At 40.0% G+C, this 121,896-nt stretch overlaps 4 protein-coding genes across 28 annotated transcripts in view; all 4 read right to left on the bottom strand.

The window, feature by feature from the left end:
* Positions 1 to 8,802: 8,802 nt before the first annotated feature.
* Positions 8,803 to 14,520, bottom strand: LOC147180604 (zinc finger and BTB domain-containing protein 14-like). The gene is made up of 2 exons (XM_086096255.1): positions 14,403 to 14,520; positions 8,803 to 13,301 (listed from the first exon to the last, which is right to left on the bottom strand). The coding sequence occupies exon 2, from the start codon at positions 13,280 to 13,282 to the stop codon at positions 12,104 to 12,106; it is 1,179 nt and encodes a 392-aa protein (XP_085952381.1). The 5' UTR covers positions 13,283 to 13,301; positions 14,403 to 14,520; the 3' UTR covers positions 8,803 to 12,103.
* Positions 14,521 to 16,147: 1,627 nt separating this feature from the next.
* LOC147180603 (band 4.1-like protein 3) lies at positions 16,148 to 68,382 on the bottom strand. 18 transcript variants are annotated; one of them, XM_086073056.1, is made up of 26 exons: positions 68,257 to 68,382; positions 50,231 to 50,385; positions 47,800 to 47,943; positions 44,113 to 44,217; positions 43,966 to 44,008; positions 43,763 to 43,838; positions 43,422 to 43,640; positions 41,897 to 41,984; positions 40,777 to 40,821; positions 40,304 to 40,456; positions 40,142 to 40,239; positions 39,511 to 39,686; positions 37,360 to 37,544; positions 36,468 to 37,055; positions 34,840 to 34,893; positions 33,007 to 33,072; positions 30,954 to 31,139; positions 30,525 to 30,581; positions 28,833 to 29,333; positions 27,150 to 27,191; positions 25,943 to 26,011; positions 25,691 to 25,777; positions 25,487 to 25,585; positions 23,908 to 23,988; positions 22,408 to 22,523; positions 16,148 to 16,891 (listed from the first exon to the last, which is right to left on the bottom strand). In XM_086073056.1, exons 3-25 carry the CDS (start codon positions 47,851 to 47,853, stop codon positions 22,413 to 22,415), a joined length of 3,183 nt encoding a protein of 1,060 aa, XP_085929182.1. In that variant the 5' UTR covers positions 47,854 to 47,943; positions 50,231 to 50,385; positions 68,257 to 68,382; the 3' UTR covers positions 16,148 to 16,891; positions 22,408 to 22,412. The 18 variants fall into 18 exon arrangements, with proteins under 18 accessions (XP_085929182.1, XP_085929125.1, XP_085929133.1 ...); XM_086072999.1 differs by lacking the exons at positions 33,007 to 33,072; positions 68,257 to 68,382 and adding exons at positions 33,314 to 33,349; positions 57,167 to 57,387 and having other exon boundaries at positions 50,231 to 50,412; XM_086073007.1 differs by lacking the exons at positions 33,007 to 33,072; positions 68,257 to 68,382 and adding exons at positions 33,314 to 33,349; positions 57,167 to 57,387 and having other exon boundaries at positions 25,691 to 25,774; positions 50,231 to 50,412.
* Positions 68,383 to 69,174: 792 nt separating this feature from the next.
* Positions 69,175 to 79,028, bottom strand: LOC147180602 (transmembrane protein 200C-like). 2 transcript variants are annotated; one of them, XM_086095271.1, is made up of 2 exons: positions 78,862 to 79,028; positions 69,175 to 72,507 (listed from the first exon to the last, which is right to left on the bottom strand). In XM_086095271.1, the coding sequence occupies exon 2, from the start codon at positions 72,472 to 72,474 to the stop codon at positions 71,116 to 71,118; it is 1,359 nt and encodes a 452-aa protein (XP_085951397.1). In that variant the 5' UTR covers positions 72,475 to 72,507; positions 78,862 to 79,028; the 3' UTR covers positions 69,175 to 71,115. The 2 variants fall into 2 exon arrangements, with proteins under 2 accessions (XP_085951397.1, XP_085951403.1); XM_086095277.1 differs by lacking the exon at positions 78,862 to 79,028 and adding an exon at positions 75,837 to 75,986.
* Positions 79,029 to 99,345: 20,317 nt separating this feature from the next.
* The window catches only part of LOC147180601 (receptor-type tyrosine-protein phosphatase mu), a 212,088-nt gene continuing 189,537 nt past the window's right edge, over positions 99,346 to 121,896 (bottom strand). For 5 of the 7 annotated variants that reach the window (XM_086072893.1, XM_086072921.1, XM_086072929.1 and 2 more), the window contains 11 exons: positions 119,295 to 119,392; positions 116,901 to 117,017; positions 114,958 to 115,112; positions 114,179 to 114,314; positions 109,590 to 109,739; positions 108,694 to 108,867; positions 108,038 to 108,169; positions 105,555 to 105,680; positions 102,315 to 102,478; positions 101,747 to 101,882; positions 99,346 to 99,956 (listed from right to left, as the gene is read on the bottom strand). In XM_086072893.1, coding sequence (XP_085929019.1) covers positions 99,903 to 99,956; positions 101,747 to 101,882; positions 102,315 to 102,478; positions 105,555 to 105,680; positions 108,038 to 108,169; positions 108,694 to 108,867; positions 109,590 to 109,739; positions 114,179 to 114,314; positions 114,958 to 115,112; positions 116,901 to 117,017; positions 119,295 to 119,392 — 1,442 coding nt within the window. In that variant the 3' untranslated portion in view covers positions 99,346 to 99,902. The remainder of the gene's footprint in view (positions 99,957 to 101,746; positions 101,883 to 102,314; positions 102,479 to 105,554; positions 105,681 to 108,037; positions 108,170 to 108,693; positions 108,868 to 109,589; positions 109,740 to 114,178; positions 114,315 to 114,957; positions 115,113 to 116,900; positions 117,018 to 119,294; positions 119,393 to 121,896) is intronic. The other 2 variants (XM_086072904.1, XM_086072911.1) reach the window with 2 other exon arrangements.

The following is a 121,896-nucleotide window of genomic DNA, read 5'->3' as shown; positions in this document are numbered from 1 at the left end:
AACATGATTTCAGGACGAAGTTGTGTTGTTGACGTAAAAAATAGTGACCACAAGCCCCCCACCCCGCCTGCCTACGATCTGTATATGTCTCATCTGTACCTACTCCTATAGTTTATACAGTAGTCTGCTCGCGAGGTGGGAGGAGCAAGATGGCCGCCCGGTGACTTCAACGTCTTGCTATCGGCTATCCAGTCATATATTCACATCAGTGGTGATGCCAATACGAACGGTCGAAACAAGATGAGTCAAGCCAGCCGTTACGCCACGACACGTTGCCGGGAACAACGGCAAAATAAAAGCCTTCCAAGGCATTGATCTCCACATATTATTTGGTAAGGTAAGTTTTATTTTTAAGTTCTCACTGCGTTGGCGGCGTGTTGCCAGATACTGTGTCAAATATCCCCCCACAATGTTTTCTTATTGTAAAATCTGGAGATTAGCCGGAGAAATGAGTGATCGGGACCACATGGGAGAGAGGGGAGAAATCTGGTTCACGTTAAAAAAAAAAAAAAAGATAGAATATTAATTGCCAATGAATAGCATAGCCTAGTGATTGTGCTATAAACAAGTATGACTTCCTGCTTTTAGTCTCTTTGTTGTCTTCATATATCCTTCAGTTGCACATGTAAGAATGCGAATGATCTCTGCAGCAAATCCGCCTCTGGAAGCGATTCAAACAAGATGGCCACCACAAAAAGGAGAAAAGCATTAGTCGCAAGCTCATCGGATTGGTGGACGTTCACGTGTTAATGAGCTGCAGCCTTCGCTTGTGATGGGAGTGAGAAAAGATGTGCGACACACATGCCGGCAAAATGTGTGTGCTTGACAGGAAATGAAAAATGAAAGATGGAAAAACGGAGAAAAAAACAAACCTTTTCAGACTTTCCTCAAATAGATTCCCTCAAATGGACGCCATGACCCGTTTGCGGTTTCGTTCCAATATATCGATTACTCAATTGGCGTGATTCGTGTGGGAAATTAACGAAAAATAAGTTGCTACGGACGAGGCACGGGCGCCGTAAAGTCGAAACAATGTCGGTCGCATAAAATTAAGATGATAGTTCTGGATCGACGTTTTCGTCTAGCAATATCGATTACTGCTGTATCATGATACCGTTGCTATCAGAGTAAAAATGTCATGATATAATTGAATTTACGCTTGTCCTCCAATGTCTCAATCATTGCATTATCATGATACTATTATATCATTTGCTACATAGGTTGTCACTGTATCGTGATATTTTTGATATCATTGGAGAACATCGGGATAATATTACAGTATAGAAGCATTTTCTTCCAATATGTCAATAATTGTATCATGATACCAATATTAACAATATAATATTCAATCACGGCTTTCTTCCAATTAAAAATGTTTGCTGTATCACGATACTATTGATCTCATTGGGAACAATATTGTGACATCGCATCATGATTTGCTGACAATATATGGATTATAACTGTATCGCATCTAATAAGACTGTATCATTTTGTTCTTCTTTTTTTTTCTTTTTTTTTCATTTTGTTCTTCTAATACATAATCTCTCATTTTTTTTCAAGTATATCGATTATGACTGTATTGATAAATCTTTGGTATAATGATATGAAATAATGCTATTTTTCCAATTTCTGTATATTGCTACCGTTGATATATTTAAAAAATTATCACACTAATCTTGTAATAAGTGTTCCAATATATCAAATGTGATACAATGGTTGTATCGGGATACTATTGGTTGTTGGAAAATATTGCAATAATATTGGATCATCGTTTTCTTCAAATATATTATTACTATATTATTATTATGTCAGTGAGAAAATATAGATACTAATAAATATCAGTTGTTGCACAATCACTGTAGCGTGATACTGTTGATACCGTTGGAGAATTATCTTGCTAATATGTGGGAAGTGATACTATTGGTATCTTGAGTTGGAAAGGATTTCACTAATATCGTATTGTACCAATTTTCTCCCAATATAGGGATCAATGGGCAATGATTGTATCGAGATACTATCGATATCATTGGAAAAAAATTGAAAATTGAAAGTCTGGCAACTGAACTGGCCAAAATTGTCTACTTGGGTGCAAATATTACATAGCGATATTTCAATTTGTCATCAGAAGAGTCAGTGAGGGGTCAAACGTGACTCGCGTCGCCGACACTTCATCAGCTTTCCGAACATGTCGGCGATGGCCGAAGCAACGCGGCCAAGTCGTCGTCAGACACTTGCCTCATCCTCTCACGAGCTCATTCGGAAAGACGCTAATGAAACTCCTGACCTCGCCCCTCATCTCTTTAATGTCGCTTAAAGTCACACACGCAAATGCGCACACACGCGCACACACACGCACGCACACGCACGTTGTGGTCTTTTAGTCATTTGTCTTCCTTTGTTTACTCGTGCGGCCGCCTTTCAACTCTCCGAGATGGGATTCGATGAGACACATGCAGAAAAGGTTTCAACCCTCCCTGGGTGTGCGTGTGTGTAATTTCTAAGCTCTAATCGGAGCGGCAAACACACACATATGAAGCACATTAATTTGTGGCCAGGAATGACGACAAGATACGAAACTTTCCCATAGGAAAAAAAAAAGAAGCAAAAGCAATTCATCTGTTCCACAGGCAAGCACTTTCTAAATCTCGTTTACAAGTGTAAAAAATAAGTTAATCATCGTGTAGGCAATCAGGTGTGTACTCACCCGTAAGGAAATTGGAAGGACTACTGGGCAGCGTGGTGCGGGAGTGGTTAGGGTGTCTGCCTCATAGTTTTGATGTTCCGGGTTTGAATCTGATTATGCTTTTCTGCAAAAAATAAAATAAAAAATACACAATTAGATACAATTAAAAAATACAAACTATTAGACAAAAATATTACAAAAGACATTTGGAAATACAATGTTGTTATATGAAAAATACACAAACAAAAGATTTTCAAAAATAGAAGAATATTGGTTAAAAAAATAGGAAGAAATACAAACTTGATATACTGTTGCAAAACCTTAGGAAAAAATGTAAATTATAATACAAAAATATTTTTGAAAAAATATATACAGTCTTACTTCAAAGAAATACAACCATATTAAGGAATTAAAAAATTATATATTATAAATATATATTATTATATATTATGTATTCTTATATTTTTGGTTTTAATTTTCCTATTTTATTTATTTTTCTTCTATATTTTTGTAGCTTATTCCTATTTATTAGATTTTTTCTAATATATATATATTTTTTTCTAATATATATATATATATATATATATATATATATAATCAAATAAATAGGAACAAACTACAAAAATATAGGGGGAAAATAAATAAAATAGGAAAATTAAAACCAAAAATATAAGAAAAACACCAACACAAACGAATGAAAAATTATACAAATATAATAAAAAACACTATATAAACAAAAACAGGACAAAAATATCACAAACTACATTCTTTTTACACTTGCGTGTATGTGTGCATGTTCATCGGAGGACTTTTTAAAAACGGTACCCTCTCCTGGTTCATGTTGGTAAAAAGATGTTGAAGTCAGGTTGTTCGTCTCTGTCGTGACTTTATTATTATTTTTCTTACTCTAACCTCCACCCGACTGAAAAAAGATGTGGAGAAGATGTGGCCGCGTTCCCTTCTCATGACTCGCATGACGGATGGCCAACGCTTAAACGTGTTTGCGTTCAAGCGTCGTGCAACACCTACACACATGTTTAACTAACGTGTGTGCGGAAGGCGGCCAGGGGTCAGGGGTCAGGGACTTGGCCACTTTTCTTTGACGTGTGTTACAAAGTTTTCAACTGGTCGATTATTGGCCAAGTCTTTGTTGTTTACTCATCAGCATGCCTGTGAGACAAGAATCAGGGCATCAGGGCATCAGGGCATCAGGGCCAGATTGTTTACACAAGACCATGACAAATCATTTCCAGGACTTTCCCACACTCAAAAACTCAATCCATACTGCTTCTATTCTGTGGGGTACACCCTGGACTGGTCGCCAGCCAATTGCAGGGCACGTATGGCCATTGTCGGACAGAAACCCTGAATGTCCAAATATGGGCAATTCCTATTTCCCCCCGAATTTATGCTATTGGTCTGTCTTCAACCTCACGACATTTGTTATTTTTACGCATTATTAACCAATTTCAAATGCTGACAATAGCTTGAGGACAAATCTATCACTACTGTAGACCTTTCTTATTATTATTATAAATTAATATAAAAATATTTATGATAAGAGTTAAAACTTTATTCTTAAACATTACTGTTCAAATTGCGCTTCTAATAAAGTATTGGCAAAACCATTTGTCATTTTTTTTGTTAAACGGAGTCATTGAATTTACTGAATTTAACTAATAAAGTAACATGCAATAATCACGTAATTAGTAAAGAAACTAAATTACTTTTAAAATCCAGTAGTCATTAAAGTAACTGTTACTTTTAAAATTAAGTAATCGGTAAAGTATCTAAATTACTTTTAAAATCTAGTAATCAGTAAAGTAACTGAGTTACTTTTAAAATCCAGTAGTCAGTTAAGTAACTAAATTACTTTTAAAATCCAGTAATCAAAAGTAACTTTTACTTTTATAATCAAACAATCAGTAAATAAGTTACTTTTAAAATAAAGTAATCAGTAAAGTAAGTCAGTTAATTTTTAAATCAAGTAATCAGTAAGGTAACCAGGTTACTTTTAAAATCAAGTAATCAGTAAAGTAACTAAGTTACTTTTTAAATCAAGTAATCAGTAAAGTAACTGAGTTACTTTTAATATCAATTAATCATGAAAGTGACTAAGTTACTTTTCAAGGTAACCGTGGCAACACTGGAAGGAAAGGAAAACCGAACAGAGAGTTGGGCTTTATTGGCCTCCGAACAGGTTGATGCATATTCAAGTAAAAAATTATTTGGTGTACCTTTGAGTAAAATCTTGGCCATAGAATTGACACATTCCTTTATGAACAAATGCTCATTCACGTTGCACCAAAATCCAACTCTAGCAACAAAAAAACAAAAAAAAAGCTCTGCTGTACTGTGCTTTCAGTTCGGTTATAATCAAGTCACGATCTCGCAATTTATGAGACCGAATTGTTTTGTCTCTAATGCTGCAAAATCACTTCTACTAAACAAACAAATTGATTGGCTCATTTGGTCACATGATTGAAACAAGCGCTACTGCAATACTGAATGTATACAATATAGATATGTGAACTATTTATAAAAAAAAGAAAAAAGATCGGCCTGGGATTGACGTCGGGAGTTGTCGTTCTGTCCCGAATTCCCCAATTCCAAATCCGGCCCGGGAATGTTGAAAGTGTAAAAGTGGAAGCAGGTGAGGCCATTCAACTCGCATTTGAAGTGCGGCACAAAAAACACTCAACACTTTTCAATTTGTGTTGATCCTCTCTGTGATGGCGCGTTTTCTCCTTTGGAAAAAGGAACGTGAGGTCACGGCGGCATCGGCCTGGGGAATTTCATTTCATGAAACCTCCCTCGTGGCTGAGAGTGATAACAGCCGCGAGGGAGGACAACGCCGTGCACTGTCCGTAACCTCCCTGAAACTGATCTCGACCCTCGAATGTGAGTGCAAGCAAAGGGACATTCCATGCCTATACAAATACTTGACTTTACATTTGTTACAATGTTTTGGGGAATATTGTTGCCCTCGCGTTTGGCTGCAAAAAAATTCCATTGGATTTTCGTTTTCTGGGGAGTATTTTGCAATATTTGTACATGTTATTGTTTGTATAATTGTTTGTCTTATTTCTTTTTTTTTAGTTTGACATTCTGATATTGTATTACTAATGTAACATATGCGTAGTCTATGCTTTGTTAAATATTTTGTATAATGTTTTTTTCTAAAATGTTCGAATGTTCTAAGATTTTTTAAATATGTGTGCCCTTTATCTGTGTCTGGATTTAGATATATTTGTGTATTTTACCAAATATTTGTGATAATACAAATATTTTGTATTGCAGTATTGTCTAATATTTATTTTGACTACTTTTGTACACATACATTTTTATTTTGTAATTATTTAGTAAAATTTTTCTAATTGTATTCTTAATTCAACATCTATCAATAGTATTTTTTGTTATTAAATATTTTGTATAATTTTTTATTTGGGTCTTGTATTTTGATGTATTATCTAATCATATTACTTTATGTGTTTGTTTTTGGGTATTTTTTATCTAATATCTGTGGATTTTCCCCAAATATCCAAATCCAATGTAATTAAAAAAATATTTTGTATTGCATAATTTTCTAATATTTTACAATATTTTCTTTATTATTTTCTTTTTTTTCTGTAATACTGTACATTATATTTTCTTGTCTTTTAAAAAATATTTATTTTTGTTTAAATATTTATAATGTGCATTTTTTTATATTTTCCCTCTAAGTATCCCCCCCCTAATATTTGTGCATTTTGATTCATTTTCTTGTCTAATAAGTTTTTTTGTCTAATATTCATCTATGATTGACTTTTTGTCGTCATATTTTTAAACATAATAATTCCCCCCAGGTAGCAGACGCTTTTAACACAGGGATCCCACAAAATTGGCACACTCGAGTCGAAAGGAAAATTTCCAGACCACCAAAATTGAAGTAATCTGCAATTTTTTTCCCTCTGCTGTTGGAATCTGTTGTCTACTACAATAAAGCTTCAAATGCACCTTATGCTCCTCGATCTGTACTACTTTTCCATCTTTGCTGCCTTCCCTTTAGCCACAATTCAATTAAGCAGGCCGACAGTGATCACATAGATGCGCACACACGCTCATGTTTGCTTCTTTGCGCCATTTTGAGCATGCTGCCTTTGTGAATCGCGAATATTTGAAAGGAGGCGGTGGATGATCACAGGAGACGACACTCCACTCAGCGGGGTGAAAAGTGCGGAATTGTTTGTATACACTTGTTTATATATATTTAGATGTACATGTATACATGTGTGTGTGTGTGTGTGTGTGTGGTAGAGGGATGAATGCAATTAAAGTTGTGTGCGTGTTTTTTTTTTTTTTTTTTTTAATTAGACGCTGCTTTTCTGGGAAGTCTGTGGCGGAGCTGGGTGGAGCCTCAGTGGAGACAGGAGGCTTGCGGTCGGGCCGAGGGAACCACGCCGGCCCCTGTAATGGAAACCGTGTGCGTGCGCATGCCTGACACGCACACACGCACGCACACACACACACACACACACACACACACACACACACACACACACACACACACACACACACACACACACACACACACACACACACACACACACAGGTATAATGTCTGAATGCCACACTAAGATACAAAGACAAGAACACAAACTCAGATCCACAGAAGCTAATGTAGAAAAGAATGTGTGTGCGCCAACCCCCAAAATGGCGCACTAAGGTAGAAAGATGAGCTCATGAGAATACTAAGGCTAAAGGCCTACAAGTTTAGTATACAAGAACGAGTGTGTACCAACCCACACAATGCATTTATATCATTTCATGGTCATGCATTGTCACATCACATAAAAAATATATAAAAACAAAACCCAAGACACACACTCAGAGAGCCACATAAAACGGTGTGTGTACCAATCACTGATCTGTATATATTACTGGATAGCCGATAGGCCAAAACTTTTGAAGTCGCGAGGCCGCCATATTACTCCTCCAAAGAAACGTTTCTTGGCATACGAACCTTTACATTTACAGTATCAAAATTGGAGAACATTTGAGATAGTACTTAGTAGAAACAGCATGATTTATGATGTTTTCAATTTGTTAAACATAAACAAGAGGACTTCAGACATTTTAGAATACCCCCCCCCCCCATACGAAGAGCCTACGAGCTGTATATATGTCTAATCTGTACGTATACAGTAGTTATGATTGCGAGATGAGAGGGGTAAGATGGCCGCCCTGTGGCTTCAACGGAATGCACAGGCGTGTATGGGCTAATGGCTATCCAGTAATATATTCAGATCAGTGGTACCCAATCCAATGGGAATTTGCAGTAGCTAGATGTTGTGAAGCGTGCTGCCGCCATCTAGCGGTGGGGGTCTGAAGTGTACTACATTTTGACAGCTTGTACCTCGTCGCACCTCCTTATCGACAAAACTGGTGGAACGATGCACGCGTGCATTTTGTCGTGAACTATTGTGCCACACACACTAAAACAGAAAGCCAAACGTGTGTACAGCCAACTGTATGCCGACCCCCACCACCACACACATTGTCAATTCACATGCGCGTCCACACGCGGTGCCTGTCACTCTCACCGCACGTCTCATTAAAGCATGCGCACGCACCAAAGCGTGCTCGTAAAAAGGTACGCAAGCACGCACGCACGCCAGCTCGCTCTCATAATGCATGCCTGCGCACGTACACAAGCATGCGCGCGCATATATCCAGGCACTCGGCTCACGCGATGGTAAGCACTCGCTGGTCAAATCTCCGTTCAAGTCATCTTTGGGAGCATGCACCCGTTCGTTAGGCCACTTCCGCACACAAACTGACAGAGATGGATTTAGTAGGAAAGGTTAGCGTTGTTTAGCTCAAAACAAAGCCGGAAGTTTCCACCGTGTCGTCCTTCCCATGCCTCCCGTGAATCAAAATGGAAGAAGTGCTCCACCTAGCGTCGCCGCCAGGAACCGACGCTTCCGTGTTTCACTCCCCAAGTGCGTGACCACCGGTTCCCACGCCACGGAGCACGAGCTCGTCCTCGTGATACGTCATGCTGCTTCCACGAAACGGCAGGCGGGCGGAAGTGCGAACAAAATAAAAGTCGTCATTCTGGGAAAAAGAAAAAAAAGAAAAACAAGCTATAGCTTTTATTTTTAAATGACAAATATTTCATATTCAGGAGACAGTGACAGTTGATCTTTTGTGTTTTACTTCCAAATAAAAACATGACAAGTAATATTTAGATGAGTGTCGCAGTATGTCATTAAATATACAAAAATATACTTGCATCCTGTGGGTTGAGTTTCACCTGTCGGTAATAAAACATCATATTAGACTATAGTAAAAGCTTTGGTGAAGTGTGATTTTTTTTCACTCCCTGATTTTTTTTTTGTTTTACAGGAAAAAATTAACCAAATAAAAAGAGTATGAGCGCACTATTAAATGTGAAGGCGTCTAAGGGCCACACTGAAAATGGCAAAAAAGTCCAAATAAAACAAGAATAAAATGTTAAATGATAAGAATTGGTGTTTTGAAAAACAGTCACAATAAAGAGTGTAGGCATAACTCAGAAGTTTTTTTTCTCAAAGAAAAAAGTCATGAGAATAAATGCGTTTTACTTGTAAACTTATAAAAATAAAGTCGCATTTTTTAAAGAAAAAAAAAGTTTTACGAGAATAAAGTCATATTGCAATTTTTTGTATTTCTGAAAATTTATATACAATAGAAGAATAAAGTTTGTTTGTTTTTTCAACAAAATGTTCCAAATTACAAGAGTACCGGTAAATATTATTGGATGGAAAAAATTACATTACCATTACGACTTTATTCTCGTAGAAGCACAACTTGAGTCTCATTACTTTTATTTTAATTTCGTGTGGCCTTCAACACTCCTCCACGATTAAAAGCTGCGCTCTGAACAACAAAAACAAACAAGTTAAAACATAAAAAAACGGTGTTTTTATTGTCAAAGCGTCTGAGTGGGACAACGTTATTTATATTTTTTATATACGTATGTGCATCATTCCTCGTTGTGAACTCTAAATTGTGCCACAGGCTAATTATGGTAAGTAAGCTACAGTATATACAAACGTCCATCACTGACCGTTGACGTGTGTGTGTTACTGTATGACAGTAAATTCGTCAACGGCGACCCGACGCTTTGGTATTGTCGCCGAGTGACAAACGCAGGAAAACGGTCGCCTCGCTTTATTGTACAGTGCGACCAATCAGTACTAACTAAACACATCATCCACATGAATATATGCAACTAAAGTTAAAGGGGACATATTATGAAAAATATTTAACTTTTCAAACAAAAATGTTAAAGCGACAATCACCAAAGACAACATGAGCAGCCCACGGGTCTTAAAATAGCTCACCAATGATGGGACACTGTGACTTACTAAGTAAAACAGAAGAATGTTAACATTGATTTTGTGAAACTTAACATGGTACACGTCTCTTCGTGTACCAAATATTCTATATTTTGTCCAAAAATAAAATTGTGCTCAATGGGAAATAAATGCTGCTTTATTCACTTATTTAAAAAGCTGTCATTTTAATACAGCAAGATTTTTGTTCACGGTCATCACAACCACGATGCATGTCAGAATTTTTGTTTGTCTTGCCGCAAAGTGTGGCATGTCCTACGTCGGCCGACGATGACCTGTGCCGTCGGACCGTGATCTCGGCGGCATGATTCCGGTAAAGTGACATGGCGACCGCCGTGACCCACAAAAAAGTCATGTAGTTGAGTTTGGCATGAGAGAATATGGAGGAAAAAAATCAAATAAAAAATAAGGAATAAAATGTATTTTCCTGGCCTTCTTCTAACTTATTTACATTTGTGTTATTATATTATCTGATAATTAAGCATATAAATCTACATTTGGTTTGGAATGACAAATCAGCTTCTTTTTTTTAAATTTGCATCGTGTTGTTTTTTAGACTCGTTTGACAATCTAGAAAAAAAAAGGTTCATTCTGCTGGTCTTATATTTTTCTTTTGATTTTTAAGAAAGCAAAAAAAAAACATCATATTAATTCCTTTCTTTTGTTTCTTTACAAAAAAACATCGAGCTACTACGGTATGAGAACTAAACAGAGAGTAGATTGCATTGCCCCTGTTGGAAATCTAAAAAAACAAAACAAAAGAACAGTGGATTTATTCCGATTTTTCCTTTTCTTTTGAATTCATCCATCCATTTCCTTAACCGCTTATTCCTCGCAAGGGTGCTGGAGCCTATCCCAGCTGTCTTTATGGAGTAGGCGGGGTATACACCCTGAACTGGTTGCCAGCCAATCCAGGGCTTCTTTTGAATTGTTATTATACATATATTTTTGATAATTCAAAATGTAGATTTTTTTCCAAATAAGGATTAAAACTTAATTTACTGTACACATATTACCAGTATAAAAAGTCTAAACACCCTTGTTCAAATGCCTTTTTTTTATATAAAAAAAAGCATTTCAAAACTTTCCACCATTAACGTGACATGTACAACTCGGTTACAAAAAAAAATAAAAAATGTGGTTGCATACACCGTCTTGAGAATTAACCAGTCACATCCACACACTTATGTTAAAGGATCTTAGTGCAGTTTGTCACTTTTTTACTCGCGACTGCCACCTCTGGCCCAAAGCGTAACCGCAGCATCTGTGTCAGGCTCGTTGATGGTGCGCGTGCGAGTACGTGCACAATCTTAAAGTGACAGCCACAGTTGACAAACGAAGACACGAGGTAAGAAAACCTCCGCCCTCCCCTCCCCAAAGAAACTGTGGAGTGTGAGGGTCCGCGCACTCTACTATAAAGTGAAGATAAAAGCTGATAGGTGCAGTCAGAGGAAACCAGTCAGGGCTCTTCATACTCATCTGGGCATTGGCGGCGCATGCGTGATGTAGAAAAAGCTTTAACGTGACCTCTTTAAACGGCACAATGCACCTTTAAGGTATAGAACATAATTTGTTCAATGAAGTTGCACAAATTCAAGATGATGCAAAAGTTTTGAAAAGATTTTCCTTGCTCTCATTTTTTTATATATATATATATATCATGAAAGCCTGGCAATTGAACAGTGCTGTACAATTTATTATGATCCTTTTTTCACCCTTTTAAATCATAACAAGAAAAGAAAAAAAGAAATTTGCATGGTATTATACGTTTTGATTGTTAAACTAACAGCGGGTCTGAGTTGTGAGGGGGGGGGGGCATAATATGTCTCCTTTAAGCTCCTCTTGGTCATCGTTCGGGACCATAAAAACAAACGAAAGTAAGAATGAGACCATCATTCTAATGAAGCTTTGTGACAAAAACTAAACATTGATTTTACATGTAGAAACGGAAAAACATTGTTGAAGAAGAAGAAATATAGAAGTAGTCTTTTGCGAATGCCAGTCGTGGGGCTTTTTTTTTTTTTTTGGGTGCGCCTCCGTCTCAGCAGTCCGAGTTGTGCGAGTGCGCGGCGGCGGCGGCCGCCGCCTCCAGCTTCCAGTCCCGCTGGTCGTCGGCGGTGTGCTGCGAGGCGGCGGGCGACAGCGACATCTGGCGGCGCGGGTTGCCGCTGTGCATGGTGTTCCAGTGGCGCTTGAGGTCCGACGCCTTGATGAAGGCCTTGTCGCACGAGCCGCAGTTGAACGGCCGCTCGCCGCGGTGCTGCCGCTCGTGGTCCTTCAGGTGCGACTTGTGCTTGAAGGCCTTCTCGCACAGTTGGCAGGCGAAGGGCCGCTCGTTGCTGTGCACGCGCTCGTGTCGCTTCAAATCGGGCCCGCGGATGAAGGCCTTGCCGCACACCAAGCAGCGGTGCGGCTTGAAACCCGAGTGGATCTTGAGGTGCTCCTTGAGGTGCGCCGCCGTGGTGAAGGCCTTGGGGCAGTGCTCGCAGCCATACGGCCGGTTGGCGGTGAGCAGCCGCTCCTTCTTGGCGCTGTGCTCCAGCGGCTTGGGCCCGGCGCCGGGCAGCGAGCCGTGGTCGCGGTGGCCGTACAGGAGGTACTCCAGCTTCATGTCGCCGGACGACGACGAGCCCCAGCCGTGCGCGTGCGGGTCCTTGGCCAAGCCCGTGTTGTAGCCGTGCGGCTGGGCCACATGCGAGCCCCCCGCCCCGCCCATGCCGTCCATGGCGGTGTCGTAGAAGCTGTTCTTGCGCACCTCCTCCATGGCCAGTTCCTTGAGGATGGCGTCCTGCGCGCGCAGGCCGTGGTCGCCGGGCGGCGCCTGGTTCTCGCGCGTCTTCATATTTGTCAGCTCGCGCTTCTGCGAGCACAGGTTGTCCAGGAAGTTGATGCCCAGGATCTGGCCCGACGACATCATCATGTTGATATCCTTCTTGCGCACGGCCAGCCGCGCCGTGTACATGTAGTTGAGCACCTCCTCGAAGATGTCCGAGCGGATGAAGTCCAGCTCTACGATGGAGTTGTCCTCGTCTGTCTGCTTCTTGAACAGCTTCTTGAAGTAGTTGCTGCAGGCCGCCAAGACGCAGCGGTGAGCCCGGAACTCGATATTCTCCACCACCACCACCACGTCGCAGTGCTCACCTTCCATGCGCTGCTGGTTGAGCATCTTCAGGAAGGTCGCCTTGTGGTCGTAGTCGATGTAGCGCAACAATTCAGACATGGTGTCGAATGGGAGCAACCTGGAAAGGAGGAAGCGAGTGAACTCAAAAATCTCTTCCCACACTGCCACTAAATGATTATATTTATTTTTGTACAGTATTGTTTACATACTTACAATGCACTTTTGTGCCATATATTGAACAGCAGGAGAACAGTAAAATATACACACTCACAAATAAGCTGCTACCAAGCACAACACTCACCAAGACACCCACACAGGCCCCGCCCCTTACAGGTACATACACAGGATCTACTACACGTACAGTTTATTCAGTTTATTTAATCCAACGTAAAAAAAAGCAGCATACCTTTAACTTAATATGAGCAACTCAGATTAGTTGGGCCTCCAAATACGTTTTCAAGTGTGTTTAAAGTGTTTTAATAACCACTTGTCACATCCACAAATCTTTTCATTTCACTGTTCCTCTTCTGCGCGTCCAAACAATCTCAATAAATGTCTTCAGAGTTTTTATTTAGGCAACTTCCAAATTTGTCTCCGGGACCATCTCCAAACCATACTACCGTCTTATGAGACATTTTATTTCACTTTACATGGAGCTTTTCTATCACTTGCTCACCCCTGACACTTTTCCACACCGCACCCGGACTCTCTTTTTCGCCTTCCGTCCACCCTCTCGCATTTCTCCGAACAGTTGAACCCAACTACTTTAAAACTCCCGCATCTACTTCACCTGTACTCCTGATAATAAAAAAAAAAGAGAAGGTAAACTCCTTACATTCACGCGCAAACAAAAACAAACTAGCTAAATATCCCCAGCAGGGAAACGAAAAGCAAGATAAATTCAACAACGACAAGCGCGAGACGCGAACAAAACGCACTTGAATTGAAATGCGGTGGTGCGTTCATGGCTTCGACGGTGCGTTCAAGGCTCGCGTGACAAGCCTGAAGAGAGAGGGAATATTTCACATTTCACTGCGCCCAGCCATTTTGACCAAGCAAGCACAAGCTCCGCTGGCATGTTGTTCACAGAGGAAGGAGGGGGTGGGGGTGGTGGGGGGAGCGCGAAACGAGCGCGGAAACACGGTGGAGGTCGTACTCGACACACAAATAAGCTTTCTGTTCCAAAAGCACTCGAGGGAGAAACGAAAAAGGTTCCTACCCGTAGTCCGAATGCGATTGCCCGTGTTGTCACGCAAGGCGAGTCGACGACGAATCCACACTAGCTGCTGCTGTCGTTTTTCCTCTTCCTCCTCTTTCTTGTTGTGACTGCCGCGCCGCGCAGGAAAGACTGCGTTGCTCCACCGCCACCCAGCGCATCGGAGACGTTACAGCAGCTGGAGAGCATCACGTGTGCGAGGGGCTGGATGGTTGGTTGGATCGATGGACGAGCGAGAGCAAGACAGACGAGAGAGAGTGATAGATACAAACCCAATTCAAATGAAGTAGGGACATTGTGTTAAACATGAATACAAATATTTGCAAATCATGTTTAACCTATATTTAATTAAATACACTACAAAGACAATATATTTTTTCAAACTGATCATTTTTATTGTTTTTAGCAAATAATCATTACCTTAGAATTTTATGGCTGTAAAACGTTCAAATTAAGCTGGGACAGGGTCACCTTTACCACTGTGTTACATCACCTTTTCTTTTAACAACATTCAATAAACATTTGGGAACTGATGACAATAATTGTTGAAGCTTTGTAGGCGGAATTCTTTCCCATTCTTGCTTGTACAGCTTCGGCTGTTCAACAGTCCGGCGTCTTCGTTGTCGTATTTTACGCTTCACAAAGTTAGGTCTGGACTGCTTTGGGGGATCATGCTTAATACCATAAAATACATTTGTCTTTCCCAGGATACAGATGCTTGCAAAAGTTGCCAAAACATATGGCATGTTGAAGACTCCAAAAGTTAATTTGTTGGACAGTAACCATTTCAATTACTGTCCTCCCCCCTGAAAACAAAACAGGAAAAAAAAAACACCTCTTGAAATGTTAGGTGTCAAAGTACTGGTAGTTTTTTGGTATCAAATAGTTCAATTTAATAATTCGCAATGAAATTGTTAGTTACTGATTTAAAAAGATAAACAATGTTTACTGGATTTTTTCCTCTTAAGGTTGGATGCAAATTGGCCGAAGAACATCGCTGCTGTTCTAGAGATAAACAGTAACAATGGGATTGCAAATAATTGGCAAATATGATACATTTGGAGTTAATCATGCAATATAATATAAAAAATGTTCATTGGAGTTTTTATCTAAACGAAGACTAACAAAATGGTCATCAACAATACAAAGTTAAGTTTGAAGAAAATGTTAATAGGGGGGTTGGAAACAATGTAAATGGATTTAATTGACACCAATAATGAGAAATAATTGGCATATTTGGGGATTTGTTAACGTTTCTGACACTTTCGGATCATTGAACCGGCTCTGGGTCAAACCAAATGCTGTTCCTGAGTAACGAACCTTAACAGGAAGGTCGTGTAAACAAAGCAAAAAAGTTAGTGATGATGAGATATAAACTGTGTTTACTTACACCTTCTCCCATTTGTGATTCTTTTAAATCATTGAACTAGTCCCAGGTAAAATTTGATTGCTAATCTTGAAGGAATGGGGGGTGGGGGGTGACAAACAATCAGGAAGGTCATCGACAATGCAACTTGATTTAAATCATAAAAATTCACTGAAGTGTTAGCATCTTGTGAATTGGAAAAAAAAACAGTTCTAGATTTTCCAAATAGGTCAATTGACCCGTAATATAAGAGTAGAGTTAAATAACAGATCACTTTGAAGTTTGACATTTTTGAAAAATAAGTGGACCAAATGAAAAACTCTTACATACCACAGCCCACATGCCATAGTTTGCCCACCCCAAGAAATAATCCATAACAGTCTTTTGTTGTGATGTATCAACGTTTTATTAACCGGAGAAGGAAACTGCAATTCAAAACAGACACACATCGGCCACTTTTCCCACCCATTGGGAATAAAATGTACTTGGCTATGGAGACGGGTGGCGCTACGAGGGGCTGCCGTACAGCGGACACATTCAAAGCCTGCACAGGCACATTCAAATGATTTCCGATGAAAAGCCTCGTCATAGCTTCGATGCTAACACACAGAAAAACAACAACACTGATATGATTGTTAAAAAAAAATGCAGTTCAAGTAAAAATGACAAACAAAAAAAATCAACGAAGAGAAATCAAAGAACATGGCCTGGTGTTTATATTTAGTGGCATACCTGACGGGAAATCCATCTACAGGAAGGTTAAATACGCTTAACGTATATGCAGCCTCTTTCTGGAGTGATGGCTTTTAATTCATAAATAAAAAAGCTGGCTACAACAATTAATCTCATAAAAACGCTTTAAATTCATAAGGCAGTGAAAGCAACTTGCTTTAATTATTATTACTTCTTTTAAATCGTACAGCTTTTTCCGGCTTAATCTCGCATGGGTGTGTGTGATGGTAATAATAATAATAATGCCGTATGGCGTCTTTCGCCGCATGCGTTCCTGTTTTTTTTCACTTCTGCAGGTTGGATGGTTGCGACTCGCGGGCAAGCTGGAGGAAGGGAGGGGAAGAGTTTCAGGTCCCGCCGTCAAATGTGGAATTCGGAGAGGTCGCGGTTACTCCTGGAAGAGCGCAAGAAACCAGAGGTCAGTGCATGAAAGGTAGCGCACCCCCACTGAGGCCCCCATTTGGTTCCCAGGTGGGGCAAATACTGGTGAAAATATGCCCCTTTTACACAAGGTGTGCGTAAAATGGCCGCATCAGGGGCGAAGGTGACATGACATTGGGCAACAAGATCGGGAGATGACGCCAGAGGCACCATCTGTTGTGACGTGTAAATGTTGCTTTCAACACAACCAGGTGGGAGAAGTCACGTAGATGTGAGAGGTGTTATACCTCACACCCTCGTCCCGGCTTTTCCTAACAAACAGATGCCGTCCCACTTTCTACCCGCCGTTGATACTACCTCCACCTCAATAATGCAATACTTGTTGGTATTTCTCATACTGTACAGTGATATGGGAAAAATACAGCGTGAAAGTTTACATACCCTTGTGGTAAACTTATAAGCATACTGTATGGTGAGAAAAAAACCCGTAATGCTCATAAAATCCAAAATACTGTGGCATTTGTTGGATATTTTCAGAGGTTGAAGTTGACGAGATGTTCATGTGAATTTTCATGACAATCCATAGCATTTTGTGTCATTTTTCACTGAAGCAATTCCCTTCGCTCTTGGCTGTTTTAGTGGATTTTGACAGATTTTGCAAGGCCCACAGAATATTGTGTTCTATTGCTATAAAAACACAGAACCTAGCAAAATAAATATTAGAGTCTCTTCTTTCATCAGGAAAAAAAGTACATTTCTATTAGTTTCCGTTTTGCAGCAATTAACATTAGAATATAGCTTAAATTTAATCATTATTCACAAACCTGTTGAAAACACTGGGGAAAAGAGTGTTTCAACATGGCCCTGGTTGATCTTATACTCTGCTGCCACCTGCTGGTCGTTTTTTGTAATAACTACCATTGCTTTAAGCAATCTCTTCAGGTTAGAGGCTGCATCAAAGCTTTCTGTATGCTCTAGCATAAAAAAAACAACTATAAATATGTTTTGGGGCCCATGGCAAAATTTAAAATGGACGTTTTTATACGTTTTGGGCGCAAATGAGTTAAGCGTCGCTTAGCTTTTGTACATTTACAGTTGTGCTCATATTTCAAGCACAACTTTAACGGAATGTGTGGTATTCCACAGGGTTCAATTCTGGGGCCTCTGCTCTTTATCATTGTATCTGCTCACACTTGAGTTCTAATTTAAGAATAAATCTCTGGAGTTAAGTCGAACCAGCAAATTGTCACCTTCTGAGATAGTATCAGAGAGGATATGTGTAAGGGTATTCAACAATGCCGGGACAGCGGGGTGAAAGTCTAATGTGGTTTCACTTCTCCACCTGTGATGCGTTGAAAGCAAAGTCTCGTCACACCAAGGACCAAAATTTCCCTACAGCTCTTGATGCGGAAATTTTGCGCGTAAGTGGCTACTGAGATACCGTTGAACAAAAACGCCACATTGTCAAATTAGTATTCGAGATGCAGTTTGGCAGTTAAACTCACACCAGTTTGGAACACAAAATGGACAAAACACAGCGGAACCTCCAAGATCAAACGCCACTAAAGTCGTACCGTTTGAAACTTGATATTTTACAGTAGAATGTGTTGTTTAGTTTTGACAGTTTAACTTGTTTATATATTTGTGCAAGACGTGTTACGAAGTTAAAAAATGAGATACATAAGGCACATTTAAATTTTTGTTCCCGTGTTGGTATGATCAACACTGAACAACCATTCCAATATTCCCCACCAGTGAATTTGCTTCAGTGCCCTTGATCGACCTTAAGAGGTTCCACTGTATGAGGTTATAGCAGAGTTAGCGTCACAGGTCTTTGAAGTATGGAATAAAAAAAACAACAACAGATCTATTCAGCATAGATAGCACAGGTGTCTGGGGCGCTGCCGGCAATAGTGGCATCAAACCAATTTGGCATTTAAGCCAGTGCAAGTCAAGACAAGTTAGCTCGCATTTGTTCAAAACTAGATGAGAAAATCCCTCAACGCGAGGACTGAATTTCAAGCAGACAACCCCCACGCCACTGGGTGTGCATCTATGCTCTGCAAAGGAAACATTCATGATCAGGTTAGTAGCTCTACAAACAAGTAAATATACACTAATGCATCAAGCGTAAGGCACATGAGACCAAAGGCAAACATTCCCATGTGTTGAGTCACACAAGCACACACACACACACACGCTGGCGCATCTCAAACCAGCAACACATTGTTGCTGGAATCGCGGCGGGGGAAAAGTTGCACTCCAAAACAGGTGGGACAAAATTGGGTCAAATAAGGACTGACCCAACTTTGTGTTATTGAACCCCAAAAAGTTGGGTCAGTTTATGCAGACAGATGAGACATTCAATAAAACACGATGAGACTGATTAGTGTCATCTCGGGGAGAAACTCTGAAGCTTATGGAAGGTAAAGTATCACTTATTTACTCATTTCCACCTGCAGTAGTCACCTAATCAGATCCAAAAGGTTCCTGAACCATTTGAAGCGGGATCTGACCTTAAGTCAAGTGGCTATACACCCATCGGGGCTTAATTCTACCATTTTCTTCCTTTCTGATTTACAGCAAAGGTTTGATTATCAGGTATCTGAAGATTTTCCTAACCGATTAACCTGTTGTGTGGTGTATGTTATGGAGATAGGAAAGGAAAAAGTTGACTTGTCCAAATGCACATAGTGGACAGGAAGTTATTGAGCTATTTGTTAATGTCAAAATATTAGGGTATTTTTTCCCCCGTTTTAAATTATGCAAGTAATTAACTGATTAGAAAAAGAGGAGCGTGTGCAGTGGATCAATTTTTTTTGAAAACGCCCTCATAACATTAAATGTCACATAACAGGTGCTCTTCAAATTTGGCAGGCAAAAAATGTTGATAACATTTTTTTAATTACGCGATTAATCGTGATGAATCTAAATTCTAAGATGTGATAAATCGGATTAAAAAATTTAATCGTTTGACAGCTTTAATACATTGTGTGACTAATGGGAGGTGAAGTACACTGTGTAACTGCGACTGGTACCACAATTTCAAGGCCCGGGGGGGGGGGTTTGTGTCCTCTTTTTTTTGGAAATGATATTATGGTCACCCTATAAATAGTAATTGCTAGCACGCTAATGCTAATCACGATTGCAAACCATTTAGCATTGGCAAATTTTGTTGGTGCTTAATAATGTTCTTGCACAAATGATAATAAGTAATAATTAGTGGTTATATCTAATCAATTAAACTCATGTAGATATGATGGTAATCGCTAGCGCGCTAATGGTAATCGCGATTGCTAACATTTAGCATAGGCTAATTTTATTGATGTTTAATAATCCATATGTACAGAATATAATGAGTAGTTATATCCACTCAATTAAATTTATGTATATATAATAATGACGTATGTATGAACTCATGGTGGTTAGAGTTTGTTTACCTTAAACAGTAATCGCTAGCACGCTAATGCTAATCTTTTAGCATAGGCTAATTTTGTTGATGTTTAATAATGCATATGTACAGAATATAATGAGTAGTTATATGCACTCAGTTGAACTCGTGTTCTATTCCATTTTCAAGAAATTATGACATTTATAGCAGGCTTTCCCAATCCTGGTCCTCGAGGGCCGGAGTCTTGCAGGTTTTTTGATGTTTTTGTTCTCAAGATCGTTATCAGGTGATGAACATATTATATGAATCAGGTGTGTTGGAGGACAAAAACATCTATAAAAATGCAGGACTCTGGCCCTCAAGGAGCAGAATTGGGGAAGCCTGCATTATAGGGTGCTACATGGCTTTATGCAAGCAGTTTGTGTGTCTGCTCTGCGGCCATAGTGCTCTGTAGCGGGCAGCGCCTTAGTCCCTAAAGAACGTGTTTTAAAGGGAGAGAAAAAAAAAGGCCACATCCGCAGAGGCGCATAGTGTTTGTTGTCAAAATGTTTTCCAAAATGTGGAAACATTTTGCTTATATAAAGGGGTCAGCAACCTTTACTGTCAAAAAAGCCATTTTAGGCCAATTAAATACCAAAAAATCTGTCTGGAACATTGTGATGAATGAAATTGTGTGTTAGTGTTAGTTTAATGTACCCAAAAGCGAATTAGAGCTGAACTATAACAGAAAAATATGCAACATCCAATACTTTAAGATTCATTTTCTACCTTTTATCACCCCCCAATAATTTGTTTTGTTTTTTTCAAATCTTTTTAATTTTAATTTTATTTTTTTGGGACTTTTCTGCCTTTTTGTCAAATTTCTGATATTTTTTGGCAGTTTTATGGATATATGGTAGTTCTCTGCCTCTCCCTTTTTTTGGACATTTTTATGGCTATTTTTAAAATGCCTTTAAAAAAAACCAACAATAATTTTCTGACTTTTTTAAGTTTTAAACGTTTTAATTATTTTTTCGTCTCTTTCTGCCAAGTTAAAATTTTGGACTGACATTTTTGGGATAGTTATTCACTTTTTAAAATCTAAATTATTAATTAATTTCAAGAATAGTTTATCTAAAAATAAATATGTAAAAAAACAACACATTCATTTCTACTCTTTTAAAAACATTTTTTTTTTTTTTTTTTTTAGAGATCTACAAGGAGCCACAGAAGAGGTACTAAAGAGCCACATGTGGCTCCAGAGCCACAGGTTGCAGACACCTGGTTTATATTGTTTAACAATCAGGGCAGGCCAAAATATACTACATATTAGGTCGGCACAACAACACAGGTAGGAACAGAATGGCCAAACATTTTGCTGAGCAGCATTGTCAAAGTCAAAAGAGCGACTAAATATCTACCTTTAAATAGTAGTGTAACGACTGAGAATATTTTGTGCACAACAAACTTGTGCCGAACTGGTTGGATTTAATATGGCAAATAATCAATAGTGTTTATAGATGAGGAAAGTGGGAATCTGATTTCCATAAAAGCAAAACTTAAATGAGACACCATTTTGGCTATACCGTCTTTAACGTTGGACTCAGTTTTGTTGCACACGAGTCTCTGAGGCAGCTTTCTGCCAACTGAGGCACGCCCTTGTACGCGTCAGATCAGATTCCGCTGGATGTCGGCATGTTTGCAGGAGCCGGTCGAGCAGGTATTTTATCTCTCCGGGACTGCTGGTGGCTCTTTGGCGAGGCCAAACAATCTATGTAACTAAATCAGTGTTGAGTGAACGTCGAACATGTTTTTATGCACAAAAAAAGTCATTTGGACCCATTGCCTAAATTGTTACTAAGTGGTCCACGGGCTGCGGCGTTTTATTCATGTCCAGCAGGGGGAGTGTTTCCACCACATGAGATTGCATGAGAATGACAGAAGCATTAGCGGAAAGAGATTGTAGGGCTTGTCGTTACAAGTTGAGACCATAATATCCCTTGTGTGCGTGCGGCCCGGCTGACCCTTTCCTACCCCAGCACAACAACAAAATGCATTCGCATAGAAGCACTACAAAAAAAGAAGAGGGCGACTGTTGGATGATGGGAAAAAAGCGGGCATGCCAGAAGCGGGGAGCAGGACTGGACTGGCTGACTTACCTGGGTCAGTCCTCCCCCTCCTCTGGCGTGATCTCTGTCTCTTTATGTACCACTACTTTGGTCACTGACATGTCAGGATGCTGCTCTTTAGCCTCCTTTATGGCCTGAGCCAAAGCCTACATATGCACAGGCGCAGTGCCAGAAGGGGCGCACCAGGAGTGGGACAGAGAAAGGGGGGGAGAACGGCAGGGATAGGAAGTCACCGTTATTAAGATATAAAAATCAAAAGTTAACAATTTCATTAGTGTTGAAAGAAGAGTCTGGTTGCAGCCCCTCTTCTCCCCATCAGAGGAGACCTCAATTCTCCACCACCATCAGCCTGGAAATGTCATTTATTGCACACTTGGACTTCAAAATAAATAAGAGACACTCATTTAAACACATGCAAGAAAACGCTAAGTGACTAGTCACGACTCTTGTACTATTTTAAAATGTTAATATACTTACACGTCAGCCTTTATTGAACAAGCTGAATGTGATTTAATTTTGTGCAAGATAGTTTTGTACGTGTCTTAAAGATCAGACTTGCGTCACTTGGCAGCCGCGAAAGCTAACTTGAAGCTGATGAAGCTATTTTTACGCATCTATGTTTTATCATTATATACTTTATATACTTAACAGAACAGAACAGAACCGTTTGACTGGGAAGTGGGGCTTTTTTTGTACTGAATTCATTGGTAGTAAAATGCTCTCTAATAAGAGCTGTTTGCTTCTGTAGTAAATCAGCTAAGAGATACGTGGTGAAGTTGTCTGAACATTGTCATAACTTTTAAAATTATTTTTTCACCATGGGAGAAGACACTGCTGGAAGCAGAAATTTGTATGAGGACATCTGGGAGCGCTTTTTCAGACATGTTAAACTTTTATAAAAATAAAAAAAATACTATATTAAAATGTAAACTGGCACATGCATCTATTTTCCAATTGTGTGTTATTAATATTTTTTAAGGAAAAAAAAAAGTCCCCTAATTCATAATTTTAGGTTGCAAAACGTCAGAAATTATCAAGAAAATAATGTCTGTATACTGTTCAATGATGCGCCAGAGAGAAGACATTTTTTGGCGCATATTTTTAAACTATATCTGATTTCCAAAATGCTAAATAACTTGAATGGAAAAGAGAGAAATAAATATTTACTTTATAGTATTTAAAAACAACAACTATATTTATATTTTTATTAATTAAGATTATATTTGTGATGTGTTTTTTTTTTTTTTTATCTCCGGAAAGCAATTTTATATTTTGAAACCCAAAATGGAAAGCAAGTGTTTGATGTATTCCCGTCCTGATGGTGGTGGTGAATTGAGATCTGCAGGCACGTGAGGAGGAGGGGCCTGAGAATGGGGAGCTGCAGCCAGACTCTCTTACATTTTGAGGCTGCATGCTTTGCCCCTGTGATTGCAAGTGACTCAGTTGGGCTCCTGAGAAGGATTGAAGATGTTTTAATTTGGAAAATTGTTGCTTAAATCCAACAAAAGCGAGCGTTTTAAATGAAAATACCTCATCGTGGTCGATCTCGGAGTCTCCCGTGATGACAATTCTTTTCTCGATTCTTGTCTCTGAAATGCCTCCTTTCACAGTCTGACAGATTAAAAAAAAAAAAAAAAAAAAACAATCAGAAAAAAAGATTCATATAGAATAGTGGTTCTCAACCGCGGTCCTCGAGTAGCTCTATCTAGCCTGTTTTCCATGGCCGTTTCTTAATATAAAAAAGACAGAACGTTCTTGTGACGCAACGAGTCGGGTCTTGTTAAGAACGTACTTCCCAAGCACCCATATATCGCTGGCGTATTTACGTAATTCATCGCAGTTTTATCATGTGACTAGCTTTCAACTATTTCAAAATGTTTTTACAACATACATGGGTTTAAAAACCTTACTTACGTCCCTTGTGATTTTGTGAAACATCATCAATAGCGGCTCAAGTACTGTTCCAATCAGAAGTATGCATAAGCCAAGACCACACGGAATTCCCGGATGTCCTCCTTCTTTGCTAGTTTAAACCAAGGATGCATCGGTTGTTGCTTGCTTGAGAAAATATCCCAAGATGCATTTCGTACTTCAAGGTATGAATGGCAGCGGAGGAGCATCACATTTGTTCTTCTTCTTTCATTTCATTTCATGTGCATTGCTGTCCCCCACCAGCATCACGTTTGGAAGTATTGTATTCCTCCCCTTTTATGAGCGTAAGAAATATTTAACGTTTACTTTACAACTTTATTAAAGCTAGTCTGTTTTTACACAACGCAATTTACAATATTATATAAATATATGAATATATATTAAAGATGATATACTATATATTCAAAGATAATTTTTATAGATGTATGCACCACAATTTCAGGAGAATCTGAATCAAAACCTGCAACTCACATCGGTGTCTTTCCAGAACCCCCCCCCCCCCAATATAACCCTAAATTAGCTAAATCCCAGGTATAATTTCAAATAAATCATACTTCTTCAATGTATTACTCATAATTATATAACATCTAGTCACGTGGTACACAGTTACGGCAATGCAATTGGAACAGTACTTGGGCCGCGACTAATGACGTTCAAAAGGACGTAAGTACGTACAAGAATGCAGATTGAGAAACGGCCCATGTCTCCCACAAGCAACACAGGTGTTTCAAACAATCAGCTAATCAGCAAGGTCTGCATGAAGCCTGATTACGATCCTCAGCTGTGATGGCTGGGTAGACATGGAAAATAGGCTGGATAGGGGGACTCGACGACCGGGGCTGAGAAACAGTTATATAGAGCACCAATCACAGAATAATTTAAAGTCAGCATAAAAACTGTTTAAAAAAACAAAAACGCTTAATACTGTCCAAAATATTGTATAATTCGTACTGTATAAAAATAAGCACCAAGCAGTAACAGGCCAAAAACACCCCCCCCCCCCAAAAAAACAAACAAACCCAGGTAATTTAGCGTGAAAGGGGCCTTATGTAATGTCATGACAAAAAAAACAAAAAAAAAAAAAAAAAAAAAAAACTTGTACAAGTAAACTTGCACTGGTAAAGCAAATCTTGGAGGAGAGTTTGCTCAATGTCGAGAGTTAACGATGAACTCTGACCTTTGTGATGTGTGTAGTGGTGGTGGTGCTGTTGGTTTCCGAGGTGATGGTCTGGGCGCTCAGCAACACGCCGGGGTCTGCGTCGCCGTTCATATCGCTCTGTTGACAAAGTTTTAGACAAATTTACGGCTAAGTTTGAAGGCTAAACAGCTGAAACTATGAGCCAGGAGCATTTGATCATAGAAGATAGCTATTCGCACGTACCACTGCAGACTCATATGTGATGGTCTTGGTCTCTGTATGAACCACAGGCGTCTCTTTGGTGCAGACCACTTCCCCTTCTGTATGCTGCTGGACAATAAAAAAAACACATTACCGCTATAAGAGCTTGGTGGCGATGCAGCAGCAGCAGATTATTATTATTGCATATTAGTCTGGATTTACACTGCAAGTCATCTATTCAGATTTAGCTACATTGCTAATTCATGTCTTGCTGTCTTTGGTGTGGATACTCACTGGACAGGCTTCCGGCGCTGCGTTTATCTCCATGGCAACAAACTTTTTCTGTTCCAGGTCAGCTGATGCCTGCGAATGAAAATGATGATTGCATGATTGGAATGTTTGCATTGCAAAAGTAATTGGTATAATGCATCAGGAGCACACTGAAAAATATTACTCCAATATGTTAAAAATGTTTTATTTCAATCTAAAGGAAAGTTGTATTTTATGGGAAAACTTTTTTTTATGCGAAAAAAAAGTATCATGAGTAAAAGTAGTACTTGCACGAGAATAGAATAAGGATAAAGCTGCATATTTTTATAAAGGAAAAGTAACAATTTAAAAAGAAAAAAACTATTATTATCCGTTAACCTTTATGAGAATAAATCTTACAAAAAAGTAGTAATTTTATCAGAAAAATAAGAAATTTTACTGACCAGTTACAAGTACAATTTTCACGACTAGTCATTTACAACAAAATTGAAAATTGTTTACAATGAAGTCTTATTTTTTGTAATTACTATATCTTACTTTCACAAGTTTGCAGTTTTCAAGTTAGCATATTAGAGTCAAATATAATTTGCAAAAAAAATAATAAAATGGATTGGTTAATAATTTAACCATTTAATAATTTTACCAAATAATGTTACACTCTAAAAACATCAATCTAAGTTTTGTGCAAAACAGCTAAATCTTTTGGGGTTGTTTTGTACAAAATTACCCCGAAAGTTGGGTCAAATTGACCCAAGTCGTGGATCAGTCTCTTCAAAAAAATTTTTTTTTTTACCCTAACTGTTTTTAGAGCGTACAAGAAAAAAAATCCACAACAAAAGTAAACAATTATAATAATAATTTAACACAAAAACAAATACAAAAGGACAAAGTTCTAATTTTATAAGTAAAAATAAGTTCTTTAGTTTTTTGTTTTACAAGAAAAAAAGTCGTAATTGATAGAGAATAGATTCATACTATTTTGGTTGTACAGGCTCTTTTACTGGGCTCTTTACCTCGATAAAAAGATAACAACTTCCTTCTCATGATGATAATTTTCTTCTTCAGTGTGCCCTAATATGCTTTCATAGAAAACAAACACAATAACCAACATAGCCCTGCTCATTTCCACGCATCACCTGTGAGGGAGACGAGTTGCATTTTGACTACAACATCTTGGGCAAATCAAACATCAACAAAGTCAGCTTGTGAGCGACCAGCAAAGTGTGGTCACCTTTTCGGAAGTCACAGAAGAAGAAACCCATCCGAGAGTCGACTGGCAAGGACAAGACGAAGGATACAAAGAAAGAAGGACGAGACAGACAGGACAGTGAGACGGGATATCAGAGTACCGGTAATAGGAGAGAAAGAGAGAGAAATAAAGGTGGGGAAATTTCTGATGGATTGTATGGAATACCGGAACTAAACTGGTTGCTTTGTGTCTCTTTGCAGGTAGAGCCATACAATGTTTTCAGGGAGAGAAGAGCGGGGGAGTGGGATGATGTGGGAGAAAAGCCGCAGCGGTGGCGGCGGGCCAGGTGGCGCCATTGAGTAATTCAGAGTGCTGTTTAAGAAAAAAAAAAATGTTGCAGCACAGCAAATGCGTCTCCCACCCGACTGCCCACCCGTTTGTTTCCTTATCAGCTGTGGGAGCAGCTGCTAAGTAATGCAAATCCAAGCGTGTTCAGCAGACAAATTAAAACAAAAGTGATCATAATATGGCGGATTATGGACAGGATGAAAGAAAAAAAAACAGGACTAAAATCCTGATTTACGTGGAAAAAGTTGTAATCATATTAAAGCTACAATTTTATGACTATAAAAGATTAATTTTCAAGAAGAAAAATAGTACTAAGTTATGAGTAGTCATAATTGTATAATATATATATTATTTTAATTTAACCACCTGGTTACATAAATATAGAGGTGAAAAAGTCTTTATGAGACTTAAGTTGTAATTTTCCAGAAAAGAGCTAGAATATTACGATAAACTTAGTTCATTTTACATTTTCAATATACTGTAATTTGATGTATTTATACTTCTTAAAAGAGCAACTGATTCTTTTTTTTTTTAATAATACAAAAGTAACAATTTGGAGAGAAAGTTGCAATTTTATGACTGTAGCGTTCCAATTAATAAATTTATTTTTACAATGAAAATACTTAACTATTGTAACAACCAAAGTTGTATTTAACGATTAAAAATGGTGCAGCAGCGAAAAAAAGTATACATTTTATGAGAATAAAGTAAGACATTTTAAGTTAATTTCATTTAAGATAATAAAGCTATACTGTAATTCTTATGAGGGAAAAGTAGCAAATTTACAAGAAATTTTCATTTTTTAAGAAGAAAACTTGTAAAATAAATAACAAAAAAGTCACATAAATTTGCAATTTTATGTGAACAAGATTGTAATTTTACAATAATAAATATTACAATTGTAAAGTTACTATTTTACAAGAAAAAGGCTGTAGCTTAACAAGCAAAATAAAAAACAAAATAGTTTACAAAAATGAAGACATATTTTATACACTAAAAATATTTCAGTAAGAAATTTTATGAATATTTTTCTTTCAAATAATATTATGATGCAATAAAGTTGTACTTTTAATTAAATAAAGAAATGCAGCATGGCAGCATTGTTTTCCTTATCAGCGTTGTCAACATCTGCTAAGTAAGGCACTTTTTCTTTTTTTTTCTTTTTTAGCCATTAGGCCAAAACAAACACGGGCTGCCTAAAAAGAAGCAAAAGAAAGTGGCGGCGTGAAGGTAAATAGTGGCTGTTAAGGGACGAGATAGCGAGTTAGCCATGCACAGCACTATATGAAACTCTTATTATTGTTATTATTAGAAGGCTGCCTTGGCTGCTGCCAGGGGCGGGGGAGGTAATGAGGGGAATGCTTTTCATACAGTTACCAATGCTAAGGGCGCGGTCTCCGAGAGCGTAATCTGAGCCACGTCGGGCTTTGACTGCTCAAAGGTCTTCGTCATCTCCTCCGGCAGCACTCTGCAGGCCTCGGATTCCTCCGCCCTCGCCACCTCCGAAACCCACGAGGCCATGGCCTTCTTGGGCGAACCTTTGACCTGAGTGGCGTCCTCCAGTAGCGCCTCCATCTTGGTCATGAGAAGCTTTTCCACCTCTTCCTTCCCTTCCGTTTCCACCTCGGCCTCCTTCAAGATGATGAGCGTGCCTCGTTTGTCGGTGATAGCCTGGGACACTTCCTCCCGGACTGAACCCGGGCTCAGCTTAGCCACGGACTTCTCAGACAAATCGTCCTGGGACTCGGGGGTTTTCTCCTCCGCTGCGAAAACGTCGTCGTCCATTGTGGCCGACGGGCTAATCCCCTGCGGCCCTGTTGGGGGCACTCCATCCGCTAGGGTACTATCTGCAGCGCAATTCAGCAGATATTCCGCCGCCTGGGGAGACACTTGCCTTATTGGAAATGGTATTCTTAAGGAAAACAGGGCATCTCTGCATCTTAAACGAAAGTCAAACTGAAGACTTTTAAAGACCTCCCTTGGACCAAATTGAAAATGGGCTTTTTTTCCTACAATTTAAATGTGTCTATCATTATGCTTGCGTCACGGATCAAGAATCACAGTACAAATACAGTGTCAATGCATGGAGTATATTTTCACTCACAGAGGCAGCACTTCAACGAGTCGCCAAATTATTACACTTAATTTTGCGGGTCCGTGTATGTGGCCCGTCTAACAGGTGCATCGCCAAACACAAATAATTCTCCCCTCCCACGCCGACAAACACAATAGCGAATGCTCATCTATGTATCCAAGAAAACCTAACGCAGCTTCTGCTTAGTTTTTAGTGATGTTTATTTGATAGAGAAATAGTCCAGCCGTCATTTGTAAATGGCGGCTCATTGCCCTGAAACGATGGGTTTAAGGATTTATGTACAACTTATTCTGAGGATTAAGGATGCTATTTGGGAATGTTCGTATTTTTGATTTAGAAACGACGTTTTAGGATTTAAGAGTCATGATTAAAGCCTTCAAAACATCCTTTTAAAGAGCGGATTGATAGATTTTCATGTCATTTTTAAGAACAACAAAAGCCTTCATATTGGAAGCATTTTTGAATGAAGTGATGTGAAGTTGTAAAGTTAAGAATTATGGCATCCTTTTTAAAGAAAACCAAGGCTTTATTTTGGAAGAACTGCATTTTGTTAATTCATTTAGCATGATTAAGGCATTTGTTTTGTAAAAAATTGCATTTAAAACAACCTTTTTTTTGAAAGCATAATTAATAAAAAAAATTTGAAAGCATAATTAAGGCCGGGTTAGGGTTAGACAGACAGACATTTTTAATTTCTTCTACATGTCACGATTAACAGGTAGATTTTCAACAAAATCTCTGCCTTTTTAAAGATCGCTGGACAGCCATTCCATGACATAACTGTGAAGCGGTCCAGGTCCTTTTGCCCCCAAACTACATACCGGATTAATAATGTCAAAATACACAATGAAGAGTAGGAAAGAGACATTTAGAGCCAAAGAGAAGAAGACAGTGCCAGCTTTGCAGAAACACAAAGCAAAAAGACACACTCATGCAAACAAAGCCATGAAGAAAAAAAATGGGGAAAATGTCACCTCAGTGGCTTTAAGTTCCGCCTTTGTCTCATCTCCGGCAGGTTCCTCCTCTTCTTCCTGCAGAAAAAAGAAGAAGAAAAAAGGGTAAGATGCAAATAAACACTAATAGAGCCGGGAAACTCAAAGTGTCATTTTTGGACCGTCGAGTCGGGTGTCAGTGTTCAGGAAGTAGTCCAGAAATAGTGTCGCAGTGACCACAAGAAGAAATCAATGAAAAAGTTGACAACCATGGAGAAATAATGTGGTCAAGCTGCTAGTGGCAAAAACCCGTTGGATTTAATGTGCAGTACACTCTAACGCTTTTCCATCATCCAAGTGCCTCAGTATTTTTCTTTTAATGTGCACAGACATAAAATATATTGCTCCAGACATATTGATACACACTCCTCGCTTTAAACACACACATGTAATTATTCAACCCGTGCTTACATCCTGGAGGTCCAGAGGTTCTATCATGGGCGGCTCGTCCGTTCGGGGCGAGCGCGCCGGGGACGAGGAGAGCCTGCGCTCCCACTCGGTGAGGCCTGGGACGCCGGCATCCGTCTCCAGGAAGGAGCGCTTCAGCTCGCTGATGTTGGTCTGGTGCTTGACCATCTCGGTAGGGGGCTCGGTGTCCTATATTGTGGGGCCAGGTGACCATGATAAGAGGGGTGTGGGCCAGGAAGCATTTTCATGCTTCCAAGTATGTAAAGTCATCTTGCAAATATAAAAAAAATGGTAAAAATAGGGATGGAAAAAAACAAAAATAAATAAAAAGGGAGTGAGTCAAAAAGTAAAATGGATAGATGCTTTGTGAGCTACTCATGATATACAGTGAAACCTCAAAGGATAAGCACAATCAGCAAATGTCATGCAAGTTAAGTCAACCAACTAAATGTTTAACTCATTAAACGTCAAAAAAACACTTCAAAAGTCCATCAGCATCAAAACATTTAGTGCCAAAGTTGCGTTTGTTTTTGCATTGGGAGGGGTTGATATGGGTCTGATGCGCTTCCCCTTTAAATTGCAAGCGATTGAGAAGTGGTAATGAGGTAAACCACCAGCAGAGGGTAGCAGTGCACCATTTTAGATCAAAAAGCCCCTCTGTTTGCCAACTGTTTTTTTACAGTGGGGGGGTATTTGGGGGTATGGTCGGCCATCTTACGACAGTTGCTCTGGTTCCGTGGTTCGTAGTCGGTTGTACTTTGGATGATTTACTCAAATACTCCTAACTTGCTGAATTCTGACGGATTTGAAAACGGATTGGTTTATTACAAGCTTTATTAACGAGGCTAATTGGTTGAGAATTTTTGAGGGATAAGCAATCTACAGTTATTTTAAAGTCTGTGCTCTGTTATGAGTGATCGAGCAGCCCTGTCCCAAGATGGCCGTCCTGTGCTCACATTTCTTCCCATTGGCTTACAGCACAGAAAATACATCTAGTGTTTATATCTATATTGGCAGCCATGGAGACAGTCAACGCAACATACTTTTAGTTGGACTATCTGAAGAGTACATTTTAATGGGGAACAAATCTATATATGTATATGTGTTACGATAGCAAAAGAATGATTGTGTTTTAAGTGAAAAACATCGATCCTTTAAAATTTGACAAGCTCGTTACGTGAACATCCACTCACGACTGACGGACCAGACGCCCTGCTAAGCTGGCGTCACTCCAGTGCTTGTATTTCACAAAATAGACTATTATTTTGCAATCAAAAGCCATTTCCAACTGCTTTGTAGAAACAAACCACTGTTTAGATGTTAAAGAAAAAAATATGAGCACAAAGTCAGTTTTGTTGATATCTTACGTTTACACAAAAAGCTATTTTCTCTGGCTTTTGGGCAAAGCGCCCGAATTTCTTAAAACATACCAATCTTCTACTGCTGATTACTAGAGCATGGAAATATATATAATTTGACTCAAACTTTTCTCTGGTGAAAGAAGAGAGCGTTTTATAGTTTAGTTAAATTTTAAGGAAACTAAATTAAATTTTACAAGGCCTAAGTCATAATTCTATGTGAGAAATGTTCGTAAACTTTAAGGCAGAAACCTTGTGAAATTACGAGAATAATTGTATATATTACGAGTAACTGAAATCTGATCTTTTGTTCGGTTTTCTCCACGATCAACTGAATTTCAGGCATTTATACCTCAGAACTTTTCTGCATCTTCAAATGTATTTTCCCCAAAACATCAAATTTCTGAATTGTACGACTTCAGCATAGAAGAGTAGAAGTTCAACGAAAAGCAGCCTTAACCATAATGCATTCAAACTAGGACCCAATGCTAATAAAACACATGCAGTGAGTCACAAAGCAAAGGCACAACACTCCCAAATCCTGTTAGCATTATAAAGACAGATTAAGTTGCTGTAGTTTCATCTCTGAATGCTCCACAGGAGCAACTCGAGATGCTCGTATCCACACAGGAAACCCGAGCCACTGCACATGACAATGCTAAATCAGTAGTTAGAATTACTTTGATTGTTTTACCAACCTCCAGCATTAGATTACTGTGCTTGACAAAAACGTTTTCCCCTTTTGCCCGTCTTATGACACTACACTGCAGGGGAGAAACAAACAGGAGTGGTTTCAGACTCTGAAAGCTTCTGCATGGCTACAAATCAAACATGGATGAGAAAACCTGCAATCAGGAAGCCTGGCTTCCATTTACCAAACAAGACAAGTCAACTGGGCTATGGAAGAAGCCTAAGTAGAGGAAAAAATGAATTCAGGCAGTGAGGTGTGTGGCGAATTGGCAGCAGGCAGCGAAACGAGCGATGGCGTGACACGGCGCGGCGTACCTGAGTGGGCATCTCAGAGTCGTCATCCGCATCAGACTGACAGCGAGTGAAGAAATAGTGACACGGACAAAAGGGAGGTGAAGTGGTGGTGGTAAATGTGGTGACAAGAAGGGATAAATGAAGGCCAAAATTGGTAAGTGGAAATATGTGGCAAAAAGGGTAGTAGATAAGAGAAAAGTCAGTGTCTGTGACGCTTTAGGTAGGAACAGTGTAAAGATGCCTTGCGTAGTGGAGAAGCAATTGGGCCACACTGAAGAAAAAGTTCAAAGACAGTAATGACATTTAAGTCAAAAATGTTATGAGAATTAATTGTATTTTACCCAAGAAAAAATAATTACACTTAAAAGAGCGCGAGTTACCGAGTCTGGCGGAGGTATATGTGCATAATTGTAATATTAAAAATCATAGTAACAAAATTCTTGGAATATTCTTTTTAATTGTATTTCTTTTTACAATTTTTTTTTATTTACAATATATTGCATGTGCTCCAATTAATTTTAACACAGCATTCCGATTAATATTGCATTTGGGGAATATAAATTAAGCAGCAAAATCCACCCGTTTTTATCCATCTCGAGGGACGGCCATTTTGCCACTTGCTGTTGATTGAAACAGCAACAGATCAGGACAGTGCCTCAGGAAACAACCAACCACGGCTCAGCTTCAGAAAACTGGTGAGTCGTGATTGGTCGTTACTGAACCAAATTGCAAAATGGCTGCCCCCGCAGACTGATAAATACAGGTGGATTTGGCTGCTTTAATTTCCACATACTAAAATATTAATTAGAATATCGTGTTTAGACTAATGGGGCTGCATTGAACATCATTGTAAAAAATTTTTTGGGGTTGACTTCCCTTTTATAAGATCACTTTATTCTTGTAACATGACAAATGTTTTCTGATATTATGATGGCTGTTTCCTCAAGTAAGACGGCCATAATGATATTTTTCTTTAAAAAAAAAAATCTGACTCACTAATTATGTCCTTATTCCCCTAACAAGATTTTTTGTAACATCATGAAGGATCCTCTAAAAATGACAACATAATGATTTTTTTCCCACGTACTATCACAACTTTTCTGACAATTTTATTACCAAGTGTTCTTGTAACAATTCGTCACAATTATCTAACTCCATGCTAATAACATAATGTGTTTTCTCGCAATATTACACGCATTTGAGCGAAACCCAAAAATGGTTACTTTACTTAAAGTAATAAATTTTTTCTTGCAAATTTCTAACTTCATCATCATAAGACTAGCACTTTTTTTGTGTAATGCACTTTTCTTTTCTCTCATTAAATTAGGCATAAGATGTATTTCTTTTTATCATTTAAAGCTTTCTTTTTCTTTTCAGTGTGGCCGTTTCCACTTATTGTGTGTGTTGACTCATACTCAGTATAACAAATGTCTCACATGCACAAAATTCCATAATTGTAAAGTAAAATGCGACATTGCACCAACAACTCAGTACATGACTTGTTCATGCTTTAAAAGTGTGCAGTGTCCCCTCCTCGACATACAAACCTCCGTGGCAGTTATATCTCCGTCGAAGGCAAAGTCAGTTTGTTCACTGTCAGTCTGCTTTGTCAAAGCCACAGAAAGCGTTCCGAGCGGCAAGAAGAAGGAATACAAACAGAACACCCCAACATTGTAAAAGGCTTTGAAACAATACACGACTTCAGCCTTTATAACGACAGATGGAAACAAAATGGAAATGCACAGGTTGTTTTTTTCGAGTCAGACGAACGCTCCAGACAAGGTTGGCAAAACAACAGGAATAAAATGAAAAGAACAGCAAATCAAAACAAAACAGAAGCAAGCATAACACTGTGAGGAAGATGAAACCTTCAATCAGTCAATGTTTGTGGCTGCATTTATAAGATGACTTCCAAGGCTCTCCCCCTCCATGCACATTTGACACATCTCTGCATTACATCACGCAGATCATGTGAGATCCAAGAGCTTGCTCATGTCTTGGCACTGCTTACAGTCGAAGGGATTATCGTTTCAAAGCGGAGCAATGCAGAGAGTCAAGAATAATGAAAGCGTTTTCATGCGGTCTGTACTAGAAGGAGTCTTGGATAAGAACAATGACAGAGACGGGTTAGGCACAAAGCTGTGTGTTTAAATGGGCTTTAGCCAGGGATTAGTAACTAAACATAGGATACTCAAAGGGGACATATTATGGAAAAGTTACTTTTTATTTGTATACAAATAATTGGGACTCTGGAGTGCCTGCCCATCCATCAAGTATGAAATTACACAACCAAGTAATCTTTTTACGCTGCCTTGCTCCAAAAGCATAACTGAATGAATAACCCAATTGAATTGTGTCAAAAACGATTTGAACCAACGTTTGAGCTACTTAACCCAAATGGTTGGGTCAAATTAAATTAACAACCCAAAAGGCAACCCATTTTGGGGGGTTGTTAATTATTTAGTTGACCCAACTTTTTGGATTGATTGAATAACCCCAAAAAGTTGGATCGGACCCAATTGTTTTTAGAGTGATGCAACATTTTCAAGCAGAAAATCTGAAGTCTGAAACACTAGGTCAAAGACAAAAAGCAAGCAGATTGAAGTTTTGGCATGATTAGCATGTTAGCATATTATAACTGGCACAAACTCCGTCGTAAATGGAGGAGTCACATTTGCTTGCTATTTTTCTTCACATTTTCAACTTCCAGTTATTTCCCAAATAGTGGCTGTTTGCCTGGTGGCAATGCTTTAGTGTCACACTAGTTGTCATGGTAACAAATGTCATACTCTGCTTTAGCAAGCAAGACTCGTTTCATCAATACTAATTTTTTTAAATTGTGTAAGATAAGTCTTAGGTATTTTGACAAAAGCATTCCGTAGGCATTAATTATACACAAAAAAACCTAAAATGTTTTAAACGTGAAAAAGCATAATATGTCTCCTTCAAAGTAAAAAAAAAAAAGAGAGAAAAAAGTGAGTGTCTAACCCTCTCATCAAGCCAGTCAAACATGAAATGATGACTTCTCTGGATGATGATGATGATGATGAGAGACGAAGAGTGTGAGGTTCTGAAAGTAGGACAGACACTGGGACAACACAAGTCTCCAGGTCGGCTCTGGACTGACGAAACAGCAGAGCGCCAAGCGGGACAGGCGTTAAAAGCTCTTACACACCTCCTCTTCCTCTGAACTGTCATAGTCATGGTAGCCCTGGGCTACGCAGGCGGTCAGCGAGGCTGCCTTGGGCTCCAGGTAGCACAGGCACAATGCCAGGGGGAAGGAGAGGGTGAGGGCGTAGGGCACGGAGAAGGAGGTGGAGAGCAGAAAGAAGAAAATGAAGAGGAAGCAGGGGATGAGCGACGGCGACTTGATGGGCACAAAGTTCTGAGCGCACTCGGGCAGGAAGCGCATCTCTGACAGGTCGGGGAAGCTGAGGTAGCCATCCTCGTCCAGGAAGGCCGACAGGTCGGGCAGATGCAGGGAGAAGGAGAAGAGCGTGCCGCCACGCGCCCTGCCGCTCTGCTCCAGCCGCTGCTTGCGGGCCGACAGCAGCAGCGCCCGCTCCGCCAGCAGGGCCGCTTGGCGCTCTGAGCGGGCCTGCTGGCGGCGGCGGCCGGCGCTGTCCTTGGCCGGGCTCACAGAGGAGGCCCGTTTGCGCGTGTTTTCCCTGCGCCGCCGCCGCACTTTTGTCGATGACACGGGGGATGAGGGGAGTGAGAGCTCAGAGCCGAGGGGGGTGGTGGTGAAGTCGCGGGGGGAGCGCTGATGGCGGGATAGGATGCATGCATGTGTGTGTGTATGAGTGGCGATGGGGAAAGGAGGCCAATATGCATGAGCACACATGAGTCAAAGTGTGGGGTTAAAAGGAAGAACAGGAGGAAAAAGCAAATTAGTAAAGCACACAGAAGATGAAAAGCAAAGTCTAAAATAGAAGCAAGTGGGATATATCATCAGCCGTGAGGAAATTTGAAAGCTAAAACGGGTTTTAAAGAATATAAATTCTAAAAGCTAATTGAAAGCTTCTTTTGTCTCATGGCACCGAGCCTGCTACAAGGCGGCGCTTTACCTTTGCTTCTTGTCTGAGCGGTGTCGTGGTGCCGGCGGCGGCTTCCGTCGTCGCCGCACGGGCGTCCTCCCGCTCTGCCTTCTCTTCCTCCGCCTTTTTCTCGGTGGTCACCGTGGTGATGATGTCACCCCTGGCGGCACTGTCGCTGTCTTTCATCAGAGTCTCGTGGTTCTCTGTGATGGGCGCTGGAACACGCGAGGACAAAGACGGATGAGATCTGGATGGGAGCCGGCGTCCATTTGTGGTGATTTTATTATCCGTACGGAAACAGTAATGTGGTGAAATGGCCGAGAGCTCAGCAGCTCACATGATACCAGTTCCCCTTGGCAAATTACAATTTTGTAGCCAGGCCTGTTGAGTAGATGCATAAAAAAAAGAAAAGGAAAAAAACAAAGGGTGAAAAAACAAGCCATTTTAGCGGGATTCTGGCCATTTCCAGGGGTCCGTTAAAGTCAAACCAAAAACATTTTCTTGACAATATTTTCTATGCAGCCCCACTAGTCTAAATACAGTATTCTGGTTTAATACAGGGAGTCATCAAGTTACAGCGGAGTTCCGTTCCTACGCTGGCGATAAAACCCAAATTTCAACTTAAGTCAGATTTAACCGTTAAGTTCGATATTTACATCAAAATCCACACGGACATTCATTGCTGACAGACAGCAGAGCGGAGCTAATTCAATCTTAAGCACCAAAATGTGACGCGCCTGATGGTGAGCCGACCTGCTGATGGACGTCCGTTGCTGGAGGTAACAACACAATTTTAAATAACTTTAAAATGCCGTGATTACTGTGGGATATTAATGAAAAAGAAGGTAATACGGACGAGGCACGGGCACCGTGAAGTCGAGACGACGTAGGTTGCGTACGACTCCCTGTATTGCATTATGGAATATGAGTTTAGCAGTAAATCCAGCCGTTTTTATCAAAATCAGAAGACGGCCATTTTGCCACTTGCTGTCAAGTAAAAATGTCATCACAGCAGCTCAGGTCTCAGTTAAAAAACAATCACAACTCAGCTTCAGAAAAAAAAGGTGAGCTGTGATTGGTTACTACCTGAGCCCTGAGCAACTATGGTGTCATCTTCAGTCGACAGCAAGTGGCAAAATGGACGCCCCTGAGATAGATAAATACAAATAGATTTTGCTGCATAACTTATATTCTACAAATGTAATATTAACCAGAATGTCATGTTACTAGTGAGGTCACATATAACATATTATTGTCAAGAAATGTTTAAGGTTGACTTCCACTTTAAAAGCAAAGGAGAGACTTTGTTTCTTCATTATTAAGTGAATGGCAGCAAAGTTTGATGACCAACAGAATCTGCCATGTTGGTTGGAAGCGGACATTTTAGGGTCATTTCTGCCATTTCAGGGGTCCTTCACAGATTATGTTGTCTGACAGCTATTGTCTGATAATGACGACATTTTAACCAAATGAATTAGGTACATGGGTGATGTAAAACAGCTTTTTGTTTTCAGCTTTGCAAGTTGGCAGTTAAGTTCAAAGATAAGCTCAAAAACTCACCAAATACGAAGCTAATTTTAGATCAGGGTATGTAAAAGGTCTGTTTTTACTTGCCGCAAAGAAATTTTGAACATGTTCGACGACAAGAAAAAATGTGAGAAGTAAAATAGTCAGGGAACATTTTTGCAACCTTTTTACGAACCCTGACAAAAAAAAAAAATCCTACCTTCGCAAACATTCCCTGCTCAGTGAGATACCCGAGATAACAACAGGAAATTTTGTAAGCATGTCTAACATGAGTAGACCCGCCAAAAAAAAAGGCTTAAAAAGAGAGAGTGAGTTAGACATTGTCAAGTTTTAAAGTTAATTTCCAGGCATCCTTAAAGAACAACTTTGCCCAGAGATTTTGTCCGATTAGGACCAAGTTTGAACCAGGCATACGAGATGGATGACGCTTAAATTTGGAGTTCTTGTCATTACCTGTGGGTGAGGTGTGATAACTTGCCATAAAGCACAAATTTACTTGGCAACATGAAATTTGGTAGGCATGTTTATCATTGCTGATTTGAAGCAGCCATTTTAGTGTAATTTTGGCTATTTCCAGCCATCCTTGGGTGGGGATAAAGCAAGGTGACAAAATTGGATGACTCGCCACAGGTCTCACGTGGTGGCTGACCTTACCTCCATCCAAGCTGCGTGACATGTTGTAACGTTTGCTGGCAGAGCGCTCGAAGAAGGGGGCAGGTCGGATGATCTGCGAGCTGGCCCTGCGAGTCTGAGCCTGCGTTCTGCCGCTATAGCGGAACTTGGAGCCGAGGGTGAGGAACTTCTTTGGGGGCACCTCGGGGGACACGAGCCTGTCAAAAGTTACACATGCACATGTAATCAAAGCAGGTGTAGCGTTGAAAGTATTTGTTAGGCAACACATTGACTGGAATCACTTTTGTTACGAATTGTTCGTATATGGTTAATTATTATTGGACAAAATCACTTGACAACCAAAAATGGATAGAAATCAACATATTTTTCCCTTAAAATACATTTTCTCAGTTTAAACTTTTGAACTGTCATCTATGTTCTATTCTGAACAAAATATTTAAATTTGGCACTTCCACATAATTGCATTCAGTTTTTATTCACAATTTGTATCTGGTGTTTTTTGGAATTGGGTTTGTAAATCTGATGAATTATTATTATTATTATTGTCAAAAATATTTTTTGGGGGGTTGACTTCCCCTTTAAAGATTGTCTTAGAGTGTATCTGATAGCAAAGAACCAAACAAGGGCTTGCCTCATTGCTTGCAAGTCTTACCTGAAGAAGGTGTGGTGCTCAACGCAGACCTTCCACAGCCGTTTGGCAGCACGGTGGTTGGGAAGCTTGAAGCCGATGGTGCTTTCAAACTGCTCAAACTTGAGAAACAAAACTATGATCAAACCAGATAAAACAAGCGCAAAGCTTAGAAAAGTCATTTACCTCGCCGGGTCGGATTTTGATGTAAAAGTTGGTCCTCTTGTAGGAGATCTTGAGGATTTTGGGCCAGGCGAACCGGTTGATACGCAACCTGTCCCTGTAGATGAGAAGCCCGCTGGCACACACTCCTAACATGATCTCCACACCCTCCGAGTCCTGAGAACAAACACACCGGAGGATGATAAACTGCACACAGTACCACCTTATGTATAGGACAGCACTGACTGTTATCAGGAGGATGCAGGCAGGTGGCGAGTAGCATCAAGCAATTGGTTCTGCTACCTCAAATTAGGACTGGAGGGGTGCGCCTAAGCAAGAATGGCGGATTGCATTACGCTCTCAGGTTGAAGCCATTTGATAAGGGGTGAGCCGATCCAAAGCGGGAAGTTTTACAGGGATGTTGAAAAGTGTGTTCAACCACATGCACATGTGGAAAGTGCACACACGTACGGTACGCACAATAAGCAGCCGCTTACCTCTCCCTCGGCACGAGCCAAGCCTTGGTAGAGATGCCCTATCAACTTTGCATTCAGTGAGAGAGCAGACAAAAGAGGGAGGCCGGTCTGATATACTGTATAACGTCTTATCATTTATCAAGGATATAGTTGTACTGGACATTGAGCATCGATGCTCATTCTGACTCGTCAAGGCTACTTTATCTACTACCATCTGATATAAGTCCGTGAATGCAATAATCTCTTGCTCGTTTGTCCTTGACTAGAGATAACATATTCATGTACGATTAACGCCGTTATCTCAAAGATGCCAACGCGGCCCCTCGCAAGCCAGAGGAGAAGTGGTGAAATGATGAGTCAGCAGTGCAGCATCGGTGGTGGTGGTGGTGGTGGTGGTGGTGGTGGTGCAAGTGAGGCATCGCAGTGGCAGCCATGACTACTCAGAGCGAGCTTTTAATTAATCATCCATTTAAGAGAGATACACCTCTCTCACATCAACAATTCCATTTTACCCCCATCAGAAAAAAACAGGAACAAACGCATGTAATTACAGTAAGTGTGGGACTAAGCCTTGTCATTAGTGAAAATCCACAATTTATTCCCCCCAAACAAAGGTTTATAATTGCCTATAGATTAGAGACTGATACATCTTTTTTCAGGGCTGATACCAATACAGATTATTAGTAGTCAAGGAAGCCGACAACCAAAATCCCAACAAAAAATTTCTGTTTAAACGTTAATGCGTCACTTAGCTTTGTGTCGAAAAGAAAACACGTAGGGAGTTTCTTGGCTCAGCATCTCTTAAGACGGTTAACCGAAAATAAAAAAAATATAAAAATGAATTCCCTGAGCCTTACCCAAGTTCAAGATGATCTTTAATAGGCCGGCAGATTTTTCCAAAAAAGTGATGTGTCAAATGTCAATTATCACGCAGATCACCATACCAGCCGAAAACCGGTCTAGCCCTGCTATAAATGCCACAAAATGGAATCAAAGCACCACTTTTATTACACAGGGCTTGTCTAATAGAAGCTCCTCTGCTCACTTCAACATAGTTCCTTGGCACCAAGTGTAGCCCCCTCCAGTTGTGCACAGTGACAAAGCAAGCAGAAGAATATGATAATTGAAGTGTTGTGGCTACCTTGGCGTGGTGGAGATCCACACCGTACATGGACAGTTTCTTTGCATTTTCCAGGAAATGCATTTCGGCTTCAGCCGGCGTCATCCCCCTGATTGAATGACAACACCACACAAGGAACATTGAAGAAAGGACTGTGAAAAGCAGATAACACTAGAGAATTGAATCAATTTCAACAGGAAGCAGATCTAATTCAGTTGCATTGCATTAAAATCCAAAGTGAATCAATTTCCTTTTGTGTTCATAGATGTTTTCAGCTGAATCTCCCCCAAGCAGCTGCGAGTGCATCCATTTTTAGCAACGACGGCCTTTAGTGAGAGCCTCACACAGATGCTACTGTGCTGCGTTGCTGCGCCCTGGACGGCATCAAATTACTCACAAATCGTTGCGATGCAGAGAGAATATGATGCTCAGAAGCACAACAGATGGCTTTTTTTTCCCCATTTATGAAAAGACACAAATCCAATTTTCGGGAAGATGTGTTGCCTTCCAGAGCAGTATCACAGAAGATGCTAACAAAAACAACAACATAACTTAAAATGTTCCCGTTCCTATGAAATTGCATTGCACTCTTTTATTAATTCCAGTATTTCCTCATACAGTGACGGGAGCTGTTTATTTACTCAACTAAGTGCCAGTATTTCGTGGAGGTTAGCCGTATATCTGAGGGAGGCTTTATTAATACAAATGCAACCTAATATTACATATATTTCTCCCTGACTAAAGGAGGTATGCACTTCAGGTGCTGCATTTATCTATTCATTTTAAGAGGAACTATGATATTTACAGACCTTCTCTACTAGTCTAAGTACAGAGAAATGCAGATAATATTACGAGAGTAGTTGTATCATTCAGAGAGGGGGAAAAAAGTCATTGTTAAGTAGGGCTGCTCGATTATGAAGAAAATATTAATCATGATTATTTTGGTAATAATTGAAATCACGATTAGGACGATCATTTATTTTTTTGAACAAAACAACAAAATGTTTAAACGTAAAAAATATTAAGACAAATAAAATTCTTTGAAACACTATCACTATGCAAGTTCCTTTTGGATGAAACACAATTTACTAAATTAGTTATTTAAAAGTTTAAAAAAAGGTGCAGATGTATAAATTTAAACAACTCAAACAACTCAAAAATTAGTATTAATAATCTTTTTTTACGATTATGCTGAATTTGTAATTGTGGAGTGTACTAATTGAAATTGAAAATTTAATTTCGAATAATTGCACAGCCCTATTGTTGAGGTTACAAAATGTCAGCAAATAAAAACAAGAGTCACTACAAGCTTTCTGTCCAACTTCAACTTTGCCTTCTTATCAGTGGACCTCAGATTGTTATGGTCAGTGAAATGTTTTTCTACTGTAATGTAAACATCAGGTTTGCAGATGTCACCTCTGCTATGAAGGCAGGGTGAGATGAGCTAATGACATCTATTTGAAGAGCGGTGATTATTCATTTAAGTGGGCACTATTTGAGGAAATACTTGCTGACTGCCTCCTGTCCCTTAGCTCAAAACACTTACTTGTAGGTCTTGTGAAGCTCCATGACTTTCTCCTCCAGCTCTTTGGTCTGGTTGGGTGCGAAACGTAGCTCGCTGATGTAGTCGCTGCCCAGCTCCTCTGGATCATAGTCGCCCAGCTCTGACTGCACAGTGTACGAGCCCAGAACAGTGTGGGTGGCAAAAGAACAAGGGAGGCGGCCCGAAACTACGTCGTTTCGGAGTTGCAGGCACAGGTCGTACCTACGAGGGTGGGGGAGAAAGGGGTTAGAATGGCTTGGGCTGTCAAAACAGAAGTGGGATTTTTATCATGCTGTGCCAGTGATGATCAAAGAAAACGCCAAGAAATAAACAAGCCGACGCACCTTGTGATATCCTCAGTCAGCTGGGAAGGGTCCGGAGGGTAAAACTTGACGTTAAAAGCAAAGTTCCAGGGGCCAGCTGAGAAGCACAAGAAAGTAAGGGTAGATTTTAGCAACTAGCATTTACTGTTTGTGGAATAAAGTCATTAATAAAAAGCATTGTATGTTAGAAAAACATTAAGACATGTTTATTAAAAGCCACATACTTCTGATTTGCTTTTTCAGGTCCTTGTTAGGATCCAGCCAATTCTGCCAAAAAAACAAAAATACAAAAACGGACAACATCAAGTCATCTTTTTTTAATTGAACCAATACACGGTCTTGAAATTAATTGGGATTTGCGGTCACAATACCTTCTGTTTCTCCACGTCTCTGTATGTAATGCCAAAGTAGTCCTTCTCCAACAGATTGAGGTGATCGCAGACTTTGTCGAAGAGAACATGGCCTTTGACCCGCTTCTGTGAGGGGACAACAAAAAGTCTGCTGAGTATACTTACATTTTCCAACACTGTCACCCAGGACCTTCGGTGCGAGTTAAGCAGGGTCCTATATACCGACAATATGGCCTAATTTGAGGATTTTCCCCCTCTTTGTGATCGAAGGCTACGTTCACACTGCAAGTCTTAATGCTCAATTATGATTTTTTGGATGAAATCTGATTTTTTGGAGTAAGCGTTCACAAGACATTACCTATTAATCACAACCTCAGTCTGGTCTGCTGTGTGGACATAATGTATCCCCAAAATGACCCACATGCGCAGAAGAAGATACAACATCACTCCTAACACTGTGTTTGCGGAAGTAAATGCGATGGTCCAGCGTGTCAGGGCCACGGACTTTTAAAAGTCCGTTGTCCGGGCTCATATTTTTACCATCTCATAACTACAGTGGAGTGATGCGGGAGGAGGTAGAAATAATATTTTGTGAAAATTAAGCGAGCCTGTTCGATCGCCTCATTTCACGGAGAACTCTCCTTTTTTCCCCTCCCCTAAAGATGACGTCACGTCATTGCCGCGCGCAATAAATGAGCCGTCTGCGTGGCTAAATGACTAATATCACCACCACAAATGTCATCTTTATACTTCATGTTTCAAGTGGGATTAAAATAAAGTCAAATATAAAGTCACAACTGTTACTCGAAACAACTTTGCCGATTCACGTACGTCGCGGATGCGTCAAGCATAAATCAAGTTTAAAGGATAACTCAACAGGAAGTCAGACTCTTGCTCCACCCCTCACTAAGATTTGAAATTGGCGCTCAAAGGGGGTGTTGCCTGGAGGACCATTGAGTTGCGAATGGGGAGAGTGTTGGCCGTGGTCTGGCTGTGATTGACAACAGCAACTCGCTAAAAAGCCGTTTAAGGAAGCGTGTACGAGAATGAGCCAGTGGGTGGCGGGGGCGACTACGTCATGCGGAACAAGTGACGTAATATGTATTGTCTCGTGTAATGAGAGGACACACAGCCAAATTGAGTTTATCCCAGTTCGTTACCTGAAGATGGTGCCAAACACACGGTTTTTGCCCCAAATTCAAGCTTTCAACAAACATGCACTAAAATGTCAACGTAATGACCAGGACATATAGACAGCATTTGTAGATACTAGTTTATACAGTTTATCACCCAAAAAAGTTGATTTAGTGTAGAGTTATCCTTTAATGCCCCTGCCCGCGCGAAGCGCATATTGGACTTTTGATGACGTCGAGGTCGGATATGTGCGACCTGGCCGTTCAGACTGCGGTCGCATTGCAAAAATTCCGATACATATCCGATCTAGGACCACGTATGAAAGTGACCCAAGTCGGATATGAAAAAAAAATCGGAATTGAGCCATTCAGACTGAAAGTCAGATGCTGGTCGCATTTGGGCAAAAAAATCTGATCTGGGTCGCATTTTGTTCACACTGCAGTGTCAGTGAAGGCCGAGTGATGTGTTATGAGGGATTTGTAATTTTTTACGCCGATCTGCTGGGTCAGGACTGAATTGTAAAAGTTAAGCCAGTTGAAAGTTCCAATATTTACAATGGTAAATCCCTGCAAACTGAATTTGTCTTAGCCAGCAATCGCCAAGTGTGACATCAAGTCCGCCACATAGTATGCTATATACTATACGATAAGATTCCTTGTCACGTATTGGGTCTCCCCCATTTTGGTATGTATGTGCACCGACTCATGCTCATTGCCATATTTTAGTGCGTAGCTGTCCTGAGAACTGTGCAGCGTTCCTATGCGATTGTGTAAGAGCCACGAGGACAATTGGCAAGAGAATTAATCCTGCCAGGATGTCTCTGAGGATATTAGCAGAAGTCTTGTCAGGCTAATGCTGTTCGCTGCTGTGACAGCGCTGCTCAACACTTTTAACCCAGACTGCACTGGCATGGCCTACACACCCACACAAGGAACTTTTTCAAGCACTACCTTTTGTTGAATATTTTCCTCACACAGTGGCAAAGTTTTGCATAATTCTGGAATAATCTCATCGCAATGTTAAAGAGGTCACATTAGGGAAAATTGACTTACATACAAACATTTGGGCGCCTGGCGTATTTGCTCATCCAAATGTGAAATTAAACAAGCAAGTTTCTTTTTATTAAAATGCATCCATGAGCATGCCCTCACTTCAACCCGCTGTTACACAACGGTGAGGGAGAGTGGGGTAATTTTACTTTATAATCATCCAACACCGAATTTCTCTGCCCATGATACAGTCATAGGCTGGGCAAAGATCCACAGCCACATTCAAACGATGGCTATAGTCCAGCATAGCATAGCATACGGATGCCACTGACACACTATTATGCAGAAACACAACACCTCTTTAGATTGTCAAATTGCTTGACATTTGTACATTTCTTAGCAAAAAGTCATCAGGTCAAGAAAAGATGAGAATGTGCTTCCCTTTTAAACAAAAGGGGGGGAACGTAAAATGAATTTGACTCAATTTTCCTAACCAGTCATAAAAGCTTATGGGTACAACAGTTGATCAGGACTCAGGAGTAACCATAGCTAAAGTTGCCTCAAGGCACCTTCCTGAGCATTTTTAGAATTTAAACAGTGAACACTCTTTCTTCTAATATCCACACATATCCACCGCGGTTGTAAAGGCCCCTGCTACTAGGTCAAAGCCAAATTAAGCAGCGCTGTACTATGTTTTGTTGAACGCATGAATAAGCATTAATGAACAGCATTAGATCCTGTTAATTGTTGTCTGCAACGAGGACGTAGGGGGTGCATACACACAAAATATTGTATGGCGTGTTGCCTCCATGAGTAAAATGCTTTTATTAGGTTTATAAGCATTCGCTCCCCCAGTAGGCTACAGTGCAGTGGTGGGCAAACTCGGTCCTCGAGGCCCGGAGTCCTGCAGGTTTTGGATGTTTCCCTGCTCCAACGGAGCTGATTCCAATCAACAGGATCGTTATCAGGCTTATGCAGAGCTTGCTGATGAGCTGATCATATATCAGCTGTGTTGGAGAAGGGAAACATCCAAACCCTGCAGGACCACAGCCCTCGTCGAGGATCGAGCTTGCCCACCCCCGCTGTCGTCCAATGCTCAAGTGTTGCCGTCATGGTCTCAAAAGATAGACTCGGCAATAGTGTGTAAAGTGGCCTATAATGCTTGATCTTTAAGGGGTTTGACGAAATTACCGTATGTCACAAACATAAAAAATTGTGATAAAGCACATTATGCCCCCTTTATGAGAATAAAGTAATAACAATGACACAAGATGACAACGAATTGCCATGAATATGTCGTAATAACGGTAAGCATGTTTGACCAGCATTTTAATTAACGCATTTACGGTCCACATCTGCTCGTCCTGGTACAGGAAGATGAGTACCGGTAATGTAATTATTAAGGTCACAAGATGGCACCAAATGACACAGAATGTGACCTAATGATGGTAAACAAGTTTGGAGAGCATTTACATAAGTTCAAAGAAGGGAAATGCTTCTTCAGAACACTCGCATTCATTTTATATTGCTAGCAAACAGTATTTATTTGTGCCCCTATACTCCAACCACAGGGTCTCACTCTCACCTCCACATTCAGGGTGTAGTCAGAGCCGTCCAGTAGCGTCACCTTGCACTGCATGATCTTCACGCTCTTCACTCCTTTTAAAGGAGACCTAGACAGACGACTGCTGGATGACTGGCGAGACTCTTGGTCCTCTTCTTGCGTCTCCTGATGGGTGAAGATCATACAAACTGGAATTTCTTAAAATCAACAAATCTTTGGGAAATAAACGAAACACCCAAACCAAGGGTGGGTATTATAAATAGTTTTAAGGGAAAAAAACGAAAATCTGCCGCATTGTGTAGGCCAGAGGTCTCCAAAGTGCTGCCCACGGACACCAGGTAGCCCCAAAGGACCACATGACCGCATACACATAAACAAAACACACACAAATAAACACAGAAATAAATAATAGAAATAGAAATTGCATGTTGATATTTACCGTGTCTATCTTATTGTGAGAAATCATTTACATCAGGTGTCTCACATCAAGTTTGTTATTTCAAAAGTATGTATCAATAGCTCTCAGAAAGGTTGTTGACCTCTGGTTAGGAAAAAAAAGTGTATTTTTACTCCAGTATGTTTAATGTTTCTAACAAATTACTATGTGGATAATACGTACATTTTTGAACGTGCATACCAGCAAATCAGGGGGCCGTAAAATACACGAGTGCAGAGGAAAAAAACTTTATTTGAAGCGCGATTATGGGGCTGTATAATATTTTATGGCGTGTTATCTCGAGAAATTACGGTATAGGTTTTTCTGGATGAATGCTTTTTCACTGCGAATAATAATATTTAGAGACTAGAAAGATCAGACATCACATCCAACTTCCACTTCCCTAACGCTTCATGTAGACATCTTAAACAAAACCACCAGTTCTGTCACATGTCTGCTAGCTAAAAATAGAGCCTGCTTCTCCAAATGAGTTCCTGTCTCTTCTTGATAATCAAACACTATTCACAGACAGTTTCGATTACAGGTCCAGGTCAAAATGTCTGGATCTATTGCAGAAAAACAAAAGCCCAGTCAGTAATAATAACAAATAATAAAAAAGTTTGTGTCAAACTTGGAGAACTTTAAGTGTTATGAGCCTGTGATGAGTCATATTCAAGCCATGAAAACAACCCTTCCGTAAGTCTGTCTTGACAATAAAAAAACGCAAAGTTTGGGTCAGTGGGTTTGAACGCTCCAACACATGGTGGTTGCACTTTTTCTGCATCCAGCACTTAAAATTGGGAGACTGACCAAAAGAAGTCATGCTGTCATCATTCTTGCATTTCTGCTCGATCGTCAGCCAAAAAATATGACATAAAAAAAGGACAGCTGCATCCTCATACCAAAGGCTGTTACCAGGAGTTTGCATTTCATTTTGGCAGCAGAATTGCTTTGGTATGGATGATAACATAAAAAGCTTTAAATCAGCTGCAATGGGTGAACAAAAAGGCACAAATATATTCACACATTTGCAGCTAGCCTTACATTAGCTATCGGCGGAACAAATATAGTCAGATGATATTCTGTTGGAAGAAAGCATGCAAAAAAAAGGTGGACATTTTTTCCATAGGGAGTTAAATTTGGGTAAATATTAAGTGGGACACTTTCCTTGGAAATTACCAGTAATGATTATTAACAAAATTAAAAATAATAATAATTAATCTAAATATAATCCAAAATGTGAGCCAACAAATGTTTTTTTTTTTAATTCATCCTATAATAAAAAATATATAGATTTTAGATAGATAGATAGTTTATTTATGTATTTTGAACTTTTGCTATTTACAATATCAGCATGCCCATATTAGGATTAAACATTTGACTTTCCTTTGTAGAAAAACATGAACATTTGGTAATTAAACTGCTTTTTTTCCTTTCACATTTTTAGTTTACAACAATGATCATTTTGTTGTCCAACGCCAAGCTCGGTGGAACCGAATAAAAAATTGTATACTTCCTACTATATTTGTTGAAAAAAATGTTTAAATAAAAATTATAATGCTATGACATTTTTGTTCCCTTTATATTATTCTCGTTATTTTATTGAAAGTGAAAACAATCACCCTGCATTTGTCTTGAGAGCGGTTTAAAAAAAATATATATATATTTGCTCTCAATTCTAACAGTGTTGCTAGGTAGAATTGACATATTGGTGTGGTGGGTGGGGGTGGGTGGGTTTGTTGGGAATCCTAACAACCATAGTATGCACTCAGGTGATTTCACGATTGTTCTTTTGCAGGCGCCATCAGAGAATTAAAAACTCTGTTAATAAGTGAATGTTAATAGTAAAGTGTGCAAGCCATCATTAACCAGTGAAAAGTGAACAACAACACTTTGTCATGTGTTCCTCTACATCTGCTGCAGGCGCAGAATGACCACTTTTCCACACAAAGGCACAATTGACTCAGGCTGAGCTGCGTTTTATGGACTAGTTATGATATAAGTGTATGATCTGACCTGTTCTTTCCTGGCCGGCGTGCTGTGTCCCACGGCGGCGGGAAGCTGCTCGACTTGGCTCTGAGACGAGGCGGGTTCAGCGGCTTTCGGGTTCTCCTTGGGAGCCTCTGTGCTCTCCTCTTGCTGCTGCTGCTGCTTGGCCTCAGAGTCTGAGCCTGATTCGGTTGTCATGGTAAATTACGCTGGAGCGGAAGAAGACGAGGATGAGTCAGCTGACCACTTACAGAGTAGGGCACACATTTCAGTTTCAGCTCTGTTAATCTAACAGACACAGGCAGAGATTTCAAAATAAGGCTAAGGAATGAACATACTACAGTTGATATGTATTACTTGATTTAGATGTTTAGTACTAATATATATTTTTTATGTTTCTACTTCCTTTATTTGTATTGCCTAACAGTTTGTAAACAAAATAACTTCAATTAGGATATTATGACTGGTGTCCAACATTTGAGTCCATCTGTGGTTTTATTTTGGTAGGTTTTTTATTTTGATTCCATTATTGTTGGCTTGATAACATACTCAGAGCTGGTACTGACCAACTTTTTGTCAAAAATAGGACTTTGATTTGGATATTCTGTCATTAGTGTCGTCTCTGAGACAATGGTTTTATTTTGGCAGGTTTTTACTTCCTATTTTGGTTTCCTTTACCGTTGACTTGATATGACACTCAGAGCCGGTAATGACTAACTTTTTGTTAGTTTGATTTTGGCATTTCTGATCAGTAAATGTAGTAGTAGTAGGCCTATTCATGTTAAAAATGAGATATGTGAAGATGAGAACATTTTGTTGGATGCCACAAAGCTTTCTCGGGATCGAAGCGCAGCACAGTAAAAGAAAACAAAGGACACGCCATGTCCCACAGGTCCTAATCTGGGCTAAAAGGATACATACGACTGCATGTTTTGCCAAACAACGATGACAGATAATATTTGGTGCTCTGGGGCCCCACTGGTCTTAACTACCCGCAGGCTGTGCTTGAGAGATCAGAGGGCATGAGTGCAGAATTTGTGGGTGTCTGGTGCTGCGGGGTTGCTAGTGGTGGACGTTTACTATTCTGCAGTCGCCCATCTCCTCCTCCCTTCGGCTCTATTTATAGGGCTCTGTTTATTTCGTGGTAGAGAGGATGTCGGTCGGGGACACCGGATCAACAAAGGCAGCACTGTGGTCTGAGGTGTTCCCCCGAAAAATGTTTTGCGCCAAAGATAAAACTCAAAGGATAATGATACTACTACAAAGCATAGCCTTCAAAGAAGCAGAACTAAAATTGGCCCCCAATGCTGCTTTTTACACTAACGGCACTACCATATGTTTTAATGTCTTGGGACTTTTCGCGTTTCAGGCTTCCTGCACAGGTCCAGGGGTCTTATAGAATCTGTACCAAAGTGCAAGGGGCATGGCTGCATGTATAGACAACAAGATTACAATAACACTGTGATACAGCAATAATCATGGACGATACATGTTGATATCTGCATACAAAAAGATCTTTGTTCAAAACTGAAACAATTTAACAACCCCAAATGCTACTGCTATTGAGTAATGCACATGGGCTGGTACTGAATGGGTTGTTTACTCAAGTTTCTATTCCTGGACTTTTATTATTATTTATTGCAAATGTATGTAAATTACTTAAAATGTGAAACCAAAATATAGTTGTGCTTGAAAGTTTTTGTAAACTTATGAGCACAATCTAAAGGTGAGAAAAAGGCTTTAATGCATAATTGTTTTGATATTTTCAGGTGCATGTGAATCTTGGCGACAATTCGTAGCATTTTTGTGTCATTAAGCGATGTTTAGCTTTTGTACATTTAAGGTTGTGCTCACAAGTTTACATACCCCAAGGGTATGTAATCTTTCAAGCATAACTGTAAATATACAGAATGTATTTAGTGTAAGAAGAAGAATGAAAAAATACCTTAGATTATGAGAATAATTATGATAGTCACACACATTGAGAGTGTGCAATAAATGCTGGCAGACTGCATAGTTAATATAGTACTTTATATTGATAGTGATATTAATCGCGCTGGTATCAATCAGTATTTCGGTTTTACGTCTAATCTACAACTGAAATCAACAAAATCACTTGTCATACAATAATAAAGAGATCAAACAGATGCCAACATGAGCAGCCTAACACTTTAGCGACACTGGCCAGACAGACTCTTGAAATTCCAAAATGTAAACTTACAGTATTTTACACGTGTATATCAATGTCAACACAAGCAAAGCAAATGAACTTGCAGTGCTGAAATGAATGACTGCTGCTTTAAAAGTGGCTCTAAATCCCGCCTCGGCAACAAAACAAACCACTTAAGAGTCTCAGACATTGATAGCAATTCTGAAATTACTTTCCCTGAGTGGAGCTAACTTTGGTCGCTGCAAACATGCTGATTGGGTTACTTTAAAATACCCAGACTATGTAACTTGGCAAGGCTGCAAAAAGTTGATGACCAAATATAATTTACAAGCTTTAGCAGCAGAAAGTGATCAAGTCACATGCTCCAAATGGCAGTGCAGCTAACCTTTGCCTTCCAGGAACTGTGAGGATCGGGATCTCAGCACAATATAAAATGGGAGGAAGAATACGTTCAGTCACTGGAGACAGTCTCTACTTACTGGGGCAACACAACAAAGCACACAAGTCGTCTTGTGCATGGACCACTACAGGCATTATGCGTAAAAGAAAGATGCATTCAGCACCCATTTTATGATGGTATAAAGAGGAAGGCGATCCAATTCACTAACACCAAAAGTCAGCCGAGTCAAAGCTTTGACAAGGCACTTTTAGAAATTGCTTGATTCAACAGCCAGAATTGTGTGGAAATCAGGGCTCAGCCTTTATTGCAGTTACAATTTCAGCATGTCCAGATAATCATAAATGTTATCTACAAATTTTTTGCTGTTATTTTGTGCTGCTGTATTCAATTAAATTCTTGTGACCAAGGATGTCAATATCATATGGCTTGTACGTATCTTTTTTAACACTAGATGATTAATTTTCTTTGACTGCCCTCCCCAATCAAAAACTATTATATTGAGGCCAGTTAGGTACGCAAAATCAAAGCACAAAGCACTCGCGTGTCTCCCCTACAAAAACAAAGCATCATTGGGGAACCACTACGGTAGCCAAAATAATCCCAGAGATGGTTATCAAAGGCATGAAGAAGATATTCATGCATGTTTATGTAGTGTATGACTACATCACACCAGTGTCACCGAGCGCCTCAGTGCTGGCGGATGGATCGCACTCTCATTTTGAAAGGTCCATTTGAGATCATCGCACATATATGCAGGGGATGCGGGGTGGCCATCTGCGCCGCGCGCCATTAGCCGGAGTACAACACAGCTGGGCCACCGCACCCCCCACTCTCACGAGCACCCCGGAGGCGCGCTGAAGTTACATCGCCGGCGTTTTTCTGACACGTCACTCCGGCCGTATGCTAAGCCGGCCCCTCCCGACATGGGCCGCCGGGGGCTGACAGCTGCTGTGCACAATCCCAGTCACTGTAACAGGAAACCATGTTGCTGGGTCTGGACGTTCGGATTAAGCGCTTCCAGATCCTTAAAGTGCTTTTAAGTGGCCTGAATTGCAAACAGAAGGAGGGCTGCGCGATTGATTTGTTTGGCCCTAAACAACCTGAGATTATCACACAATCTTTTGAGGCGTTTTGATATTCTTGATCTTGAATTGTGACGCTGGTTTACCTCAGATTATTTTGTTAGGGTGTTATGATCAGGGTTTTATGCTGCCGATTCTAATAACAATCATCCATGAGTGAGATCGGCTGATACCGTTGCCCATACAGATCACATGGATTTCGCTACACATTTTTCAGCTCGCCTTGCCTACATCATGTGACCAAACCCAGAACACAGGTAAACAGTCACGTTCGCAAGATGAGCTTGCGCTCGTGGGAACTGTGACGTCAATTTCAGTGGACAACGGGTGGCAATACAGCAGGAAATGGTGCGACTTGCGCTTCAAGCAAACACAAAAAGTGTGAAATGCACCCAACTAAATCTTTTGACTATCAACAGTACACTTCTGCTCGGTACAGCATGGCCTCAGATACACAACCGTACCAACTAGGATTAAAAAGTGGGGATGGTTGAAAAAACAAAACAAAACACTGCCTCAATTTTGATAATCAGTGACAAATTAAATAATCTCAACTCACTTCCCCATTAGAATAAGCATTGCAAAAAAGCCTAAATAAAAGCAAGTTGGCGGTTAATGTTTGCACAAATGAGGTCTCTCGAGGTACACTAATGTCTTGTGCATGCATATTGGCAGTCAAATTCAAAAGTTGGGTCGACTTTGGATGCTTTTTTAAATGTTTTATTGTACAAACTTGAGCGTTCAACTGATTGCGCTTCTACTTCTTTTCCAAGCGGACATGTGGAAAACATTCCTGGGCTACGCTTTTACATCCCGCTGCTTAGCGCGGTGTGTTGTACCGGCCTTAATAATTCCAGATATCCAAACAAGCCGAGATCTGTTTTCATCTTCAGCGTGTTCTGCCAGGACACTCAGTCTGCTCTCAATCCAAGCAAGACCTGCAGTTCACCAACGGAAAGTACAAGGTCATCCAACAGGCTGTAAACCGCCCCTACCTTTTTGCATGCGCACTAAGCGACAAAATGCCATAAAAATATCAGCAAGTCAGCAAAAGGGCTCTCGCGGCTGCCTCCTAACCTTCCGGTGGTCTTATCTTTGTGACACGCCAACTATAAAATGGAAACTGCAAGGTGACACGCTTTGAATATACACACAATGCTAGCTTGCTGCAGTCACAGCATCACACCACGTCGCCACCTGCTGATCTGGATTGTGTTTCCACTGTGGCGGGTTCGATAGGTCAGCTCTGTGACATTACTACCATTCCATGCTTACAATTCCATCGTAACACAGCAGTGGCAATTCCTTTTAATCAGTCCACAGTAGATATACCATTAACAAACTCACCACAACATTTTAATGAAAGAGTATTGAAAAAGTTTACCCAGCTATTTGATGAGCCTTCACAGTGCTGACCTCAACTGCTTGGTGGAAATTGGAAAAGCAGTTTCCTATACCCACAATGAAGCAGTTTCTTAAAAATGAAACAACAAGTGTTTCTTGGGGGGTGGAGACGAATGAATGCTAATGAACCATTCCATCCATTCAATGCCGATTATCCGAGGTTGGGTTACGGAAGCAGCAGCTTCAGCAAGGAAGCCCAGATTTCCGTCCCGACATTCACATCATTCAGCTCTCCCGAAGGGATCCCAAGGCACTCCCAGGCCAGCCGAGAGACATAGTTTCGCCAGCGTGTCCTGGGTCGTTCATGAGGCGTCCTCCCGTTGGGACATGCCTGGAACACCTCACCAGGGAGACATCCAGGAAACATCCTAACCAGATGCCCGAGCAAATTCATTTCAATGTGGAAAATTTAGTTGCGTGAGAGTAAATCGACCTACGAGCTTGGTCACAGAAACAATTAAACTCGTAAGTCAAGGAACCAATTAAACTTGCAAGTCAAGGTACCACTTGGTTTCCAGGCCAGCTAAGAAGGCCTTGCTAGCCAATCACTGGTAAGACGGTGCCTTGACTTACAAGTTGGGGTTTTTTCTGTGACCATGCTCATAACTCAAACACTCCTATTTCAAAAGACCTTTCCCCACTGGATGGAAATTCCATGAATGCATCAAGTCCCACACACAAAAATGTTTTTTTTTTATGTAAGACAAATAGACTTAGACGTCTATAGTGTTTTGCATTGTGACGTTAGCGTTAAGCTATCTGACTTTTGCAACTTGAGTAATCCTCATTGTTTTGTTTAAACTTTGCAATCTTTGCAATAAACAGCTTGTAGCAATGCATCGGGCCTCTTTTTTGAAGAACTGACACTATTTAGTAAAAAAAAAAAAAAAAAAAACTACTTAAAACTCGAAAATAGGCATGTGTCAGGGTTTTATACTGCCAATTCCAATTCAATCATCCAAGAGTGAGCTCGGCCAACACCGATTCCGATCACATGGATTAGCCGCACTCTCTCAAATGACATAAAAGCTCCACACGGTAGCATGTTTGTTTGGATTGCTGCAGCGTTCGGGAAAGGGTAGAGGACACACTACAAAGCATAACAGGCTGGTCACTAGTTGGTTGCAGGCTGCAGATGATCATTTTTTTGTGATCCACATACACGGATCCATGGAAAATTGGCTGATCACTCGGAGCACCACTGTGCATAGAGTAAATCAGATGAGACTTGACCAGCAATAACTGAGCACATCATTGCTATTGGCTGAAAGTGCCCACAACATGAGAACAGCAAGTCTGCTACACAAACATACACTCATCAAGCAAATGAATGGACAACAAGGCCCGCAATGTTGAACAACAACAACAGGCCAGTGTGCGTCTCAATAGGCAGTCGTCCAATGACTCGAGATCAGCTAGTGGAGGGATGCGAGGATGCTAAAGCGGCCACGCCGAGTGAGTGTCACCCTGACCACGCCTACCCGCACTGCAGATCAAAAACAGCCCCAATGTGTGCCGTCTTGGCTGCCGATAACCTGACAAATTCCATCCCCCCTCGCTACTCAGCCACAACCGGAGGCGTCATTTTGTGTCAAAGTTTCGCTCCAGAGTTGTTTTCCTTTCACTTTTTTTCTTTCGCCTCAAGACTGATACATCAAACAAGCTAGCTTACCTTTTAAAGTCTCCTTGTAGCTTTAGCCACACGTCAACTTTAGCCTCTTATGCTAACATTTCGGTAGCACAACACGGAAAAAATGATTTAATTGAACGCAGCTATCTCGATATAAACATCACTGAGTCACCGACGTGCGTTCACGACCCCTGAAAGCGGCGTCTCTGACGTGACGACGAGCGTCCCCCTATTTACCGTGACGAGACATGAAAGAGGACAGAACTGTTTTGATTACCAGAACGAAAGACGTTCCTCGCTGGGCTGCTTACGCGGGTTGCATGCGCCGTGCTGGGGCTCCTGTTCCCTGACAGCGCCGCCACTCTACCGTGGTTCCTTCTCTCTCCGCTCTCCGCCCTCCGCTCAGTTCGTGCCGCCAAGCAGAGAATTGTGGGAAATCAAGGTGCGCGTACGCACACACTGGCCTTGCGTGCGCGCACTCGCACACTCGCTCTTCCGTTAGCGCGCGCACTCGCAATTAATGGTATAGTTCAGAAGGAGACACGTGACGTAAACATGTCGCCTTTTAAACGGTGCGTTGAGTGGGTGGCACCATAACAGAAATATGCAGTATTGATGCTGTCGTTTTAATACTTTATTTTTTTCCCCCAAAGGTTGAATATGTATCATGTAAATTACTTAATTAAAATGTATGTATTCGTTTTAACATATGTTTTCTTCATTTATTTAATTAAATAATTGGTCAAAGTAAAATAGATCTAATTTTAGTAAATAATTGGCGAATTAATGATAAACAAATTCATTGTAAATACAATTTGCACTGGTATAATATGGGCTGCTCACTTCTTGTGTAGATTTTTCATGTACTCCCAGTGCTTGCGTGGGTTTACTCCAGGTACTACACTCATATTCACACCTGTGGAAAAGATTTAGTGCCTTAAATGAGTAAAGCAGGCATGTTATTGAAATGTGGGAAGAAGCAAGACTACCTGGAAAAAAAACACGCAAGCGCAAGAATAACATGTAAACGCTATCAAGGAAGGCCGGCAGAGATCCAAACCTCAGAACTGTGAGGTCAGCATGCTAACCGCAGTTCAGCGTGCCGGTGCCAACCACATAAGATCCAGTACAATGAGACAAATTACGCAAAATTTTGACTGACGTCCAGATACCACATCTCACAAACTGCTTCACGTTCCTCCATTACATGCGTCAGGTGTTTTCAAATGGTAAGTATATTTTTATTTTATTTTTTATTCCATTTTATGATAGTGTTTGAATTATTTGTTAATTGTCTTTACAATTGACAAATGTTTATGTACCATACACATGCCATATGTTATATAGTATTATAAAGCCTTTGGATTTCCGGTACCAAAATAACAACCGCTATATACAAACTAAAGTAATTTGCAGATCATTCAATGTGGATTAAAAGATACAAATCACATTCTGGAGCTGTTGAGTCAACACTGGCAAATGTAAACCGCAGGCACACAGCTCTTCCAAACTAAAAGCAGCCATCAATCACTGCTGCGTCCCTGGAGGTGTCAAGCAGTGAGGTTTACCACCGCACAGTTCTTGACTTGAGTGCCTCCATTACGCCCACGCATTTTGCCTTTGCCATTCAGCATGAATTTAGACTGGGTGATAAGAGTAAGCAGTGATCAGTGTTATTACCAAAATAAATATAGATCAGGGGTTTGCGAGGAGGTCACTGATGGCGTGGTGGTACGTTCGCCCGACTTTATGTGCATGCAGCGCTTGTTCAGTTCCAATTCAGTCACGACATGAATGAGTGAGTAGTTGTCTGTCTCTATATGTGCTCTGTGACTGACTGGGGACCGCTCCATCGTGATTGCCAAACTCAGCTGCGATAAGCTCCAGTTCCCTGCTACGCTGAAAAAGATCCGCGCTGAAGACAAAGGTAGGAGGGACGAGTGACATAAGTTGAACGCTTAAGTGTAGTTGCTCATTCAAACAAAAGCTTAAGCAATAATGCTCAAATATGAGAAAAAATACTATTGGGGAAATAAAAGAAAAATATAAAGAAAAAATACAAAGTGAGGAAACTATAAAAGGTATTAGAAATGGTAAATGGGCTTCACTTGTTTAGGCTCTCTTCTACTTTTTCGGCACTCAAACACTGTTGCCTCATTTTACCTACTGATGATGCAGCATCAGGAGCAATTGCAGGTTCAGTATCTTGCTCAAGGACACTTTGACATGGTCACAATGGCCGGGGATCGAACCCACAACTGCTGGGAGATGACTACTCGACCACTGAGCCATGCCGCCCCACCACAAAAGACAAAAAATAAAGTAAACAAATAAATAAATACAAATTTAGACAAAATACTACAAACATGTTAGCCAAAATACTATACATAAAATAAAAAATATATATTAAAAAAAAACATTAGGTGATAAATACCAAAATATAAGAAAAATACAAAATATTTACAGTTACATGAGTAATACAAAAACATTAGATGAGGGTACTAATTGCTTGAGAAAAATATTATTTGAAAACTTCCCAAATTTAAGAAAAAATAATAAGTTGAAAAATATCATGGCACATTTTTTTATGCATGTATGCATGTAAGTGAAGTGATTTTTTTTTATGTATGCATGTATGTATGTGACAATATTAAATAAAACAAACAAAAGTATTAAATGAAAAGCAAATTTCAAAAAATATAAGCATCTTGGAATTATTATTTTTTGTATTCACTTGTAGGTCGAACAATAATTGCACATTGTTCCTTTCTCATTACAGCCTTGCATATACTATAAATAATTGATTAATCAATGTTTAATCAGTAACAGATTGTGTGAAACTGTTGAAGCAAAATTGGCTGCACCCAGCAGAAGTCTTGTAGTTTGCTTCCTAAATGTCAACGGGTTCTTAATTCTTATGAAGAACACGTGTAAGCTAAACAACATTGCACAACGCTTATCTAAATACTTTACATAAATATTGCAAAGCACTCAGTGTTTCTGATGAGCTTCAAAGACACGCTCGTCAAGGACACACCCACTCAGGAAATCAAAGCAGTGTGACAGTTTACCAATGCAGAGTACACAAACGCACCGCCATCATTGTGCTGGTCGTCACACAAGTACACAAAGCAAGTTTTTTTTCCCCCTGGATGTTTTTGTGCCTTTTTGCCTTCTGCCTCCCAGAGGGAACCTGACCTAACTAGGTCAAACTTTGACTTTTATTTCATTTAATTGCCGACTTGCTGCGTGCCAGCACATACTCATGTCGGGCACATTAGTGCTCCAGTTTAGCGCGCAAATTCCGTGAACAGCGACAAAGTTGTGGCCCGGCGTGCTCTAAATAGGTGATTCTTAAGTAGCCGGCAAGCTAATTGTAGCACGCATCATAAAGCAAGAGCGTTAAAATCCGGAGGGAGTGAGGTCTGGCCCGCCTGCAGCCTGACAATAGAGGTAACAAAATATTCCTTTACTCCCACTAAGCAACAACTAAGTGTCATTTTTCTCGCTGACATTGTGCACAAGTACTTCAATGTCACTATGTCATCACTATGACGCAATGCCTCCATTTAACCATAAACAACTCTTAACTGGCTTTGGCTGGCAGCATCATGCGTTGGCTGACTGGCTCAAGGAAGAACGGGCTGTACACGAATCGTGGTGACTCGAACGGAGTAGCGAATTGGCTGTTAAAAATGAAAAAAAAAAAAATCCAGATTTGACTCGCATTGTCTGCGTTTGTTGATGGCCGTGCACACACATCCCATGTCTAGAGTAGCGCCTGCGTCGTGTGGAAACCACGCTACATTCGAGCACAACACAGAAGCGTTCACGTGTATATGGAGTATTTAGCCAGCCATCGAGCATTAAACTGTTGAGCAGTCAATGAAGACCAACTAGACAGTTTATCAACGCTTTTGTCTTCGTTACAGCGGCATATGAGCAGAGTTTTACCGCTTCATTCACCACAACCTGCCTGAACGTATCACACTTGGAGAGTTCAAGGCTATTGTAAAGCAACGTGAAACAAATGCTATTGGGCAATGTGACTCAATTGTGTGTCTTTGTTGCCCCTGTGGCCAGGTCACTCTTGGAAAAGCGATTTTTAATCCCAATGAGTTTTTTTTTTTTACCTGGTTAAATTAAGGAATGATTGAAAACCTTACAGGCTGGAGCGAACACAAGTAGGTTAGCTTAGCGCTAGCTAGCAGCAACTCCCCAAGTGGGTGGATTTACAATTTCCCGAAAGGATAAGCGGTTCAGAAAATGGATGAATGGATGGATAGAGGAACACCGTGGGTTCAGTTTTTCTACTGTATGGCGAGGGATCCTGGAGGTTAAAATAAGTTCTCTTAAACTAACGGTTGATTCTGCCTGACGGTTAGCGTGTCAGTATACTTCGATATTAGGCTTGGAAAAGCGCTTTGGACAGTAGGCTATATGGTGTGGATAAAGCACTATAAAAGTGCACTTCACTTACCAAATTTAAATTGGATTATTCTTTTTTTGGGGGGGATGACTAAAAATGACTATGACGTGTTTTTCAGCAAAACTACAATTAGTAACGCATTCAAATGGATCGGTGGTTAAATGCTAAACAAATATGCAAACACGGATTTCGGCTACAAGTGCAAGCATTAGTTGTTTATGACCACAATGTATCCCACCATCAGCCATCATCCAGTTGGGACCTTTGCAACATACAAGATATTTGGTTAAGCTCTGACCTTGTGGTTACGTTTTTGTTCTTTAAAACCCACTGAAGTGCAAACGTTTGTGACGCTAGCAAATAATGACTTCACGTTAGGGTTCGTTTGCAACGTTTTCAAAACGTTCTCTAAACCATTGTAATGGTTCTCCAAAAACATTATAAAACTCTGGGCGAAGGTCCAGCGAACGTTTGCAAACCTTGAACGAACCCTGATGGGAGCGCGCATTCGCTGCCTTCGCTAACACTCACAATCCTCAGTGGGATATGGGCTAAAGGTGGTGTATCACTGAGTGAATGTTGATTTATCATCAGGGTGCCTTAAAGGTTCGCAAATAGCTTTTATAGTTGCAAACAGTTTTTGTTGTCACCAAGAAATTTTGAAGATGGCGAAAAACAACATTCGCTACGTTCGCAAACACTCTCAAGCCTTCGCCACTCGTGAGATTCCACCTTTATGGTGATGCACTGAGGCATGCTCTGTCCACATACAATTATGAAAATCTTCACAATTTAGTCGCACATCTGTCTAGTATCTGAATTGGACAAAATCTTTAGGACTGAAGAACCATTGGAAATGGCAAAAATGCAATTAAAATGGTCACTTCAAGTGAAAATGGCAGACTTCCTGTGTCTTTTCATCTCGCTAAGAGAAACTGTCTTCAGGGTGTGTATTTTATGGCGCGTCAACGAACTTTGCTGATGACGAATGACAAAAACTCAAAATCTTCATAATCGCGTTTGGCCATTTCTCTACAATGGTTCAGATTTAGTAGCAATCACAAAAATCTCAGGGTTGAGTCTCTCCTCAAAGACCAAAATGCTACTAAAATATCGCTAAATGAAGCTGGATTTATGGGATGATTAATGGAGAGTCATCAAACATCTGTCCACACATTTAGGAAAAAGACAAGATCATCTTTGAAAGACTCTTCGAAATTGCCAAATGCCATCGAAATGGTCATTTCAAACCAAAAACGCGAGTCATCAAACTTCACGCACACGCAATGACGAAATTCTTGAAAATGCAAATGATAAGAGCACACTTGCAATAAAGTACATGTGTCAGCTGTGTTAATGTGCTCTGGACTTCTTAGAAGGGGAAGTGTGTACGTGTGCAGATCAATGCCTCGTCACACACGCTGGCTCAGCACGACGACACAGGACATGTGATGTGGTGGACTCTGCTTAGCTTATGTGGCTGCTTAAGTCTTCACTTTTTTTATGCTGCATACACACACTTCCCCGCTCCTGTTCCTGCGCTCCTGTTCAGCAGCCAACCTTGACCTACTTTAACCCCGAACCAGTCTTTTTTTACGGCAACATTTTTGTGCCGAACAACCGATCGCACCTCTATGTGTGCATCGCACTGAATAACCGGTTACATATCACTGTCCAAAATGTCACAGATGACCTACAACCAAATGCATCCGCTATGATAAAAACTTTGCACGATTGAAATCATCCATATCAAACATCCACTGGAACAAATCATCAACTTTGTGCCAAACGACAGATCACATCCCCCCGTCCACAACTACAGTATTTATATATTTATTTGTAACATCCAAGGTCATCTTCCTCCTTGCTTTGTTTCACACTGTAGCATGTAGTCAGAGTGCCATTGAGCTTGGAGGCTGCAGCTTGAACTCCAAACAAGTTGGCTCGCAGCCTGCTTGTTTGTATTCCGCCTCCAATTAGTCAAGGCTACCGCCCCCTGCTGTCCGACTCCATTCAGCAGCTCGGTCCGCGAGCACACAAATGGCAACATTAAAAGCTGATTTGGATGCGACTAACTGGGCCAAAGGTCCTGCAGCATCACCCTGTTTTGGGGAACAACATTGTGAACACACAGTGAGCACGAGCACGAGGAAAGCGTGTCTTATCACAAGCAGCAACCTTTGGAAAGTGACACTGTAATGATTGTCAATGTCAAGGAAGCACTTTTGTAGGAGAGGGTGGTGCTGAAAAACCCTTGCAGTCCTTGGAATGACTTGACCATCATCCAAGGTTACAGTTGTGTGGGAGACAAGCCACCAAGAAGCACACATAAATATGAATGATATTGGAGGAAAAAGTTATCACATCAAAATATCTTGACCAATGACAGCTTTGCACCAATTGCACCAATTAATCGTATCGCTATTGAAATCGCCACCACAAAACCAATCACACTCCCAACATTGCCAACGTCGCTCCAGAGTTCAGACAACCGATCACATCCCGACATGGACAACTTTGTACCAAATAACTAATTGTACCCCATTTCAACCTTCTTTGAACAATCCGTCGCACCTCATAACTCTTTTTAAAGAAACATCCAAATAATCATTCTTACTGTAATTTTTTTTTTTAAATTAGCATCAAAGACAATTCAAACTTCAATTAAACTAAATTTCACATAAATATCAAAGACAATTTAGAGCACTGTTTTTGTGAACATAAAAGATGGGTTTGAATCTTTAAAAAGCACAACACGTGTTTGTGATTATCAAAGACACTTTTTGAGTATTACATGATGGACCTAGCATACTTTGTCAACATCAAAAACAACATTGTCTTCAAGCATAGTTTATGCAGACAATTATGAACCTTCGAAGACCTTAACCTTCAGCAACATGTAACTTAACATACTTTTTTTTGTGGTAAAATAATAATAATAATAATAATTAGAGAACCTAGCATAGTTTTTCATAAACATCCAAAATAATTACAAGTTTCACAATGACCAAAGACGTTTTTTTGTAAACATTAAAGATATTTTAGTCTTCAGCGAACCCAACTAGTTTTTCATAAACATTCAGAGACACTAGTCTTCATTGAAAAAGCCCCACATTTTTGACATACATCAAAGAAAAGTTTGAGTCTTCAAGACGCGTGTTTTCGTGAGATAACCCAATCCAAGGCTAATCCTCATTTCCGCTATAAATACACTACTCGCATTGTCAAGGTCCGTAAGTGGCCAACCCTTAAATATCGGCGCAAAGTGATCAGACCTACGCAGGTGGTGAGATAACACCTCTCACAAACGGCTTATCTCACCACTAGGCAGGATTGAGTCATAAGCGTTATCTCCCACGGGCCCCGAAGGCATCGCGCACATATGATTGACTTTGGTCTGCTTCCTATTCTCATTTCCAAAACGGCAAGCCAGTGATAAGGTCAGGATGACAAACTGTCGATCACGTCATTAAAGCTATTTCTAATATTTTGACTTAATGACTTACTATTTCGCCAGTTAATTTACCCTATACATTAATTTTTTACTTATATTGCTTAGGGCAACAGGAAATAGTTCTAAAACCTTTTTTCAACAACTTTAACTTTGGTTAACCTTTTTATTTGATCTCTTTTTCCATAGATTTCCATCATTTTTATGTATCTATCTAAAAATGTATTTTCACATATGTAGGGATTTGCGCCTTCATTTGTTTTGAAGTATCCATTCAATATCCTCCATTTTGTGTGGTGCATTGCTCCTCCTCCTTTTCCTTCTTCTCCAGCACAATAGCAGACTTATTGATTGTGACCTGACGTGACAGCGGTATTGATCGGCATTCCTCGCGGTGAGAGATAGGCCGATCGTCTTCAATACTAACAACATCGTGGCAAAGTAAAAGTTTGTAAACACCCGGCGGTAGAAACGCTACAAAATGCCGCAGTGCAGGCCTAAAAGGGAACCTGGGAATTCCCTGCTCTCAATCCCCATAATTACAAGCTTCCTTGTGTCCCAGTGGGCTCCTTGGGAGGGGGACAACAACTTAAATCCACTTTCTTTGTTTTATTTCTTACTTGTTCAAACGTGAACTGTGCTCAATTTATTTTTACACCTGTATGAGAGTTTGAAAACTTAACCCTGATGTGAAATCCTAACCTAGGCTTGAAACCCTCATTTAAAAACCCAACTTGAACCCCTAACTCTCACTTGAAACCCGAGCCCAAGGCTTGAAACCCTAATTTAAAAAAATGTGAACCCCTAATCCTGATTTGAAATCCTAAACTCGTTTTAAAATCCTAATCTGAAATCCTTAAATGAAACCCTAACACTGACTTGGAACCTCAATTTCAACCTCGAACCCTGATTTGAAACCCCACAGGAGGGATGGGCAACTGGCAGCCCGTGCCCACACTCAAAGTGGCCTTCGATTTCTTTTTGAAAATAAAAATGTTTACCCTAGTGGAGCAGTTTTAAGTTGTAATAACAGTGTTCACTAATAGATGGCAACCCTGATTCAAAACCACTTTGATACCCTAACCCTAGATTCAGACACTGGTCCTTGATTGAAACCCCAGTTGAAACTCTAATATTGCTTGAAACCCTCATTTAAAATGCTAACCCACTTGAAACCCTACTTTTTGAAACCTAAACCTTGTTTGAATGTCTAATCCTGACTTGAAACCTTATTTTGAAACCATATTCCTTGTTTAAAACCATAACTGTGGCTTAAAACTCTTAATTTGAAATCCTAACAGATTAGAAACCCTACTTTTTCAAACCCTAAACATGCTTTGAAACCATTGACCACTGACTTGAAACACTAATGTGAAATCCAAGTCATTCCTTGAAACCCTACTTTGAAATCCTAACACTTGCTTGAAACTCTAACTCTGGCTTGAAATCTGAATTTGAAACCTTAACCCTGGCTTGAAAACCTCATTTGAAAACCCAACCATCAATTTAAACCCTAACAAGAAACCCTACATTGAAACCCTAAACCTTCTTTGAAGCTGGAACCCAGGCTTAAAATCTTAATTTGAAACCTGAACCCTGGCTTGAAACCCCAATTTGAAATTCTTAACCTAAATTCTAACCCCATCCTTTGCTTGAAACCCTAATTTGAATCACTAACCCTGACTTGAAACCCTTCTTTGAAATTCTTCTTTGAAACCGTAACCCTGGCTTTAAATCATAATTTGAAACCTTAACCATCTTGAAACCCTAATCCTCAATTCAAACCATTACCATTGCTTGAAATCCTAATTTTAAACGCTAACACTGACTTGACACTATTTTAAACCCCAAACTCTGTTTGAAACCACAAACCTGACTTGAAACCCCAATTTTAAACCCTAACCCTGATTTGAAAGTTGAAACCCCAACTCTGAATTCTTAAACTCCTCCCAAATGATATTTTGCAAGCCAATCACTGTGAGATAAATCAAATGATCCATTATGGAACCCTTGCAAGAGGAACAAGCTTGACAAAGCACAAGTACTCCGGGCGCCACTTTATTAACTCTCACGGACTTTGCCCCACTTTTATCTCTCTGGCCCTGTACATTCACCTTCATCATTCACATCCACTCATAAAGCAGCAGAAGGTCCACGTGTCCGCGGACACATGAGCCAGCAATAAAAAGAATATGTTGTCAGTCAGTAACGTTTGCACTTGATTCATTCACTGTTTCTATGGAAGTGAGCTAAAATGCACACGCTGAGCAAACATCCCATTTCCGCAGGAAACATCTGATCAAAGTGTGTGTGTGTGTGTGTGTGCGTGCATGTGTGCGTGTCCCTGCTCAACACTCACTACAGTCACTGTAGTATTAAAAAAAAAAAAAAAAAAAACATTAGACACTGCAAAGGACAATGAAGCCATTGGTTGTTTCTGCAACAAATGCTCATGATGAATATGACCTGTTGCATGTTTCATTGTCATTTAAAAAAAAAAGATTATAGAAAGTTTTATATTCTAGCTCTCTATTTTATATTTAGTTTGTAAAAAACAAAGAAAAAAACAACTTGATTTAAAAACTTTTGAAATGGGTCAATGACCCCCTATATGTTTTATCCTCAAAATAGTTTTGTTCCTTTAATTTTTTTAATTAGTTAAAAACAAAAGTTAAAAAAATAGTTAAAAGGAGAAGTCGTATCCATTTTTTTTTACATTTGAAAGAAATAAAAATCCCTGCCTTTTATCTTTTTTTCAGGCCGACCAATGGAACACTATGCATATTTCTTCTGCAAAAATTTGTGTTTTGTATATTTAAAAAGAAAATGTTAATGATTTTTTTACATTCAAAAGTTGATTCATTTTGAATAAATAAAAATTATTGTTGCACATTTCTAAATAAAAACAACTTATATAAGTAATGGTAAAAAGTTTTGTTTAAAAAATATATATTTATATACATTAATTTATATACATATACACTGCATATGTGTGTGTGTGTTTTTTTATTTTAAAGTAATTTAATTACACTTCCTGTAATGTTGTATGCATTTTTACAATTGTGGCCTTATCAAATTGTATATGGTTTACAAGGCCGCATGTTACCTCCTTGTGCTGGAACCCAACGCTAGACATTTCGGACATTTTCAGTTTCTTTATATATATTTATATCCACTTGTTGACAGTTGGCGTGACACGTGCCTATACACTTGAGTCTATTTTGCTCCTGTGAATGAATGAGGACTCACCATTTCACATTCCAGGAGGGCAGGAAGGGTGGGCCAGCGAGAGGGGGGGAGTGTGTGTCGTCGGTCACATTATGCAGGAAAAAGCCCAGCAACAGAAGCACATTAAAAATAAAATCAGAATCACATTGGGTATTCATGCTCCCAGTAGGGGAGGTATAAAAACAGCCTAAAATAACACCCCTGCTATTTATGTGCACAATCCCTTAATAAACAGACAATTCCAAGATATATTTTGTACCTGACTCTTCCCAAAACGCTCCCAGGCTGTGTTGGAGACTCCTGGCAGAAGAAAGGAGCAGGCACCTGTAAAGTCAGCTGCATTCACTTTACAGCCAGAAGGAACCAAGCCGGCCTTAACCCCGCCCCCTTCCTAATCTCGACCCCCCCCCCCCCGCCCCCGCACGGCTCCAAAACAGGCACTGCGCCCCCACCTATCAAAACCTCTCACAATGCTACTGCCATCTAGAGGCGACTTGAAGAAGGAGGCAAAAAAAAAAAAGTAAGCAGCTGTAACTTTTGTCAGGCTTCAAATAACATAGAAATGGGAAATTACACCCCTTTCTGGTTCTACGTTATATCACAATTTATATCCAATTCACCTCGTATCTATCTATCTATCTATCTATCTATCTATCTATCTATCTATCTATCTATCTATCTATCTATCTATCTATCTATCTATCTATCTATCTATCTATCTATCTATCTATCTATCTATCTATCTATCTATCTATCTATCTATCTATCTGTAACTACTTAAATAGTGACTACATTAAAATGCATTGTACATAGGATTTAATTTTTTATTTTTTTTTCCCTAAATAATTGTTGAAAAACAAACATCTTAAAAACCGCAAACCTCCAGGTGGGCTCGTCAGTCATGATTAAATGACACCTTCCCATTTGCCTAAAATGACACAGTAGCGTGGAGCCACTTGATAAGAAGCAGACTAATCATCCCACTTGTCCTGTGAAACAGTAAAACAAAATTTTAGGGGAAGTGTGTGTGTGTGTGTGTGTGTGGGGGGGGGGGGGGGGTTCCAATGTTGACATTTGGCTAACTATCATGTTTCGCTAACAGCTAACTCATGCCACTGTTTGTGGCCACCTATTTGTGTAACTGATAAATAAAAACAAAAAATTGAGACTCTCAAACTTGTTTTGTTATCATTTAATGATTTTCCATGATGCAAGTGAAACTATTTGGCGCAAACAATCTACTTCGCATTCGCTTGTGCACAAAAGGACGCCTAAAGTGTTGGGGGAAGCGGGGCCAAAGAGTGGGGGTGGGGTTTTTCGGGGTTGTAGTTCAAAAGTTAGTCCACCGTGTAGTGAAGTGTGCAGGGAAGACGTCGCCCCCTCATGGAGGTCCACGCCGGCTCCCAAATCAAACGTCTACCTGAGTTTCATCTTGACAAGTGTAGACTTTAAAAGTTTGATGCTACAGGTGCTTCAGTTTTCCAGTCACGTCTGCGCTTTTTACAGCTACAGCTTTTCTCCACTTCAACTTTTATGCCAAAAGAAAAGCTAGAATCCAAGTCTGCTTTTTGTTTACAAGTCCGTTCAACAATCTTTAGTATTGCTCTTGCTACATTGAAAAAATAGAAAACTCACATCTGAACGGTTGGGTTGTGGCGTGTGCGGAAAAGGAGGCTCCTTGCCCTTTGCGTCTTCAGGATGAGATCGAGTAAAGACAAAGCCCCTTTCACACTGGCTATCTATGCAGGCATTTTCTCGCTGTCCTGCGTGAAGGTACAGATGTGGGACGTCTACCTGCGAATTTGCTCGCTTCAGACAAGATCTCAGGGATTATTGGAAAACTGGGACCACCCTTTGTGTCAAAAGCCCCTTGCACACTGCCCATCTTAGCTGTTTTCTCAGCTCACTTTCCTTTGTGTATGTTAGCGAGAAAATCTGCGGCGTGAGGTAGAGCCACAAATTTGACGGCTTTTGATGTATTATCAGAGGCGGAATGTTGGGTACCGATACGAAATGTAGGTATGTTAATGTCAAACTGCAAATTAGTTGGATTCTAAGCTAGTATCGGGGGCCTAATGCCGCCCTAAGGGTCCACAAAATAATTTTTGTGTGAAAGGGATGTCAAACTTAAACATTTCTTCACAATAATATGTTATATGTGACCTCACTGGTTTAAACATGACATTCTGATTAATATTACGTTTGTGTTATGCAGCAAAATCCAGCCGTTTTTATCCATCTCAGGGGGCGGCCATTTTGCCACTTGCTGTCGACTGAAGATGACATCATGGTTGCTCAGGGCTCAGGCAACGACCAATCACAGCTCACCTGTTTTCTGAAGCTGAGCTGTGATTGGTTGTTACCAGAGACCTGATCAGCTGAGATGCCATTTTCACTTGACAGTATGAGGCAAAATGGCTGCTATCTGATACTGCTGGATTTTGCTGCTTAACTCATATTCCACTAACACAATATTAACCAGAATACCAGATTTAGACTATTGTGGGCCATAAAAAATATTATTGTCAAGAATTTTTTTTGTGTTGACCTCTCCAGCTTTATTACAAATTCACTATTGTACTGTACTTTTGCATTCTTTGCCCTTTCTGCCACGTCTATCGCTGCTACTTCCTGGCGTGTCAAACTCGACCAAAGTCACTGAGTTTGGCGTAGCCCTGGCTGTGTGAAAGGGGCTTCTCAAGGGTTTTCTAAGGGCTTAAGATTTGTGGTATCAAAGGTGGAATGACAGCTATGCAAAAAGGAATAACAGACAACTGAAACGGCTCCTTTGCATTCCAAGCCCCTTTCACGCAGTCGATCTAAGCCTTTTGTAGGTGGGTTGAGGTCAACCTGTGAATTTGTCGGATCGACAGTTGGACAGTTTGAAAGAGGCTTATGACAGTTTTTAAGGGCTTAGAATTTTTTTGTATCAGAGATGAAACGTCACATGTGTGTAAGGATCAATACCCGAGACCCACTGGATTTGCTCCTTTTGTGTCGAATGCATTTCTGAATGTGTGAGCTGTGGGTACGGCAATATCCCGCTGTCTGAAAGCCAAATGCTGTTTTATTGGTTGACAGTGTGAAAGGGGCTTCTAAAAGTTCCTCAGGATTTCCTTTAGGATTCCGCAGAAGTGCTGGGTGTCACCTGTCCCTCGTCTCCCTGAGCGTCCTCCTGCACGGCCGGTGCCGTGTCCGTCGCTGCTACTTCCTGCTCGCCCCCCCCTAAAGAAGTGTCCGGCGTGTCGAAGGACTCGCCCCCGAGGTCGCTGAGTTTGATGTAGCCCTTACTGTTGGAGCGCTCCAGGCGGGGGCAGCTGAAGCGCCTGCCCCGTTCGCCCTGGTGGCACACGGTCACCGACAGGCTGCAGCGGCGCGCTGACCTCGGCGGGTCCGAGAGCGCGTTGAGGGACAGGCGCGAGCCCATCGCCCTGACGACCGGGGATGGCGGGAACAACTTGGGCGGCTCAGCGGTGGGGACGTCCTCGGGCGGGGGACTCGTCTTTTCTTCCTGCGCTTCCTCGTGGTCGTTCTCCGCCTCGATGACCACGTCTTCCTCCGCCTCGCAGTTGTTGAGCTTGATGACCGGGAGTGTGAAGGCGTTTACCGAGGAGGTGACAATGGAGGTGGGGTCCCACTGGCGGGGCTGGGGGGCCTTCTCGCCGCCGTTGTTGTAGTCCTTGTAGATGCTGTACACTGTGTCCGTGAAGGTCTGGACGTCTTTGGACCAGCTCCGCGACGGACGGCGGAACACCTCATCACTACCCAACGCGGCAGACGAGGGCCAGGAACTGCGGCCCGCCGGGTGACTCCCCGATGGACCCTCTGCGCTCTTGGACTGGGTGTAGTTTACCAAACCGTTGAGAGGTGAGTACTCCTTGGAGCGGACGCTGTGCAAGTCTATAACCGTGGAGTAGATGTCCCTCAGGTTGATAATTTTGGTTTTCTTGTCGCGGTTCTCGTGAAGGACGGCGTTGGCGCAGATGAAGAGGAAAATCCCGATGCCCATCACCAGAGGTCCGAAGACTTTGAGATTGTCGGAGTACAGGTAGTTGTCCAGGAAGTCGCACAGGAAGCCGCAGTTGGCCGGGGTCGGAATCAAATCGCTGCCGTTGGAGTGGCTCTGGTTCAGGAGGTTGAAGGGATCTCGGCCCACGTTGGCGGACGCATTGGGGATTTGGGAGTAACTCATCGCCCCGTGGTGTACCCCCGTCCGGCGGCGCTCCTGGTATTGCTGCTGACTGTGGCTGGGCCAGTACCCGAGCACCGCCATGGAGATGCCCACCATGAGGACCACCAGCCCGACGCCCGCTACCATGCCAGCGGGCGAGCACAGGTTGAGCTTGCCCTTCACCACCACCACGTCATTCTTCTTCTTCTTCTTGGATTTCCGCTTCTTCTTGTTCTCGGCGCGGTTCTTGGAGCGCAGGGAGTCCTGGCGCCGGTTCATGCGCAGCAGGCCGCCCGTGGCGATCATGGCGGTGCTCGGGGAGCGGGCTTGTCACTCAACCTGGAGGGGCGGAGCAAGAGGCAGAAGATGAGGGTCCGCGCCGAGCAGATGGCAGACGCTTGCTGTAAACCAGAGATTATGCGCGTAATCCTGATTTATCACAGCGGATGGATGGATTAGCAACTGGGGTTCCACCACCAGATGTTCAGAGGGAACCACTGCTATTGTGACAAAGAGATTTACAATTTGTATTTTATATTTAATACAGAGGGCTGCTTCCTTTTTTTATATATTAAATTGCAATCTGTTCCCACGCACTGCATTGAAATGTGATTTAAAAAATATATATTTAAAAAATTAATTTTTTAAAAATATATTGTTAGTGACTTTTGATTAAATAATACAGAGTAGTGCATAAATTGTGATCATGGTTTGCCTATTCAGCCCCTGGTTTGGCATTTAAACAACTGACTGGTCATCATTTGCATAATTATGCAAATTTCGTCATCGGCTGACAAAGCATTTACTACGAAGCGCCATTTGTAAATTGATTACATATGAACCAATCTTGATTCTTACAGCTGTTCTTTTTTTCTTTATTTTTACCTTCCAATGTGTCAGTGATGACTCAATCCACTAGAAAGTGATTTATTTAATTTGTTTTCATTGCAGTTCTGGGAATTGATGCGAGTAGTCTGGTATTGACGTATTGATTCCGTATCGATCTACACGGCACTATTGAGAAATGCACATCAGACAGTACATTGTAGTAATGCCGGGTCACCTCACCTTTAGCAAAAAGTAGTATATCTGATGTATACTTCATAAAGTATACTCGAGTGTAACTATAAGTACATAAAGTGTACTCTAAACTATATTCTGAACTACTTGTACTGTAGCAGAAATATATCAATTTAATACTTGTTGTTCATACTAAATTGGAACAAATTACGTTTTTAAAAGTATACTATAAGCATACTTAGTCAATATACTTCTTGCATTCCAGTTGTATACTTTTAGTCCACATCTTAGTTTACAGGTTACAGTGTATAAAGTTAAAAGTACCACCAATTGTCACACATGCCTAAGTGGGATGAAATTTGTTCTCTGCATTTAAGCAATCCCCCTGAGGGAGCGGTGAGCAGCAGCAATGCCACGTTTGGAAATCCCGTATATATATAAAAAAAAAAAAAAGGTCTTTGGTATGACCTGGCCAGGATTCGAACCCATGACCTCCCAGTCTCAGGGCGGGCCCTCTACCAATGGTCACTGAGCTGGTCAAGTACTGTACTTCTAGTCAACACTTTAGTATACAGGTTTATACTTGAGACACGGAAATATAATTTATGCTTTCACATAATTTTAAGTCTTAGTTATTAATGTACTTAGTGTTAGATTTTTCTGTATACAGAAGTAACCATTATACTTTAAGCTTAACATTAAGCACTTTTCTGTATACTTTTCAGTACAAGATAAGGCAAGTATATTTAAGTATAAGTACATATACTTGTCAACTGCCTCTGTTGTTGGAAAAAATGCCTTTATTGTTCACTATGAATTTTCCCTGGCAACAAGGGACTTTTTATTTATTTATAAATCTCATCGACTAGTGGTTTTTAAAGGGGAAGTCAACCCGAAACATTTATTTACAAAAACATATTTTATGAAACCCACTAGTATAAACACAGCCAGATTGAGTACATAAAATAAATTGGAGCATAGCAATAGGAGACACCAGAATTGTCTGTACCGATACCGTAAAACAGAGGGTGGTATTGCGATACTGATACGATATTGATACTTAAAAACATGTAAGTTGAAGATTACACAGCGCTCCCATTCCTCATGATTATCTTTGTCATTATTAGGGTTGTTAGAAAAAATCGATTCGACAATATATCGCAATATTACAGCGCGTAATTCTCGAATCGATTCAATATGCGGCCGAATCAATTTTTAAACATACATTTTTTATGGAAATATTCAACAAAACGTCTTACTTAGGGTTAGGATTCACACATTAAGCATGGAAGAATGTTATATTGATAGAACATTAAGCCTTAATATTTTGTTTCAGTACTGTTCAAACATGAACATGAACATGTTTGTTAAAAGCAGTGGCTCAGTTATAAGCCTGAATTTTCAGATAAATAGATACATTTTCATACAAATCTTACAGTGTCCATGTACAAGTTTACTGATTAGTGTTTTCTAAATTTGAGTAAATAAATAAATCGCAAATAATCAATTTATAGATTTGCATCGGGATTAATCGATATCGAATCGAATCGTGACCTATGAATCGTGATACGAATCGAATCGCCAGGTACTAGGCAATTACCACCCCTAGTCATTATATAGTCCGATATTTGGAATCCTGGTATATTGATTCAGTATTGCTTCGACCAACACTACTGGAAGAAGGACAGACATTTGGCTCTTTTTTCCCACAACCATTGACACAAAGTCAACAAGTATGTGCTCAGGGAGGATTTTAAAAGCGTACATCTTGCAAAAATAGAGCCGCAACCGATTATTTTTAGCTCCAGTGGGCGAGTCGCTCCAGTCCGGTTTGACCTACAGGCGGAAAAACGCACCACTTCAGCTATATTAGTCATCAAAAAGCCAATCTGATGCTACTGGATCTCCACGGCGCAAAGCGGGAACAAGGAGTGCTGGCTGCCTGGTTGCTGCTCATCGTCTATCTGTATGTTTATCTACGACATCGCCGAGCTGAGCCTCTGCGGCGGCGGGAGGATGTGATGTGTCCAGACAGGAGGCCAGCGGGAGTTTTGAGGCCACCTACGCCCTCCCACCCACAGTCCTTCCTGCTCTCTGAGCGAATCAATCTCAGCACCAACGTGCTTTGACGTGACAGCCATACACACGCGAGTGGACACTTCATTAGGTACAGTGCGCTCACAAGAGGCTTCGCAACATCCTGACATCCTCAGCAGGCACAACTGCACATGCTCAGAAATAAAATGTTGAGCCACTCTATTGTTAAATCGTTCACTGCCATTGACGGCTTTTGACGTCATAAGATCTATTTTTGCTGGGCCGGCAGAGAATGAGTTAAATAGCAACGATAAATGATTTGGATTTCCATAGTAGGAAGTCTTAACAGCGGTTTAATTTTGTCCAATATTGGATTAAATGGTGAAAAAAAAATTCCTCCATATACTGTAAATACTTACAGAATATGTACATATAATTTCTTAGTTTTTTTTTTTTTTTAATAACTTGGCAAATGAATAAATTGCAACAGTGAGTTGTTGTGTGTGGAATTTTCAGGGGGAAAAAATGAATACTTTTCACATGCACTGACTATAAATTAAGCCATAATGATGCATTTTATTGTCAACTGTAGTAGCCTAGTAGTGCATCACATGAACATCCATCTTCTTAACCGCTTATTCCTTGCAAGGGTCACAGGGGTACTGGAGCCTATCCCAGCTCTCTTCGGGCAGTAGGCGGGGCACACCCTGAACTGGTTGCCAGCCAATCGCAGGGCACACAGAGACGAATAGCCATTCACACCTAGGGACAAATTAGAGTGTTCAATTAACCTGCCTTGCATGTCTTTGGAATATGGGAGGAAACCGCAGTACCCGGAGAAAACCCACGCAGGCACGGGGAGAACATACAAACTCCACCCAGGAAGGCCGAAGCCCGGACTTGATCTTACGCCCTCAGCACCGGGAGGCGGACGTGCTAACCAGTCATCCACTGCGCCGCCTCACATGAACATATTCAAATGTATTCATATCTTGAGGCTTTTTACATATGGAGCGGGTCGACAAGCACGCTCCTCAGACAGACTGAACCCCGCATAAGCGAGAACTGTGGACGCAAGGGAGAAACACTCCCGCTAAGGAAGTTAGCCACCAAAAGACCTGGAATTCACTTTGTGGCAGCCATTTGCCTTGAACCGATTGGGTTAAGAGAGAGAGAGGATAGAGTCTTAAAAAATCTGTCAACATGCTCGAATATGGATAAGCATAATAATAATAAAATAATAATAATAATAAGTCCTCATTTTCATTCCAGATGCAAATATGTCGCAATGTGTGGCATACATCTGCGTAGAGGCGTGTTAGACCATGTATTGATACTCTGATCAAATTCATGAAGGAGCATATTCTCCCAAGCGCTTAATGGGATGCTTGATTCATTTACCCATTTTCAGCAGTAAAAAGTTCATATTTTGTCTAAGATTCATTTGATAACTTTATTATATTTCATGTACAATTCAACCTTTAAAAATACATTTTGCCACGTCCTGTCAACTTACGATGACATCACGTGTGAACAGGTAACGACCAATCATGGCTCTCCTCTTTTTTGGGTTTAGTCATGTGACATTAGCAAACCAAACTATGATTAAGTCAACAGGAAGTGGCAAAATTTGTTTTTAAAATTATTAATTGCACATTAAAAATAATGAAGTTTTTCACATCAATTCGACAAACTATTATCTTCTTACTACTGAAAACGGCAAAATAAGTCAAGTATCCCTTTAAGTCAGAAATATCACGCTGCTTCACACTTTTTTTCGCTGCACAGATTCTGCCCATCGACATAATTGTGTCAATTCCAGGCTAGACTACCTGCGCCACTATTTAGACATGGTCCGAGCAGCTGTAACCTTTACACTGACTTTTTGACACCAAAATGCCATTCTGCGAGTGTTCAAGGTCTCGCTACGCCAGAAAGCTCAGCACGGCTCAGTCTTGCAAAAATCAGGAAATGCAATTTTTGGACCTCATCACAGTACAGAACGCGCCCTTAATAAAGTACTAAATGATATAAGATCAAGGCCGTACTGGCACAAAAAAAAATCAGCCTAGGTGTTTTGACCAGCTGATGTTTACTGATGATGTTTCAGTTTGCTATTAATATTTGAAATGGATAATGGAGTGGTCCTTCTAAATCAGTGGCATCAAAGTCCGGTCCTCGAGGGCCTGCATGTTTTAGAGGTGCCCCACGTTCAACACAGCTGATTCATATTTAAGATCATCGGCAACCTCTGCAGGAGCCTGATAATAATCCTGATCATTGAATCAGGTTTGTTGGAGTAGAGAAACCTCGAAAACATGCAGGACTCAGGCCCAGACTCTGACACGTGTGTTCTAAATTGTGGGCCAGTCTGTTGTGGTAAAATGTTGGAAAATAATATTTAAAAAGCACTGCATCGGCCTCAAGAGGCCGGCCCACCAGGCATCTGCCTTGAACGCCACATGACCAGTCCAGCCCTGTCTGAGATTAACACTGATGCAAGAAAGGTGTCGGTGCTGGTTTTATTGGATCTCAGTGCAGCATTTGATAGAGTTAATCACAATCTACTGTTAACCAGGTTGGAAAGTTGGTTAGGATTAAATGCAACCGTCCTAAAATGGTGCAAGTCCAACTCAGGAGAAAGGAGTTATTTTGTGACGATTGTAAGTTTCGGTCTGATCAAATGACCATGTGGGGTCCCTCAAGGGTCAACCCTTGGACCCCCGCTGTTCAGTCTGTATATGTTACCCTCGGATAATTGAATGCTTCAGAACGTTTGCTAATTGAACTGCTCCATTTCCATGACGTGTCAATCAAAATCGAATTTGTAAAGGCAATTTATTCACATTCGATCTCATTAGATTGTGCAGGCGTACCTAATGAAGTGTCTCATCCTCACGTGTAGGGCTGTAATTATGAGATATCATTTTTATTCGGCGATTACACCAAAGTAATTAATCTGGGGACGGGCAAGCTCTTTCTAGGTTCCACAAATATATATTCATGCACTCTATTAATTTTTTTGCATATAGGCAAAAAGTATGTGGGTTTAGGGGAGGGGTTAATAGAAGGGGCATCGCGAGTGGGTGTGGACCATTTTGTGTGTCTGCAAAGCTGTTCGGTTTGGTTCGGGTCTATATGTTGGAAGATGATGAAGACGAGGAGGAGGAAGGGGAGGTGGGGGGCGGGGGGTGTGTCGTTTGGGGGGGGGGGTGCTTTATTTTAGCGCAATGTTGCACGAGTAATGTTCTGTTGACATGACAGCGCATCTGTTTCCCCTCTGTATGTGTGCGTGTGTGTTGTATATCTGTGTGAGTGCGCACGCGCGTGTGTGTGCGTGTAGCTGAAAATGTCCAGAACCGACACACGAGGCTCCAAACGCGGCCGAATTTGGGCTCACAGGACGCGGCCCAAAAAAAAAGAAAAGAAAACTATGCACGCGCACACGCGAAACAATAAATGCACGCAAGAGACATTAAAACCAAAAAGTTCGGTTGCATCGCTCGGAACCGCGGTGCGTTTTATGGTCTTCCATAAATACCGCGCAGACACTTCAATCCAACAGGGTGTTCTTTTGAAATAAGATTTTTTTGTTTGTTGTTGCCGTTAATAGAGATGCATACGAATCAGGCTTACCTGCTTAGAAAAAGGGGGCATCCTCAAAAGGAGGCATCGTCGTCGATGTGCACCACTTTGGTGGCAGAGCTGCAAGGGAGGGAGAGAAAGGGAAGGGGAAAGGAGGGAGGGAGAGGGAGAGGGAGAGAGAGAGAGAGAGAGAGAGAGAGAGAGAGAGAGAGAGAGAGGGAGAGGGAGAGAGAGAGAGAGAGAGAGAGAGAGAGAGAGAGAGAGAGAGAGAGAGAGGAGAGAGCGAGAGAGAGGGAGAGGGAGAGAGAGAGAGAGAGAGGGAGGGAGAGAGAGAGAGAGAGAGAGAGAGAGAGAGAGAGAGAGAGAGAGAGAGAGAGGGAGAGGGAGAGAGAGAGAGAGAGAGGGAGGGAGAGAGAGAGAGAGAGAGGGAGGGAGAGAGAGAGAGAGAGAGAGAGAGAGAGAGAGAGAGAGAGAGAGAGAGAGAGAGAGAGAGAGAGAGGGAGAGGGAGAGAGAGAGAGAGAGAGAGAGAGAGAGAGAGAGAGAGAGAGAGAGGGAGAGAGCGAGAGAGAGAGAGAGAGAGAGAGAGAGAGAGAGAGGGAGAGAGAGAGAGAGAGGGAGAGAGAGAGAGAGAAAGAGAGAGAGCTCCGCGCTCGCCACAATGGATGCGCCTCAAGCTCAAAGGCAAAAGGAAGCAAAGCAAGGCAAGGCACGGCAGGCGAAGCAGGCGACAGGGGAGGGCGAGAGGAGAGGAGAGGAAGAGGAGCTGCTCAACATGATGCCTATTTGTCATCTTTGACTTTTGGCAATAATCCACATGGATCTCCTCAAAACGCAGAACTGCATCCATGTGTTGTAGTTTGCCGTCTTACACGACTGCAGTGTATCTTACTGAGAGCTACAAGCCAATGATTTATGCATTGAAATAATTTACAGTCTTCTTCAAAAGTATTGGAACGGCAAGACATTTGAGTTTTAGATCAATGCTTATGTGTGGAGCTTGCCAGATATTTGCAGCATCCGTATACGGAATAAACAATTTGACTGACTTGCCAATGATGAGTGTGAATGCTGAATATTGTCATCATGGGAGTTGCGGCGGCTGGATGAGTGAGTGCATTAAAATCATATAAATGACACTAACGGTCAGTTGTATTCAACACTAGGAAGGAATTATGGGGAATTGACTGGCAGTCTCTGGCACCTAAGGGTCAATAAAGTGGGGGGGGGGGATCCATTCTCAGCATACTGCAACCAAGCAGCCAATCAACAAGCAAATGTCCACAAGCAGATGCACATAAATAATGTGGCTTAGCAACCAAGCTTCCGATCTTGCTGACTTAGTAGTACACTGATACATTCTGTCGTGAAACCTTCACAACACGTTCTTTTGGTGACTCCGAGAGCCAAAAAGAAATCCGTAGTTTCTAGAGTTGCAGTCGTCTGGAATGACTTATGGAGAAGAAGAAATGTTTACATCTCGACTTACCACTTATTTTTATACTCTTGCAGTGACTTAAATCACAAATAGGCCTGTTTTATTGCCACTTCTCCTCTCCCTTGCCCCCTTACCTTTTATTTAAACAAATATAATTTCATTTACAAAAATAAACTTTGATTTTACATGTAAAATGTAAAATACAATGAAATCACTGTAACTAAAAACACACAATATTTCTGTTCTTTTACAAAAAAAGTTATTTAATGGAATACAATTTTAAATTCAACTTAAAAAAAACATATATATATATATATACTGAGAAATTACCAGTAAACATTTTTAATTTTACCATAATTTCTTTGTGAATTGACAATTTTTTAAAAAGTGAAAATAACTAAAATTTCTGTAATGTCCTATAGATGATAGCATTCATTGTATTGACATTTATTCTGAAAGGACATCTAATGAGATATATACTGTAAAAAAAAAAAAAAAATCGTAAAAAAACCCCTGTAATTTTCCAGCAGAAAGGGTGGCAAAAAAATACTGTGAAATAACAGAAAATTACTTTCTCGTAACCCCCCCGATAATTTATTTATGTAAAAAAAAACTGTATTTTTACGAGAAGGTAATTTTCTGTTATCTCTATTTTTGGGTGCCCCAGCTGCCGGAAATTTACCGTTTTTTCTTTTCTTTTCTTTTACAGTGTAGGTGATGATGACTGATTGTGATGCTGTTGCAGGATGGATTCAGCACCGACTGACCAGGTCAAGATCTGAGGTGTGCCACTTCCTCGGAGGCGTTGCTATGGAGAATTCTGTATCGACCGCCGGGGCCAGCTCCTGACGAAGAACCACTTCCCCGAAGGCGGCATCCTGCGGCGCTTCATCTTATGAATTGGACTCTCATTTTTGTCCTAGTTAACATTGTGAAGCTCCATTGTGTTAAATGTTAACTTGTTTACCTCGTCAAAGTTTGGTCCGGTCAAGGTCAAGGTTTTCTTAATGGGTTGCAGGGCTTAGATCAGATGTTGCTCATATTTGTCAATTTGGGGTTAATAAGCCCTTTGAGACTGTGATTGAGAGCTAGACAAATGAAGTTGACGTTTTGTACCTTCAATGATCCATTACATTGCAATCACTTCTATTTCCTGTTCTATGGCTACATCACACTTTTGCCACCTATATATCTACATCCACCTAACACCACGTGTGGTTGGAATATATTCAAAGAAGTCACAATGGAGCTTTTCCACACCGTGACGACGAGGCACTCTAAAGCTGCCGAACCAGCCTGAAGCCCCAGTCCACGCACTGGCTGTCCAGTCTGCCTTAAAAAAAGCTCCACCATTCTCACTCTTCTGTCAATCTCAGCATCACATGCGCACACTCAGGGTCAACAACGAGGCACTTTAAAGCAGCCTTGCCTGCAGAAGTCTCTATCGACATACTGGCTGTCAAGTCAACATGTTAAAAATATGCCTTAAAAAAGCTCCACCATTCTCACTCTTCTGTCAATCTCAGTTTAACATGCGCACACACAGGGTCAACAACGAGGCACTCTAAAGCAGCCACGCCAGCCTGAAGCCCCTGTCCACACCATGGCTGTCAAGTCAGACTTTAAAAAATAAAAAGTTACCCCCTTCTCATTCTTCTTCCAATCTCAGCATAACATGCGCACACTCAGGGTCAACAACGAGGCACTCTAAAGCATCCTTGCCTGCAGAAGTCTCTATCGACATACTGACTGTCAAGTCAACCTGTTAAAAATATGCCTTAAAAAAAGCTCCACCATTCTCACTCTTCTGTCAATCTCAGTTTAACATGCGCACAAACAGGGTCAACAACGAGGCACTCTAAAGCAGCCACGCCAGCCTGAAGCCCCTGTCCACACCATGGCTGTCAAGTCAGACTTTAAAAAATAAAAAGTTACCCCCTTCTCAATCTTCTGCCAATCTCAGCATCACATGCGCACACTCAGGGTCAACAACGAGGCACTTTAAAGCAGCCTTGCCTGCAGAAGTCTCTATCGACATACTGGCTGTCAAGTCAACATGTTAAAAATATGCCTTAAAAAAGCTCCACCATTCTCACTCTTCTGTCAATCTCAGTTTAACATGCGCACAAACAGGGTCAACAACGAGGCACTCTAAAGCAGCCACGCCAGCCTGAAGCCCCTGTCCACACCATGGCTGTCAAGTCAGACTTTAAAAAATAAAAAGTTACCCCCTTCTCATTCTTCTTCCAATCTCAGCATAACATGCGCACACTCAGGGTCAACAACGAGGCACTCTAAAGCATCCTTGCCTGCAGAAGTCTCTATCGACATACTGACTGTCAAGTCAACCTGTTAAAAATATGCCTTAAAAAAAGCTCCACCATTCTCACTCTTCTGTCAATCTCAGTTTAACATGCGCACAAACAGGGTCAACAACGAGGCACTCTAAAGCAGCCACGCCAGCCTGAAGCCCCTGTCCACACCATGGCTGTCAAGTCAGACTTTAAAAAATAAAAAGTTACCCCCTTCTCAATCTTCTGCCAATCTCAGCATCACATGCGCACACTCAGGGTCAACAACGAGGCACTTTAAAGCAGCCTTGCCTGCAGAAGTCTCTATCGACATACTGGCTGTCAAGTCAACATGTTAAAAATATGCCTTAAAAAAGCTCCACCATTCTCACTCTTCTGTCAATCTCAGTTTAACATGCGCACAAACAGGGTCAACAACGAGGCACTCTAAAGCAGCCACGCCAGCCTGAAGCCCCTGTCCACACCATGGCTGTCAAGTCAGACTTTAAAAAATAAAAAGTTACCCCCTTCTCATTCTTCTTCCAATCTCAGCATCACATGCGCACACTCAGGGTCAACAACGAGGCACTCTAAAGCATCCTTGCCTGCAGAAGTCTCTATCGACATACTGACTGTCAAGTCAACCTGTTAAAAATATGCCTTAAAAAAAGCTCCACCATTCTCACTCTTCTGTCAATCTCAGTTTAACATGCGCACAAACAGGGTCAACAACAAGGCACTCTAAAGCAGCCTTGCCTGCAGAAGCCTCTATCGACATACTGGCTGTCAAGTCAACCTGTTCAAAATATGTTTCAGCCCTCCTCACTTTTCCTCCTTTCTCTGTCAGACGTGCGCACGCTCACAGCCAACAACGCTATGTTCTTATCAAATCCAATATCATACACATACAGATTAGTAAAGAAGATTTGCTATACGAAATCCCTAACAATCATATCATGTATCATAACGGCACGTGGGTACTTGCTGCTTTCCGCTCCTTTCTCCTTCTAACCCAATTACCGTCCCGCTCCATTTCCAGCCGTGCCCGCCTGCTGTCAGAGACGCATGGCTGCCCCAGATCGAACCCTCCAATCGTCCATCTGTCTCCACGGCCCGTATCGGTCCATCGGCCCCACCGCGCCGCGTGCATCTCATTAAGCCGGATGGAGCCCGCACGGACTTCAGGTGTTTGATTTACGAGCAGGTTGCACAGTGAGCACAGATTGTGTGCCGCGATGAAGGTCAAGCCTATTGAAGTGCTTTGGTGAAGCTACTTGCAGACATTTACGGTGGCCTCGTGGGATTTGTTGACACATCCAGGAATGTGGCACACTGGGAAAGAATCACTGGGAGGCTGGCGTTGACTTATTGGACTGCTGCTGTGGCGGATGAAATAAATCCACAGCGCGAGACGTATGTGACACAATTAAAGTTTTCCTCTGGTCGTACTTTCTCCGCCGGCTCGGGTGAGCGTAATTACACGGGGACGTCTTGCTCGTAAATTATTCAAAGTCATTACGACAAGTTGGAAAAGTCGCGTTTTTTTTGTGGTGTGCTGACATATATTTTCCCAATTGGAAATGAATCGCCAAGTGGTGCTAACATACAAACCCAATTGAAATGAAGTTGGGACGTTGCGTTCATCAGAAATAAAAACACAATACAATGGTTTGCAAATCGTGTTCCAATCACAGCTCAGCTTCAGAAAACAGGTGAGCTGCGATTGGTCATTGCCTGAGCCCTGAGCAACATTGATGTCATCTGCAGTCGACAGCACGTGGCAAAATGGCCGCCCCCTGAGATAGATAGAAGCTATTTTGCTGCATAACCAATATTCCAAAAAATGTAATATTAATCAGAATGTCATGTTTAGACTAGTGAGGCCACATATAACATATTATTGTCAAGAAATGTTTAAGGTTGACTTCCCCTTTAATGTTCAAACTGAGCAAATTTGACGTTTTTAGCAAATAATCTTTTATGCCTACAATACATTCCAAAAAGCTGGGACAGGTGGCAAAAAAAGAAAGAAAAAAAGAGTACTGCAGGGTCAATGTATTGTTCCCTCAAGATCTTTCAAAATACAGCCATTAATATACAGGTTAAACCCCTGGCAACAAAAGTGAGAACACCCCTAAGTGAAAATGTCCAAATTGAGTACAGTTAGTCACCTCCGCTTACAAGGTCTCAGGTGTGAATATGAAGCAAGCATGTTCAATTTGGTATTACAGCTCTCGCACACTCTCTCATACTGGTCACTGAAAGTTCAACATGGCACCTCATGGCAAATAACTCTCTGTTAATTGACGTTACACTCTGAAGATTTGAAGAAAAAAATTATATATAAATACAATTATTTTAGTATTAAAAAAAATCTTACCACAAAATATGGCTTACAACAACAAGAGAACATGAATTAAAAATATTAATAACAAATAAAATAAATAATAGTTAAATACAAATAAATAAAACTAGAAAAAAATGATAAAAGACATTTTTAAATATTAAGAAGTACTTTTTGTTGCCTTAAATAACATGCTTCTTTTTTTTCAGGAAAGAAAGCTGTTTTTTTTACTTCACAAAAATATAACTTTTTCCAAATTCATTAAAAAAGTTTCCTTAATGATTACTGACCAAACATGTGACTTATCGTGAATACCCTTCGCCTCCAGAGTTTTAGCTTATTTTCCTTAACTTTCCAAATTGTTTTATCTTATGTTTCTTGGAAAAAAAAATCTGTCAATTCTTGAAGAAAAGAAAGATTTTAATGATCAAAAATATGACTTTTCTTGAAAAACCAAACCTTTTGTGTGTGTCCATATTAGTGTATGTTTTGATGCTCTGCTGTTGTGTTTGCTGTTGTTTTTCTGAAATACATAGTTATTTTTTATTTTTTGTTATTGTTCTTTCTGCTTGCAGCGGCATTTAATTCTGTATACATTTGAATGATAATAAAGTAAGTCTAAATTCTTCAGATAAAATCCAGACAAGCAACGTCATGGATTAAAGTTCCAAAAGTGAGTAGTTTGTATTCGGGGATGGAAATTGTGCTGGAGAGCACATGCAACTTTTACGAGAATTTTCCATAAAAGCTGAGTTTGCTCGGACTAATTAGAAGCCTCATCAGCATCGCGTTTGCATTCTCTTGAGCTCTGCGGCCATGTTTTTGTTTTGTTTTCTTTGAGTACGGCAGGGCCGCATTTGTGCAATCGGGGGATTATTCTCGCCTCGCCGCCAAGATGCCAGCGAGAGAGAAAAAAATCAAGATTCTTCTTTCATCTCTACATAATATAGGTCATCTCTTTAGGGACAAACAACAAACATCAAATAAAGCGGGGAAAAAAGGAATGTTCCACATGTGGGCAGCACGGCGATCGAGTGGATAGCGCATTATTCCGCTTCAAACTTCTCAAATTTCTGGTTTGAATCTGGCCGACCTGTGGGGAGTTTGCATGTTAATCATCATCATAGTTTAATATATAATTTTTTTTTTGGTTTGATTAAATAGTTTAGGGGTGTGCAACTGGCGGTCTGTGGGCTGCATGTGGCCCCGATTGATTAAAAATAATATTAATAGTAATTTTTTTTTAAATCGGGGAGGGGGTGGCGTGCATAAAATTATCTACAGTGGACACCTGCATACGTTTTTTTTCCAAATATTTTTGAATAATTTTTTTGCATTAAAATGTTTTTTTGTATTTGTTTTTCCCCAATGTTCTCATAGCATTTTAATGGTTATCAATTACAGATTTTCACTGATAAGTATTTTGTCTTTATCCAAAGTACAATTTTTGTCAAACATTTATCAGCGCCAGTAGTGCTGATGGAAATTTGTGGCATTTTATTTGCGCATCTTTGAAATAGTTGGTGAAATAATTAATGAATCACAAAGTTCCATTTTAACATTTGAAAGATTAAAAAATATATATATTTATTTTATCTTAAACAATTGAAGAAAAAAATGTTCAATTTTTTTTACGCAAAAATTCACTTTTTCTCCCAGTGAAAATTTTCATTCATAATTTTTGCCAATTAAAATAAAAATTTTTTTTATCAAGAATTATGACGTTTTTATGCGAAAATAAAGTCCAATAAAAAAAAAAAGTATTCATTTGGGGATTTTTTTTCTGGTCAGATTTTTGCTAAGTGAAAAAAAAAAATCACACTCTAAAAACATGCACGCTATATTCATTAAAGTCTGTCATTAAAGTTTGTAAATGTTCTCTGTGAATGACCGGGGCTGGATTCGCACGAAGAAAAAAAAAATCTTTCCTAAGCTTTTTGACTTAAGATGACCATCCTGGCCCAGCCCGACTCCTGACCATACCTGTCTAACATATTGTTTTGCCACTGATATTGACTGGTGTAATTGGTTCGCTGTCTATATTCAAAATGGATTAAAGGGCTCGTCCCTCTAAATTGTGGGCCAGCCTCTTGGGGTAAAATGGAGGAAAATAATAACTTAAAAAGCAATGCATGCCAGATCCACCACACCAGCATCTACTGAAATTCAAACAGAATTTGCTCCTCCCACTCCCACTCAGTGGAGGCTAGCGTTTGTGGATCTCACTCTGCTTCATCTATCCTTCCTTCTTTTCTTCAGTCTTTCCTCTGGTCTCTTGTGGTCTCCGTAATCTGTTGGAATTTAGAGGTTTCTTAGGTTGGTGAAAGATTCTGGTTTTGTAACTCTGTGGGTGGTAGGTGGTGTCTGGTTGGTGCTGGATTTCACTTTATTTAATCTTTCTTTTATTTGATCCTTCCTCTGGTCTCCTGACAACTTCATGACTCTGGCGGGACTCTAAAGTATCCAGTTAAGGTGAAGGGTATGGGATTTTTAATAAGTTTCAGGTGAATTAAAAAGCGCACGCGCACACACACACACACACAAAGAGAGCAATGATAATGATGATAAAAAGCACTGCAGCCCACCGGGCATCTGCCCTAATGCCAGATGGCCAGTCCAGCCCTGCGCCCCGCCCTCACCCTCGCCTCTTGCCTAAAGTCGGAATAATCACTCTCGAAAATGGATGGATAAACGTTCCAAATGTTGCATGTTTTCCTTCCCTTTCTCGTTGCCTTGGGGAGAGGAGTTGGCCGCTGGGTTACCATGGCAACCGTTTCACAATGCTCGGCAAAATACCTCAGAATGCGTTCCCTTTTCAACTGGGCCACAGGGGCAAATGTGACAGCCGATGGGCCGGGATATTTCTTTTCCTCCTCAACATGCACGCTGCAAAAAAACAAAACAAAAAACACGGTGAAGAGATTAGGCGGGAAAACTGATGACATAATGCAAATGTCAGTTTGACACAATCTGCTGCTGAATGTCCATATTTTTGACGTGTGCACAGGAAGTTGGCCGGGATGCTTGTGTGTGTTTGTGTGCCCACAGCAAGAGACGCCCAAAAAGGAGAGAGGAGAGGAAGATCAAACCCAAGCAAAGGGCGACTGTGTGGAGGGGTTTCGTTGCCATTTCCATGGCAACGGCAATGTTACCTGAGCAGTTTTACCTGCTGCAAGCTGTGAACTTTGGTAACCCTGCACCTGTGTTGCTTTGAATGCTGTTGTATTGAACCACATTACATCAAATTGAACTGTATCATACCAAATTGTACGAAATGTATCCTTTGATATCGGATCACCCTGTATGGCATCAAACTGTAATTGAATGGTATGCTATCAAATTTGATCGATTCGAACGGAAAAGTTCCAACCTGAACTATATCGTGTTCAGCTCTGCGCTGTATCAAATTGAAAGTTATGCAGGTAGAATCGCATTGAATTGAAATGTGTTGTAACAAATTGTCTGGTATACTGGCCATATTGAAGTACTTGAGCCTCGGATTGTATGGCATAAGTACTGCCAAAATGAACTGTTGGGTATCAAATGCATTGAGCTGTATGATAGTTGTCAGTTATTATGCAGTCAATATGGCCCTTGTAATTATATTTGTAGTTGCTATGCAGTTTCTATGTCGATTATGATGATGATGGTGCATCAACCACTCTTATTTCTAGTCTTGTAATAAGGGATATCCCTTGTAATAAAGTTGTCAGTTGCTATGCATTTGCTACAGCCCCTGTGATGATATTTGCAGTTGCTATGTCCCTTATGATGATGATGATGATGATACATTAGCCACTTTTATTTTGTCTAGTTACATATCCCTTATGATGAAGATGTCAGTTGCTATGCATTTGCTATGGCCCTTGTGATGATGATACATTAACCACTTTTATTTTGTCTGGTTACATATCCCTTGTGAGGAAGTCAGTTGCTATGCATTTGCTAAAGCCCTTGTGATGATATTTGCAGTTGCTATGTCCCTTACGATGATGATGATATATTAACCACTTTTATTTTGTCTAGTTACATATCCCTTGTGATGAAGTTGTCAGTTTCTATGTATTTTCTATGGCCCTTGTAATAATATTTGCAGTTGCTATGTCCCTTATGATGATGATGATACATTAGCCACTTTTATTTTGTCTAGTTACATATCCCTTATAACGAAGTTGTCAGTTGCTATGCATATGCTACGGCCCTTGTGATGATATTTGCAGTTGCTATGTCCCGTATGATGATGATGAGGATGATACATTTGCCACTTTTATTTTGTCTAGTTACATATCCCTTATAATGAAGTTGTCAGTTGCTATGCATTTGCTACGGCCCTTGTGATTTTATTTCCAGTTGTTATGTCCCTTATGATGATGATGATACATTAGCCACTTTTATTTTGTCTAGTTACATATATCTTATAATGAAGTTGTCAGTTGCTATGCTTTTGCTACAGCCTTTGTGATGATATTTGCAGTTGCTATGTCCCTTATGATGATGATACGTTAGCCACTTTTAATTTGTCTAGTCACTCTTATTTTGTGACTACATATCCCTTGTGATGACGAAGTTGTCAGTTGCTATGCAGTTGCTATGGCCCCCATGTCTTGTCTGCGTTTGGGTCCTAATTCCACGCCTCATAATTTTTTTGCAGCAAGCGCTGGAGTTTGACAGATTTGTGATGAGTTTTGCGATGCTTTCCATCGCGGCGGACGGTCGACCTGACACAGACACTTGACTGCTTTTGAGGCGGCTCGTCTTTTCACATGTTAATGACTCCATCGACATTAAAGCTCAGCGCCATTATCAACCTTCACGACTTGAAGGGCAGCGTGAAATTACGAGGAGATACTGTAGCGGGAGCTCGCCTTTGTCCGTGTTTGACGAGCAGCTCGCTGGCTAATACTGTCCAGAGACTCCAGCAGCAGCCGGCAGCGGTGATGTAACGCCGCACTTGAGAACATCCGCCACAATGGCAGCACATAATGCCTTTCGACTAGCTGTCATCTACGCACCTTGGAGGGTCACGGGAGGGTCGACACTTTTGCTGGCACACAACCACGACGCACAAGGACAGGAAACACACAAAAACACACACGTGTGAAGCAGAAAAGACTGCAGGGAGCAGTCAAGTGAAATGTTAAGAAATTGTATGGGACTGAATCATGTTTACTTGGTATCACCTTGTATCATACTGAAGAGTATGATATCAACTGTATGATAACGACTCCTATCGAGCTATATATGAAATTGATTTGAATGGTATCGAATTGTACCAAAATTAAGTATAGTGTAGCTTCTTATATTTGAATTGTATGTATCAAATTGAACTGTAAGGTATCGAATTGTATTGCATTTACGTGTCTGGTATCAACGATACTGTATAGTATCAAAATGAATTGAATGATATCTGCTTGTATTGTATAAAATTGTATTTAATTCAACTGTATGGTATAAAATTCCACTTCATGTATCAAATTGTATCAACTTGAACTTGAACTGTATCATACTGAAATGAACCGTATGGTATCGGGCTGAACCAAGCGGTATCAAATTGAACTGTTTGCTATCCCCCTGTATTTTGTATTGCACTGTATAGTATCAATCAAATTGTGTCGTGTTAAGTATATGATATCAGGCATGGTATCAACTGTATCGAACTAAACTCTAGCATATAAATGCATGATATTGACTGCATAGTTTTGATATGTGTCACATTAAGCTGTTTGGTATTGAAATTGCGTTTAAGTGTTTGGTAACAGCTAATTAGTAGCAAATGATCATGAATTGAACTATTTGTATTGTCTCGTATATGGTCTCAAACTTTATTGAACTTAACTGTCAAATAAGACTTTATAGTATTGAATTGCTTTAGGTTGAACTGTATATTTTTAGCGTGGCCAATGTGGAGTAAACATTTTTGACTAGTGAGTACGTTGGTATGTGTTTGGGAGATACGTTGCGAGAACGTATATAAATACCGACTCAAATCTTTCCGAACGTACTTGCGAACATGTCCGAACTCGCAAATACATACTCACAAATACGTTCCAACATATTCGCGAGTACATTTGAACGTACTTATAGGCTAAAAGCTACAAACATAGCTTCATTTCCCATAATCCCGAGGGGTATTACTTGCATATGTGAGACAGAATTATTATTTTTTTAAGCATTTGGCCCACATTACTAGTATATATTTTTTTCCCATTGACTTGCGCTTCACAAGTAATACCCCGTGGCATGATGGGAAAATATGCTACGTTTGTAGCAATTAGCCTACAACTGCGTTCATGTTCGAATGCATTTGCAATTACGTTCGAACGTATTCGTGACTGTCTGAACATAATTGCGAGTATGTTCGAACGCACTTTCGAGTATGACTAGCGAATTTGTACGTTTATTTGGACGTACTCATACGTTCGAACGCGTTTGTGAGCATGTTCGCACGGAGCCAATAATGTTTCCTCCACATCAGCTGTTCCACCCTTCCGTACTTCACATTGTCTTGTACTGCGGCAGAAAGCAAACCAGTGCGGCGGTGAGGGTGGGACAAAACAACATAAAGAAAGGAAGGAAGGTGAACGTTAGCTGGCTGAGGCCCAAATGCCGATTCATCACCTTTCCTCCGCAAAGCAAGCAAGCAGGCGGCGCGCGGCTAGCGGGAGGATGAGCGATGGACTGCGTCGCCTCGAACGCGCCGCAGACAACAACATCGTTTGCCGGCGCTTTATGAGAACGATGCATCCTCAACGTTCCGACGGCGACGAGTGGCCTCATAAACACTCGCTTGTTTGCAACATGACTTTCTTTGTCGTTCCGGCTCGTTTGCCAACAAAAGCACGTGGTCTTGTAAATGAGAAGTTAGCCCATAATGCGACACTTGGGCGACATTGTGCTCATCCGCAAGTGGGGATTGCAGGTTTGTGGAACATTGGCCAGCCTTAAAGGAAAAAGTATGACAATGGTGCTAAATGGTGAAGTAAAAATCACATAAAATGCGTTTTATTGATTCTATATTATTTAATCATTTATTTCATTCATTTGTAAAAGAAAAAAGACAATATAAAGCAATATTCAAATTCAAAGTAAAAGAAATGAAAGGGGACAGAAAGAAGTAGAACTTGTTTTGTCTGCTCTTGATCAACTCAACTAAAAAATAAATAAATACATAATTTTTGGCTTCTGAATAGGATGCATGTGTGTATATATTAGGGCTGTCAAACGATTATTATTTTTTAAATCAGATTAGTCACATCTTAGAATTTTGACTAATCACGATTAATCTCTGAACTAAAAAGTCGTTTTTATAAAAAAAAATGTGCCCGCCTAATTTGAAGAGCACCTTTTATGTGTTAATTCTTATGACATTTAATATTATAAGAACGTATTCAACATTTTTTGATCCACTGCACACACTTATCCTCTTTTTGCTAATCAATTAATCATTTGCATAATTTAAAATGGAAAAAAAATGACTCCAATATTTTGGACATGAACTAATATTCTGAATGTCATTCACAAACATTGATTCAATTCTTGATTTTAATGCATGTAGTTATGTTACAACCTGTGCTACCTTTAATTTAGCCATCCGCTGTCAGCTAAAGGATCATTTGCGCTCAAAATTAAGTGTCGTTAAGCTGCGTTAATTTATGATTAATAATAAATTACTTACCTCTAATAAACCCCTTATGCCTAATAAACACAAGATTAAAATACATAAATGACCTACAAAACCGCACACAAAAAATAATTAAACCGGTTTATCATCTGTAATACCTTCCCGCTATCAATCACCTGATAAAAAATAATACGTATATGTCTAAAAAGCTATACATGTTGTAAATTATATAAAATGTGTTTGTACAAAATACAGTCCTCACCTCTAATAAATACCTTAGTGTTAATATAAAAATGTACAAATACAGGCCTGACCTCTAATAAACCCCTAACTAATATTCAGTATGTTTAAGAAAATGTAATAAATGCGATCACATAAACATATAAAAAGAATATATGAAATGTATTTTTAGAGAAAAAAAAGTATTTCAATCTATCCTAGATCTAAGAAATGAAAAAGATGAGGCTCGGAAGGTCCAATAGCCCAATCAGAAAACTCTGTAGCCCAAGTTTAGCCCCTCCACCGTTTTATTTGATATTCTAAAATGTATTCATATATTTAGTTCTCAGCTCACTTTGCATCGTTGAAGCCCACCTTAAGCCCAGGGAGAGAGAAAAATCCTGGAGCTGGAGCAAATATGAAAAGTTGCAATTAATTATTTCAATGATTAGTGCCCCGGGTTGAAATATGATTGAGTGTGCTCGGAGACGCTCATGAATCCACTCAACATGCGTCAATCGGGTTGCTTGCATCCCGGCAGATTGCGCTTCGGCATCGCCACCTCGCCTCGCCTCCATTTCTCTTCCTCCCCTTTGAACGTGCGGCGACTCGATACGAGGCCGCCGGCCACATAATGGAACCGACTCCTCCTCGCTGCCCGTCGCGCCGAATCTATCGGTAAAAACGCTCCCACGTTGCCATGGCAACAGATAAAGACACGCGGTCCTCGGCGGATGAGGGGGGCCACAGCCGGTTCACTCGTCAGGAAAAGCTCCGCCAGGTTGTCATGGCAACAGACTGATCACACGCAAGGGAGGGCGAGGAGGGTGGCTACCGTGGCAACGTGGAGGGCTGGGCAGGAAGTGACGTGGGCTTTGACTTGACCCCGGCTGGACTAACGGCAGAGACAAAGTGATGCAAAGAGATGCTGAAATACCGTTCCTGAAAGTGGTGACATGCCTTGTTGCTAGGCAGAATTCGTGTTTGGAAAATACACAACCCACTTGTTGCCGGGAAAACAAAAATAATTCATTCAAGAGCAATAATGCTCACTCTGCCGCCTCTCCCTGTCCTTCTTCTTCCAGGTTGGGTAATGGAGTTTTGTGATCCACATAGCAGGAAAGATTGTCATAAAATAATAAATATTGAAACAAATATTAACACATGTTAAAATAAAAAAGCTTTGTGCAAAAATATTCTCTCGAATAACCACCTTACCCCTAATAAACACCTGAATTAAATCATTGTAAATATTTCAATTACTAAATTGACATAAGTACATAATGTTAAATATATGAAAAACAAAACACCTTAGCTTTAAAACATACTTGATTAAATAACGGAAAATATACAAATTATTTAATACAAAAAATATATAGACAAATATTAGAATTAATAAATTATTAAAAGAACATCAAACACTTTTCCTCTAAAAAAAACACCCAAAAATAAATATGTAACCTTGAATAAATTACTAAAAATAAAATAAATAAAATACCTTATTTCCAATAAACACCTGACCAAAATAAATCCAAATAATAAAATTCATTAATAAATGCTCTAAAATGTATAAACAAAGTAAACACAAAAAAATAACCTGTAACCTTGAATAATCACTTGATAAAAAGAAAAAAGAATAGTATTATAAATAAGACAATACAAAGATCCTATATTAAAAAAAACATATGACTTCGCGTGGGGAGGATCCAGCGGAGGTGGCTCGGGCATCTGGTTCGGATGCCTCCTAGACGCCTCCCTGGAGAGGTGTTCCGGGCATGTCCCACCGGCGGGAGGCCCTGGGGACGACCCAGGACACGCTCGGCTGGCTTGGGAACGCCTTGGGATCCCGCCAGAGTTGCTGGTTGAGGTGGCTGGGGAGAGGGAAGTCTAGGCTTCCATCTTAGAGCTGCTGCCCCCGCCACCACACACCGGATAAACGTTAGTAAATGGATGGTTGGACATTACTTCTGATAAACACCTGATTAAAAGTAATACATATTTTGAAAAGTAAACACATTTGATAAAACCTTAAAAAATACATTAAATATAAAAATAAACACACTACCTCGAATAAACACCAGATTAAAAACATTTTTAAATAAGATGGCAATGCCTTTGTACAAACCATCCATCAACTAAAATGCTTACCTCTAATACAAATTTGAGTGGAAAAATAAAGAAATAATATTTAACAATGAAATAAAATCACCTTTGTACAAATACCCTCATGCCAAATAAACACCTGACCTCTAACAAACAGCTATTGCTGTGTGAGTCTGAGTAAATCAACAGCCCCCATTGAATCTCGCTTCCCATCCACATGGGCAAAATAATTGATTTTCCAGAGATGTGAGCACTTGATGCGCTTATTGTACATCTGCAGCGCATGATTGATCCCGCGTCTGGCTGGCAATCGCTCCGTGGCGGGACTGCCGGCCAAAGCCAACGCCAAGGAATTATTGGAAAGCGGCGAAGAGCACCTGCGGTCGTCTTCCGCCAAGAAAAAAAAAAGAAGTCTTTGGGGAATCAGGTGATGCAGGTTAGGCTGGAACACGTGACCAGTCCAAATGGGAGAATTGAATTGAATTAATCCATAATCAAAAAGGCGCTGCGTCAGACAATACATACAATTTCTGGAATGTGATTATTCCTTGTGGCTCACTCATGCATGCAAGCTGTCAACATGCAAAATAGACAACAAAATGACAAGAAATAAGCCATAGAGTAAAAAAAGAAAGAAGAAAAAAGTCCATAGCATGTACATGTACAAATAATGTCATGTCTCCTCACCAGCTAGTCACAATAACAGCTAACTTGAAAGACAGAAAAAACACAACTTGAAATAATCCATTAAGTAAAAAAAAAAGTCCACGGCTGGCAATGCATGTCATATAATTAACGCCGGTTAGTCATGCTGTCTTGCACAATTGAAATCAATTAAAAACACAGAAAATAAAATCTACACAGCACACAATGTAGATGCTGTATTATGACGCGGCTCCTCTTGCCAGTTTGTCATATCAGCACAATAGAAATAAACAACGGAAATAATACATTAAAAAAAATCAATGGGCCGTATAATGAATGCAATGGTCCCTTGCACAATAGAAATAAATATATTGAGAAATAATCCATGGAGTTAAAAATAACTCTATGGCAGGCAATATATGTTGTATCAATAATGTGATGGATCCTTTAATCATTTTGTCATGACAGCAGTCAGCTTGCACAATAGAAATAAGCACAACAACTAGAAATAACCATAGTAAAAAAACAACAACTAACAAACAACTCCATGACACACACACTAATTAATGAGTAATGTGATGGCTCCGCTCACTAGCTATTTATCACAACAGCCACCTTGCACAGTACAAATTAACTAGAAATAATCCACAAAGTAAAAAAGTCAACATATACACAATGTACAGTACACAGCTACACACCGTAGAAGAAATGGTCTAATTTGCCTGTCATTCATAATAACCACCACACAGAACAACAGAAACAAACAAAGATAAAATAGAAATAAACATAACTAGAAATAATCCACAAAATAAATTAAAAAAACTAATCCATGGGATGTACACTCAAGCATAATTATTATGATGATTCATCATAACTGCCACCTTGCACAATAGCCATAACATAACAACTCAAAAATAATCCATACAGTTAAAAAAATAAAATAAAATAAAAAGCCCAGTGGTTGCTGTATATGTAATGTGCTGGTTCCTATTGACAGTTGCTCATAAAATTGGCCAACTTGCACTTACACGACTTACACAAGAGTGTGCGTGTGTGCGTGTGTGTGCACGCATCAAAATGAAAAGCATCATGCGCCACTTCATCTTTCACCGCTCAATTATTCATGTGGATTCAAGCGGAGGGAAGAGCGTGTGTGGAAATATCCTGTTGTGCTCATTAAATATGCACAAACTCATTATAAATACCTCGCTTTCATTGTCAGCTCATTTACATATTTGAGGGCATATGCAAACGAGGGCGTAGAGACCCCGTGTACCTGACGCTCTTGATTTGACTTGACACTACGAGCTCATGAAAAATTCAGCCACTAAAGTTGCGCCAGCTATTTTGGGAGACGGGAAAGTAGATTGTTGCATTGGCAAGGGAAGGTGTCACCTTTGTGCGTTTTTCCTCTTCTATGGCTATCACCACATAATTGAGTATTCTATGTCATTAATTAATCAAGCCATCGGGCAAAAAAATTATTAGAATTGGCAAAAGTTAGCACGAGAGAAGCATGTTTTCACTATATGCTCATGATCTCCATGATAGTATCAGGGACTTTGAGTGTGTATGGCTTTAAAAGGCATGGGTTTGGTCCGGTGAGTGACATGGGAGTCATCGATTGAAAGTACAGATAGCTGTTTGTTTAGCTCTGAATAGCTGGTAGAATTTTAGTATATATTTTTTTTAAGTGCACCAGCCGCAGTCTGTCCTTGACTATTTGAAAATTTCCCGATGAGAAGATAGCTCACATTCCACGTCCTTCTCTATGGTTACCATCACACTTCAAAGCCCCCTAAAGAATTAGATCCGCATTTTTGATTGTCTGAAGTCTTGTGAGAATTGGTTTAAATTGCAAGTTTTGGTTGCTTATAATTTCCTTAGTAATTTGTTAGTCAACTTCCTGTTCCAAGGCTATTAGCTAGCTTCTAAGGTAATAAGCACAACAGTCCTCCTGCATTAGCCCGGCGCTAGCATAGCATTAGCATTAACATCCATATGTAGCATCGGTGATTGTGGACATGCAGGCTCAGGCAACATCTGGTGATTTTCCATTTTTTTGTCTTCTTCGCCTTCTATCAACACTTTCCTCCCTCTCACTTCCGGCTCCTCATCTTCCCTTGGGTTCAGTGTGTGTGTGTGTGTGTGTGTGTGTGTGTGTAATAATTCACAAGCAGGCCGGCAATGAAAAATGAAAGACTTACGCACCGCAGCAGCGCCAGAAGGCCCGAAGCAGATGGAGGAGACAAATGCGGTTAGTTTCAAGTTAGTGCGACAAAGTCAAACTTAAGTCATCGTTTACGTGGAAATAGAAAATGGCCGCTCATTAGCAGCGCGAGGAGCAGCAACCGCATCCGATTTGCACGACACACTCTTGACTTCATTAAGCGTTCTTACTAACAGACCTGCAGCGACGTTGCTGTGCAGCGTTGTACTGCCCTCTTGTGGTGGAAAGTCTCACATCAGCTTCGTTAGGCCCAACGCAAAGGTCACAACATTAGGGACCCCTGCGATATCTCTAATGAGAGCCAATGACAAACAAATACAAACATCTCCCATTGCTATGTTGTGTGATCGGTGCATGTGTTACATGCAACAGCACCAGTTTTGAGCTTGGCATAATAAATGCATTCACGTGCAGGTTTAAAAAAATAAAATAAAAATAAATAAATAAATAAAATAATGTGTGCAGTGTAAACCCAATTTATTTTCCAAAAGTAAATTAAGGTAATAACCATGTATGAATATATATTTTTTTCTATATGCATAAATACAAAAATAAATAAATAAATGTTACAGAAAAAAATCTAACAACCAAAAATTATAAAATTATATTTAAAATTTTTAATAAATAATTCAAAGTAACCTAAGAATAATACAAATAAAAAAAACTAAAGGGAATGAAAAAAACAACCCTCAATATAAATCAAAATCAGTTGTTTAAAGGTCAGTTCCTGTAAATAGTTGAGTTGAGAAAAATTATAAATAAAATGCAATAATGAAATGGATAAATACAAATATTAAAAAAAATATGTCAATAATTCAACTCAAAATTATTAAAATGAATAAGAAAATAGATTAGATAGCTAAATTAGAGCAAATACAAATAGGAGTAATTCTAATTCTAAAATAAAACAAAATATGGCATCAATCCAGTAATTAGAATTAAAAAAATTAAAGTATTTTTTTTAAATAAAACAAAAAAATGATAAGAAAACTAATTATAATGAAAATAATTACAAAAAAGTTGAAAAATACAAATCAACAAATCTAAATAAAGAGCAAATAAAATCCATAGTAAAATATGAAAAACAACAAAATAAAAAGAAATTAATATTTACAAAAAATGTAAGATTAAACAATGTAATCCAAAACAAACTAAATGTAAAACAAGATGAGGTAAAATACAACATGAAAAATAAGTAACACCACTAAAAAGAAACACAAATGAAGCGTATGCCTACAGTTCAAATGAAACACAAGAATAAAAAAAAGTATAATAAATATTTGCTACTCGAAATGATTGTTAATATTTCTTTAAGGTAAAATGCAGTCGAATAACATGAAATGAAAACAAAAGGGGGGAAAAAATTCCTCAATTTATTTTAGATTACATTTGAATATTTTATTTGGGTTTCCATGACTGAATATAAGCTATTAATCCATTCAAATTTTTACAATTTAAATGTAAAAAAGTAGCTTTTTTTTTAAGTATATAAATTAATAAAAAAAAAAGAAAAAAAAAGTGATGTTTGGAAGGGAATTGCAGTGAATGAAAATGTGTGTGTATGCAGTCCCACAATTGTCCAACAGATGGCCCCATCACGCCATCTATCACATGCACGCACACCCAAAAAGACTTTACACACGTGCCACGCTTGATATTGTATTCCATTTATAGAATTGCTTTTCTCTTTCCAAGGCGTCATACAGGAGGACCAAAGAAAAACACGCACGATACGGTCCAGAAACCCAAAACAATATAAACATATGATTGTCACTCACTTACTGCCAGTCACAAATAAAGTCGGGAAATAATAAATAATCTACATAAATCTGTACAATATGCACACGAAGAGAAGAACGTCGTAGCTTTGGGTCCCCTGTACAAGGAAAAGAAGCGGACGGACACGAGTCGCGACGTCACAGCAACATTCAGCAACTTTTTACGTTTTCATGAATTCATCTCCAGCGCAACTTAAAAAAAGAGAAGGAAAAAAAAAAAAAAAATAAGAGGAAGGAGAAGAAAAGGAGGCCATTTCATTATGTACACGCGGAACTACACGTTCCCATTCCGTGAATGTTTGACGCTCGTTGTCCGGTCGGGATCAAGACAAACAAAATTGTGTGTGTGTGTCAGCTCGCTGCCAAACAACACACTTGGCACGTCGGACACGTCGTCAAAGTCTTTGGAGTCTCGACTCTCCCAGTTAGCCGGAATTCAAGTATTCCAGAGCCACTTCGTAGCAGAACTTGTACTGCTCCTGCAATGGGAGGGCAAAGGGGGTACTTCAAAATCAATACAATTACACTATGTTAATTTAAAACAGCTCAACAACTGCTTAAAGAAACGCCCTGCTAGCTTAATGCTAATGCTAATTAGCATCTGCGCTGCAATGCCTTCACCCTTTAAGTGCACGCGAGTGGTTCAGCAACGTGGAGGCAGACAATAGAAAGTAAAAAAAAAAAAAAACTCACACTCATACACTCTTTATCCTCTGCGTAGAACAACTGATATTAGTGCGTTACGTTACGGAATAACAACAACATTGTCTTGTTTTCAGTCGAAAGGGAATGTGTAAGTAAGAGCACAAAATACCGCAATGCATAGAGTTAGCAAACAAGTTTAAATGTCGATTATTAGCAAAACACTAATAATGCACTCTAAGCATCAAAATAAACGTTGTAATTTACGTACTTACACACATTGCATCTTTGAGCGCCGTTGACGTGAAATGTCGTTAACGGGGAACCCTAACGAGGAGCACCAGCCACCATTGTTGTCAATGTCAACTGTTTTTTTTTTTTTTTTAATTGGGAGTGGGTGGAGAAAAGATTTAAGCAGCTCTGGTTTAATCATTAACTCATTCACTCTGAAGCAATCTCCTTCGCTCCCGGCTGTTTTACTGGATTTTGATTGATTTTGCAAGGCCCACAGAATATTGTCTTCTATTGCTATAAAAACATGGAACCTACCGAAAGAAAGATTAAAGTCTCTTCTTTCATCAGGAAAAAAAAAGTACATTTGTATCTGTTTACGTTTTGCAGCAATTAGCATTAGAATATAGAAAGTTTCGTCATTATTCACAAACTAATAAAAAAAATACTGGCAAAAAGAGCCTTTTTTCAACCTGGCCCTGGCTGGTCTCTTTTGCTCTGCTGCCACCTGCTGGCCATTTTTTGTAATAACTACCATCGCTTCAACCTTTCTCTGCAGTTCAGAGGCTGCATCAAAGCCTTCTGTATGCTCTCGCATAAAAAAACATTAAAAAAACGTATAAATACGTCATTGGGACATTTAAAACATTTATCATAGAACATATTTATACGTTTTTGGGAGCAAATGACTTAAGATGGGGAAAGTAAAAAAAAAAAAGCATTGGGTCTCTTCAGACACAAGAAAATGGCGGATCATTGGAAATTGGACCATTACAAGCAGCTTGAGATTGATCAAAATCTTTGTCACTTTAAATCTATTACAAAAGGGTCACAATATACTAATGCTACTAAATAGTAGGGGTGTCAGGCCATTAAAGTTTGAAAAGCATGACTTAAACATGAATCGCAAATGTTAAATCTGTTTGAACATAAAAGTGGGGAAAAATTTGAAAGTAATAGAAATATGGCTGCATCTTTTAGTCATTGATACAGTAATTTCCTAATTCATAAAATTGAGTTAAAATTTTAAAAAACTAGCGTGATATTGATTTGTGTTGAGGTCATTTTTCTGCCACAAGATGGCATAATTGCATTTGTAAGACATTGGTGACAGCTCCGTGCATTTTTAAAACGACAAAATACAACATGACCCCAGCCTCCACAAATATATGTATTACTATTAAATGTATTACTGCTAAATTTTGACGTGGGCGTGTCTGCTGTGTCGCGACTGGAATCCCCCCCCCAGTGCAGGCTTCCCAAGTAAGGAGCGGTCATTAATCGGGCATTAAAAAAAACGAGCGGTCTTAAAGGAACTTGAAGTTAACTCCAAATGAAGGCCCTAATTTGGACACAAATATTTGCCAAGTTTGTCTTTCGAGTGTCGACTGCTCACCAGCACGTCCACCATGTTGGGCTTGTTGTTCCTCAGCGTCTTGACGGCGTGAAAGACGTCGACGGCGCGCTGGTGCTGCAGCATCTCGCACACGATGCTGATGGCGCAGAAGGTGCCGCTGCGGCCGCCGCCGTTCCTGAAACGCAATTCATCACTTCCTGGTTCAAGCTGCACACGGGATGTACAGCACACATTAAAATCATCTATTTATTTTACAATTAATTTTTAACAACTTTGATTGCATTATTATTCATATTTATTTTGCCTTTTTGTTGTTGTTGCCATTATCATGATTACATTTGTTTAGTCATTTCCATTTATAGTACTATGTTGTGTTTTATTTATAACCGGTATTCCATTTTATTTAGTTTGCTATAAAACTATATGCACATATATACGTGCTAATTGTATTTTATTATAATAATTTCTCCTTTTACAATGCTAAAACAACTATAATATTTTGTATTATTACAGTTCCATTTCACTTTGTGTAGAGAAAGTACTGTTGCAGTAAATATGTGCGGCCACTAGATGGAAGTGTTGCGAGTTGAGTAAGAGTTGAACTTACAAGCAGTGGACCACGGTGCGCCCCTCGCCGCCGTCGTATTCGTCCTGCCACTTGTCCACTTGGCGGATGAGCTTGAGGAAGGAGCGCTTGGACATGGGCGTGTCCCGGTACATGGGCCAGCCCAGGAACTGGAACTGCTGCACCATGCGGTAGCCGTCCTGAGGCTGACCAAAACAAAACAGCAAACTCAAAAATGGATACATTATTATTGACTATTTGTTTAGCTTGCTTTAATATGTTTATGCGACATTGGAGTCATTAATGATCAGACATGTGCTTGTGTAGCACGCGTCTACTGACACGCTGGCTTTCAGGATCCATGTACAATATACTGTACTGTATTATTTTCTATTGCACCATAAGAACATGGTGCGATTGTCAAGGAGGAAGCGGAAAGACAGGAAATGGCACTTGGCTTTATCAAATTTTATTTAAGGCATTGAAAAACATTTGTGACAAAGACCTTTCTTGCTTTGCCAATCTGTCAAGCTGCTGCGGTATAGCGCCAGCTACCTTCTATCACCGGCCTAATTTTAATGTATTGAGTATTGGTGGGAATCTATGAATGTGTCACGATTCGATTTCGATTTTTGGGCCTGCGATTCGATTCAGAATCGATTTGATTGACTGATTTTTGCTTCAATTTATAGATGTTCAAGGAATCGTAATGATCTACTCCAGTCTGACTCGCTAATGCTAATAAGTGCGCTACTCGCGACACTTTTATCACTCAAAAGAACGGCTTCATGCTGACAAAAAAAAACTTTTATTGGAATAACTTGATCGTGACTTTTTCCTTCTACTCTCTAATGTGGCTACAACTTAACAGCGTATTAGACCACGTGGAACCACACTGCCCCATAGTGGGCAAACCGGGTACCAGATGAACAGCGCTCCAAATAAAGGCACACACAGACAAAGGCAAGACAGTTAAAATAATTGAAATAAAATCGATTTTGAATCGTACTAAATGAGAATCGTGATTCTTATGAGAATCGATTTTTTGGCACACCCCTACAATATACAGTATGTATAAATTGGACCTCTGCTATTCGTGGGGGTCAGGGGCTGAGTCGTCTTGTGAATAGTAAAAATCAGTGTATAACTGACGACCACTGAAATTCACTGTCGGAGAGAAGACACTTTTTTTTTTTTAACCCCCCAGAAATGTAAAAATATATATTAAAAAAATAAGACATTCAGTGTGTTTTCCATGAGAAATGGAAGGGGAATGTGGAAACTGCCCCACCAATAAATAAATAAAAAATGAATAAAAATAAAAATTAAGTAAAAAAAATGTATCTGTTGATTTGCATGATCATGTTTTTTCTCAAGTCAATTTTTTATTTTATAGTAAGTATAAGGGGATCCACTATAGTACTGCATTTGTATGGCTTGGCGTTGGCCGGCTGGATCTTGCCATCTTAAAATCCCAGAAATGTAATTTTTGCGTGCGTAAAAGCTCATGTGCATTTTGATTGGCTGCTAAATCTCGGACTCATGAAAACTAGTCACCGAACTCCGCAGACTGTGTGAGAGTTCAGTCGGGATTGGATGTGTCACTGAGTTTGAGGCAGGCATTACCTGGCAAGTATACTATATTGTATGTCAGGCTGCTCAAAAGTGGTATCAGTGTATGGTATCGGAGCATTTTTTAAGAAAACTGGGAGCTGTACAAATGCACAGTGTAGGCATTGTTACGATACTGGTATTGGTGCATTCCTAATATGGGGCTCAATAGCTATCATCTCTCGGGCCCCACTAGGCAATTGCTTAGGAATGTGCATGTGAGATGCAAAAATGAAGTGCGCGGTTCCTCCTGGGAGACGAACGTTGATGGATGAGCACGGTTACCGCGGGAGACGTGCAGTTAAGCAATCAGCAAAGATCCAGACGCTCTAAATCGCACCCAGACACGTTGATCAATATCTGCTGTCAGCGATCAGGCGTGATTAGATGGGCCTGGACGCGGCACGCACGGCCAAAACATTTGCCGTCATTAAAACTTTCCAAACAGCGCGCACGGCGTGTTTTGAGTCACCTTTTAGCCGTTCTCGAGGTTTGAACGGGTTTTTAGATTTGTTTTTGTTTTGAAATGGTAAATTTAGCAATCAACTGGGATGGGGTTACAACTTGGGAAATAAAATGTTGGATGGAAGACATTTTTTAAAGAAAAAAAAAACAGGGCCAAATGCGTATTGTAATCTTAAAAGTAAATTTTGGAAAAAAAAATACAGTAAGGTTTTTTTTTCTCCTAATTTTTTTAAATATTTATTTTTATTCTTTAAAAAAAAAGACATTCATAAAAGTCTGAAGCGGAAAAGGATGTTAGTAAATATTGTATTTGAGGAATTAGATTTTCTCATATAAAAAAAAGAAGTACATTTAATTTTCAGTGAATTCATTATGCACACCTGTACAATCAACTTGATTCAGGATCAAATGGCGATAAACAAGCAAAAAAAAACAAAAAAACGATGATGAGGAAAAAGTAATAATGGTTCAAACAAAAAATATTTTTTTTTACAGAAAACTCCCCCAAAATATATATATATATATTTTTTATAATTACTTATTTTTAATTTTAATATTTAAAAGAACATTAATTTAAAAAAAAAATATTTAGTTTTTTATTTTAACACATTTAATTTTATCTGAATTAACTTTTATTAACTAATTTTAGTTAGTTCGATTTTTAAATATTTTTTTCCAAGCAAAAATTTAGTTATTTTTCAAAAAATACTTTTTTTCTCGTAAGAAAATACAGGCAGAAAGAGGCACAAAACATGTATTTTGGTAGAATAAAACGTTGGTGGTGGTGAAAAAAAAAAGAAGAATATTTTGGGAGAAAACATCACCAAATTATTTTACTTTGTACAATTAATTTTATTTTCGATGTGTGTTATTTTTTTTTTTCATTGTATGATATATATAATAATAAATTATTCTTTTTTTCTCTGTTTTTCCACATTGGCTTTAAAACCCCAACATCCCGTGACAACGTTACTTGTGCTCATTTGGGGTAAAACAAACAACACAAAAAGCAATGGAGCGAGCGAGCGAGCATGGCGGCGTCTTCGTTAAAGAACAGAAGGCCTTGGCCTCTGCACAGCTTGAACGGACAAATGGCGGCGATTGAGTGGGACGTGCGAGGTGTGCTGGCAGAATAAATTGGCGCTAGAAAACAAGTTCGGCTGAAAGTCAGCAAAAAAGGAGAGAAACATTTTCGGGTGCGCTTACCCGTGCTGCATTGTAGATGCGGAATATTCTGCTGATGATGTCCTCCTCCAGGTCGGCCGACACAAATTCCACCTGGATGGGGCCGAGACGGTGGACGCCGTTTTCTGGCCAATACTGAGGGCACAACTGCAAACAAACATAAGACATGGCGAGTCAGACAAACGTGTTTTTGTTTTCACGTACAAAAAAAAAAAAGACATGGAAGTACAATTCTGTGGAGAAAAGCCAAAGTGCTAACTGAGAAAAAGTACTGTTGCAACAAAGTTGTGAAAAAATGAATTTTTCATGGAAAAGGTTATTAAAAAAGAATCATACTTACATAACATGTACTTTTTCTACAATAATTTGCACATAAAAAAAGACAGTCATCCATTTTCCAAAAACCTTTTTCATGAGAAATTGCAATTGTTTTTATTATTATTATATTGAATTAAGTGGTTTTTTTGGTCTTTTTTGTTTTATTTTTATTTTTAAGAAAAAAGTTTTACATTTCAGAAAAAAGTAACATTAATTGCAAATGAATGTCTCAAGAATAGCACATATTTTATATGAAAAAAAAAGAAGCATTTATTTTCTAAAATAAATAAATAAATGCTGTTGATTGAAATTGACATCATAGTGCCCACAAGGCTCTCCTGTTGTCTGGGTTTGATCATGTGACGTCTGCAAGGTGAGCCCGTGGGCATTTTGACGTTAATTTTAGTCAACAGCAGGTGGCAGTACAGGATAAAATGGCCGCCCCATGAGATGGACAAAAATGGATGGATTTTTCTTCGAAATGTTAAATGAACTGAGCTTCCTCCACAAACGCAATATTAATCAGAATATCGTGTATCGGGTGCGCATAAATTATAGCAAAGAAAATTTTGGACTTCAAAAAAAAAAAGTCAAATGAAGGCATCAGCCATGTTTTGTATGTTTAAAACGTTCCTTCCTTCGCTTCCTCTTTTTCCCGCCTCCCAGTAGAAGAATCAGTGTGTGTATTTTGTGCGTGTGCATCCCACTTTTTGGATCACTCGTGTGCCACATTAAGAGACGCTCGGTCACACGACGGCGAACAAACAAGAGAAAACAAACCCACTTGAGAAGAGTTGAGAATGCACATACTCACAAGCACCAGTACAGTGTGCATGTGTGTGCGCGTGTGTGTTTTTGTGTGTGCCGACGTGTGACAAGCGCACGTACACTGATGGCGAACACGGTACGTTCCCTCGCCGCCATCGACAGCTGCACTTCCTGCCTTCCCACATCGGTGGGCTACAGTGAGAATATTGAATGAAAGACGCTGCCCCCCCCCCCCACTTCACCCAAGAAGGGAGGAAGAGGAAGAGGAAGAGTGGGAGGCACAGTGGCTTTGATGGGCGGGTGTTATGACAGAGCCTCAGGCTGAGAAATGTGGAGAGCGACTGGAGTTGCTCGCTCAACTCATTGACAACACGCGCACACGCACACCACCGCTTTTTACCCACAGTGCATTGCTGCAACGAGCCTTCCGCTGGGACTTCACCACATTCAGAAACTTTTTTTTACCTTTCCAGATTTTTCAAATATATATATATATATATATATATATATATATATATATATATATATATATATATATATATATATATATATATATATATATATATATATATATATATTCACCCCCCCCCCCGCCCCCCCACACACACACAGTGGTACCTCGGAGTTTGAACACAATTCGTTCCTGTGAAGTGTTCAAAATTAGAATTGTTCAACCTCCGAAACATTTTATCCCATAGGAAATAATGTAAATACAATTAATCTGTTCCCAAGCTCCAAAAACAGAAAATTCCTATTTTTATTTCTATTTATGTAAAAAAACAAAACAAAAAAAAACATTTAACATTTAAACAATAAAAAATAGCTTACCTTTTTGTTGTTGTGTTGTGATGGCCTCAGCGGATGAAAAATGCTATGTTAATGAATGCATGCTTTAGTTCAGTGCTGAGTTAGTGTATTTTACATTGGGCATATTGTTAGAGTACGCAAGGGGTCCTTGTGCGCTATTTAGCATCAGGCATGTTGTTGAACAGCTAAGGGGGGTCCTCGTGCCAGTATTTACAGAAGTAGTTATAACAGCGAGATCATCTCCTTCCTAAATCCACTATGGTTCATAGCATTGTACGCTTTTCTTTTCTGCCACTGGCACTGCTGTCTTTCTTTGGGCCCATGTGAAGAACATTGTCGTGGAAAAATCCAAACGCACTCGTGAATGTACAGGAGTATTCACCCGCTCTGACTGGAAATGAGCAGCGCTTCGTCTCCACTACCGCACGTGAGCATTCGGCATCGCTCGGCTTCACTCGTCTACCCGATCAAGGTACGTTCGGCTTTGCTTGGGTGTTCAAACTCCGAGGCATTTTTTACCCCGAAGTCCGATTTGTGGACGGCAAAAAAAGTTTGTCCGCTGTCCCGCCTCTGTTCTGGCTCTGATTGCGTGAAAGTGCTTTTTGGCGTACCTGTGCGGGGTCGACGTCGTTGAGCATGACGATGGAGGTGCAGTGGTAGTCCAGCACCAGCCTCCAGAAGTCCTTGACCGTGTTGGGCAGAGGATGCTGCGTCACGATGAATGCCGACGGTTGCTTGTAGCTCTGCCGGGACGGACGGCAACAGATATGTTGGGACGTTTGCAATATTTTTGAACCAAGTTGGACGTTTACAATCGTTAGCATACAAACTCCATAATGCGGTATTCAGTCTGAGGAGACGTGATGTTTCTCCAAAGGCTGACACGACCGCCATCTGGCAGTCAAAGCTGACACGCCAGATGGTCCGTTTGACCGACGGGACGCGAACAAGACAGAAAGCTCTTTAAAGGCTGTGACTGTTTACAAACTCTTCTTTGCTATCGTTTGCTAATCAACGCTAATCAGTTTGGGGCCACTATTGTTTACTAACTTTTCTGATTAAAACCAATGTTAATTAATTTGTGAGCCTTCTGATAAGACTGCTGACAGCACACAAGCTAGCAGTATTTGCTAACCTTTACATGGAAGACAATTCAAACCACAATGGCTGCTAGCTGCTAATATTCATGCTAATCCCTCTGTAGGCAGTCAGTCCTTTGCATGGAAGTCATTTGCGATAAAACGTAAAAAAAAAAATGTTGCCTTACATCCATGAGGGCGGCGTTGATGTAGTTGGAGCTCTCGCCATCGATGGTGATGAGGAAGGGCAGGCAGCGGTCGGGCGGCAGCACATCCATGCAGCGGTTCTTCTCGTGGTTCCGGGGCAGTAGCGCAATGCTGCAGTCTTCCACCCTCAGCGTGGGCGTCACCATGTTTAGCGTCTGGACAAATTGATAAAAAATAACTCTCGTTAGCTCCTGACATGCTAACGGTGTCGAAGTGGGTGAATCCATTTTAAGCCACACACGGGGTCCAGTTTTAGGCTTTGCTTTAACTGCAGACTGTTGTACGGTACCCGTTTGTGATTTATAGATGGTTGTTTTTGATTTATTTATTTATTCATTCATTCATTTATTTGTTAATTTTGTTGAGTTTATACTACTATACTATAATACTTGCGGTACTGTGATTTATTATTATCATTCTGAATTTTTTTTCTTGCACACAAGAAATACACCAATTTTTCTTATTTAAAAAAAAAACTAAACTGAAATGAAGCATTTTGGGAAAAACTAAAAAAACAAATCTGCTCTGCTTGTTAAAACATATATATATATATATATATATATATATATATATATATATATATATATATATATATATATATATATATATTCAATGTTTATTTTATTCAATTTAAAAATTACTTTAAATTAAAGGGTAATTCATTAAGATTTGTTTGTTTTTAAAAACAAATTACAGTTGAAAAAATATTACTAAAAAGATAATAAAAAAAAATACAAACAATCTTATAAAAAAATATATAAACAAATATTACCAAACTACAAGTTACTTAAAAAAGAAGAAGAAAAAAAAAAAACCCTTAACACAACAATCTACTATTTTTACTGCACTTCTTGTGAAGGTGACAATTTGGGCCTACCCGGAACTCCTCCTTGATGGGGCTGGAGTTGGTCTGCGGGTCGAGTCGATTCATGTCGTAGTAGACGGAGCGGAACTGTCCGGCGGGGATGGTGGTGTCGCCGCACAGGCACGCCTCCAAGATGGCGTCGTGGATGAAGACGTACTGCTCCTGCGAGACAGGGCATCCTCATTGCGAATCCGTCAGGGAATCAAGTACAAGACGAGAACCGCTAAGCTGGGTCATTACAAGAGCGCCGGAATGAAGTGGGAAAATGGTGCAATTGTGTCCCGTTGGAGGCCTTTCCATGAACCGTCCATGTTTGTCCCTGTGCCGCCCCCCAGGATGTTTACTCTGACTAATGTTTGTCTTTGGTTGCGCTTTTAAAGGTCACATGACATATTTTGCTGCGCTTGGTTATCACTGCAGGAATTACAGTACCTCTAATACTTTGACCTTTTAAGAGCCCCCCTGACCTAAATTCACACTGACAACCCCGCGCGTTGCCAGTTTATATGTTCAGTGTCTTTATTATTGTTCTGATCAAAGCCATGCACACCATTTGATATCCGACAGTTAATAAATTAAATGAGGAAAATGCTCATTGATATTTTGTGCAAATCAGCGAATAAAGTGGCCTCATAAATTACTATTTAGAGAAATGCATTTAGTAGTAAAAAAAAAAAAAAAAAGTAAAAAAAAAAAAAAGTAAAAAAAATATAAGTGTCAGACCGTGCTAATTGTTCCCCATTCAAAGCATGCAGCCACATTTCAAGTCAAGTTTATTTATATAGTGCCCTTAAGCACAAATGAGGGCTAATAATTAGATAACAAAATTATCCAGTCATGACAACTTGAGTATAGCCAGGATCTCTTGCTAAAAGCAGTAAAAAGGTGTGACGTTTTGCTGCATGCTTTGAATGGAGGAAACCATCTGGTGCACACATAAATACTAATTTCATAAATAAAATGAGTAAAATGCTAATTGATATTTTGTACAATTTTCCAGCGATCAAAATCTCAAATTTTATGTGAATAAAGTGGCATCAGAAATGACTATTTAGAGAAATGCATTTAACTGTAAAAAAAAAACGTTCATATTAAATAACTGTATTTTGTAAAAATAAAATAAAAAAAAGTAATATCAGACTGCTAATTGTGCCCCATTCAAAGCATGCAGCAACATTTCACACTCTTTACTGCTTTCTGCACGGATGTCTTGCTACTGAGGTGATTATATTATATACTCTAAACATTAAAAAAAACAAAAAAGCATTGAATTTTACGGAAAAAGTGTTTGTTTCGCCACTATCCAGTTTCAATGCATTTCAATATAGCGATGACGATGCTACATGCTTTGAATGGTGGGAAAAGTCACATTTTGTCTGATCTCCCCCAATCTGCATCAAGCACAATAATAAACTTTTGGTTCAATTAATGCCTCAAAACGAAGCTTTATCATCTTTTGGAAAGCTGATTTTTCATACAGCTTTAGTTTTTAGGTGTACCTAATAAAGTGGCCAATGGCTATAGGACGTAAAATACGCAAAAGGTAGGAGGTAATCCTGCTTCTTCCTCCTCGTGCATCAATCAGTCAAGCCGCTGTCATGGTGACAGCGCTCGAGGCTTGATGGAAATCTGTTCTGAAGTGACATTTTCAGCCGACACCCGCTTGTCGTCTCCCGGTAAAATCCGCGCGCACGCAACGCAACATGGTCGGCGATGAGGGAGATTCACAAGAAAACACGTGTCGTCATTTAGATAAGCCTCATTCGGAATTCGACCTCTTGACCGTTACATCGTTTTCGCTTCGGTGCTCCAGCCAAAATCCACCGAGCAGCGCGTAGCTACGAACTAGCGCCAGCCAATTGCGGTGGAGCGAGAAATACCTGCAAGGCTGAAAAAGCAAAACAAAGCAAAAACAAAATGTTCTTTTGGTAAACTTGGAGGTCACTGAACTTGAGGAGAAGCGAGTCAAGATGAGCAGCGCTCGGGCAGCAGCAACACTGAAAAGGTTGACAAATTTGCATATATTTATTTTATTTTTCCTTCTACATTGTTTAATGCTTTTTATTTTGAGATTTTCTATATTACAAAATTAAAAGAATACTGGAGAAAAACAAGAAAATATACATAAATAAATTAACAGAGAATAAATAAAACAAGCATAACATTTTTTATTTTGTTAAATCCTTGTTATAAAAAGTTTATGTTAGAGATTTTTAAAAATTATTTAATACTTTTTATTTTATAACAAAAAAAGAAAGAAAATAGAAATGTTATTTTCTAATTATTTTCTATATTATTACTTTATCACTTTATTATTGGCTTACTTTTATACTTTTTACCTTATTCTCTCATTTTTTACATCCCAAAAATATACAGATCCAATTTCCAAAAAGTTGGGACACTATACAAATTGTGAATAAAAACTGAATGCATTTGGCGGAGTGCCAAATTTTAATATTTTATTCAGAATAGAACGCAGAGAACAGGTCAAAAGTTTAAACTGAGAAAATGTATAATTTTAAGGGCAAACTATGTTGATTTTAAATTCCATGGTGTCAACAAATCTCCAAAAGTTGAGACAAGGCCATTTTCACCACTTTGAGGCATCCCCTCTTCTTCTTACAACAGTCTGCAAACGTCTGGGGATCGAGGAGACAAGTTTCTCAAGTTTAGAAATAGGAATGTTGTCCCATTCTTGTCTAACTCGCGTCTCTCTAACTGTTCTTGTGTCTTGGGCTTTCTTTGTTGCACCTTCCCCTTTATGATGCGCCAAATGTGCTCTAGAAGTGAAAGAAGTGGACTGCAGGATGGCCATTTCAATACCCGGATCCTTTTCCTGCTGCATGTGGTCTGGCATTATCGTGTTGAGAAATGCAAGATATGTTGTTCTCCAATCGGAATATACCTTTCTGCATTGACGATGCCTTTCCAGATGTGGACGCTGCCCATGCCACACGCGCTCATGCAACCCTATGTAAACTGAGTGCTGATAACAACTTGGGTTGTCCTTGTCCTCTTTAGTCATTTTTTTCTTGGAACTTGGAATCGTGATTGGTCCAGCTGTTTCTTTGTGTAATTGTGTAAGTGCAATTGACTTTTCCCGCCTCTTATTGCTACCTGTCCCAACTTTTTTGAGATTTGTTGGCACCATGAAATTTACAATTAACATATTTTTCCCTTAAAATGATGCATTTTCTCAGTTTAAACTTTTGACTTGTCATCTAGGTTCTATTCTGAACAAAATATTGAAATTTGGCACTTCCACATAACTGCATTCCGTTTTTAATTCACAATTTGTATAGTGTCCCAACTTTTTGGGAATTGGGTTTGTATAACAAGAACCAGAAAACAACCAAGCAACCAAATAAATAATATATAAATAAACATAATTAAAGTATATAAATTAACATACAATTATTCAACAAGCAATTATTTTAAATTTTAAATAATGTTACAAATGATATGCATTTATTTCATACTTTTTATTTTGAGATTTTTTCTATACCAATATCTGAAAAATACTATAGAACCAGAAACCAAAACAATAACAATAAGAAAATTAAAATTATATATTTTTTGTACATCAATTATTATAATTTTTTAAATTCATTATCTATCTAACCATTAACACTGCGTCATCAAACAGAGCAAGCCATTTTTTCAACACTTTAGATTGATCAATAATTCTTAAAAATGACACCCACATGGTAGATTTTATTATTATTATTATTATTATTTTTTTTAAATATGAAAATTGTGATTTATGAGGTTTCGGCCCGACGCCAGCTATTTGTAATAATGATTCAAATAAATGGATTTAAAATGTTTTACAAATCAAAAGTATAGTATCTAGAGCAGCCAATCACTGCAAAGGAGGTCGTCAAGCAAGAACAAAAAAAAAAAAAAACAAGGTTTGGGAACACTTTGAAGGTCACTGAACTTGAGGAAAAGGGCGAGCGGCGCTCGGGCAGCAGCGGCGCTGAAACGTTTCGACCATTAAGCCCAACGACGCTTGCCCATTTAAAAGGGAATTACCAGCAAACGATGCGTTCAAGTGGCACCAGATGGCCCGCGTTCAGGAAAGTCCTTTGCCCGCTTATAAGCTTTTAAAGCTCTTTTACGACGGCAGGACATGCCAAGCAAGCGTGCGCCGCAATAAACGCTTTTTGTGAGGTGCGCTCAGGTGCAAGTGGGAAGGAAGTGACACCCATATTTGCAAAAGTCCTGATGATGTTATGAATTCATTGTGTACGATGCATTTGATGCACAAGGGGTAGATGGTGGAAAAAGCTTTTATATTTTATATGTAATACAGAGCAGTGATTACTGGCTTCCTGACACATCCTTTCTCTGCTGTGTGGGGCAGCTGAGCCCTCTGCCCCAAGTTGTCAATGAAACCATGTTGTGTACATGGCTGAACATAAAAAAAAAAGAAAGAGGCAAAACAAAAATAATGTAATGTGCTTCATGAATTCTGCCTAGCAACAAGTGACTGTTCAATCGTGTAAGCTATTATACTTTATATTTAATGCAGAATAGTGATTATTGATCTAAAGACCCAACTCCCAGTGTCATGCCCCTGGGTCCCGGAGGCGGCCTACCTCGGTCTGGACCATGTTGACCCGGCGCGATCGCAGCTCCCGTACGCAGTTGTAGATGTCCACCACGCCTTCGCGCTCCGCCATGTCCAGCATGATGTCGATGACGATGAAGCAGCCCGTCCGACCGGCGCCAGCGCTGACGAGAAGTGAAGGAAAGAACACGGACGACTCATTTCATATCTTGGCCCAAAACATGAATTACAAATAGTGACAACAACAATCCATCCATCATCCATGATCTATATATCTATCCACTCCATCCGCGCACTCCCTCCATCCAATCATCCACTCATCCATCTATTCATTCCATCCATCAATCTATTCATCCATTAATCCACTCTATCATATATCATCCATCCACCCATCCATCTATCCATCCATCCATCCACTCCCTCCCTCCATCCATCCATCAATCCACTCCATCTATCCATCCATCCATCCATCTACAATTTATCCATCCATCTACCTATCCACTCCATCCATCTATCCATTCATCCACATCCATCCATCACTCTATCATATATCATCCATCCACCCATCCATCTATCCATCCATCCACAATCTATCCATCCATCTACCTATTCATTCATCCACATCCATCCATCCACTCTATCATATATCATCCATCCATCCATCCATCCATCCATCCATCTACAATTTATCCATCCATCTACCTATCCACTCCCTCCATCCACCCACCCATCTATTCATTCCACCCATCCATCCACTCTGTCCATCCATCCATCCTACTACAGTATTTACAGTTTTGCTGGGTGTACCTGCAGTGCACCACCATGGGCCCGGCGTTGCTCAAGGTCTTGGACTTGACGCGGCGGATGAAGCCCAGCAGCCCCGTGGAGTGGTAGGGTACGCCGTGATCAGGCCAGCCCGTGAAGTGGAACTGACGGATCTCCCGGATTTCGTGAGCGCCTCGCTGAGGGGTGGTGACGGACAGACGGTGGCCGTGGTAACATGCACACAAACATACGTAAAAAACACACACACAAACAAAACAAACAATAGTTTAGCCTGTGTTTTTATGTGGCAATTTAATTATTTAGTTTTTTACACTGTGGATTGTTTCGAGTGTGCAAGGTGGTGGCTGGCTATCATCGGCCATTAGATGAGATGAGGCAGACGCGCTAAGGGTTCTGTGGACCCAGGGGGCGCCAAAAATGTCACCTTCGATATAATTAGATTTAAATTATTACTAATAACTCTTACTTTACAAGTCAAAAGGAAAGAGTAAATTTGAATTAATATAAAGATTGTAAAATATGGCATATTAAACTAAACAATAAGAACAATTAAATACATTAACCATTTAACATTAAATAGAAAAAGTTAAAACGGCAGTGACAACCTGAAATATTGAGGGCTCGTCCGGGATCTGAATCCGGGACCTCTTGCACCCCAAGTGAGAATCATACATTATATATCATAATCATACATTTTTCTTCAATAATCCTAAGAAAAATGTTGCTTGAATCACTGACTACAATCCCCATAAAATAATCTGTGATTGCAATAAAATAAAATAAAAAATGTATTGACATTGACGCATGCATTAAAATGATTTTGGTTTGTCCAATAAAATTAGCTGTCTAACAAATCACGCTACAGTATTTTTTTCCATTTTGTATTTTTCATTCTGCTTATTTCTATTGTTCATGCTGGCAGTTGTCATGAACCCCCCTGTTACGTTGTGGGTCAAAATCACCCACTTTCAAGTTAAAGAACAAATGTTAGCTTTTCGCTGGCAAACTTGGCACGAACAGACAATAGAAAATTGGTTAATTTTGACATATTTTGCAATAAAAACACTTGCTTTGAAACATTAAGTATATACCGGGTCAAAGTGACCCAACAATGTTTTTTTGCTATGAAACTTCACATTAACAGACTAAGAAATTGTTAAACTTGAATTATGTGCAATAAAATGCTTAATAATAAGCTATACATGTTTTTTTTTGGGTTGGTTTTGGAATGTTAAATATTCCAGGTCAAAATGACCCATTTTAAGAGGGAAAAAGTATCAATATTAGTATGAAACGTCTCATCGGTACGATATCAGTCAGGATGTGGAGACATTGGCATGACTGTCTGATGACTGTATAACCGTCCCCTGTTTTTATTGTTTTATTGTGTATTTCTGTTTTATGTTTGTTTACTTTGGACCAAGAATCCGGAATAAAGTTAAATTGAATTGATTGAATCATCGACAGACAAAAAAATGGTTCACTTTGACATATTTTCAGAATGCTTTTGGAATATTAAACATAGCCCGGGTCAAATTGACCCATTTTAAAGTTAAAGTCGTTTTTTTCCTATGAAATGTCTCATCAATTCAAATGTTTCAGTTTGACATATTTTCAATTAAAATGGTTACTAATGTTTATCGGAATGCTTTTGGAACATAGCCCGGGTCAAAATGACCCATTATAAAGTTAAAGGACTACTAAAAGTACCATTTGATGATGAAACCTGTTAAAAATGGCTCATTTCAAATATTTGCAATGAAAATGGTTAATAATGATTATTGGGATGCATTTTTATCATTCAACAGTACACATGGGTCAAATTGACCCGGGAAATAATTGCTGTTCCTGATAACTCATCCTAAGTTAATAACTGGTGAGAGAAGCGGCTATTGCTTTGTATGTTCTATTTCTACTGTGCAAGGTGGCGGCTACCGTGAATAATTGTCGGTGCGTAACCGTACCTTCTCCACGGCGAAGGTACGAATGACGTACTCGGAGAGGAGTTCGGTCTCGATGAGCGTCACCTTGATGTCTCTGTAGATCTCGGTGTCATCGGGCCAGTATTTACAACACTTCACCTAAAAAAGACAAAGGTGCCATAAATCGCATCTGATGAGCGCAGTAAAGCCGCACGGAGCACGACTTGTAAAAGGGATAATTGGCACGACGCCGCCGCCGCCTGATGTCTCGGCTCTTCGGGCACGTCAGAATGAGCCGGGCGGCCCCTTGTAAAACCCCATCAGTGAAGGTGCAAGGGAATGGGGGGGGGGGGGGGGGATCTCCATTCGCACGTTATTGCATCTCATCCCTCGGCCATGTGAAAATGAGTTAAATGGTACAGAACCTGAGCGGCCGGGGAGAGAGAACATGAAAAAATGCATGAGGGGAGGGAGGTGGAGGTCCAATAATGATGTGAAATAATAAACCCTGGGCTGTTAAGAACAGATTTCCCTACAGGAATCTAAAAGACTCCAGTGGAAATATTACTGGTATTAGGAATAATAAGAGTGCAGAATTACCCGCCCTCCTCCTCCTCGTCCTCCTCCTCTTCTTCAATTAAACTGTTGCTAGTGAGGGAGCTGGAGAGATGACGAAGGAACGCCTGCACGACTCCTCTGAGGGTCCCGTGAACTGGTTAGCGGTGAAATGAGAATTTCACAACGCGCGCGCACATGCACTAAAGTCTGGGTTGACTAAACCCCATGGCGATGGCCACTTCCAGCCATTCGGAGACATTACAGACATTATCATATGTCAGAATGACCCGCTCCACTCGGTCACAATTGGTCTCATTAAGGCTTCCTTCTTTTGCCATTATGTTTGTTTCTATTGTGCAAGGTGCCGATTAATAAAAAGATTGCATAATCATGACATTTACACGTGTAACTTGGCATGATGTGGATTTATTTTATTTTTTTAGCATCTGTGGATTATTTTCAGATGTTCAGTTTATTTCTAATGTGCACGTTAGCAGTTATGATGAATAACTGACAAGGACCGATCACATCACAGTAATTGTGAGTATGGGTTAAAGTTCACATTTTGAGTGCTCATGTGACTGGGTTGTTTCTAGATTGTTGCGGCATTGATTTCCATTGTGCAAGATGTCAGTTGTTATGAGTAACAAGACAAGAGATTGCATAATCATAGAATTTACATGTGTGACTGGCATGTTGTGGATTGTTTATTTACCTGTATTTATATTTTTGCTCTGTGGATTAGGGTTAACATTGACATTATGAGCGCTTATTCGATAGGGTTATTTCTAGATTATTCGGATTGATTTCTATTGTGCAGGTTGGCAGTTGATTGCATAAGTAAAATAGAGCAGAAAATAATGGTAATATATAATATAAACATAATATATATGTACTGTATACATTGTTTTTGTTCTGGATTAGTTAAAGGTGTTCAGTTTATTGCATTTCTAATGTACAAGGACAGATCCCGCCTGAGCAATTAAGTGTGTGTGTGAGATTTGACATTTCCAGGTGACTGAGCGTGAAATGGTAACTGCCTTATTTTCAGTTATGTTTATTTCTATTGAGCAAGTAGCTCAATTTGACAAGGAATGATCATGCTAACACAGCAGATGTGCATTACCATTTCTGTTGCGAGTGCTAATATGACTATTTGTTTCTACTAGCTGTGCTGATTTCCATTGTGCAAGGTGGCAGCTAACAGATGATTTCCTACGGGGTAAAAACTGCGGGAATCAAAGTGAATTTACTCACTTCTTCCAAATGAAAATCAGAGTATCTCATACATCAAGGCCCCGCCTCCTCACAGCGTAGAGTGTGTGCTGCTGGATTTCCCAAAATTCATCAGCGAGCAGATGGCCCACTGCGCCACGCTTCGGCGACTTTACGAGCGAGCTCGACTGTGCAGCGGCAGCCGGCATTGGCCAGGGATCATATAGCAGCCGCTCATGGGACCCCCACGGGGGCGCAGAGGACGCCGCCCGCCGCCGCTAAGCAGGTGTGCAGAAGGTGAGGGGCGGGGCTCGGCGGGCACGAAAGCGGCCTAATGAGGTACCAGGAGAGCAGCGGGCGGGCGCCGTGAATCATTGAGCAGCTCCGCTAGGCTGCAAAATCAGCAGAATGTGAAAAGGTGCGCTTGTTTCTCAGCACCTTTCGGCCACCGGGGCGCTCAATTAACTGCTTGGTGCAGCTCTTGAACGCAGCTCAGCGAGCCAAGCGCAACACATTAAGGCCGCGGGAGATGCTAACAGAGAAGAGAGTGCAATATTCAAAGAATATCAATTGTTCTCCACACTGGATGAGAAGCCTCCCCCGCCCTCTCAGGAGCCCAGGAGGGGTCATGTGACCGTGAAGTGTAGCAAGCACGCAACTCACCCGTCCGACTTCCACCAAGTTGGTCACCATGACGATGGCCGCCGTGTTCTCCTGCCACACCATCCGCCAGAAGTCCAACACTGTCTCCTGCATGGGGCCTGAAGACACAAGAAATTGAGGGGGATTTTTTGGGGCGGTTGTTTGGGGGGCATTGGCTGCAATTTACATATTTGACCCGCAGATGGCACTATCTGCCATTCAAAGCATGAAGCACAGTTTTACACCTTTTATAATGATTGAAGAAGGCTTTGCTAAAACTTCCTGGTACGTAGAAGAGGTACAAAGATTAATCAACGACTAATTGATTAATTAATTGATATATACTTTGATAATAAATTAATAGTTTAGAAACCCGTTTAACTCATTCAAACCCAAAAACATATAAATATGTTTTTTAATACTTTTTCCTTCACTCCCAAAAACACATTTATATTTATAAATGCTGGAGCATACAAAAGGTTTGATGCCGCTTTTGACCTGAAGAGGTCGCATTGAATAATGGTAGTTATTATTAAAAAACGGCCAGCAGGTGACAGTAGTATAAGAGATCAGCCAAGGCCATGTTGCAACAAGCTGTTTTTCAACAGGTTTGTGAATAATGATGAAACTTAGCTATATTCCAATGCTAATTGCTACAAAGCGGAAACATATACAAATATACTTTTTTTTCCTGGTGATAGAAGAGGATATAATCTTTCTTTTGGTAGGTTCCATGTTTTTATAGCAATAGAACACAATATTCTGTGGACCTTGCAAAATCAGTCAAAATCCAATAAAACAGCCAGGAATAAATGGGATTACTTTAGTGAAAATGGCTGGGAGTGAATTAGTTCATTTAAAATAGTCCAAATCCCTGGAATTTCAGCCTTGCAATAGTAAATATCCTCAGATTTCTGTAGTCCTCCATGAAAGCGTACTGATTATCTGTGTTTTTTCAAAATAAGACATTTTTGCAATCTTCTATTGGAAAACATTTTTTTCCCCCCAATTTTCTGACATGTTACAGACCAAAACAGGAACTGAATCATATCTCATTTATGTTTGTAAATTTTCTGCACTGTTGATGTCAAATAATGTCCTGATGTTGGAAATTCAATAAAAAAATAATAATCACATTCATCAATTAATCAACAAAATAATTAACATATCGTCAACCTCTTAAAATAATTGCCCAAATCATTTTTTTGTAAAAATTATTATTTTTTGTCTAAATCGGCTTCATAATGCAAATGGTTAAAATTTTTGGGGTGTTTCCTGAAAAACCTAAAAAAAAAAAAGACTTAGGCCATTGTTTTAAGAAGGAGTCGATAATTTAAAAAAAAAATCGCTAGTTGCAGCCTTACCATGTAGTGTTTCATTCACAACAGGCAAGACAGTTTCACGTCAGTTCTCGATTAATGGGAAGTTGACTCTTTAGAATTATTCAGGTTAATTAACAAGGATGAATATTAGTTTAATCAAGCACGCGACTTTGAAATTATTGCAAATTAATTAGGATATGCAAATCAAGTTGGCACACAAGCCCCCAACCAACAGCAATTACGTGGAGAAATTAGTCAAATTATGTCGACGAGCAAACTCAAAGTTGATTATTAAAATGCACTCATTGTTTTACTTGTCGACAGCGTGCTGGATAATTACATGTGATGAGAAGCAGGTCAAAAATAAACACGGGCAAAATGTAAGATGATCATCAATGGCGACACATACTCGGCGAGGCAGAAACGAGTAACAGGTGTAAAATGTTGCTGCATGCTTTGAATGTGGAAAAAGTCGCATCCTTTTGGTTTACAAATTTAAAATTTTGTAGGCCATTTTTCATCTTTCATTTATGTCAACAAATTTGTTTCCTTAATGTTATGATTTCAATTTGACGTGCTTGTTTTTTTTATGTGCCCCCATTCAAGGCATGCAGCAAAAATGTTACACATTGTTCTGTTTTTTTGTTCTGACATGAATGTGAGATTGTTCTCGCTCCTGTCGACTTAGTTCTTCATCGCCTTTGATCTGTTTTACATGTCATTTCAACACCTTCTTGTTTATTTCTACTTGATTGTAACACTCCAATCTGTCGCTTGTGTGTGATTATATATATATTTTTTTACTTCTGCCAGCTTGTGCGTTGCAAATTTTTTTTTAACAGTTTTATTCTAAAAAGACAAATACGAGGCGACCTTGTGTTGTAGTGGTTTTTTTTTTAAACAAAATCGACAAATGTAAAACCAATACCCTGTGTTCGTCGTCTTGTATTTTTTAAAAACAACAAAAGAAACACTTCGGACAATCCGCAGCGTCGCACGCGCGACCGCCTCCCACGCTGCCCGTCTTCGCTTGAGGGAGGAGAAAAGAAAAGTTTGGGCGAGGAAGAAGAGGGACAGCTGGTGTGTAGGTAGCTCACGAGCACTTGGCATTATTACGATTATGGAAAAAATAAACAAAAACTCATTCGGTGGGGTCTGGTGCCAAGTTGGATCCTGGAGGACTTTATTGTTCCATATGCGTGCGGGGACCGGTAGAGAAAGGCTTTTTAACACCAACAACTCAACCAAGAAATGATTTCAAGATTACAAGACAGATAAAGTTACTTCTACTCCTTATCGCC

The sequence above is a fragment of the Leptonotus elevatus genome, chromosome 1 (assembly GCF_054856555.1).
Source record: "Leptonotus elevatus isolate MCC_2025b chromosome 1, RoL_Lele_1.0, whole genome shotgun sequence".
In the NCBI taxonomy this organism is placed as follows: Eukaryota; Metazoa; Chordata; class Actinopteri; order Syngnathiformes; family Syngnathidae; genus Leptonotus; species Leptonotus elevatus.
This window is presented reverse-complemented; position numbering and strand designations above follow the sequence as displayed.

Bases quoted from the DNA above. Each gene is read 5' to 3' on its own strand.
- LOC147180603 (XM_086072971.1), bottom strand. From the start codon at position 50,401: ATGACAACCGAATCAGGCTCAGACTCTGAGGCCAAGCAGCAGCAGCAG. The intron at 47,944-50,230 runs GTCAGATCATAC...TTCACCCATCAG, and splicing joins CGCCGGCCAGGAAAGAACAG to GAGACGCAAGAAGAGGACCA. The intron at 37,545-39,510 runs GTAAGGTCAGCC...CGCGTGTTCCAG, and splicing joins GTCACGCAGCTTGGATGGAG to CGCCCATCACAGAGAACCAC.
- LOC147180604 (XM_086096255.1), bottom strand. From the start codon at position 13,282: ATGTCTGAATTGTTGCGCTACATCGACTACGACCACAAGGCGACCTTC.
- LOC147180602 (XM_086095271.1), bottom strand. From the start codon at position 72,474: ATGATCGCCACGGGCGGCCTGCTGCGCATGAACCGGCGCCAGGACTCC.